Here is a 144,179-nt window from a genome sequence, read left to right as displayed (position 1 = left end):
TATTTTAGCGCAAAACTACAAAATGCATGATCTGTACTCTGTCTACTATTGTTAACCGAACATTTGATTCTAGTGGTGTAAATCAGGGAACTTAGCGATATCTCCCTGGGAGATAAAATCTTATTGTTTATTGATTGTTTTTGAATTTCGCACAAAGCTACTCGAGAGCTATCTGCGCTAGCCGTCCCTAATTTAGCAGTGTAAGACTAGAGGGAAGGCAGCTAGTCATCATCACCCATCGAAGCCTTAACCCACCTAGCCATGCCGGGCCTGTATTGTTTATTGAAAGACGCTATATTTACTGCCTATTACAAATAATGGTGATGTCATTATAAAAGTTAATGTTCCAGTTCTTCGACAAATCCTTGTCACTTTTTGCATGTCTTTTTTATTATCTATAAAGTGTAAAAAAGAATTATGTTAGATAACATTAATAACTTGGAACTGATGGAGCATAATATAGAATGGTATGAACACTAATAAGAAAATTTAAATTTTAAATCCAAAGAAAGTATTTAATGTTGTTGTTGTTTCAAAACGGTGTCTCAGATTGTTTGGAAATATTCAAACTTAAAAATAATAGAAATACATAATACGTTTTTAAAGACAAAATTAAACACTATTTAGTAAGTTTGTTTGCGATTTGTTTTAGTATCTTTATTACAAGAAAGAAAGGGCCCGGCATGGCCAAGTAGTTAAGTGGTTAATCAAACAACTATGTTATAGCAGAACATTTTATTACAAATTAAACTGTGTTAAATTTCTTCACAGTTAAACTGTTGTAATGCCACACTGATACGTATTCTATAAGTGAGAAGGCTCGGAATGGCAAGTTGGTTAAGGCACTCGGCTCGTAATCTGAGGTTCGCGGGTTCGAATCTCCGTCATACCAAATATGCTCGCCCTCTCAGCTGTGGGGGCGTTATAATGTGATGTCAATCGCGCTATTCGTTGATAAAAAAGTAGCCCAAGAATTGGCGGTAAGTGGTGATGACTAGCTGCCCTCCCTCTAAAACGGCTAGTGCAGATAGTCTCGAGTATCTTTACGAGAAATTCAAACCAGACCAAACGAGCAAGAAAAAGTCAGAATAAGTGACACCACTCAGCGCGGATATAGTTAGTGAAATGTTTTTTTCGCAAGACAAGGAAAGAATAGATTGCAGTTGTAATACTTGTCGAGGACTACCTCAATAAACAAGAGTTCACAATTAGAGTGGGCGCATCACTGAGAAGGATGAGGCATGTCAAGCACCTAGATGGAGTGAAAATAGTGTTAAAATTACGAATTTGTTCTTCAGCATCATCCAGAATTGTAGCATGAAAGTGTAGATGGATCCTTTTCACAGATGTTGAGTGTTTGTCCATTCATAGAATGTTTTAATCTAGAACATAATACTGAGTTGACGGATACTATTGCTATAGTGGCAATTAATTTTTCTGGATGTAAAGAATTTACAGATATATGAATATCAAACAAACAAATGAAATGATCTGAAGGAGCAACTAAAGATACAAATTCAACTTGAGTGTCCAAGGAGTGAGTGAAGTATAGATGCCTGTAACCTCTGACATTTTTATGAACATTTTGTAGTACGTGAAGAAAAATGTAGCACAGTTATCACCTACGAAAGTTCAGCATCCATACTGTGGGTGTGGTTAGAGGGCGCTAAAATAGGGATTTTTTTAAACATTACGTAATACAAGATCCAGAGGAAATCAGGATGTATTACCCACTACAGTCAGCCTACAGAGATTGATATACTTGTATTCCAATCTCTTAACGGTATAGGAATATGGTGTATGCACTGTACTGGATGTACTGTTTAATAAAAGTCATTTGGACAGTGAAAGACTTACCTAATCCCTCGACCATTGTATAATGCGCAGATGGCCAGATGCTTACGTAGAAAAGGTTACGAAAGCTATTACTGAAGCAACATAAAAGAAAACACCCACAGCACAAAGAGGGAACAAGCTGGAACACTGGAAACTTACATAACCTAATTATTGAAATAAGACGCGTAGGAGAAAGCTTCATGGCATCACGAGACCGCTAAAACCACATGTAAACAGAACACACGTCCGGGTAAAATATAATATTCATAAGAAACATAAATTGGTGAAAATTTTGTAATACGCTAGAAAATAACAACAATCAATGAAAATATATGTTTTTTAGTTTAACTATTTAACATTTAAGTAAAACAGCAACAAATTATTTCGTCACGTTAAATATAACATCGCAGACAAAACAGACATTCATAAGGCCTACTTACCAGCCGACTACTATAAAAATTCGTTTTCAAGTATCGATTCTCCACATTTCAACCAATAACTCCAATAAAAAGTAAACAGTCTCATAACATTTCAAACCGCACTATTTACCCAAATACTTCCTACGTCCATTGAAATCACCAGACATTCTCGACTTATTCAACAGATGAACTCAAAACAAATATTAGATCATTATAAAATTCAGGTCCGGGCCATGACGACATTCGTAACGTAGTAATAGAAATCGTAACTACTACCTGAAATCATGGAAAACGCCATACTAACAGTTGTTCCTAAATCTACTTCAAATAATTCTAATCCGACCAACTTCAGACCAATCACTGTATTAAGCAGCCTAAGTAGATTACTCGAGCGCTTAATATCAAACAGGCTAGTCCTCTATTGTCAGAATAACAATCAATTATCAGACATACTGTGAGAATAACAATCTGATATAAAACGTCCAAAAGTCGTCCCGTAAAGATAGATAAACTGTAAATCATCTAACCAGAGTAACAGAATCTATTCACAAATTATTTAACAATAATCAAGCTGTTCTAGCCATTGTCTTAGATGCAAAGAAACCCTTAGACTTTGTAGGGTACAATGTTATTAAGTATAGGCCTGGCCTATAAGAGTAGCCCAAGAGTTGGCGGTGGGTGGTGATGACTAGCTGCCTTCCCTCTAGTCTTACACTGCTAAATTAGGGACGGCTAGCACAGATAGCCCTCGAGTAGCTTTGTGCAAAATTCCAAAAAAACAAACAAAATATTAAGTATAGCTTTCACTATATGAAAGTAAATAACTCAATTCTTAGAAAGATATCAAATTTCCTTAGTGATCGCATAGTCACAGTTAAAGTTAACAACATTATCTTTTAATCGTTTAACATTACTTCTGAAGTCCTCGAGGTACAGTCCTATCACCACTTCTTTGCTTACTTTTTGTTAACTTGTATATGCTGACGAATTTGCTGTTTGTAATAATAATATCGTGAAACCCTCTAATAGCAGCAAGTAGAGTACAAACGTCTTTTAACACTACAGTTAACTGGTTTAAAAATCGCAGAGTAATACTTGATTCAATTAAAACAATAGGAATTATATTTCGACACAGCCTTAATAAACGCTTCAAAAAACGTAAAGTTAAACTATAGTAAAATTATGTCCCTCAGTCAAGTTTCTAGGTATAGCCTTCAACAGTTACCTTATATGAGCTGAACATTTCAGAAACATTCACATATCCATCCATAAAAGTATTGCACATCTAAAGATAATTGCAAGCAAGAACAAAAGTTCAAAATCTATACTCAGCTCACATATTCCTCCCAACTGAATACAGGTGCTAAGTACCTTCAGTATGTCTAGTAGAATTAAAAACAAGTTATAAATCAGCAAACAAGGTCATTAAACTTGCCGTAAGACTTTCAACATTTACTCATACAAGTTGTTTAAACAAAATATGCAATATACAAACGATTATTGAAAGATTCAACTACTATAGTAAAACAGAGAAAATAAACCCTTAACTCTCATCATCCACACGAAGACAAACGCCTTATGCAAAACATTGTCCCCGTACAAGGAATAATTAACCGTGAAATAAACTTAAATACATTTTACAGTTATTTTTAACCTATTCATATTATTCTATTTTCAGCTTCGAGTACAGGACAAGTACACTATTCGGCACCCATCCTGTGAAAGTGGGTTTACTCATGGATCTCCTTTTTCCTCCAACATCGAATTCGTCAGCACCTCTTGATTATTCTTATCTTAGCCATAGCACTGTATTTATAGATCCCAGCTACTAGGTGGCATTGTTTATAAGGTGTTTATTGAAATATGCTTTGACAAGTGTTGTCACCTTATTTCTTCTCTTCAACGTGGTCATCAACCTTGAGCTTCTCTTTGCCTCCTGAACTTCCGGAAATCTGTCAAACTTTCGTAATGCCCAAATTACCAGACACTACTTAACTTTGAAAGTTGGTTTAAATCTATAAGCTTACTAAAATTTACTGCGAACGGGGCGAAGCTGGATATCAGTATCCCTGAATACCCCAGTTCAAAAACCAAATGATTACCACAGTTTTTGTTGTCTTTCTTAACTCTGAAAGCAAATTTTTCACTGTATTATCTTGCACAGGAGGAAAAGGTATTCTATATCTGATGCTTGTAATTGATAATAGTTTCTGAAAGTTCATCAGAAATAATCCTATTACTGATATTTTAGTTAAACAATAAATTTATATTCGAGGAGATAAAGGGTGGATCTTCAACAGTTTGCTGTTTGAAAAATATTGTTAAGTACTCTTTGAGAGGAAGTTATACACTTCATCATGTCATCTATAGCCTAAAGGCTTGTTTGAATAGTCTTTTCAAGCTATAAAGTATATACATGTACAATATATGAGTTTATATCAGATTGACTACTATTATTATATACTCCATTATTATGACATACAGAGCAACAGGTCAGAAATCTACAGGCTATTCTTTACTGTTAACGTTCAGAAGAAAAATCATATGCTCTGTTGATAAGACATGATCTATAATGCACATTTTTATAGTGGCTGCAATAATTCCATAAGTAATTGATAAGAACATTAGTTGGATTTTAGGATTGCATGAAACAGAAACTGAGAATGTGTTATAAAACAAAGTATGAATATGGTCTCTAGTGGCGAAGCATCATTCTTATTTTTGGATGGTCTGACAGCTCAGTCCATATAACTCTAACTATCGGCAGTTGTAGAGACCAGTATTTTAATAGCTATGTTCCAAACTCCTGCTGCCCTCTAACCTATTCCCTCTCTATTTAATTGTGCTCAATATATTGTTCTTGTTTGTCATTGAACACCACGGGCATCAAAACACGGTTTCTAGAGGTATAAGTTCATGGACATGTCGCTGTGCTACTGCTGGGCGTGTTTAGTCTAATGTTGTGAGTTTGCACTGTTGCCAAAGGTCAGAATTTTTACTGTAACCAACCCAGGAGCTTTTCACTGTGAACTAAGCTGAATAATTTTAGACGAAAAATCCTGTTACTTTAATAATATCTACCATAATTCAATTCAACTAAATATTAACACTTTAAATTGAATGTATTATTTGTTGTACACAATAAATAAATACGCATAATCTGCTGAGACGCTTTCATTTGGTGAAATAAATGATAAACATGTAATGAATGTTGTATATGTACTGTATTAACTAATATATACACAAAACAGTGTTTTCATCAAAATGAAGAATTTATATAGAGATTTAAATTTTGTGACATATTCACCGTTAATGTAAGCTACTCATCTTTTTATCATACTATGTACTGTGTGTGGAGTTTGGCTTCCAAAACTACGTATTAGTAGGTCAAAGGCTCTAGAAGTTACATCATGGACTTGACAGGTATGTAATCAATTTGGGATGCCTGTGATTCCAAGTTTTGGCGATATTTTTCATTAAAGCTACTATTAATTTTGAAGTGCAGCTAGAACCTTTGTTACTTTGGCTTTTGCCACTTTTTGAACTTCAAACTTTTGATTTATTAATTTGTTCATTATAGTATGATATACACTCTCATCTTCATTCCATTAAATTCAAAGATTGGAGAGTTCTTTTTACAAGAGCAATGCTCCAGACTAATGTTTGGATATGGTTTTGGAGCTATTCTAAGTGGATTTCTGGATCTATCAAGATAACTGAGTAGTTCGTTCTTCAATATGTTCTATAGTTTTGACTTACGTTGTTTAACATCATATTAAATGAATATCTATTGTCGGAAATGGGTGTGATATACCTCTTTCTAGCCATGCTAAATAGATGGAAATTTGTCATGAACTAAATCTATAGGTGCTAAGCATGTCACCTATGGCAATTCAACATTTCTTTTTATTGCTAATCAGAAAAAAGATGGTCATTTTTGTAAGTAAAATGGTACATAAGCCAGTATTTGGATCAGGAAGCAATTGGAACGACGCTAATATTGTGTGAGTTATCAATATTGGCGTTGCAGCAAAACAGTTCTTATCAGAACCAGTTTATTTAAAAAATAATTATATAAAATATTATTCAAAACAGAAATAAAACTAGTTATTGTTTTCTACACCAGGATTTTATTTACATACAGTAATCCAATTAATATTCTTACGATCGCCAGCAACTTCACTTAAATGTATACTTTTTGAATACTAAACATTTTCATTATCGTTTTGAGTAGCAGACCGTTACTAGTTGAAGGTGCGCTTTATAACTTTTTTTTTTTTTTCTACGTACACTAAACTAAGTAAAATAATTGCCTGGTTCCATTTGCCTATTCATTAATACTGACAAGTGTATTGTCTCTATGAATTCACCTCTGCATCTCCAAAACCGGCGTATCCTCTCGTTTGTAGCCAGCGAATAAACCTACTGATCTGTAGTTTGTATCTTTACTGGATTGCCCAAAACAAATGAGGTCGTAAATAATAAAAGATGTAGTGCCTGTTTATCCATGCAGGTGATTTCATAGGTTATTCGAACAACTTTAATTAAATTTATTAAAGTAGATTCAACTTCAAGAATTTTTGGTAAGCAAAAGAATAAAATTGAATCATAATTTTTTCATGCAAATTAATATTGCAATAACTTTACAATATTAACAGATATTTCCTCAAAATCGTGCAACTACCCTGAATATTTTTTGTGAATGTTATGCTTTTTTTTATATGAAGCTTAACTGCAGGTTGAAAACCTTGCACCTTCGTGATTTGTACAGAAACGAGGGCATACACGAAGAGCTAAAATTACTCAGTGAACACATATCTAAATTTATTTTAAAAGTTACGTCCGCAACTTAACACTGCAAAGCGAAAGTCTGTGCGCACTTCAAAGTTTATTTATTTTCTGACTACCACGATTATTTCTTTTAGGCTTTATTATATTTCGCCTTATATCTATTTTTCAACTTCATTCCAAACTAAGTTTTCTTATTGTGTCAGGATATAGACATACTCTTGAAACTCTCTTTCCTTGATTTTTAGAAAAGTAACCTAATTTTTACCATTTTTTAATCTTTATAATCAACAAGCTATAACAAATTATTTCTTATTTACCACTTAAATTTTTTATCAGTTTGTGAAAGCAATGCGATCAGAAACATTTTAACTCATTCTTTGAATGACTTCAAAAAAATAGAAGTTAAACACCTTAGTTGTGAAATCTTGTAAGTCTAAATATAATGGTTATGCTTTTATAGCTTTGGTACCTTCTTTCTCAAAGATATTAACTTTTAAACATAACATTTCTCATGAATGAAAATGAAAAAAAACACACAACAAACCGCCAAACAAAAAGCAACGGTCAAACCAAATTTAGTTTTGTAACTTAAGACTAGCACACATTAACCTTATTCTGAATTAGTTATTTAGTTGGTTGAAATGCTAAACTTTTGTTTTTGCTTGGACAGTTGAATCATGTTTAAATCTTCGTGTCAAAATTTATCTGATTATTTGGTACATGGTTGCCCAAGAATTAGTTAACTCTGAACTTAAGGATTTTATACTGAACAGACAAACTATAAATAAACTTTTTGTCTCAGAAATTATAAGTTGTCGAGAGCTTAGAAATAACTTTAACCTTCTTTATAAGTAAATGTAAAACCGAAACAAAATGATAAACACTACTACCGCTTCAGACTTAATATATATAGGATATTATTTAGGCGAGAATTTTCGACATACTAGGGCTGGTTCTAACAATAACTGAGGAAAAGAACCTCCCTTATACTTAATGAGTCCTGCGTTCTTTCAAGGATCACATAAGCTCACTGGCATGCTGGCTTTACTACAGATCAAATATATTATCGAAGTTTTAACATCACTGCTGTGACGCTACATTCTTTGAATAACTGGTCCCAAGACAAAGGGAACCCCAGGGAAAAACTCTTGGAACATTGTGACTCTTTGGCACGCACGTTGCTATAGACGAAGCAATAACGTCACTCGCGTTAGTTGAATCAAAATGAAAGATAGAGCAATCCAGATGGTAGCATAAGGAATTTTTCTGTTCGTGCCTGTCTTTTTTTTTTTTTTTTTTATACCAGACATATAAGTTTGTGAGATCTATAACGATAGAACTTAATGTTCTGCGCGCCAATGTGCGTCACACGAGTTTCCCACTCATTCTTTTATAGGAGTTAACGACTGAAAAGAAAAAAAATAATAGTCTTTTGTTTTTAAATTCCTGCCCCTTTTGTGGGCATCGGTTGCATAGTTTCATCATTACACAGGATGAAGTATATTATGCTTAGCTTGTCTAAAAATCGGTAATTGCACTGTAGTTAATAACCCGTGATAGTTAAAAAAATAGCTGCTGACTTTGTTTTATTGTTGTTATTAAAAGAAACGTTCTACTTCGGTAATTACTCATTGTTAAAAATGGTTTAGCAGTCGGTTGCTATTTTCATCTAAAAGTGTGAGTGCCATGTAAGCGCATTCATACAGTGGTGTTTGAAACAATCAGGACGTAATTAAAGCTGAGTCAGAAACAAAGATAAACAATTGGAACATGCCGTTGATACATACATATCTGAATAGCTTACACCTTGTGAATAATACGTTAAATAAATAGACTGTTTAAGAGGCTTTAGTAACACAACTCGATGTAAAGTATGTAATGCAATAAAGTATGTGATGTTTCAATACACAAAGTTTTATAAAAGTCATTATTTTTACTTACGGATTTTCGTTACTCATACATTATATCAATTTAATTATTTTTGTTAATTGTAATTAGTATGGCACTGGTCAAACCTCATTCTTATTAACTGCAACTTCTCAGGTGTAATATATTGAGTTTTTTGTCAAGATGTATGAGGTGAAAAATAGAAATAAAGATTGTGTTTACTTCTCATAATGGCCAAGCGTGTTAAGGCGTGCGACTCGAAATCTGAGGGTTCGCATCCCCGTCGCGCCAAACATGCTCGCCATTTCAGCCGTGGGGGCATTATAATGTGACGGTCAATCCCACTATTCGTTGGTAAAAGAGTAGCCCAAGAGTTGGCGGTAGGTGGTGATGACTAGTTGCCTTCTCTTTAGTCTTACACTGCTAAATTAGGGACGGCTAGCACAGATAGCGCTCGAGTAGCTTTGTGCGAAATTCAAAAACAAACAAACAAACAATACTTCTCATATATGTATTTCTGAATTTTAGTTAGAATCAGTTGAGTGCACTGTCTGTAAAATTGAATTTTATAGACGTCAGTTTCATATCTTAAAAAGAAAAGTCTTGTTCAAATAAATCACTTTCTATGGAAACATGCGTGCATGTGTGTCAGTGCAAATAAATCCGGATTTTTTGGAGCACATTGCTACAAATATGTATAAATATTTTATACGAATATTAACACCAAACTAGTTATTTATTTTTTTCGTATTGTCTCAAATTTTATAATAATAAAATTTTAATTTTATGATTTAACTCAAAATTATGAAAATATTCATAGTTAAAAACGTTTCCCTCTTAGTTTGATAGAAATCTTAAACTAGCTCATTGTTTCGACCAACATGTTAAAAAACAACTCGAATTTAGATTTTCGTATTTTTACCAATATATAGGAAAAGTCATAAACACAATTATTTAAAAAATTTTCATTGAAAACATTTGGTAGTTGTATTACACACAAACAAATGTTATAGAATAGAAGACTATGACGCAGGGCATGTATTTTTCGAAAATATGCGCCCACAACTTGTATAGTTTGGATATTATTTTATAGATTTCGCTATTCTAAATATCGGATTAAACGTGTCTCCAACACACTTAAAATGTGTAATTGATAGTTATCTTTCACCAGTAATTTAATAATTGGTTGCAATGTGTTTTCACTGTCAGTTTACTCTTACTAACGCATACTTTACTTTTACTATAATTCTTAATTATAATTATAATTCTATAATATTACTAAATAAATTATTTTGTTTCAGTTCAATTCATACAGATTGAAAACTTTGATATCATTATTTTTCCCCATCAACCCACTTTGTATGGTTGTGAATTATACATTGAAGTTAATAAATCGAACTCATTTTGTATTATTAAGTCTGCTTTATCAACATATCTGTGTAACATTTTGGTCACTACACCTGAATAATTTTACGTGAATACGTCTTCTCAACTTAGATAGTTTGGAATTAAAATATTCCCATTAACATTTTTAAGTACACTTGTAGAATCTCATCTCTTCAACTGATGTATGAAGTGGAACATATCAGATAACGAGACTGAACAGCTTTGCGTCATCACATTTGTTGAATAAATGCCTCAGAATAGTTTGGTAGTGGTACATAATGGTACAAATAATTTTGAAGTTAAGTAACATTAAGTATTTTTAGGAAATGCAAATAAAAGAATAAATGCAATGTCATTTCTTAATTTACCTTGTAAAATCTCTTAATCAACAAACCTGTTTCTTATTAACTGTATTTATTAGTAAAATTAAATAGTTTGTTAGCACTTCATTATCTAAGCATAAATAGTACAATATCCTTAGCACCTTATTGTTACATAAATGTATTAAACTCGGTTGTGTTTCATTCACCATTTACCAAAAATGTTTGCCATTTTAGCAGTTGGCCTTATTAGGTCGTGTTCACTCACTTCTTCCCTCTAGCTTATCACTCCATAATTAGGGACAGTTAGTCGTGACAGCCATTGAGTATAGTTGAACGAAATTCAACAAACAAATAAAACGTATTTTACTTGAGGAAAATTAGAAAGGTTATATTACAATGTTCGTACATTAGGAGGGTATGTAAATCAAACTTTAGTGTAACAGTTTTATTTGACATAAAAGTGATATATTATTCCACGAAAATGAGAGCTACTCTGTTTGCGCGTCTGTGACTAATTATCTGTACTATTATACCCTTGTGTTCGAGGAGTATAACTGTTTACTTGCACAGATCTAGATAAAGACTGAGTGAAAATCAACTACAATAGTCTATCAATTATACATAATGCGTAGCGCCTCCGAATACATATGTTTTTCAAAAGAATTGTTTTGTTTGATTTAATTTAAACAGTAATAAACAATTATTATAAAATACTCACTCATTGGATTTTCAAACATTCTGATTGCATTTAGATTTGTTTGTTTGGAATTAAGCACAAAGCTACACAATAGGTTATCTGCGCTCTGCCCACCACTGGGGTTGTATTTAGATAGAAACATGTATTACATCTATGTGTTGTCAAATCAAATCAAACGGTTAAGCAGTTGTTATGTAAATGGAAACTGAGTTGAATTGGATAAAACCAGTATGATGATGCTCCTACATTAAAAAATGGTAATGTGGTTATTTGAAGTACACAAAATCAACAGGTATGATGAATCGGAAACTGCTTATAGAAGACAGGGAGGTGAAGAGATCAGAATATTTTTATATTTACATAAATTTCTTTTCTCTGCCTTTAACACAACTTCTTCATTAGTTTCATCTATACAATATTTTACCGAAAAAAATGTTAAATGTTATATTTTGCTTGCCTGTTTCCTTAAGACTATTCCATACATATGTTTTTATAAAGTTTTGTTTAGTAAGAGCTTGCTTATGTTAATTTTATATAAGATTTCAGTGGCACATACACCGGAAAGGGGGAATTCGTAATGTTTTTAGAATATGTCATTCATGTATTGAGATATTTCAATGAAACGGACAATCTGGCAGAAAGAAACGACAACTAAACTTTTAGTGCACATATTTTTGAAGTTGGGTAATAGATAAATGAGGAAATTTCTATTTAAGCTGAAAATTATTTTTGGATGAAACTGTAAAGTACAAGGCCAAAGTTAGAGTCTCAGGGGCCCTGGCACAATTTATTGGAGGCATTTATTTTCAGATCATTTTGAACGTTCAGAAAGTAATGTTAAGGTACTAATTTTGTTCAGATATACTCCCTTTAAGCATTTAGCCCAAAACATTGATTGGCTTTACGAATTTTGCATTTAATTGATACCGGAAAACTAAAAAGTGTAAAAAAAATGCACTTATTTCATAAAAAGGAATGTGCAAAAAGTTCAACGAACATCATATATCATATCTCAACGGAAGGTCTAATAAAAAAGGAAAATTAGTTTAAAAGGAAATGAGTTCCAATCGAAGGGTTCGATATAAGATATACTAGTCATTACAGGTCTTGCTGCTTGATATACGTTTATTTATTTGTGTTAGAGCAAAGGCATATTGAGCTACCCATTTTTTTCATTAAGGGAAATCGACCTTCGGATTTTAATGTGAGAAGTTTATAAACTTACCGCTGTCCCGCAAGTGGACCCCACTGCTTGGGCCGTGAAACATTAACTTAATACTTTTACAGTGTCTTCCTCCGCACCTCTACAACCGCAAAGACTGAATTATGTCATTAAAATGGATGCATTATCGAAACGTGGTCATTTCTATCACCATCACGAGGAGTGCGTTGAGAAGAATCAAAAGCCGGTCTTCCGCCTGACAGGTAGATATACTTTCCACTACAGTACCGAGGATATTTCGCCAAGTATACCAAATAAAAAGAAATTTGATTCGTTAGATTTTGCAACAAATTCGTCAAATAACATATATATATATATATATATAGCTAACATTCCCAGCATTGTTTTCGTTAAATGACATAATTATTAGGATAGCTAATAATTGTGTTACAAGTTAAGTATTCTAACTAAAACATTTACTGTGTTCCAAAAAAATCTCAAATTTGGGCGAAAGAGGAGAAATTGCTGTTCCCATTGTAAAGATATATAAAAATTATATTTTCAATGTTAAAAAAATCATACACAGGCAGCGTAATGGCGTTTTGAAAGGCAAAGATTTAGCTGAAATGTTACTGTTATTATTTGTAGTTAAGCAAAAAGCTACACAATGGGCCATCTTTGCTCTGCTCACCAAGGGTATCGAAACCCAGTTTCTAGCGTTGTAACACGTGAGTACAATAACACTTGTACTCATTTTATCTCCCTGTTCCAAATATTGCTAAAGTTGGATTTTAGTTTGCTTTTAATATGTTTTGGGTGTAAAACTATTATTAAATATTAATTATGATGTAGTTAGTGAACTAATGAATGAGTTGATTAATTTAACAGAATATTTATTTATCTATGTAACAGTACATGTACAGGAGCTTCTTTCTTTTATTATGTCTGTCACGTTCCTCTTGGTATTTATTAAATTTTCAAGCCGACATAAAACGTCAAGGTTTGTTTGTTTTGAATTTCGCGCAAAATTACACGAGGGCTACCTGCGCTAGCCGTCCCTAATTTAGCAGTGTAAGTCTACAAGGAAGACAACTAGTTATCACCATCTACCGCCAAGTCTGAGGCTATTCTTTTACCAAAGAATAATGGGATTGACCGTCACATTATGACGCCTCCACTGCTAAAAGGGCAAGCATGTTTGGTGTGACGACGTCACAAATAATCTTCTAGTTACTGTTAATAAATGCTGAGAATACATCACTGAATATTAAATTTAAAACTATGCATTGCTGTAAAGATAATATTTTTTAACAGATCGTTTTAAGTAGACATCAGAATAACATTAAATGTTGGAAATACGGGTACATATCCCATCCAAGCCCAGTTTCAAACACTATAGCATCAAATCTTGTATCCATAAGTATACGGTATATTCACTCCAGATTAATTGCATATCACAAACTTAACAGTTTTGTTTCTAGATTATTCTAGAAGTGCAATACAGAATATTGAATCTAAAGTTACATATTACATCAATCTCAAATATGGTTCTGTAAGCTCTTTTGACATAAAATCAAATGGACAACGGAAAAATAAGTCATATATGTTTTTAAGTTCACATGTATAACGTTTTAGCATTATAGAATGTAATGCTGAACTAATTATTATTTATAACTCTCCTTTTGAGCCATATTTATTAGCTCCAACAACAGTTATTATCCGTTCTCTGTTTCGTTAAAGGAACGGACGTAAAGCTGTAGAAAGTATTATTCGTTACATAGTATTTAAAGACGCTGCCTTGTCGTTTAACATTTTCTTATGACACCTCTCACCAGTATAGACGTAAATTGCATGGACTGGAGGATAGGGATTGTTAAAAAAGTACAGTTGTGCATTTCTTTATTAGACTTACGTCGCTTATACTTTTTTTAGTCGATTGACTTTAAAACCCATAATATCTAATCATGAAACTAGAATTATATATTAAATATTTTCTAGTATTTTGGTTAGTAAGTTTTAGAAGTACAACATAGAATAATAAATCAATAAATACATAATGAATATATTAAATCATTTGTTACATTTCTTCAAGTTAGTTAGAGAGATTCAACATTGAATCTTGAATTAGAATTGTATTTCTTTCAGGTTATGTTTAGTATAATTTACAGCATCGAATATTATTTGTAAATTATTATAAAAACTCCTTCAAATTTAAGTATAATGTATTTTAGAATAAAAAAACACATCGAGGTGTATTTAGCTACTTGCAAGTTACATTCTTTCTAACTACTGATGATCTTCGAATTGATACCAAAGATTTTAGGATCAGTTTTGCAGCGTAAGCGAACGTAATGCAAAATGCATTATTATATAAAACTCAACAGACATGTTTGAAATATTCTTTCCAACTGAAATTTACTTTTAGGAAGTAACCTGTGAATACCCATTGTAGTTAGCATATTTTCACAGAGCCGTTAACTTGTTAGTATCTTATGTCGCATATATCTAAAGAGTAGAAAACTCATCAGTGACAGCAACATAACATTGTTAGCTCTTACAGTGTCATGACTATTTTAACACGTTTTACAAGAATGTTAACAGCAGAACAGATAAAAGAAAAAGCGTATATACAATAGTCTTTCATTGAGATTCATTTCACATACACGTGTTGTTCCACATTTGAAACGGACATTTTCAGCCTGAATGGCACCACGAACTAGGTTAGAGATCCCGATGCTCAACGAATAATCAGAGAATACTTCTATCCAACAGCATCCGTTCACACAAAGATTTTTAGAGGGTTCTTTGAACCTATTAACAGCTGAACCTACAGAGCATAACATTTCTAACTTCATCTAAAACCTAATTACCATCTTACTTTGAAAAGTTTAAGCTCAAACAGAAATGTGTATTTTTAATATCTTGGATCCCATTAGTTTATATCCTATATTTATTAAGTTGAATTTGATATGAATGTTTGGCTAACCAATACTTTTTTTTCAGAAATAAACACAAGTCCCTATGTAACTTACGCAAATAACAGTTGTCCAACTCTTGCGTTGTACCTTTGAAAGATAACAATCGAAGCAATACATTATATTGGGCTGTACTATGTGTTAAAGTTTATTTTATCGTAACAATAAACGTTTTATGAATAGAATTCATAAATATTACCTCAAATTTATTTTCGTCAGTTTACCACAGCCACAAAAGCTGTTCAAACTCTCTTTAGACGGAACCATGAACCAGACCAGGAAAATAATATAGTTTTGTATCATGTTATTGTTTCTGCTAAGTTGCTAAAATTTCTTGAAGTATTACACACATATGCATCCACATTACGTTGATACATAATACACATCGAGAAGTAATTGCTCGCAATCAATGAGTGCTGAAATTAAGACTGATATTAGGTATAATCTACACTTGTAAATTATGATATAAAATGTTGTCAAATTATTGTAAGTAGCTAAACTAATCTATACGAAAATCATTAAAACATAATTCATTTTTCCCAATCTTTAAAACTAATTAAGTATTCTGCCACATTTATTCCAAGATACACTTAACCACAACACAGTAGTGAAGTGAAGAAATTATCACTAGGAATGTAAACATGTTGAAATACAACGTAGTTCCTAGATCTTGTTAATGGTTCAGAGAAAGTAAAGTGTACATTTCTCACGTACTAAGAAAACTGACTTCATTTTACAGTATAATGCCGACAACAGGTAAGGCATAACTTAAAAACTTCTGTATCTTTCAAACTAGAATCCACTATGGCACCGCCCTACTGATTAATACCTAAAACTGGTTGTTGCTATTGGCCATTAAACATATAGTTTATAAATACCTTCTGAAATGATTATCATCAAAATTACGCGGTAAATGTTGTAAGGTTACTGAAAAATGTAAATTAAGGAAAAGCAGCAAGAATTGTCTGTAAAACAGACACTAAATAATTTAAGTTATTGAATAAAAGTGGTTTCTGTGTTTGAAATATTTTGACAGGTGGTAGAACAGGAGAGTTAAAGTTTAGTCATTTAACAAATGATAAACATAAAATAATTTCATTTAATTATATGCAAACTGTACATATCACCAAGTGGTAGTTGGCATAATGATTCATCAAAGCTGACGATAAGAATTTCTGTGAGGATTTTCTTGGAAAACCAGCCTTATTTTTTTCATTAGAGTTTAGACATATCTTGCCAGAAGTTTCACTTCAAACTATTCCGGGAAAAGCAAGAACAAACGTGTGGTCGTGTGCGTGTTTGTTTTAAATATATGTATTTATAGAATAATCTGAGAATATTTTTAAACGTGCATATCTGTAAAATTGAAAATAAAAAGTGTTAGTGGCAAATATTTTGTGATCTATACTTATTCATTACACATCAAATCTATGACTCGGATATCGGTGTGTGATGTGAAACTTGTAGTGGAATTTTCCAAGAACGTTAATGTTCTAATGAGTACAGGGATTTGCCGTGCTTAAGTGGCTTCCAGATGTAGGAAACACTTCTGAATGATCTACTTCTGTAACTATTTTCGTTGCTCATGTAAAGTTTCTTAGATTATTCTGGTGTACAGTTTAGTCATTTGAATCTGTATTTGATTTTGAACTTTTGTGTCAAAATAACTCTTAGGGCTATGAAGGTTTTCCTTTTGATTCTGCATATCGAGTTAAAGGGTCTTTATCTGTTATGTATATTATGTCAATTTTTGTAAACAAAATTAACAAATACACAAATTAATCATATTGAAATTAACATGTAGAAAACGGGTTGAAATAATGGTCACTTAAATGTCGCTAACTTAAAAAGATATTATTACATCTTTATGTCCTTATTGTATGAACATTTTGCTTCAGAAAGGGCGTTTCCATGTTCTTCCCAAATACGACAAAATTCATGTGTTATCATTATCTTCAAAACGCCAAATATATAGTTCTGACAGATGTCATCCATGAAAACTTTATATCAGCTGTAGGTTTTGCGTAAGTTGCTGGTTTACATTTTCAAAATTATTTTAATATATCCCACTTGACCCTCCGTATCCATTGACTCTACGAACAGTAGTACAGATCTAGTAGTGATGAATTAAACAATACAGACTGTTTCGATTGTTCTTACTGCCGTAAAATTTAAATTTGTATAGCTAAACAAGTAAAAGCACCAGTCAAACGATATTTCTTCAAGATTAGTCTTATACATTATATCAGCGTAAGTATATATCTCTGACATTAAATGGAACAGCTTTTTTTATTTACAAGGTATCTACAGTTTGTAAACAAAGCAAACATGGTGACGTGAAACTATTAGTTTTTGTATATCATATTTTGATTTGCATTAAGTTCTGTAAGCAATGCAAGCCTAATGACGTGGATTTATTAATACTTAAATAATACATTTTTCATTATCTTTAAACATAACAAGCCTATTTTTAATTCCAAAGCTCAAGAAAGATCTGGCCAGCTTGGTATTTTTAATAAACTACAATTTTTAATTGTATTATTATTTTTTTTACTGTGGTATATGTAGTAAAAAGAACATTCTAAGAGATTGGGATATTCTATTAGTCTAGACTCTAGGACTAAAGATTTTTTAATGCTATTACTTAGTAAAACTTTCGTACTGTTTAAAGTAAAAAACATGAAAGCTATAATTCTCACTCTAGCATATTTTAATGAAATATGTGATTAAATGTACTGAATGCAATAGTCTCATAAACATAAAAAATTCTAATTAAAAATGTAAACTTTTGATGTTACGACTGATTTATCAGTATGTGAACACATAGTTTATTCATGAAGAATAAAGCTAGTTTTCCTGTTCTAAACTAGAATATCAGAAACTCTTTAAAACTGAAAGATGAATTACTGATAAAAACAACATAGGTTATATTTACGAGATAACGATAAAGAGATCAAATACAGTTAATGAACTCTTCTGATACGCACCTAGCTTTTTCTGTCAGTTATAGCAGTTCAGATTATTTACAATTTTTATCAATATCTAAACGAGTCACGTAAACAGGTTTCATGAAAACTTTGACTAGTGGTCTATAATAATACCATATAATAATACCCAAGATAATGTTGTACACATAATAAAAAAGACGAAAAAACTGTGGACAAAATTCAACACAACATGATATATAAATAAATTATTAAAAAACAAATCAACGAACAATATCCAATACACACGAAAGGTACAACCAAAATAACATTACTTTCAAAATCAAAAAGGTTAAAATTATACGTACGATTCAATGAAATTACACAATATAAAGTGATAAAATTCAAGCAGAATCACGTTTGGTTGAGCTAAAGGTACGTTACTGACAAGATAGCGTTACCTACAGAATTCAGAACAAAATCCTATAGCGAAGGTGACACACTATGTTTGTAACGAGACTAACACTGTTAATGATAAAATACTGGCAGCTCACTTGTTAATAATACGGTAGATATTTTAACATTTTATATAATATCAAAAATTTACAAATCTTCGTCTTAAGCATCATATTTTTACAGCATGTTTTATCAGTTTTCTGTGGAATTTATAAACTACAAGCTGTTAATTGCATAGTAAACAGTGTATCTTTTGTGGCACGGCTTATCATCATTTAAAGTTGAGTTACCATTAACAGTGCAGAGTCCGCTACAAACAGAAAAAAAAAATCTGTTTGTAACGGATTCTGCACTGTTAATGCTAACTCAGCTTTAAATGATGATAAGCCGTACCACAAAAGATACACTGTTTACTAAACACAGCATAGTCTCATTTTCTAAGCATTTGACACCTTCAGGTGTTTAATATTTCTCTTTTCGATAATTACTTTGCAATTCCACAAATTTCTGGACCGAGTCATCATATCTTTTGAAGAAGAAAAAGGAAGTTATTAAGTTTGATCTTTGTATTGTGTTCATATTTTCATCTTATTGTAAGTAATAATACTTACTAACACTTAGAAATATACCTGTATAATAAACTGAATTATAGCAGTGTTAATCTGGTGTCGCAAGTTACTGTGAGGACCTGATGATGTTTGCCATAAGGATCCAAGTGGATCAAAGACCGGGGTTTAATGAATAAACGATAAGACGAAGTGTTCTTTTTTAGCAGTTAATTCTACCTCCTTAGTACTCCGAATAATAGCTAAACTGAGAGAAGATGTCTGAAGCAAAATACAGAAAGCAGATGCTGACTGAAATTGAGGTCAATTCACATGAAGCACGGTGCCTTTGCAATGAACAACCAGTTCAGGTCCTAAGGCTCGAACTGGCTGAAAGAGGCAGCCCGATCCTTCTTTCACATCACTACTTTTTAAGTCATTTGCTGATACAAAGCACGCCTAAAGAAAATATGTCAACAAGCACCATGTATTTTTCAGTTTGTCAATTCAATGATCGTGAAGTCGAAGTATATGATGTAAAACTTAGAATATATTTAAGTTTCAACTCAAAATCTCGAAACTACCATTAAAAAGAATGCGTATCTTTTACTTAAAATCTTGATATTTTACGATAACATCAGTGAACGTGCAATATGCAAATTAGAAAATATATTTTTTTAACTAACAAAATCCAGATATTTGTAATTTCTCAACCTCTTTGCTTTTTGTGATATAAAATGTTTTTTTTTTTAATTCACAGTTATCTCTAGGCTGAAGGATCACTTTGTTACGAGTGATCACTTAATTTTAATTTCTAAACAAACATTTTAAAATTTTAGATCTTATTTTATCCTAAAGTTTACTTTTGACATATTACAACTTTTCTTGCCATTCGAAAAAAAAATTATATACATGACTGCGAAACCTATTATTCTATTAAAGTGTAAAATAATTCTCAAATGCATCATACATTTCTCATTATACAGAAAGAAGATTCATAAAAGAGATAAACACGTCATATAAGATAAGATAACAGAACATCTGCAAGTATTATTTTATTTTAACTAGGTGCTTCTGAAACATTTAGCGGATAGAAATAATGATTTTTTTTTTAATTTTCGCGCAAAGCTACACAAGGGCTATCTGCGTTAGCCGTCCCTAATTTAGAAGTGTAAGACTGGAGGGAAGGCAGCTAGTCATCACTACCTACCGTCAACTCTTGGGCTACTCTTTTACCAACAAATTGTGGGATTGACAATTAAATTATAACGCCCCCACGGCTGAAAGAGTGAACACGTTGGGTGTGATGGGGATTCAAACCCGCGACCCTCAGATTACGAGTCGAGTGCATTAACCACCTGGTTATGCCGGGCCAGAAATAATGAAACACCTTACTCGTAAATATTTGAATATCTAAAAACAAAATAACCAATTTAAACAAATGAAGTGTTTCTGTTCAAATATCTTATGAAACAGAAAAGTAAAGTAAGCACAATCATAAATATTTCAACCATCCATATTCTTGCCGTGTAGATAGGTTTGTTATAATACGATATATTTATGACATTTCGTACAACTATTGAACAATTAATCTATTTTGTTGCACTAATTAGTATTCTATGTTGTCAATTTTACTTCATATAATTCTTTAAACATATCTTAAATTTTACACCTCACAACTCCAGTCATGCTTGCAGTATTATTTAAAATAATAATGTTATCAATAATTGTTTTATAATATTTCAAAGTTTTGCAACCTATATACCATAAATAATGCTAACAAAAATGCAGCTACTAAAGTCAGAATGTTACTTTATGACTCGTGTAAATTCATTTGTATTTTCTGCTCTTGTTGATTTTTCTTTCAACTTGTCTTTAGAAAAGTTCAGCTAGAACTAATAACTTTGATTAAGAAAAGAGAATTGCCTTGTGAGTCCTTATAGTTTTCAACTTATGATCCATTATTTGGACTTATTGAAGAAATTGAAACACTTTAGACAATATAACTACTTTGCTGAAATAGCAAATGACTAATCACAACATTCAAATTTTAAGATGCTTACTTATCTAGTTTGAATTAATAATTTTCCTCGTTAATATGTACATCCGGGTTACTTCTCATATCTACACTATGCTAATACTCTTTTAATGCTTTTAAACCCTCACGGCTTCACACCATAATTACCTGGTTTTAATGCGTAATATGCGGTAATGTAAACATAAAGGTATAAAACTGTTGTAAATTTGTAATAAGACAAAAATATAATTATATTTAATTGTACAAAATAAAGCAGTAATTCGAATCGTAAAAAAGAGTGTAAGATATTTCTGTATAATAGATTAAGGAAGATTATGTTTGATATCAAAATCATGCATACAATCTTATAGATGAGTGTGTATGTATTTTCTTATAGCGCCACATTGGGCTATCTGCTGAGTCCACCGAGGAGAATCGAACCGCTGATTTTGGCGTTGTAAATTCTTCGAGTTACCGCTGTAGTAGCGGCTGACCTTATACATGAAATCCAAAATAACGATTAATAAAATCTAATCAGAGCAAGCTATCTACTTAGAAAGAAACTAAAAAATCAACCTCGTAATCGGTGTATCTTACGTTTATACCCATAAAGATGAGAATGTATTGCTTAATCATTTGGGTACCCACGCAGTTTAATGATATTATTGGTTGTAACTTAAATAATTACTCACTAGGCTCAACTAACTCCGGAAATTAAGGTTATTTTGAAATGCATATATTAAGCTAGCAATGTGAAAAAAATAATAACAGTATATTATATCAATAAAAATATATTCAAAAGTAATTACATTAACGTACTAAAAGCTAAATTCAAGGTACACTAAGAGACAATGTTTCAGATGATACCCTCATAGAAATAAATGGAATGGCACAGTTGATACTACCGAAGAAATCACTGAAATGATGCTGTTGATACCCTTAAATAAGTAACTGGAGTACTGCTGTTGCTACCCTGAAGGAAATGATTGGAATATATATTAGACATTGTAAACGTGGCAAGAAATGTGCTAAAGTGAAGTTCTACAAATGTGCGTGAAATAAAAAAAAATTACAAAGTCAAAAAATGCTTTTGGTAGTTATAGTTTTTCAAATTTTAATTAAAATGAACTTCAAAAAGAAATGTTCATTGCTTGGTTTAAATAAGATCAATAGGTTCAATAACATCTCTGTGGTTGAAATTCCATTAAAATTAATGAACAATTCAACGTGTTTAAAGTAAATGTTAATACAGAAAATGACAAAACCTCATAAGAATTGAAAGAAGTTATGTCACTGACCTTATACCTATTTAACCGTGTTTAAGAACTGGAACAGGTAATTCCACTTACACTTTATTTTCACGTTAAGTGATACTAAAACCGGATGTTTACAATTAACTTAAATCTCTGTTTCTCACGTATTTTGAAAGTAGAGGAAATTACATCATCGCATGTAGTACAGAAATAGGTCTTGAGTCAGTGTTGTTCCTGGAAAACTGCTGCAAGCCGATTTATGTCGTTAGTTTTTTGTTATTTTTTTGTACTGATTATGGATGAAAGAAATAATGACTCTGAAGTGACACTGATAGGTCAATTATTTACTTACTCTTTCATTAATTATTAAACTCTTCAATTTGTGTATTTATATTTGATTAATTAAAAAATTTACTACCTAAAATCTAGTAAGTCGTAACTGAAGAGTTTTTAATATACCAATAACGATCGGTGTATTTACCGCTACTATCTCAAAAAGACGTGTGTTTGTATTTAGTTGTACATAGAACATCAGGCTGATATTTAATTATATAATTATAATTATATAAGAACAATGTTTTAGGCAAATTGCTGCTCTTGAAACTACTTTCTCTATCGTTAATTATTTTCATTATAATGGTCATATATATACACATATATCCACTTTTGTCGTGCACCACCATTTTCATTGTAACAAATTTCTGCAAGAAACGGCGAGATCATTCTTAGAACACACATTTTGACATACTTTTCATAGATTATTCACTATATGTAAATGTTGTTTACCAAGATCACATTTAAGCAAACCAAAGGCGCTAAATTCCATGAAAATGTGATTCTGAAGTTTTTCTTTCAAAATAGTCGTTTATCTAAAGTTATTAATATAAGATTTTTTTTCAACTTTTATTGTTTAAGTCTTCTTCAATGGAACACTTTTGTTTGCTACCATCCTAACATTAGTTGGTTATTGTTAATCACAAAGCTACACAATGGGCTATCTTTTCTGCGCCTTCCACGGATGCCGAAACTTCATGTTTAGCATCGTGAACCTGCAGACTTAACGTTATCGTTACGGAGAGATATGCAAGTTTCATCTCAATGGTTTATGTGTCTGGGATTGTCTTTTGTAACCATAGCTTCCACTTTGCAAGTGAAAAGGTTGTGCAAGGGCGGAGCTGAGCGTGCTTTTTGAGACTGTTGCTCTGCTCTCTGACTATTACCCGTTTTCACAAAGAAAATGAGAGAATCGCCTCTTCAACATGTCCTTTGGTTCTTGACAAACGGATATAATATCTTTAAGATCTGAGATAAAATTCTTCAGGCGTGAGCTCATCCATGGAAACACCACTTTTCCATGGTCACGAATTTACCGTTGACGAAATATATAGACGTCTGTGACACTAAGACTCGCACGTGCATCGAGTCAGTACTGCATTAACATATACAAGAGGTTCAAATAAAGGGTAGTTAACTTTCTGTATGCCTATTAGTCTTATCATCGAAAAAATAATTAATTTTTTAAATCGACAAAGCTCCTATATTCTTGTTATGGAAACATTAAGAATATATCAAAATGGCTGCATAATATATATTAAGCTATTACATATGATAGATACCAATCAAATATTATTTCCAGTGTCGTTATTAGATTTTACTTCAGAATAATAACGTAAGAGTGGTGACAGTTGTAATCGTTTAGCTACATTTTTTTTTCCCCACCGTGATGAACAAGACAGTCCAAACACAGAATTGCAGAACGTTATTCATGTGAAATGTTTACAATCTATATATTTGATTTAACATATTTGCCATCTATATGTTTTCCACGAAGAGTTTCTGGCCTTTCAACAATGTAATATCGCTGTGACTAAACTTATGACCGAGTTCAACGTCATATCCATTTTTACGAAAGGCTATTCGTACAACAAGTTTATTAAACGATGTAGGGCCAACGGGCGCAACATTCCAAAGAGGAAGCCATCATTGTCATCCGTGGAGATGGAAAAACACGCATAGCAGAATATTTTGGAGAATAACAACATCTGAATCCATACTTTAACCTGATTCGGTTCAAAGATACCACTTATAAGATGAGGACCATGATTATAGAAGAGAAACTCTGATTCTAAAACAGTAGTAATTCCAGTGAACCAGAGTGTATATTCCAATACCATTAAGAGATCAATAAACAAGTATATGAAGTCTTACGAGGCACAATTTCCCATCTTCACAGCCTCACCACAAAATCAGTTACTATTTACGCGAGAAAGATGACCAAAAAAAAGTGGAATTGTTTTTTTGAATTTTGCGCAAAGCTACACGAGGGCTATCTGCGCTATCCGTCCCTAATCTAGCAGCGTAAGGCTAGAGGGAAGGCAGAAAGTCATCACTACCCACCGACAACTCTTGGACTACTCTTTATCAAGGAATAGTGGGATTGACCGTAACATTATAACGCCGATACGGCTGAAAGGACAAGCATGTTTGCTGTGACGGAAATTCAAACCCGGGACCCTCGGACTACGAGTCGAGTGCCTTAACCACCTAGTCATGTCTGGCCTTTTAATATGGTGTAGTGCTTATACTATCAAATATATACATGTTTGTCAAACACAATAAAATTTTCTTTTAAACTGTAACCAAAATTCTTTTTTAACAATCTACATTATGATATTTATGCACACACATATATGTACATATTAAACAAAATTAGAATTCTATTTTTTAAAAATAATAATTACTATTAATATGTACTAAATTATTAAAATTGAAACTGACAAAGGTAAAGGTATTTCATCCATATCTGGAAATTTTTAATGTTCTGTAGGTATGATTTAACAAAACTATTTTCAGAATCTAATGAAACAACACAGAAGGCCGACGATATTTTAGACTCTCAGTCAGCATTTTAACATTATTTAGTCTAACTTTAGCCACTGCCAACAAGACATTTCGCTAACAGCAAAATCTTCTGAAGTCATCAAGGCCAAGACAGCATCGGTGAGATCAAAGAACCAATAAATGACGGTTTACGATTTAAATCTGACCATATATAGTTATGCGTGTTTAATCATATGCTAAACTCTCTGCACTATATCAGTATAATTCCACTTTTTAATCTAAATCTTGTTTTTTTATTCAGGTGTTATTAAAAACCTGAATACGTAATACTTTTGTTTATTCAAGTGCAATAAAAGCTTGTTCAGATTTTACTTAACTATTAAATTACCTTTCGATGCACAATGGCATAAATTTATTACAAGCTTTTTCTCAAATTCAGTAAAAAATATTTAAAATATTCTTATCAAAAATATATAATTACAGTTGAATCTTTCATAAATTGCTTATTTGAGTGTTGTGATTGGTTTAAGAGAGGAAATGTACAGTTTTGTCTTATTGTTTATCACATTGTATTTATCTCAATAAAAATGGTTTGAAATAATTTAAGTGCAAAATAACAGACACAGTTCACTTTCTTTCAATCATTTAATGCGTCTTCTAAATAACCATGGCCAAATTGTAAGCATGTACAATCTTTAACATTATTAACGCAAGGTTTTTATTTCTGTTTTCATTATTCATACAAGGAGTCAATCTAAACCATCAGTCTGGTAATACTGAACTCAATAAGTACCTTTTTTCTAGTATTACGAGTATAAAAACACAAACATGGGCTACTTCAGTGTTTTAAATTTATTTGATACAAAAAGTTTTAATATAATTAATAAAAACCAAAATAAATTTTTATTTTATTTGTAATTTAAAATATTGCTTATGCATTGAATTTGTTTTCTCTCACATCAAATTAAAATTATTATTTGCAAAAAAACAAAAAAAAACAACGAAATTCTTACAAGACGTTTGATCGATGATTAAAACATTCTCTTGTCAAGTCGTCCTTCCGAAACCATTCGAACTATTGGAGATCCTATTTTATGCTTTATTTAACGTTTTTCATACCCAAACTTTTAGTATAAGATGGTCTGATGTTATTTATAGTTTCAAAGGCTTTCGTATTCCTATTAATATTACGACGAAAGTTTCGTTATATATTGTTTATTCTGTCTAAAGTGAGATTCAGATTAACAGTAGTATATTGTAAATGAAAATGAAGCTAACAAAATCTAGACTTTTAAAAATACAGAAAGAGAGAATAATGTTGGTCAATATAATGTGAAATTTCCCTTTTTTAATGAACGAAACAAAAGATGGAGCCGTCAGTGGTTCAGTGGAAAGTTTGTAGGCTTCTACTACTAAAACTCTGTTTTAGATATATGTGGTGGGTTGAGCACAGATACCCTGTTATGTTGCATGTGCTTAATAACAACAAAATCATTTTTTCCGTTTGCTTTAAGAACTTGAATTTGTTATCATATACAATTACAATAAGCATAAGCAAATTCCGTTAATTTCAGGTCCAAATCCTTTATTAAATATAACTAAAACTTTACATTAAAGACAAAACAAATTATGAACAAAGGATATATATATATTTAATGTAAACACCAGAAAACAGAAGGTAAGCTACCATAAACAAAACAGAAGGTAAGCTACCATAAACAAATTTTAAGCTCAACAAAAATGCTGAAATCAAAGTCTAATCCATAATTATGATATGTGAAAATCTAGTCAATTTTACAAAACTAATCAAAAGTACTTAGTTAAAGGCGTCTATAAGATAAATATCAACTTTCCATATATAAAATAACCGATAAACTTCTTTTCGGAAACATTTCTTCCTTCTCACAGTTTTTGTTCTATTAAGAAGCTGTTTCAACACGAAAGCACGTGCCACATATTAGTCCAGATATCCTGTGGTGCTAAACATAGAATTAGTTATTAGGTATTATATACTTATCCATACCTTTTACTTAAATGTATTTAAATAGTTTAGTATTTAGTATGTGACTTATTTTATATCCTAAGTACCAACCACACTGGATTTAATTTTAGTTTAACTTTAGTTACCGTTCAGTCACACTGAATTACAGAGAATATATAAGAAAAAAAAAACGCTAATAATACAAAAATTAAAATAACTGAAGAAACTTGGTGGACAATTGGATTTGCCAATAACGATAAAATTATAATGCCACCCATTTCTTCAGGTTACATGCATTGACGCTACTCATTTCCAAGTCTCTGATTTCATATTACGTATTCACATGTGTGCTATGTGGAGAAACACTCAGTTTTTAATGAAGATAGGTTTCATCATTTCTTTTTGGATTATGTGGAAGACTGAACTCACTCGTTTTAAAACATAAATCTCTCTCGAGGCGGTCTTGCGTAAGGCGTAAAACCTGCTATGTTTTAAACTATAACATAGTCGGAGTGACATTTCATAATAAATGATTTAAACTTTACACATTGATTGTAATTATTACTAAATCGGATAAATAATCTACAATGTTCTCATCACTACTGACAGATTTACAGGTGTTTCAGATTAATGTGGATTACACTAGACTGTTTCATTTGTTTGAAAAGTGGAATTTTTATTGTTACACTTAGAGCAAACCCCCGTTAAAAATAAGTTGGGTGCCTTTTTACGGTAATGTTCCGCAAACCATGAACCTTCCGTTTCATTTTACGGATGTACTAACCACACTACGGGCCACAACCAGCTTAAAATCAAATTAAAATGTTTATACTCAACTAACAGATAATTAAAAACTTAAATACATCATCACGGAAGTTCAAACCAGATATGAAAACTAAAAACAAAATTAATTCTACCTAAAATAACAAAATTATGAAAAGAACCCCAACTTCTACTACATACAAATCAAGAAAATGTACAAGTTCTAGATATGTTTGATTCTTACAAGGTTTTGATCACTGAGCCATGTGTGAGGTATAATACCAGAGTTAATATTGATAATGATTTTAATCTAAAAAAACTGGCATGTTAAAGGTACACACATAAATATTTTCTGTCATGATTAACCTTAAGAACGTTATGAACAGTTACTATAGAAACATGTTCATTAAAAAACTGTTTTAGCGTTATAAGTTAAGCTGCTGGTGGGCAGAGTTCATAATATAATTTCTTTAAATTGTGAAGTTAAAGTCGGGATACAAATCTTTATAAAAATAATATAATACAGTAAATATTAATTACTAACTGAAAAAGCAACAAAAATAACGATTTAAGATTCTTACAATCATAGTGTTTGCTACCGTGTTTCTCCGATAATAAGACCTACCCATAAAATAAGACCTAGTGTGATTTTGGGGATAGTTTTAATACAAGCCCTACCCTTAAAATAAGCCCTAGTTAAGAGTGGCAGGAAGAGGAAAGAAATAAAAAAAATAATTTATTAATTTAATAGTTAGTTAATTAGTTTGTTTAAGTATTAATCAGTTAGTTTAATAGTTTAATAATAGTTTATTTTAAATGGTTAGTTTAATAGTTTTACTTTGTAACTTCATTTTTTTAATATATCAAAATAAGTTATCCCCCGAAAATAAGCCCTAGTGTCATATTTTGGAGTGAAAATTAATATAAGCCCTGTCTTATTTTCGGAGAAACACGGTATTTGTCATATTAATTTGACAAATAAATTTCCGTTTACTGTTCGTTTTACAATTGCCTTCCTAAAAAGTATTTGCTTTCTTAATTCTAATTCTATGACTCTTCATTAACCGTTTTCACTTTCTTTGATTAAGCTTTTTTATTAAAGTTTATAACTTTTACAATGAATTATTTAAAAAAAAATCATTATGTGTTCATACATTTTCGACTATATGTTTCATCATCATTGATTGTGCGGCAATTGTTTGATTGTTGTTAAGCACAAAGCTACAAAATAGACTATCAGTTTTGTGCCCACAAGAAGTACCGAAACCCGATTTTTAGCGTTAAAGTTGTTAGATAATTAATACTCTTTCGCTGATTCGTTATCTTTTGTATGATTATCACTATGGTAATTGTTTGTTTGTTTGTGTAAAGTGCTTGTCATCAAATGGGAAATTAAGAGAATTTAAATTTTTCTTTCAATAGAGACCTTAAAATGTTTTAATTTTTCTCCAAATGCAATATTGTATTTTTCAGTTTATAAATGGCGTGCCTGTTGTGACACTTCATGGTTCAGCTTTAATATATGATAGTTTATCTTCTAAGAAGTCACAGGACGTGAAAAACTGTCTGTAACTCGTAAGACCAGTTTTTTTTTTCTTCTCCAGTGCTGATGCAATTACTTATTGTTTATACTTCACTAAACAAGTCAACGTCCAAAACATAAGTTGAACTTCGAAACAGAAAAAATAGAATTATTAAATTTGCTGAAAAATGGAAAGAAGAATCGTTTCATTAATGATGTTTACTTCAAAATAAGTTTATTTCTTAAATTAACAACTTTATTCTCGCAACTTTCATATGCAACTAGGCTTATGATTCCTGTAAATAGCAGACTTGTTCAAGACATTCCCTTTTTGAAAAAAAAGATTTGGAGCGCAATATTGATTGTCATAGACATTATTTATCATGATTAAAACAAAAAGATAATAAAAATAGATAGGTTGTAAACAAAACCATAAAATGCACTGCGTTGTTTTGCTTGGTTTGCTAACTTTAAAAACTAAAAAAAAAATATTTCAGTTTCCTCAAAATAATTTTTTCACCTAGTTGCACCTAGTTAAGCCTTAACCCGTGTAAGCAGACTTGAGTAGCGGAACCTTAACGGTAAGCAGACTTTACGGAACCCTCGCCTCTACTTTTTAATCACAATGTGCATCTTAATTTTGTTAATACATACAAGTGCAACAAATTAATTAATTCAAAGCCATTTTAATTTACAAGGTATCAACAAATTAAGGTTTTGAAAATGCAAAAGTTTCCAGCTAAGCAAGTTTAACTCTTGTAATGATAGGACAATTTGTGTGTCGATAAATTTTGTTTTGAGTGTTTTGCAGGTGGCAGCAGAAGTTCGAAGAAGATGAAAACAACATGATCAGACTATCAAAAAAAAAACAACTTCACAAAACTGCTGAGGTTGGCCTCTTCTGGTTTTGCAGTTTGTTTGTTTAAGGATATTTACATTAACGTGAACTTTTAAAATGTGCTTGCATCAAAGACTATTTTGAATAATCTATGTTATATAATTAAAGTTCCTGAAAGTAAAACTATATAGCTATCAACTCTCCAACATTAAATTTTACCTTTTAGTTTTTATTATCATTCTTAAGACAACTAAAATAAATTATGCTGGAAATACAAAATCATGATATCATTATATGTACAATGGATCTTTGTGGACTCCTCGAAATCATGTTGAATATTCAAAATTATATTACAGTGTGCAATGAAATGTACGTAGAGATTCTACTAAATTTTCATGGCAGGTGAAATTATGTTATAACTGAATAATCATGATATTACAACATACAATATATCTGATAATCTTGAAAAGTTGTAGTCAGAAAGTGTGGTATGTTTAAAAAGTTTTACACTACATTACCAGCAGTTAAATCAGAAAAGTTTGGAAAACCTTGCCAAGAAACAAGGAAATTAGAATATTACTAGACAACGTTTAACCCTCATTTCAATAGTACAATTTCATAGAAATCCATAGACGTTATGTCAGGTGACTTGATCGTTATGTCTTTGTATAGAATACCACATACTTTTGTTTTCCAGCTGCTTACTACTGTTGAATAAGAGATATGACTGGAAGCTTCATCTTGATAAATTCTTCCATTGTTGGCTTCGGTTTCAGATAAAGATCCTTTATGGTAACGTTGCCGTACTGTTGCTTAAAGCACGTGAATGACTTTTGTCATTGATCTTTCTGTTAATTGATTCTCAGCTTTTATAAAAAAGGCCACACTTTGTTTGATTAACTGGGGTACGACTTATTGCAGCTCTCCTTCTGTATGACCATGTTATCCATAATTGATCCATATTTCCTAACTATCCAATGACGTTAAGCACAAGATAGTCAACTAAGTTGGAAATTCTAAATCCCGATTTCATCACACTTTATGATCAGAATATATAAATATTTTGCTTTGGGAAAACCTATTTGATACCCCTCTGAAGTATTGTTCAACGTGACTTTAGGCCAACTGTTGTTTTCATGTAACTTATTGATATACATTATCAAAATTGTTTTAATTAATATAATGTATTCTATCTTTCATATTCTTGTCGAGAGAGTTAGACAAGTATAAATACTAATACTGAGAATAATAACAGTAAAAAGAAAAAAAATTAATAATTGAAGAAACTATTGAGTATAACCGAAACGCTGTAGGTACAGTAGCGATACGCTTAATCAGTCTTAAATAGCACTTGTTTTGAGAATTATTCGTCTAGGCGTAAGTCTGACCAAAGTATATCAAAGCAGATCTATGGTGATAACTATGACATTCTTTAGAAGTAGTGAACAGAATAAAATAGTAGTAGTTTCTGATAACGTAGTTGTGTCCGCATGTGATCAAATAAAAAAAAGCAAATATTTCATGGTTAATACAATTGTTTATAGTGAAGCAAAATATGAAAACATTTACTTCCCATCGAGTGCAGAACGTTACAAAATGTTATATTATAAATATAAAACAATCTCAACCTTTTTTTTTTAGAAGCTGTTTTTTTTTGTATTTCTTCAATGTATTACGTTTGAAGAAATACAAAAAACAGCTTCCAAAAAAGATTGAGATTGTTGTGGTGAAGATAATTGCTCTCAGTTATCCTGATATTTCTTTCCGCTTGTGACTGCAGTTTATTTGAACATCTACTCTACTTTTGTGAACTCACAAATACGTAGAGTTCACGCTGGAGCTTCATTAACCTTCGTCTTTCTAGAGAGAAAGAAGATAAGTCGAGATATAGTGAAATGACTGGTCAGTGATCTGGCAAAGTTACCAGAGAGCCTGAAAATGTTCCACCAGTGAGTAATTTATTGTTGTAATTTGCAACTAAGCATTAAAAACAGATATCTCATGTGGTCTGAAAAAAAAAATATAAGACGCACGTTGGCTCTGTGACAGAGATCTGTATTTAGAAGGTGACGAGCCGGATCAGAAATCGTGCGTTATCACAAAACATTTTTCGCTCTTGAAGCTATGTGTCCGTTACAAGAGTAACAGTCCTTTCGTTAGCATGGATGACCAGAAATAGAATGATGCTACCTGGCTGCCTTCCCTCTGGTCAGTAGCGTAAACTTAGGAACGGGCACAGCTAATATTAGTGTCTTTACTATCATACAAAATAAAAGTTGAGAAACTACTTCGGGATGATGGCTGTGAATACTAAAAAAATTATAAAAGAAATAGCAACAAAATTACAGTAGCCTTGCAGAGACAAATTATAAATACCAGCTGACAATGAAAATAAATTATAAAGTGAATGTTATATATATTAACGACGCTAATGAAGAACGGTGATAAGAAAATTAAGTATACAACAAAAGTAGTAGGGTAAAGATACAGGCTCCATTAGTGAGGCATAAAGAGAAACATGTAGTACACAACATAAGTAGTAGGGTAAAGATACAGGCGCCATTAGTGAGGCATAAAGAGAAACATGTAGTACACAACATAAGTAGTAGGGTAAAGATACAGGCTCCATTAGTGAGGCATAAAGAGAAACATGTAGTACACAACATAAGTAGTAGGGTAAAGATACAGGCTCCATTAGTGAGGCATAAAGAGAAACATGTAGTACACAACATAAGTAGTAGGGTAAAGATACAGGCGCCATTAGTGAGGCATAAAGAGAAACATGTAGTACACAACATAAGTAGTAGGGTAAAGATACAGGCTCCATTAGTGAGGCATAAAGAGAAACTTGTGGTACACAACATAAGTAGTAGGGTAAAGATACAGGCTCCATTAGTGAGGCATAAAGAGAAACACGTAGTACAAAAATAAGCAGTAGGATAAAAAAAAAAAAAGGTTTCTTTCCTTATCACTTGGAGCGGTATATGTGCCGGACATATACAAATAAAAATTAGGTTTCGATAGTCGTAGTGGACAAAGCACAGATAGCTCTTTGTGTAACTTTGTTCTGAATAACGGGCCCAGCATGGCCAGGTGGTTAAATCACTCGCCTTGTTATTTAAGTGTCGCGAGTTCGAATCCCAGTCACACCAAAGATGCTCGCCCTTTCAACCGTGGGGGCGTTATAATGTTACAGTTCGTTGGTAAAAGAGTAGCCCAAGAGCTGGCGATGACTAGCTCTCGTCTTACACTGTTAAAGTAGAGACGGCTAGCGCAGATAGTACTCGAGTAGCTTTGCGCGAAATTCAAACCAAACCAAATATTAATAACAAATTACGTTCCCCTCCCCCAGTGGTGCAACAATAGAGCAGTAAGTTTGTTTGTTTGTTTTTGAATTTTGCGAAAAATCATACGAGGGCTATCTGCGTTAGACGACCCTAATTTAGCAGTGTAAGACTAGAGGGAATGCAGCTAGTCATTACCATCCACCACCAACTCTTGGGCTGCTCTTTTACTAAGGAATAATGGGATTGACCGTAATATTATAACGCTCCCATGGCTGAAAGGTCGAACATGTTTGGTGTAGCAGGGATTGAAACCCGCGACCCTTAGACTACGAGTCGAGCGCCTTAACCACATGAGCACGTCGGGACAGATAGGTAAGAAAAATTGAAAATGGAAAGAAAGAATGTAGTGTTATTGCAGCTGGAAAGTAATAATGAAAAAAATGTATGCTTCTCATAAAATAGACGATATGTAATAACTTTCTATCAGTGGTCTTCCAGGTTATTAGAGAAATGCATAACACAACGTATTAATAAGAATAAATTATTTATGGATCTGTTAATCTTACCGAAATTTGTCAGCAGGAAAGAAAAAAAAACACAGGTGGAATAGAGAAAAATGACAATGCTTCATACAAGCAAAACTCTTGAAATGCTGAAACAAAGTAAATAATAAACTAAACACAACGCGACATAAATTCAGCCTTGGCCACTTAAATCGTTTCACACAATTCACGTTCACTCTGTAGCCTGCTAATCGTTGAATTCTTAGAAATCAGTTATGTTTTCTCATTAAGTAATGTCAATAAACTCAAGATGACGTTCTCCATACAACCGCTTCATGGGATAGCAACTACCGTTCCTGATAGACACTGCTATAAAAGCTAAATCTATGCGACTCATATCTTGGCTCAGGAATATAACTTTAAAAATTACTTGAATTAAAAAAATAATACTTAAATAGTAAATGAGGTATATGTTTATTACTGTTATCTAAATAAATAGACGTGTAACTTTGTAAAGACGTCACTAAATGACGTTCAAACTTTACAGTTCGGTCACTTAAGAGTAGCCCGAGAATTGCCAGTAAGTGCTGTTGACTAGTTACATTCCCTCTAGGCCTTCAGCTCAAAATTAGGGACGGCTATCTACAGTCCTTGCGTAGCTTTGCGCAAGGAAACATTTTTGACGAAAAACATAATAGAAAATATTTTTAAGCCATGTTAGTGATACCAACGTATGAAGTCGAAGCACAATGTAACAAAAATTTATCGTTTGGTGCAGTTACTGTAGAGAAAGTCAATACTTATTGAGATGTGCTTAGAAACTTGCTAGTAACTATAAAAAAATATTTAAAAACATACTCTTCAAATCAGTTTTATTTTACGAGCACGACTTTTCAAAATTAGAAAATGGAATGGAACGACTTGTACAAACTAGAAGCTATTTAAAATCTGACAGCTTAACTCTATCAGATCGCCTACAAAGCACAACAAAGCCGATTCTCAGAGAGTGTAATAATACAATACTTAAATGATATATTTTAACGGATACTTTATAAATTTATGAGACAATATGACAAAATAACGAAATAGTATTCTTTAAACTAAGCACAGGATGTAATAAATATCAGATATTGATCTATAACCAATAAACAAGAGGAACTTTTAACTTATGAAGCACGAAAACAGAAGATAAGTATATGAAGTGCGTAAGTCCATAAACGTACAACCTGTTCTGCTGATAACAATGTAGAAGATGATGAACCCAAACAACTTATCATCACGCAAGTGCTTTGACTCTTTTTCATTGGACTGAAAGCTGTTGTCAAGGGATTTACGTTTAGTCTTACTAAAGAAGAAATCAGCATGGATCTTAAGGTTACTTCCACACAAGTTTAGTCAAGAGCACATTTTTCGAGATCTTATCAGTCTTACTTCTGTCGCTAATTCGTACTTTTTTAAAACACTTATCTTACAAGTCTAGAATATTCACTTAAATGTGAAATTTAAACTGTTGAGTGTAATTTGAAGCTTGTGGTTATATATATGGACAATTATGCAGATATATTATTGCGGTTACTTCTTATAATACAGAATAGTTATGGTTATAAAGCAAAAATAAAAATGGAATAAATTTCAATAGGTAAAAATTGTGCACATAAATGGAACACTACAGCAGTGTGGAGTAAATAATTATATGTAGACTTTCAGTAGCAGGGATTTTGTTCCTTGGCCTTACTGGAGTGGCTGGACGCAGTGAGAGTCAGTACCAAGGGTAATAATTACGTGGCTGTAAGGTTCGTGAAAAAGTGAAAATGACTAAAGCAATATTAAAGTTGTTAATCAGAAGTCGATAAACAGGAAAATGTTTGTTACGGACAGACACAAACCGCTTCACAACGAAGACGAAGCACTAAAACAGTACAGACAAAATATATTTATGCAAGTGAAGAGTTAGGAGGAAATGCAATAAACATTTGTATATAAGTAAAGAATCTCAAAACACATGGTTACACTGGTTACAAACTGTTGGAGGGTTGCGAAAAGTGTTGATTATAACATTGGTGTTATATTGTACAATGAACATCAAACTGATTTTTCAACAGTAGTTGAAGCTAACAAGTGTTCTGTGTTTAGAAAGTAAGGTATTCCTTATTATTTCTTTAATATTACTTTAATTACTAGTATTGATTGGAATTTTTAGTATATTATCATTATTTATTATTATATTCTTGAAATTGTTCTTTTTTTCTTATTTTCACACTAGTATATATAGTTGAAACTAGCCTAAATATTTTAAGCTGGCTGAACTTCGTGAGATACTAGGTTTAAGGCCAAAAATATCTTTAATAGTGTGAACGCTCAAGTGATGAAAAAATATATTCTAACCTTCAGAAATAAGAAGGTACGAAAGTAATACATTCAATTAGCCATGCTGATTGTTGGTTTGATTTTTAAATTTGGCCTAAATATGTAGCTTATTCTGATCGACAAGTAATAATAAATACTTTATTTAAATATATCTTCAGGCTACAGAAGATAAGTTTAACAACTTCATTAAAGAAGATTATTGATACTGAAAATTTTCCTGTCAGTGTTAGGAATATTACTCTTAAATATTTAAGACGCCATATTTTCTACCATCTGATTATCTGAATAAAATGAAAAAATGTTATCCTAACCATTTTCAAACTGTATCGTCCAATAGGTGCCCACTGAAAAGGCTTCCTGTTTTATTTAATATGTTTCATTGATTATACTTTCCTAAAGAAAAGGGAAAACAACACACTACTCACCATAAATATTTCAGAGGAGAGATTTAACACACACACAGATCAATCATAACCGTTAAGGTTTATAGATGGTTGTTAATCTTGAAACTTCTGGGTATTTAACCGACATACACACATATATATTTGTAGACTTTTAAAAAATAATATTCAGCAATAAAAATTAACATAATTTTAACTGTTTTTTTTCATATTACAGGTAGACGTACCTGGACTTAATGTTATAAATAAAATACAAAACTATAAAAATGACACAAAATATTCTACACTGTCTTTTTCTTATACCAGATGCTTAGATTATGACAACTTCAAAAGTTTGTTCTCTGTAACCTTTATCCAGGTAGTACATTCATTTTAATTAGCCATAACTTAAAGAATACACATGAATTATGCAATCTTAATCATGACAGCCAACTAAAAAGATGAAATTCCTCAAGTATATTTAAATCACTTTGTAGCATGGAAATGTAATACTTCAATCCATATGAGATTTAACACAACAACCAAAAAAAAAAAAATCCTCTACACGTAGCATCAACTCATTCTAGTCTTTTATCTTGCTACAGAAAAACATAATTATCCTAAAATATTTTTAGAACAAAGAAATGACTTGATTCTGCATCTTGTGTGTTCCCAGCTTCCTATGCAAAAAGAAAAAAAAAGATAAACAGATAACGAACCAGGCGTATCAAAAACACACACTATAAGGTTACCAGAATATCCCTATTCAAATTAAGAAGCTTTTATAATGATACAGAATGTACAATTTACTTCCCCATTGAACTGTCAGGACACCGACCTGGTCATACAGCACGTTGACATTTTCGTTACATTAGGCAACACAAAACGTGGAGCAGTTATTTTACTAATAACAAACATACCCTCGAAACTTCATCAGTGTGAGGCATTTACTAGCATTAACTGCTATATACAACAGAGAACGACTAGAAAGACACTGTGACTCAACGGCAAGTCTGAAGGTTTATAACACTGTAAATCTGGTGTCCACACCTGATGTGGGCAGAACACAGATAACTCATTATACACAACGACCAACTAGAAAAACGATAGATTTACAAACATAGAACCCTTTATGGTTTCAGAAAAACGAACATTTGACATTGTTGTAATCACACTTTAACTCCCCACCCTTTACATTAATTAATCTATGCTTTATATTTCTGACATATATAGCGCGTGCCTATGTAACCAACCTGGCTTATTTTGGTTCCTTTGTGACAATGAAGGGTGGTTGCTAGAAAAACTTCACATTTTGCTTAGCGATTTACTACCATGAACTTCCAATGATATATCTTTTTGGGTGGACAGTAAGGCTTTTGTATGTACTTGTTTCAGTTGCATTTAGCGTTATCTATGATTTAAATGGTTTTCTATGATATAAATATTTAATTCACCCTTCTCGCACAGTATATTCATTACACTATCTATTATTATACAGGTATGTAATTAATTGACTACAAAAGTTTTCACGCGCATGTGTTTGCCTAGCATCAGAAAATGCGTGTACTCATAATGCACGGATTTATATCTAACCAGTTATTTATTTCTTATCAAATAGATAAAATCCGTTGATTAAGGTTTCTGTAATTAGTCAGGAACAATATGTAATAGCGATAACTATTTCACAGAACATATATTTTTATATTAATTTTTATTAAAATATGAGTTCCTAAATGCAATTACATAATTCTATTTTTACACTGAACTTCATTTCTGTGCATATGATTCAGATAGCAAGGGTTGCTTTTGGTTTGTTTGTTTGTTTGTTTCCGACTTTCGCGTAAAGCTACACGAGGACTATCTGCACTAGCCTTTTGTAATTTGGCAGTGAAAGACTAGAGGAAAGGCAGCTAATCATCACTACCTACCGCCAACTGTTGGATTACTCTTTTACCAATAAATAGTGGAATTCATTGTCGCATTACAACGCCCCCACGGCTGAAAGAGCGAACATATTTGGTGTGACTGGGATTCGAGCCCGCGATCTTCAGATAACGAGTCGAACGCCTTAACCACCAGGCCATGCCGGGGCTGAAAAGGTTGCGAGTTGCTTAGTTGCACAACTAGAAAACCTGGAGAAAGTGGGTGACCCTTACATTAATATAGCAAACCTGATAAAGGTTATAGAGAACAAACTTTTGAAGTTGTCCAAATCTAAGCACCAGGCATAAGAAGACAGTGTAGGATATTTTGTGTCATTTTTATAGTTTTATATTTTATTATGATATTAGGCTTAGGTCCGTCTACCTCTACCATGAAAAACAACAGTTAAAATTATGTTAATTTTTATTGCTGAATATTATTTTTAAAAGTCTACAAATATATGTGTGTATGTCGGTTAAATACTCTTATTTATCCAACCAAAAGTTTCAGGATTAACAATTATCTACAAACATGTTTGGTGCCCGATACTTGTCTCCATGTTGGGAAATGTTATATATTGACAACCATGCATCTTGAAAGTAGTTCTTCAGCGTAGTTTTCATTGCAAAAGGCCCTGTCTTTAGGATATCATGTACAAATTACACCTTTCTGCTGACGACCTTTTACGAAATGCCACCTTTTGCTTACTACTGCTGGGTACAGTTTTATTGCAAGTCTTTTCTGGATGATATAGGAACCCTAAATTGATCTATATTTATTATTTTCCAATGACATACAGTTGCAAGGGTAGCGGGTTCGAATTCTCGTCACACCAAATATGTTGCCCTTTCAGCCGTGGGAGCGTTATAATGCGACGGTCAATCCCACTATTCGTTGGTAAAAGAGTAGCCCAAGAGTTGACGGTGGGTCGTGATGACTAGCTGCCTTCCCTCTAGTCTTACGCTTCTAAATTAGGGACGGCTAGTGCAGATAGTCCTCGTTTAGTTTTCAGCGAAATTCAAAAACAAACAAACAAAACACAAACATATTCAAAATCATTTAGCGTACTTAACCTTATGTGCACGTTGTCATGAACGATTTGTTGTCAGTTATAGAATTGATACATAAGAACAAGTTGCTCAAAATCAATAACTTGTTAAAGGTTATAAGGAACGTAAGCAGACATGTAAAATTGATTACCATCACGAAGATTATACTTGGAATTTCGAAATTGCTAGGAATGATAAGTAATGTAGTGTACAAGGAGAAATAAATGTTCATCACATTTAGACGTATTACTTTGAAAGGCATAATGTATTTTAAGTTGTGTCTCAGCTTAGGCTTAGCGGGAAGCATTCATAGACTGTAAATACGAGATTCATTGTGCCAAAAACACGTTTCACACTTTAGGGCCAAAGGTTTACTTTGAAAGTGAAGATAAAATCTAACTCTTCTATTAAACAAGGATAACCTAAGGGTTTGCAGTATTCCTATTTATTCATTACACCTCTCATCTAACCTATCACTACGAAATTAAGGCCAGCTATCAGTGATGACAAGAAAACCCACTTGTAGAGAAATATATATGTAAAAACGGCTGGTTTAGGTTGAGAACTTATGTATGTGGAGGAACTATGACCGAAGAAGGTCGAAACGTTGTTCGCTTCTCCACATAAAAAAATTCTCAACCCAAACCAGCCGTTTTTACATAAATAAGGCCAGCTATCGTAAATGCAAAGGTAGAATACATTACATTAAAAAGAATTTGGGGCCTTACCAGTTGGCGTCACCATTTTTGGTCATGAACGTTCTGACGACTATGCTTTTTAAACACGACTTGCAGTGTATTTCTCATTAAAAAGGCTCTAGCGCAAGGTTGTATACAAATCATACCTCTTCTTCCTGTTACTTTCCAAAAGCCATCTAGTGTACAAGATCGACAGTTTACCGATATTTGTTTAAATAATATAATTGCTTAAAATTCTATAATCTATGCACCTGGCGAGTTGGCTGGTATATCTTAGCATACTGTAGAGAGCAGCATAAATACTAGTTTCTCCAACCACTTGAGGCATGTAATAACTGGACAAATACACTTTGGAAGTAACTTCTTTCTATATACGTGTTTGTGCACTTTTCCAAACTGAGATAGATTTGTTGATTATAGAACATAATCTCTAATTAAAGAGTATTTAAATGATACTTAAAACCTTTGAGTTCACTGATCCAGATAAAAGTTAGTATGCTAAAATAGTAGTTCAAAAGTAAACCAAATCCATATTAAACTTTTCCATGTATTAAAATATATATATTTTATAGAATAACCCGTATATCGTTGCTACAGTAACAACTATCAATTGTTGTATTGAGCAAAACTTGCAATATAGCAAAATTTCACAAGTCAAAGATTATAAGTAAAATTTTCAGTATTTTGGGTTGGTTTCCATAATAACCAAAATATACAGTAATAAAAATCCAGCTACAATGCATAGAATTAAGATATTGCTGCTGTTTAAGTTTCCCGCTTTTTTTTATTCACACAACATAAATTCCGGGTTATACTACGATTAGAATAAAGTGCTTAAGTCTGAAATAACGAGGTATTTCATAATCAAAATATTTCTTAGGGTATTTCTTACTTCTTGATGTATGATATAGCTTTCCGTAGAAGCAAAATTCAAGATTATTGTTAAATTTAATGTACTATATGTACCAAGTTCAGACAGTAGAAATCTTAACCACATCTCTAGTGTGAAATGAGCTGCTATGAACATAAAGTGATGCAACTTTTTTAACATTTATGCCAAGTTTCTGGACTGGACTTTTAAACTTCACTTTCAACCAACTTCTTCCGTCTTACAACAGACTTCTTGAAGAATGAACCCTATTAAAAGTCCTCGCAGAGATCTTTTTCACTTTTGGCTAAACTGTACATATTTTACACCTTTTCAACGGAGATAATACAGAGGAGTGAAGTCTCATTAAAATAACGTGAAAAAATTTTGAGATATTTGAAGTGCGTTGCAAGAGTCCATTTTACTTGAAGACTTTCACCAAAAAATTAATCAAATTGAGTATTATTTTATACAAGTTGAGCAATTTTTTCAATTATTAATACATCAAACTAATTGGTCTAAATATGGTAACTTTTTAGTAATAATAGGAAACAGATAGTGGTATAGCCCTGACTGCTTTTAACAATTATAAGTGTAAATATAACAATTTTTTTAGGTCCTCAAGAATTTATAGCTATAAGGAATTTAAGTCAAACATATCGTTTTCAAACCTGACAAAGGAAACCGAATGGTAAAATCAACTTAAGATGAATGTTTAAATAAAGATGAAAACATTTTAAGTGATTCTAACAGCTTTGTGAAGTTGTATCATGATTTTACTGATAAAAGAAAATAAACTGTAACGATACCTAATGAAATTTAAGAAAGAATATTATTAATGAAAAACAGTTTTGAACATTAGACCATCAGCTAATCATCCAGAATTTTATTTTCTAGCTAAAATTGGTAAAAAAAGATGTCCGTTGTAAAATATAGTTTCTAAGTAACACTGGAACCAATAACCATACTTCAGATCTTTTTCTGTTTGTTTGTTTTTTGAGTTTTAAAAAGGTTTGCCACCAATGCTGAATATATTTTACAATACATCTTTGAATTATCTCACCAAATATAACAGTTTAAGTTTGACAGTAATGTGCACTGTGCTAGTTTTGAGGTAAGCTATTATCCATGAATATAGCATTAATAAAGACCACACAGCTGAGCATTAACCTGATTTACACGATAGTTCTAACAAGATGACTAAATAAGTTTTTCTGAAATGAATAAACTTTGCCACTAAAGAACTTTACTTTCTTATGAGTTGATAATTAGATCGACGGTGTCATTCTAAGTTCTAGTTTGACGCCATCTTCGGCCAATCAGTGTTTGTGTTTTCATTTAAAGCATCAGTTAGAAAATGTCTCGCAACAGGATAAAGCATTCTACTATAGAAGGTATGTTGATGATACATTTACCATCTTTATCATTTAACAGTAATCACAACAATATAAAGAATATTAAGGGACACAAGAAGCCATGAACTTCTATTGTTTAATTACTCTAATCAGTAATAATAATAACAGTAACTTCTAGTCTGAAGTATTGTACAAAAATCTCTTACATATCTGAACTGGGGCCTGGCATGGCCTAGCGCGTTAAGGCGTGCGCTTCGTAATCTGAGGATCGCGGGTTCGCGCCCGAGTCGCGCCAAAACATGCTCGCCCTCCCAGCCGTGGGGGCGTTTTAATGTGACGGTCAATCCCACTATTCGTTGGTAAAAGAGTAGCCCAAGAGTTGGCGGTGGGTGGTGATGACTAGCTGCCTTCCCTCTAGCCTTACACTACTAAATTAGGGACGGCTAGCACAGATAGCCCTCGAGTTGCTTTGTGCGAAATTCCAAAACAAACAAACAAAACAAATATCTGAACTGTAATGTTGGCAAGTTTTTGTACTCATATTTTTAAGAAACATTTAGTCAAAATATCGTTTCGTCATAAAATATCTAGCACTAATGAGGTTTTGCTTGAAGAATGTAATAATATCACAATTTTAATGTAAAAATAATTTCGATTTTTATAATTGATAGAATACTTAGTAATAATTTAACTAATCGTAGTGTCAGCACATCGTGTATGTTTAAATATTCTAAGTATATTATTGTTCTCAATCTATCATAAAGAAATAAATGTTCTTTAATTATTTAAAAAAATTAATATTAAAAACGTCATTAGAAGCTTGCACAGCAAAGTTTCTGTTGAAACCTAGTTGTTACTTGTTTATTCTAGATCTAAGAACCTAATTCCTGTTTTACAGTAAACAGTCGATGAATATACTTGTGTTCTCTGTGAACAAGACAATTCGGTTCTAATAAAAGAAAACCGTCAACACGAGTGAAATAAATACTAACCTAAAAATATTAGTCAAGTGTGTACCTGAACTCGCCCTAGGAGAAAGTGACGTTGTTTTATATTCTATTTTGTATTTCTATTTTTTCATGGACCCATATTTTTCGTTGGCGTTAGTCACTGTTCCTAATAAATAATGTGTGTATCACTTATACCAACCGTTAAGAATACTCGATGTTACAAACACATCGTTATAGACAGTGGCAAAAAGGATTAACATTAAACAGGGAAAGGTTCATGTTTCTAACCAGAGGAGTGCAGTAAAACACGGCTTGTTCAACAAACATCATCAGGATGATGAGAGATAGTCTATAGTTATGTTCCTCCATTGTAAAGTATGAGATATGCTAATATAATAGGTTGCCAACAATTTCAAACATCTTGTTACAAGGACTTAAATAAAAAAATAAAACAGCTTTACAAACATAAATGATTTATTGGATTGAATATACATTGTTAGGAGTAATGCGAAGTAACTATACAAAATGTCCAACTAGTTTCGACACGCCAAGTAACATTACACCCATCTTTTTAACTTTCGACACATATTACTCTTGAAATGTCATAATAGGGAAGCTGTTATTCGAGACCTGTCCTCTTGTAGAAAGACAGTTTGTATAAGAAATAACCACTCAATGATTTAAAAAAAAAAGAAATAAATTTTAAGTATTTTAAATAATCAATCCTAAATAGTTGCACTCGAAGAGAAAAAAAATGAGTGGTTGAAATATGATTCTAACAAACACACCTCTTGTTATTGACACGTTGAGAATCCTCACCCATCAAAATGTAAGTTTAGTATACATACAAAATCATACTTCTACCACATATATCACTATGTAAATTTATAAAGGATGCGGTCATGTAAGTAGTAAGTGAAAAAATAACAATAAAATTACTTACAAGATGAAAGAAGTATAGCTTATTAATATATTACCATTTAATATTTTACATACAATTAGGAGTGTGAAACCACTTTTTCTAAGGAAGGGTATGAATTAATTACCATATTTTTAGTGTAGCTCCATAAAGAGGAACATTATAGGTTTCTTAGTGTTATATCAATAAGAAACCAAAATGTAAGCATCCCCAGGATCCGGCACTAGTTAACTAGTTACAGATATTAAGATGTATCTAATAAACTGAAACTAATTAATATCCTTGACGAATACTAAATATAGGAGAGTAACTGTCAGCCTTGACAGTTGGAAATTAGTTATCAGTATTTTGGAGTATTCAAAATTAGGAAAGTAATTATCAGTGTTAGATAATATTATTTACTAGGAACGTAGATTCGTTATTGTCTTTATTACTTAGAACTTCTTTTACTTTCGGACTTAGCACAAAATAGTGAAAACATTGTATTTTGAATTTGTACATAAAACTTATCATAAGTTTGAGTTCTAAAGACATAAAAACTTGAATGTTCGATTCAAATGACACATTTGTGATGACTGATAATGTTTTCATGAAAAAGTAGAAGAAATCATTTTATGGTGGCATGGCATGACCAGATGATTAGAGCGCTCAACTCGTAAATCTGGGGTCATTGGTTCGAATCCCTGTCACATCAAACATGCTCGCCCTTACATTCGTGGGGGCGTTATTAAGTACGGGCAATCCCACAATTCTTTGGCACAAGAGTAGCCCGAGAGTTGGCGGTGGGTAGCGATGACTAGCTGCCTTCTCTCCAGTTACACTGCCAAATTAGAGATGGCTATCATAGGTAGCCCTCGTGTGGCTTTGCGCGAAATTCAAAACAAGCCAAACAAACCTCTTTATGGTTATTTGACTGAATTAGAGAAAACTTTAGACCGCCGTAACAGCAGAGACTTCAGGTTAAAGTTTTCTCGTGGCTAATTTTTTTTAATCATACTGTGCTTTTTCCAGTCCGAGAGAAAGCTCTAAATATTTTGTTTAGTCTTGTTACTGTAGAGACAATTACAGAGGATATATTCACTTTGATGTGTTTAAAAAGTTTGATAAATTATGGTAACTTACAATATTTCTAGAAATATTCCATACAATATGGGGGGAGTCAGATTTCTTAGTAAGATATTATAAAAACTTTATATAGTAATAGATTAGAAAAAAAAATGCTTCATTACATTTACACGTCACATATTCTATAAACGTAGAGGGACAGGCTGGTGTAACAGTAAGCGTGGCGCAAAGTGCGAGTCCTAGCATTTACGGCTCGTGACCTGTTGCCGCAAAAGCGCACTCCACGCTTGTCTGTGTGCGCTATAATAAAGATGGCTAAATCTGACTATTCGATCAAACAAACCTAGCCAAAGAGTTGGTGGAGGGCGTTATTGGCTAGCTTCATTCCTTCTTGAATATTAGTTGTGTATTACTGGGCAAACTTCCAAGACAAACGTAAATGAGAAGATCCATTCCAAGGTATCGAACATTTATTCTTTTGTCAACTACTTGGTAGATTATTCCCCATTTTACTAGTTGTTTTGTCCCCTAGTGGCTCAGACTTAACTACGGAGACTTATAACGCTAAACATCGAGTTTCGATACCCGTGGTAAACATTGAACAGAGTCCATTGTGTAGTTCTGTGTTTAATAACAAACAAACAAAATTTGTTACACCCTCCCTGTAGCTCAGTGATAAGTCTGACTTATAACGCAAAAAATTGTGTTTTGATACCCGTAGTATTCACAACAGAGAGAGTAAATTGTGTAGCTTTGTGCTAAACTACAAAACTAACAAACTGCCTGTTACTATACGTTTTAAACAATGCTTGTTTTATATAAATACGTTACTTAGGAGACTACTTATATACATTTATAGATTTTAATAGAAAATTTATAGATATTCATTTCGAATTATTAAATGAAAAAAAAAGTAGTAATACGAGCCTATATATATAACCGTTAATAAAGAACATTTTGTTATTAAGGTTTAACTGACTACATTGATTAAAACACCCACACTTCCTTCAGTTAAAGATCAACATACACCATCTCGAAAGTCAATGTATTTTATTTTTACTTTTTGTGTTGCATAAACGCCAGCCAGTTTAGTGGTCACATGGGTCCGGAAAAGTGTCCAGGTTGATAAATTCAATATGTCAGACTTCTCAAGAAAAATGACACTGGTGACTGGAGATTTATTTTACTGTAAATTTGAACGCAGACACTGTAATTTAACGTAAAATTGACGTACATAATAATGTAACTTGTTCTAGAAAAATTAAGAACGACCAGAGGAAAATTATTTAGTTTCCTTTTTATGGCAGTGCCTTGGTATTAATACATTGAAATAGTAAAACACAGAAAATTAACTAATTATTCAATTTTCTTAATAACCTCCCACAAATCCCCCGCTAGTACAGCGGTAAATTTACGGATTTACTCCGCTAAAATCAGGGGTGCGATTCACTTCGGGCAGATAGCCCATCGTGTCTTTGCTATAAAAAAATACACACACGTCTTCCAAAAATTATACTGGCAGCTTTAACCAATTTTAATTTTCTCTAATTGATGAGGGTCCGGCATGGCGTGGTGGTTAACACTCCTACGAAAAGACGTTTCTAGTCCTGATTTCTCCAAGCCCGTTCTCCTGGCTGTGGTTTCGCTAGATAGTAGATAGGGACAGTGGGAATCTCGTTAATCCATTCATTAATGGATTTAAATGGCAATTTCATTTAAATACAAAATTATTAGCCTAATATTAATAACCTTTCAAGTTGCTCTGGGGCCTATTAGGCCCCACTTTTCGTAGGAGTGTTAAGGCACTTGACTTGTAACCTGAGGGTCGCGGGATCGAATCCCTGTAACATCAAACATGCTCGCCCTTTCATTGCTGGTGCGTTAAAAAGTGACGGTTAATCCCACTATTCGTTAGTAAAAGAGTTGTCCAAGAGTTGGTGGTGGGTAGTGATGACTAACTACCTTCCCTGCTAGTCTTACCCTGCAAAATTAGGGACGGCTAACGCAGATAGCCCTCGAGTACATTTGCGCGAAATTCAAAAAAGAAACAAAACAAAAGCAAGATGGGTAAAACCAGCAACACTAACAAAACAAATGAACAAGCAATCAAAAATACAAAAAACAAAGTACAGGGAAACGATGGAATAGAAGCAATATTTCTCAAAACGGCACTCCACAATTATTTGACCACCTATTAGCAATATTTCGTCTATCTCTATATTCTGGATACATCCCAGTTTCTTGGAAGCAAGCAAATATCTTAATGTTCCACAAAGAAGGAAAACCAGCCAATAAACCAAACAGTTATCGACCGATCAGCCTGTCCAGTTGTGTAGGCAAAATTCTCGAAAGAATAATAAGCAATAGACTCTCCACATTTTTGGAGAATAATGCAAAATTACCAGATGAACAAAACGGATTTAGAAAATATAGACAAACAACAGATCATTTAATTAGATTAACTGAAACAATAATAAACAGTTTTAATGAAAAAGAATGTACTGTCGCCTGCTTCCTTGATATCGATATTGTATGGCACAATGGTCTTCGGTTCCGTATGAATGAAATGGAACTACCGCATGGAATTTTTCGCTGGTTATCTAACTTTTTGGAAAATAGAAAATGTAGAGTAAACGTAGAGGGAGCTTTCTCGGAGTTCTTCACTCCAGAAGCTGGAGTCCCTCAAGGAGGGGTGGTTAGCCCTATTCTCTTCATTATGTATGTAAGTAATATGCCACTAAAAAACCCAAATCATGGATACGCGTCTCAGTTCGCTCATGATGTAGCAATTTGGAAAAGTGCCCCTACACCAGAAATAGCAGCCGCTAACTTACAACCACAACTAAATAGATTATATGAATATTGTGAAAAATATAGAATCAAAATAAATACAGCAAAGACACAATTAGTAATATTTTCAAAATCTACGAAACATCAAAAAGTTCAACCCCAAATCTACATGAATGGGGAACTCCTCCAGACTGGTACATCTGCAAAATTTTTTAGGATTAACATATGATTCGAAGTTTACATGGATAAAACATGTAAATAACATAAAAACTAATATTTGGCGAAGAATAAACTATGCTAGGAGTCTAACTGGTAAAAACTACGGAACAACACCAGAAAACATCATTAAAATATACAAGACATACATTAGATCTGTAATAGACTATGCAGCTCCTGCATGGATCAATGTAAGTGTAAATCAAATTCAAACCAAACTCCAAACATAACAGAATACACTAATTACATCAGCATACAGAGTACCTAAAACCACTTCATCAAAGTTCATGCATAATTACTCAAATACACAAACAATAACAGATAGAATTCTACATAGTACAATAAAACATTTTGATAAAAATTGGCGAAAAAATGAGTTGTTATGCAAACTAGCCAGATATTGCATATATGATGAAGAGAGACCTAAACACCTCTCCCCGTTAAATTTGTACATCAGATCATTAAGACAAAATCATTTAAAATAATAATAAAAGTAGTAGTATCAGAATAGAGATAAAATAAAACAGGCCACCTACGTTCTAAACTTATTAACTAATAATAATAGTAATAATAATAATAAAATCAAGAACAATACAAACGGACATTGCCCTGAAAAACACCAGACTAAATTTATGATATCACTCCAGCCATTCTTTATTTAAATCGAAATATATATTAATCTGGCCACTCCAACAAAGTCATGGAAGGAGGAAGAGGTCGAGTGTACCTGGGTATACACATAAATATACCCAAATACTAGAGAGACTAGACTAAGATAGGTAATTTGATAACAGTCGCAAATATGACAGAAATTTCCGTAGAATAGGTATAAGAAATATAAAAATATTATTTAATATAAAAAGTTATATTTCTTATAACATAATTATATTATATTAGTGACAATTATATTTTTTTTCACTTTAGCAGTTTAAATAAGAAATTCGCTTCTCAGATTATGCGAGTTGCACTTTTAGGCTGCAGTTTACTATAATGATCTTTGTGTGTTTCACATTTTTCAATAATGTAGTACTTAAAAGATAATTCACATGTTCGACTTTTGCAATATTAGATGAAATGTTCGTCTTTCTGAACATAGTCGTTTCATCAATCCAAGTTCAGTCTGACGTTTGTGCGTAATGAATTTAGTTACTTCGGAACTGTGCAGTGTGAAAGAAGTGTGTTAGTTTCATTTCATAATTCTAAGCAATCAGCTTTAGTGCATAATCTCATGAAGATTTGTTTAAATATGAATAAACTGAAATGAAGTGGTAATGAGATTAAAAATAATTTTTATATATCAAATGCACAGACTGAAGAATCCAGAGATATTTGTTTTATTATAAAAAATAGTGAAATGGACAAGTAATCAAACAACAGTTGACACCAAATAATCAAACAGTTATTGATATTAGATAAATATTAATTGTAGGAATTTGTTTGTTTGTTTTTTCATTTCGAGCAAAGCTACACGAGGCCAATCTGCGCTAGCAGTCCCTAATTTATCATTGTGAGAGTAAAGAGAAGGAAGCTAGTCATCACCACCCACCGCCAACTCTTGGGCTACTCTTTTACCAACGAATAGTGAGATTGATCGTACCATTATAACGCCTCCACGGCTGAAAGGGCGAACATGTTTGGTGTGACGGGGATTCGAACCCGCGATACTCGGATTAACGCCTTAACGCACCTGATAATTGTAGGAAATCGGATTTCGATAGAGGATTCCATGAGAGGGTTTAAGAGTGTGTGTGTATATATATATATATGTCTTATATTAAGACTGTTCCATGCAATTAGCAATAAGTTGCTTAATAATTATTATTTTTCACAGAGCTTACTATCTTATTTTTTGTGCTATTGATTTCCTTCTGCCCATTAATTTTGTAAATAATGTACTAGATAATTAATCGTCATTTTATATTTAATATCCTACGTTCAAGGAGGTCATTAGTAAAATAATTATAGCGATTAAATACAGATTTTCGCCACTTGCTCGCCTTTATGTTTTCAGGATACAGCTTTGTTTGTTGAATTTCATACAAAGTTGCTCGAGAGCGTTCTGTGGTAGCTGCCCCTAATTTAGAAGTGATAGTATATTTTGTTTTTGAAATTCGCGCAAAGCTACAGCAGGGTTATCTGCGCTAGCCGTCTCTAATTTAACAGTGTAACACTAGAGGGAAGGCAGGTAGTCATCACCACCCACCGCCATCTCTTGGGTTACTCTTTTACCCACGAGTAGTGGGATTGACAGTTACAGTATAACGCCCCAACCGCTGAAAGGGCAAACATGTTTGCGGTGACGAGGATTCAAACTCGCGAATCTCAGATTACGAGTCGAGCGCCTTAACCACCTGGCCATTCTGAGCCAGAAGTGATAAACTAGAGGGAACAACACTCACTCCTATGTTTTGGACAAAGAACAGTGGGATTGATTGTAATATTATAACACTCCCCATCGCTAAAAGGGCGAGCTTGCGTGGTATTGGGATACAAACTCGTGACCTGCAGGTGGCGATGCGAGCGCCGTAACTTCCAGAACCTGCACCAACAAAACAACAATAAAGACACTATTTATCGTATGTTTGGCTCGGCATGGCCAGGTGGGTTAAGGCGTACGACTCGTAATCTGAGGGTCGCCGGTTCGAATCTCCGTCGCATCAAACATGCTCGCCCTTTCAGCGATGGGGGCGTTATTATATAACTCTTAATTCCACTATTCATTAATAAAAGAGTAGCCCAAGAGTTGGCGGTGGGTGGTGATGACTAGCTGCCTTACCTCTAGTCTTACACTGCTAAATTATGGACGGCTGGCGCAGAGAGCCCTCGAGTAGCTTTGCGCGAATTTCAAAACAAACAAACAAACAAACAAATTATCGGGAGTTGAGAAAATTAGTGACAAACAATGATTATAAAGTATGTATATTGTTTGTCTGGTTTTACTAGTTTTATTCTGGTTCATCTAATTTCCAAGATATTTCTTATTGATCTTATCACGTATATCTTTATCAGATTTATTTGATAATAAAATTTTGGAAACAGCAGCAGCTTGAGAACTACTTTTATTGCCAAAGAACAAAACTGGAAAGTGGCTGAACGGAAAAACTATGAGCGACAAGATAATTAAATAAAATAATTTAGATTTTATGTCACTAAAATATTTAAAACATTGAAAGTACGTTAAACCCACCATAGTAAGCAGTTTTTTGTTTTAAATAGCAAAGCCACATCGGGCTATCTGCTAAGACCACCAGGAGAATCGAACAGCTGTTTTCAGGATTGTAAATCTGTAGACATACCGCTTTACCAGCAGGAAGCGTAATTTAAATAAATGAATATTACGATACCTTTTCTTTTCTTTTTATTAGTTATATTTTTATCCGCTAGAGGGATAAAATTCGATTTTATTACTCACATGGGCTTTTAAATAGACCCAGTAAAACGGAAGAATTAATTTAATCATTTGGGAAATAAAAGAAGAAAGGTTAAAAATGACTCAGAACTTTCATTGAACTTTGTAAGAGAAAAATGTTACTACAGAGAGGATTCGTAAAATTCGAAAAAGAAAAAGAAAGGACTGTTTAAGGATAAAATAAAACGATTAAAATATTAGAAACGTGGAAAAAAGAGATAATGAATATTTTTGTTACGAAATAAGACAGAAGAAAGAGGTTTGCAAACAGAAAATAAAAAATAAATCTGACTTTTCTGGGCTATAATTAACCTAACTGTGATGGATATGAGTGAAAATAGTCATCACGAAAAACTGTTTGTTTTGTTTTTGAATTTCGCACAAAGCTACTCGAGGGCTATCTGCGCCAGCCGTCCCTAATTTAGCAGTGTAAGACTAGAGGGAAGGCAGCTAATCATCACCACCCACCGCCAACTCTTGGGCTACTCCTTTACCAACGAATAGTGGGATTGACCGTAACATTATAACGCCCCCAATGCTGAAAGGACGAACGTGTTTGGTGCGACCGTGATTGGAACCCGCGACCCTCGAATTATGAGTCTAACGCCTTAACACGCTTAGTCATGCCGAGCCCGGTATGATGGGACATTGCCTGTCTTCCAGAGCCTTTTGTGGTATCATAACATTCATTAAATATTAAAATAACAAAATAATTGAGCTGGTTGGAAAGCACAATATAATGAAATCAATTATATGCAGAAACCAAAAATAATTATTATTGCAAATACTTAACACATTAGTAGCAAAGTTATGCATCATGATAATAACGTATCAAGAAATTCATTTGGTATTGAAATGCAATGATTGAGCTCGTTGTAAACCATAATTCAATTCAATTAATGAAACGTAGAAATAAAAGATTTATTGCAAATATTTAACATATTATTATCAAAGTTATGCACCACGTACCATTGTACCAATGTTTATTCATTTTTATTTATTTGTTTTAGCGAAAAGCTATACAATAGGTTTTGAAACCCTTTGTGTGTGGCGTTGTCTTGCATTGAATCTACAAACCCCTGTAAGAATATTTCATTATGCTTTTTAAGCCTTACATAGAAACAAGGTAAAGTACCTTACGGAATTTTTCACTAAAGTAAAACTATGTTTGTATAAGAAAATAATATAATGCTACAACATAAAATTGTGTTGTGGAGTATATTTAAAAAATGTGACACAATAAGATATGATTATCGTGGAGAATCAAGAATAAACCAGTCATCAGTTCTTTCTTCCTCGTAGCTTACATAAATTATGAATTTAGATATAGAAACTCATTAAACAAAATCATTGTATTTTTCTTTTCTTATGTCTATGACTAAAATATTTAGCACAGCATAAATAGAGCTGTACAGCATGTTAAATACACTTGAAATTATCGTTTGTTCGTTGTTGTTTGTTATTAAGCATAAACCTACACAAAAAACTATTTGTGGTTTGCCCACCACGGATATCAAAACCCGGTTTTTAGCGATTAAGTCCACAGACATTTCTTTATACCACCTGGGAAGGGGCAAGTACACTTGAACTGTCTTCTAATAAAGTATTATTATATGATAAGTAACTGTTACTAAACCTTGCTATTAAAACAAAAGTATAAAAACTTCTTGCATAAATGTAAATTGCTTGCAGGTTAATTTAGTCATCATTAGTTTAAAGGGTATGAAAAAAGATCCTACGTGTTTCGAAAGTTTGCGATTGTTGTTTTAGTGATCTTTAGTGCGTAATCTTTTCTCGTTGTTTCGTCTTTCAGTTGGTAAATAGTTATCAAGGTAATTTCATTCTGTCTGAAAATCTTCATTCTTGTTGTGTAAAGTTTATTGAAAACGAGATTAGAATTGATTTCTCAAAATATGTTATTAGCTCATTGAAACCTATTTCTGAACAATGTTTGATTTATGTTGCGAATGCCTCTTCTAAGCTGGCAAATATGAATTATATTTGTTATAACACATCCCTATTCTTGAAACCTTCAAAAACTGAATACTCTTAATACTGATGCTTATCATGAGTATAATTAATGCTTAGTTTAGTTATTGGAACAAAATTAACACATTGAATTGATTGGATGGTAAAGATTTTCTTGAAACACTGGCAAGGTTTTACTGCTGGTTCAATCTCTGCATATATTTACCAATAAACTATCAAATCAACACTATTTGGTTATCTGCAATTTTTCCTAAACATCTACTATTACATAGGTTGATCAGTAGTTATAACGCAATAACACTGACATAAAACATTGAAAAACGTTTTAAATAGTTATTTATTACCTGTCCTTCAAATGATAATAAATACTATTGTTTTTTAACTGCATATTACAGTATTTATAATCAAGAATTAAGTAAAAGTTTAAGATTTAAAACACTAGATAGAAGCACAATCGTTTAATAAGTATCTCTGTATGGGTATTTAGGTATTGATGTTTATCTACCCAAAAGGGTTAGGTTTCGTTAACCACTTCCTTCAAATTTTGGTTTTACAACTGTCAAGTGTATTTATATATGGTACACAAGGGCCAGAGTAACCCTACTTACTCAGGCCCCTTTCAGGGCAATGTCCATGCACAATCTACACATACACTTGGTGCAAATAAAAGATTTCTCTTACAGTTCCATAGATTATTTGAATTTTCATCAGTTAGGTATTAACTATAAAACGTTTACATAAAAAACCCTTTAAATGTTTTGTAATTAATCCCTAATCTAATGTGAAGTCTAGTTTATAGGTGGCCTTTTATTTATTTATTTTTCTTATTTAGAAAATATATATTCACTGGGGAAAGATGCTTAGGTCTATCTTTATCATGTAAACAATACCTGTCAAGTTCTTTTCCTAGTTCATTTTTTTCTCCCAATTTTTGTCAAAATAGTTTGTTGTACTATATAAGAGTCTATCTGCTATTGTTTCCATGTGTGCGTATTTATGCATGAATTCAGATGATGTTGTTCTGGGTACTTTATAAGCTGTTGTGAGTAGTGTATTCTGTATTGTTTGTAATTCTGTTTGAAGTAGTTTTTTTGCTTACATTTATCCATGCAAGGGCTGCATAGTCAATGACAGGTCTAATATATGTTTTATATATTTTTATGATATTGTCTCCGTAGCTCCACTGTTTTTACCAGTTAAACTCCTAACATAGTTTATTCTTCGCCAAATTTTTGTTCTAATATTATTTATGTGGTTTACCCACGTAAGTTTTGAGTCAAACGTAAATCCTAAAAATTTTGCTGATGTAGCAGTCTAGAGTAGTTCTCCATTCATATATATCTATGTTTGTGATTTTTTATGTTTAGTTAACTTAGTGAATACTACTTGTTGTGTTTATTTTGATTTTATATTTTTGGCAATATTTACTTATTCTATTTAGTTGTGGTAGTATGTTTGTGGCTGCTATTGCTGGTGTTGGTGCACTTTTCCAGATTGCTACATCGTCTGCGAACTGTGATGAGTATCCATAACTTGAATCTTTTAGAAGCATATTATTCACGTACACGATGAATAGAATAGGGCTAACTACCCCTCCTTAAGGGACACCAACTTCTAGGGTGAAACTCTCAGAGAAGGTCCCTTCAACATTTATTCTACATGATATGTTTTTCGGTTTGACAGCCAGCGAATAGTTCCCCGCTGTAGACCTATTTCTTGCATTCGGAACCGGAGATCGTTGTTCCATACAGTGTCGAATGCCTTTTCAATATCGAGAAAGCAAACGACAGTGCATTCTCGTTTATTAAAACTATCTATAATTGTTTCTGTTAACCTGACTAAGTGGTCTGTTGTTTGTCTGAATTTTCTGAAACCATTTTGTTCTTCTGGTAATTTTGATGTTGTCTCTAGGAATGTGGAGAGTCTGTTACTAATTATTCTTTCTAGAATTTTGCCTACACAGCTGGTCAGGCTGATTGGTCTGTAGCTATTTGGGTTATTGGCTGGCTTTCCTTCTTTATGGAATATTAATACATTTGCATGCTTCCAAGAAACCGGGATATAACCAAAATATAATGATAGGTTAAAAATTGCTGTGAGATGTTTAAATAATTTCGGAGTGCCTTTTTTAAAAAGAATGGATTGTATACCATCTTATCCTGGCGATTTGTTTTTGGTGTTTGTTGTTGCTTCTATGAGTTCTTCTGCTGAAATTGTGTTTGTGTAGTCGTTTGTGTTGTTGATTTGCTAGTTAAAGTCTACTTGGAAGAGTTACTTGAACAGTTCACTGTTATTCATTATAAAATTATTTGCTTTATTATAGAAGTATGTGTTCATGTCTGGGTCGTTGTGTGTTTTAAACGTGTTTTCAAGTTGTTGTTGGAATATTTCGGCTTTTTCTTTATTTGTATATGCTGTGAAGGGTATTATTTGTTGTTGTCTCCATTGTTAAGGTATTTTCTTGTTGTTGTTTGCTCTTGGAAGAGTTACATGTTATTCATGTTAGTATGTGTTCATTTTTTGTGTGTTTTTTAAGGTGTGTCCATTTGTATATTGTGATTCGGGGTATTTTCTGTTTTTTCCATTTGTTAGTCATTAAGTTTCGGATCCGTTTTTTTCATTAAGTTTTGTGCAGAAATTGTCCCATTTTTCTTGTTTTAATAATTTAACTTCTGCTCTGATTTGGTTTATTATTCTATTTATTTGTGTTTTTAATCGTTCACTGTCTCTTGTCTCCATGTATTGTCTTAATTGTCGTCTGTGCTTGATTAGTGTTAACAGTTGTTTATGTGGTTTCCATATATTATTTATAATTTTATGTTGTTTTGGTATTGTCTGATTTGCTGCGGTTTGTAGGCATTCCGTAATTATTTGACAGTAGGTATCAATATCTATTTTATGTTTAGCTGTTGTTATAATTTTTTTGGCAGTCGATGGTCTAATTACTTTTGGTATTTTTTCCAATTTGCTTTTTTTGTAATCAAATTTTTCTTTTCTATGTATAGTATTTTTATTGGGGGTGAGATCGAAGATACATCATATAGGTAAATGGTCGCTGTCTACATCTTTTCCCACTTGAAAATTTATTAGCTTTTGGCTCATGTTATACGAGCTTAGGCATACGTCTCGTATGTCATTAGTATTAGTGATATACGTAGGAAGGCTATGTTATATTCATCTATAAATTGGGCGAGCATGTTTGGCGCGACGAGGATGCGAACCCACTACTCTCAGATTACGAGTGGCACGCCTAAACACGCTTGGCCATTCCGGGCCTCTGATGAAAAAGAAATATATTAATTTGTAAAAGTTAAAGGTTTTTCTATGAAATACCAAATTTAAAGATATGTTTTCCTTATAATATGACGAACGACAAACGGTGTTTTCATTAAATATCTAAGCTAAATGTGTTTTTTCGTAAATGCTTTATTATGTACATGCTAACTTGGGTACGTTTAATGATTTTAATCATTTCTCAAGATCAATATGATATTTAGTTAGCTTATAATTTGCAAAATTTAGAGATCGTATCTACTTATTACATGACCTGTAAACGTGTAAATCAAGTGTTGTGTGTGATTTTATCTCTGAAAGTGAAAGAGTATATTTCGTTCAATGCATGATTTTCAAATGTAAAAAAATATATACATTTTTAGACGAGGGATCCAATGCTTTGAATGTTTGTCCATAGTGCACTGCAATACAACTTCGTTCACTAACATCATTCTAACCTATGAACCATGTGCGACATATTAAGACTGGTTGTAGTTACTTGTCTGTAAGCTATCAATCTATAATATGTCTTTTTTTAAACTAAAATCTCAAAACTTTTGTGCTGTATTAAATAGAACAGTTACATATAATTCAGAACTGGGTATATTGTTTAATCAGTATATGTATATTAGTTTGTTATACCTAAAAACAAGCCGAAACAAACAAAACACACTACATTAATTAAAAAGATCCCGATATACGAGCAATGATGTGGGATATGAAATGTACCTTAGGCTTTGGAGATGAATGACCAAGTAGGACCTACATTGCAGTGGGAATACACTGTTTATGAGTCTTAGCATCCATTCGCCAGTCTCACATAAAGAAATAAAATAAAGGAGTAGCAGCAGATATAGAAATTAGGAGAGCGAGATGTGGGTGCTCAATCCACAACGTCCCGTATCTATATCACCCTTCATTGCTTGTAGACAGTTGTGGGAAGGTGACTGCTCTCCGAAGTAAAAAAGAAAAAATATTAATTGAAAAATAAGGTACTACTATTTGGTGGTAAGTAAGTTAAAACTTATCTCTTGAAGTTAGCGTTCCAGCCCCCATTATGGTAGAAAGACACTATTACTAAATAAATTACTTAATATTTTACTCAATAAAATTAAAAATGTAAATGTTAATAATAAAAAACATTCTTTTGGATAATAAAAATAATCAACCAGTTTTAACATATCTAAAAAAATTGACAAATAAATATATACAAACATTTGATTTCACCACATTGTACACTACAATTCTATTAAAAAGATTTAATCTTTTTTTAAATTCCTTAATACAATTCGGTTATCCTATTATATAACTAAATCCAAAAACATAAAGATATATTAAATTTCTTTATTTACAATAACTATATATTTTTCAATAAGCAGGTTTTTAAACAAGTAATAGGAGTTCCAATGGGAGTTAACTAACCTACTTGTATAGCAAATTTATATCTTTACTATTATGAAAATAGATTTATTGAAAACTACATAAATCCAGATATTTTTACCTTAACTTACAGATATATAGATGATTTAATTAATATTAATAATCCTGAAATAAATAATGTTATCGACACTATTTATCCAGCAGAATTAGAATTGAAAATATTTCAATAACTAATACAAAAGCACATTATTTAGATTTAGAAATTAAACTAATTGATAAAAATATCAATGTAAATTTTTTGATAAAAGAAAATATTTTTCCTTTTCAATTCATGGTTTACCCTCTTTTTATAGTAATTACGATATCCTTCTGTTATAAGCACTGTCACTTTGTAATTATTTAAATATTGCAAAATTTGTAATAAATTGCAATGTTTTATCACTAATGTTGAAATACTAATACAAAAATTAATAGTTAATGAATTTAATTAAGAAAATTTAAATACAATTATAAGACTATTCTGTAACAAATATAAACATGTATTAAATAAATATAAAAAAATAAATATTAGAAAAATTTTACTAAAATTTTCTAATAACTACTTTTAGTTATAAGTAAGGTCAGTTAACAACTTGGCATTACTTTATGCGGATGTACACCTTGCCGCATATAAAGGCTTGTTTAGAGCATGATAGTCACAATAGTTTTAAAAAATGGGTGGTGGTCGGGAGCGATACTAATTTATTTAGATAACTGGATGGACCCTTCATACTACTATAATTCGTTTACTGGGCTAGAAAATTACTGCTTTCTACCATAATGAGGGCTGTAATGTTAATTTCAAGAGGTAAGTTTTTAACTTACTTATCTCCAAGTGGTAGTACTTTATTTTTCTTATTCTTATTTTTCAATTAATATTTTTTCTTTTTTATTTCGGAGAGCAGTCACCTTCCCACAACTGTCTACAAACAGTGAAGGATGATATAGATACGGGACGTTGTGTATTGAGCACCCACATCTCGCTCTCCTGATTTCTATATCTACTGCTACTCCTTTATTTTATTTCTTTATGTGAGACTGGCGAATGGATACTAGGACTCAAAGACAGCGTATTCCCACCGCTTAGCAAATCTCCAAAGCTGCAAACACTGTTTGTCAACTTGAAAATGACCCAAGAAGGTCGAAACGTTGTTTTGTACTTTATTCTAATTAAAGTTTCAATACCCTTACCAGTTGTCTTAACAATACATTTTTCCTTCAAACGGGTTTCTCGTCATCACGAAATCTCCAAAGTACTTACCATCCATACAAGCTCTTTGTTCTAGTAGCGTGCTATCAAAAATGTTAAACTATGATAAGTTGTTGAAAGACTCCCCTTTGCATTCCAAAGCCTACCTGGCTTATTTTTTCTGATGTACACGTAATGGAAGAGAATTTTCTATTCATAGTTCTTCTTTATCAATATTTTTAATTTTTTTTCAAGTAACAAAAGTTTAGTAATTATTCACAGTTTATATTCACGTTGATGTTTTCCTCCTTTCGTTTGGAGAAATCTTAGAAGCTATCATTACAGAACCAAATGTTTTCAGCTTAATTTTGGACCTAGGTTGCAAGTTCTCTTATTGCATGTATTGAGCCTAATCTATTCTCGACATTCTCCTTAAATGATTCCTTTTCAAGTGTTTGTGCAAATAACAACTTTAAACAACTTCAACTGAGGTCATATAGCTTATTTGTAAAATTCTGAAGCCCTAAGACCTATGGAGCACACGTTGTCTTTGTTCAGGTTGTAATGGCAATCTGATCATGGGCTATAATTGCCAACCATTTAGTGCAACCATATTCTAATTCATTTCTACAATATCTACTTTGAATTTACTGTCACTTTTCTGACAGTTTTCTGTACATACCTGATTAAATGTGGTGTTCGTTAAATGGTCAAGCGAAAAGTAGTTATCAACATATTCTCGATGTATTTCTGAACTATATGAGAAAGCAGTCGCATATATAATAGATAATATTGCATAATGCAGCTGGTCATATATACAAAACTGGAATAATTTTAACAACAGTGCAATAAAATAAAGTTCTCAGTTCCCTTCATTTCCAACTTGAATGAAGTGTAGTAGAATTTTTACCACAGAAAGATGTTATTCCTAAATCCTAAATATGGGTGTATTTTGGTATTTTTGTTCACAAAATCCTCCAAATTGTTGTATTCAAGGAAGTTATAGGAGATTTTGTTTTGTATTGCATTGTTTAATTATTGAACCGCACAACACATTTGTTGCTTTCCTCAGATATATTCTCAGTGTACTGGACATAAACCTGCCATGTAAGACTCATCAAATTTCCCATCAACCATTTATGGGCATAGTTGTCACGGTTATACAGAGGTATGAGCACATTACATTAAAATTAGTTTGGCTATATAACTTAGCACGTTACAGTTGATATAAAACCACAGTGGTATGCCACTTATTAAAATTATATTTTGACTTTGTTTGGCCGTCGTGAAGTATACGTGTAAATGATCACTTTTGGAAAAGGTATGTAACAATTCTTTCCAACACAAAATGTTCATTCACTCAGACCAGAAAGGTGTGTTCAGATCGAGAATTTAAAATCTATAAGATAAAAGTATCTCTTTTGCTTAATGGAAATGGATAATAAAAGAATATAGAAAAAGTTAAGTTAATACGACAGTAAAGAAAGAGACCTGTAACAAGTCATACTTTAGCTATGGTAAACGAAGTGTGACATTTTGTCATAGGTAAGAATCCATGAACATAAAGGTTGATAACTTTTGGAGTTATATACAATTTCTTCATTCAAAGCTATGAATCTGTGTTTTCGGTGAAGACTTTTCATCATTTCTGCGAAGTTTGCAGAATGTAAACTGTAGTGTATTATGTTTTTTTTTTTTCCAGGATCATTGTAAAGTATCCAATAGCTGATAAAAATCCTTCGATTTTAGGGCTGGTCGATGAGAGCTATAGCTTACAAAATAATTTATTTTGAATTAAACCCTGTAACGGAAAATCTGAACGCCGTTCACATATGACATTCAAATATGATGCAAATTGCATTTTGTTGAGCCAAAGATTTATAGAGTGTGTATGGTTTATTTGTTATGTAACTCTCATATTTATTTGCCTTTCTCAACCGAATTTCAATATCGTCAAAACTGTTTAGCGCTTTAATATTGTATCAACCTAGTTTGATTCAGTAATATTATGGCGTGCAGATATTCGTGGTCCCATATGTTTTCTTTTTGTCTTATAAATATCCATGAACTACGTCCTATGCAACAGCTTGTATATTTTTACTTATGACAAGATCTTCAATGTTGATTCTTTTTATAGAGCGATTGGTTGAGTTCCACCTTTCCTTAGAAAACCCAGTATAAAAAACATACAAGTTGCTTATGAAAATTTCTGAAGCCTTCTGTAAAAAAATACTTGTGTGTGATGAAATACTATCAATGCCACTTTTTTTTTTTTTAATTTTGTGTCATCTTCGTTAGAGAAATTGACTGCAATGAACTGCCAACACTATCGGTCTTAAGCCTTTCTTATTTAATCTGAGATTTTAATTTTTAATGCTTGATACTATATTCCTACCTTGTTCTCTCTCTTTATAATTTTTTCTTCTAGGATACATTTCTGTGTTGTTGTGCCTTTTTATGCTCAAATGCTATCAACACCATTATTAATAATCAATTCTGATGTTGTTATCTATGAAATACTGTATATATTGTATTCCCTATCAGTAAGTTATCACGTTCTTATTTGCATTGGTTTTCAGTGTCCTTATTAAGAACGTTAGCTTGTGTTACTGTATTTAACTGATCACCTGCTACTAAAAATAAGCTTAAACTATTTCGTAATATTTTGAGCTTGAAGTAAAACTCTGTTATTTAAATGAGTTTGAATTCTGTGCTTCAGTTTTTCACTCGAGTAACTTGCTATATACGAGACGGTTTTTTTGTTGTTGCTTGTAATTAAGCACAAAACTACACAATGGGTTATGCGCTCTACTCACCACGGATATCGAAACCCTCTTTCTAGTATTGTGAGTCTGCAGACAAACCCATGTTCTACTGGGGGGCGATCAGTAAAGTAGTGCTCAAACATAGTCCAGGATTAAAGATGTAAAGTTTGAGAATAAAAACTGTTTCGCCGTCTTATTTGATGACCTAAAATAATTCCTATGACACTGAATGATCAGTGACCTCTCACAGTGACCTCTGGCGTAATAGGTATTACTCTCGCTCTTCGGGATAATTCCACTTTTAAAGAAATACATCCACAACAATTAGATTCATTTTGGTATTTTATTGAAAACTAAAGTATAACAATCTCTTGTTTTTCACATTGCGCATTTCATAAACAATATTTTTCCCGTCACATACTTTAGAAATCAGTCCTTTCATTTCAGTGATGCAATATGACACAAATACTAAATCTCAAACAAGGAAACTGAAATCTTCTCAAAATTCAAATTCCTTACAAACAGTAATTCTTCTGAAACAAATCATTTTTAATTTAAAGCATGATGTAACAGTTCAATGTACAGGTTATTACAGGTGGTTCTAATTGCAGTTTATGTTTAGCTTAATACTTGAACATTTACAACACCAATGGCTCTTCTAATTTGATTACGACAAAACAAGTTTTGGGAAAATAATTACTGTTCTAATTAAATGTATCAGATACAAAAATATTCATAACAAACATGTTTTTTTATAAAAACAATTACTTTAAATTAGTGATGTCGAGAAAACCCACTCAACCCAAACGAGCCGTTTTTACATACATAATTAATTTAAATTATAATATCGAAATTATTTTAAAAAGTTTAAATAAATTTATAAGCTGCCACAAGGTTGTGGAAATTTTGACACAATCTACTCGTCTCCCCGTCACATGAAACACGCTCACGAAAGTGTAAGTTTGAAGATTTAACTTAGGAGTGAACACAACCAATACAACGTCATTGCTCGTTCAATTTTGTCTGGAATGGCATACAACATTTGGCATTCAAACTTTTCATATATATTATGGCTTTGTAGGATGTAATCATTAGAATGTAGTCCACAAACGAATCAATATAAAATCAGTTTACATTAATTTGTCAAAGAGTAAAATGGTTTTTAATATACATACATCAGCTGTTCTATTATCTTATATTCCTCATACAGTTAGTAGAAAATGTTAATGGGCTCCTATTGTAGACACAAGCAATATAATTATTTCACATTAAAATAAAAAAAATGTGTACAAAGTTAATGTTTTGTTTTCTACCCCAACCCTTGGGGAAGTTGGGAATTTTCCAAAAACCCCTTCTCCTAAACTGCTGGATTCGTCAACTTCTAAATGGAGCCAGACATAATGTCTCTATCTCAAGATTTGCACACAAATAAAGTTTTTCATCCAAACCTTCAGGGAACCAAAACATTTCACGAAAACATTCTCATGGAGATTCCCCACATCTTCATTCTGTGTAATTCTAGTATAATTAACGCATGCACACACACATAAAAATCCTGATTTAGTTTGTTACACTTGGGAGAAAAACATATATTTAAACTTGGAAAAACTACATGGGTCAAACCCAGAGTGAAACATTTCTGTTAGAGAAAATCATTCAAAACACTATAAAAATCACTAGAAAAACATAAATTCTCACAGTCTTTGACTGTAAAGCACCTTTTCATTAAAACATTACATTTAACATTATAACAATAGTATAATAACTCTTTCTTAACAGGTAAATTAATATTTTGCTATATTAATACAACAACATATATCTAAAAATAACTGTTATAGGAACTAAAACCCAAACCAAAAAATATCTAAGTTGTAAGTAAATATCAATCCTCACCATTTTGCATGATTGCAGTGTTCTTTAACAATACTGATTTTTCCCTGTCTTTATACAATACGGAGATAAAAATATTACACCATCTTTATCTCTTCCTCTATTTAAAAAAAAAATGATGGCAAAACTCTTGAGCCCTTTCTCACTGCTTATTTATGCAGTAGAAAAACCTTCAACATGGAATAAGTAAAGCAGTGTATAGGAGTGTGAATGATCCACTCATACTTATGGAATTTTTACAATGTATATTAAAACAAAATAATTATTTTTATATCTTGGGTTTTATATTTATTGAGCAAACTCTCAACTCTTCTCTTACAGTCATCTTTAGATTGTCATATGCTATTTGTATTTAAGCACTTACCACCACAGGTATCAAAACCTGATTTCTAACATTATAAATCTGTAGACATACTACTATACCACTGGCAGGATTTTTGTTATATAGTACAACAACAAAAAATTTAAATACTGTAGTACACATACATGAATAATTGTTTGTTGAAATAAAAATACATCCTCTGTTAGTACAACGACTGAGATATATTTACAGTAAATTTTCAACAATATTGGTGCAGATAGCCCTCGAGTAGCTTTGTGCAAAATTAAAAAACAAATCAATAATACTGTACATTTAGAGAGAATTCAATTCTGAAGAGTTATTAAATGTGGAAATGAGGCAGTTATTTCTTAAGTTTCCTTAATTATGAATTTAAAATAGAAGTTTTGGCAACATTGCTTTAATTAGAAATGATATAATAAACTATAAAAAAAATAACTATCCCCAATCAATCAAACCTCACAGCTGGTTGCTTTTGTATATGTTTCTTTGTATTTGAATTTCATGCAAAGCAACACAAAAGCTATCTGCACACTTTTGTGCCAGAACCCAGAAAGCAAGCATCAAAACCTATTAGAACTAGTTTTATTACACAGTAAAGTTAGATAATTTTATGTAATATTCTTCATTAGTATTATTTTCTTGATACACATTAAAGATGTAATTTATCCCTACTAAATATATTTCAATATTGTAAGCCTTAAAATTTGTGTTTGGGATGTATATGAACGTATTTTCTCTTACTGTTTTCATTTTTCTAATCAATTAAGATGATATCAAAAATATGAAGGAAGCAGATAAGAAATTTAAAAGAGTAAAGACTGGAGGCCATAGGTTATAAAATTATCATAACTAAATGACTATAAGGAAACTCAGTGGGTAAGTGAAAAGGCTCATAAGAAAACTTTGACCTGATTATCTTCATACCATTGTTTTACCATTGGCAAGATACCTCAATCTAATTAAGTCGTTTAACTTGAAGAAAAACGGAAAAAAATTGTACTCTTTATATATCTATATGAACATAGGGTGATACAGAATATGATCTTAGACAATTACATTTCATGTATACTTTCCTATATGTAACAGAACTGTAAAATACATGTATGCTTCTATACAGTAGAATAACTTTTTGACACTTTTACAATGTTGTACAATGATAATATACCTACCAAAATAAAAGGCTAACACATTTCATTTAGCACAGACAAATTTTATAATTTTGGAACAGTGAAATTGCATACGTTTTTAGATAACAGGATCATATTACACTTCCATGATTGTAATAAGTAGAATAATGATTTAACATTTTCTATTACCTAAAAATATAGTAAAAATAATGTATTCATAAGACAGCTAATGCAAGTTTAGTTCTTATGAGCAATGAATAACAAAGAGTTAAAATACAATCAAATAAAAAATAATTAACTAAAGGCATTCAAATAAACATCTTTTTAAATATACAGTACAAACTAAATTATAAATTTTAATGTTAATATTCAACTGAAGTAGTCAAAATTTATTTTGTGTTGCAATTGTTAGAATCTGCTATAATTACTATTTTTCTCCTTCATTTCAGGCCTAATTCTCGGGAAACCTGAAAATACACAAAATACATACAACCTATTTTATTAACATAAGCATATGTTTTTAATATTAACTATAAATTAGGTATTTATTCTTTTCAGAAAGAAATATAAATGTTTACACTCCTTAACAAATTTTTAAATCATACATTATTACTTTTGAATCTGAATTAGACACAGTATCCAACAGCACTGAAGCATTGACATATATATTTCATGGATATCTGAAAACTTTTGTAAAAAAGTGCAAGTAAGGAAAAAAGGAAAAATATGCAATAATTTCAATTAATTCTAATCCTTAAATTTTCATCTTTTAAAAAACCAAATGCTACTTATTTCAACAAAGAGACAAAAATTTGAATAAAAACTAAAAGAAAAGAAAATTAGTTTTTAATATCACAACATGCATTTTGTAAGTTATAACTTATTTTGAAAATAAATTTAGTAACGTTAATTAAAAACAATTTGGAAATAACTAACTATACAGCTGATGCTGCTAACCCTGCTATAAACATTTTAGTCTACATAATTTAAGCTTGAATAAGAGATTAAGAAAAGAAATATTTGATTTTTCAATTTGTAAAGATACAAGTGTATTTGATTGATACTTGCCATTAAGAACATCCAACATGTATAAACGATGTTAAGTACTATGTTTTAAATTAATATTTTTATTCTAAAGTAAAATATCAAATGTTGCATCATTTGTCCTTGAATTTGAAACTAGGTGTTATTATACAAGACAATACTTCTACTTTTTACACTTTTTGCAGAGTTAATTATACATGTTAATGTGGTAGCATTATGTCATAGGTGTGAACCATAGTGCCAAAGATAACATGTTTAGTACCTACATAATTTGTTCACATTGAATTAACTCAACAACTTTACATTGAAATGCCACCACAAACAGACTTACAGTTAGAAAGATATCAAGTAAAACTTTTCCACAAAAATATTCATACAGCAAAGTTGTTAAACAATGCCCAGCCAAAAAGACAATAGTGTGAATGAAAAATTTAAAAGATCTCCATGAAAGCAGATAAACTAAAACAAGAATGTATTTAGGACAGCAACCTAATCCAAAACTGTGGTCTCATCTATAAAATGAAGGTTACGCTTAGGAAAGAATTATTTGATCCTGTAATTGAAAAAACCATTTTTATGAAATTGATTATGTGGGAACTGTTATCAATGTACCATAATAGGAAATTACCAAAGTTGACTGTCTCACAAGCCAAAATTTCAAATGCTTCCAACCACATTTCAATATTAATGGCTAATTACATGAAACAGATAGCTGAAGAAACTGGAGTCACAGCATTCCATTTTGACTGCACACATCTGTAAAATTTCTAGTGTAACTTTAAACTGAATCGTGTCTTTGGTCTTCTTGTATACATGGCCTTGGAAGATGATGTCATTGTACTAGAGAAGAGACTGTAGAAAATTTACTGAGGTGCATGATCTAAGAATGATCCTCTTAAAAGCTTATTATAATAGAAACTGTGGAGTTGGATAATAATAATCATGGCATCATTACACTAAATATGATTTATGAAAAAACAGTTCCAAAGGCATCACTCTGATTCTAGAATACTCTTCTTATTAAATGCAATTAACAGCATCATACAATATAAGATTGGCCTTTTCTGAGAAAAAAAAATTGGAAAGATTTTGACAAAACTTTTGTTCCATGCTTACGATAAGAATTAGAAGGATTGTTGCAGTGGCATGCAGGTAGATCACTGTTAGAGCTGGTCACATCAAAGATAACAAGATTTACTTTTTAAATATCTTTGAGTTGTCCTCCATTGTGATTCCCACTGAAATGAACATGTTTTTGGACAAGTGGAGGAGCCAATTGCCTGAGACCTAATAGGTGAGTTTAATGATCTGAAGCACAATCATACCACTTAACCCACCCCTTCTGCCTCTCTTCCAAGTCACTTTCTACTTACCATTATATGTTCCATCACTGTCTGTAAAAACATTAATATGTCCAGCAATATGATGAATCTGTTACAAAATGTTTTTCCAAGGGCTCTCCAGATCCTGTAAATTGAACTTTGAAACTTTCAAGCATTTCAAAATCCATATAAACACTAAGAAGCATCCAGTACAAACAGAATAAAAATACGTAGAAAAAAAATTCATTACCTAATGTACATATTTAAAGCAAAAAAACCATACCTGTTCATACACAGTCCAAGCCAAAGCAGTCATGAGTGTCCTTCTAAGAACCCTTGGAGCAAGACCCCTAAAGAAACCTATTATACCATCTTCCTGTAAACACAAAAAACATGTAAAGCATCACAGACAATACTGTAAACTTAAAAGTTCAGAAGTTTAAACTGAACTTGCATTTTCATGAAAATATTTCTGCACATTTGTATGTTTACAACACTCATTTATATGTTTTGCAAAAAAACTGAATTATATTATGTCATAGGGATAATTGATAATATACATTAAAAGATTAAATAATTTTATCTTGTGTCATATATGAACACAAAGCCATAAACAGTAAAATATGTAAAATCAAATACACACACAAAAAAAAAAACAACAACAAAAATATAATGACTGTTAAGCAATGGCATTTGAATCATGATTATTGGGATGATTTTACTAATTATACTGTAAACAAAGCTCAGTCAAAGCTTTACATCTCAATAATTAAAGCTAATTAGTAATTTAGACATAAACAATCAAGTTTAATTTTCCTATAATTTATTATTCTGTGCCAGTTCTTTAGTTCAAAGAAAATAAGTTTTAAGAATAAGATATTTTAAAAAAGCCATCATTTTTAAGTTATGATTCTATAAAGTTTCCAAAATCAGTTTCAGTGTAAAATCCCCCACAAAACAGGTGGCATAATTAAAAAGTACGGCTATCAGTAGAGTGACTGATCTACTAGTTCTGATTGTTATAACTGAAGTATATTATGATGATTTTTTTTCCTTTTGCACAGAAATCAAATTATTTTTTTAATTGGAAACTATTACCTTTAATCATTTGAACCTAAAATCAGTAGCATTTTCTCTCAGGAGCAGTAGCCTATGATGTTCAGAACTCTAGTTAGTATTCAAAAAGATGTAAACAGACAATTTCATCACTACATCCTTCCAAATTTCTTTGGTTGGAGGGATAAAATATTAAAACAGAACAAAAACTTGGCTATCATAATTGTTTTATTTTTGTTTTGTTCAAATTTTGTGTCAAACATTGCAAATCTCATGCCTTGTGAGATTTGAGACTATCTGATGAATGGAAATGCAAGTTTAATTTTTAAGGCAGGAAGTCCCAGAATTTTTTTTTGTAAAGCCAGTAGATACCCCTTCTAGAAAAAATCATATAAGAGATTATGTAGAGACTACAGGTTTATTTATTGTGTAACTAAAGGCTAATTAACAAACAACTAAACTTGGTAAAACAAAGAAAAATTTTCCTTTTCAAAATATTGCAAATTAGTAAGACATAAGTAAAAAAAATCTAGAGAAAAAAATATTTCCTAGATTGAATAAAACAACTAAGAAAGAGTTAGAACAACTGAAGCTGCTTAATTTTGATCACAGAAAAACAGCAAGTTAACTAGAAATATAACACTGCAACTTCAAATGAATAAAAATCAACAATACATGTTCCTATAACTTGTTATTTCATGTCCTCTATTTTTAAAAACAAAATTACATTATAGGATTTATAGGAGTTATATCTCTTCTACAATTTTGAAATCTTGTTTAAATAATGCACTGTTTAAACTCCTCAATTATACACCATATAAGCACATTTTGCACCTAGATTAGAAAGAATCAGTTAATTAATTAGAGACCAGCATTTGCAGGTAAATGCAAAATGTCTTCACCACACAATCCTAACATGGCCAATTTTGATACCAGAAAAATAGAAAACTGTCTATATCACTTTTTGTAGAAAAGTATCTTTGTACAAAATTTCTTGTAAATGCTAAAAAGAAGGATAAGTAACTGACCAAAACTCCTAAAATTATGGATTTATTTAACTTTTTGTCCCAACCCTAAAATGATCAAAAATGAGAATATCTCATATTTGTGTCAGGAAGACAAACCTTAAAGTAACAATAAAAGGTCTAAACCCACAGTGAATAACACAGTCAGCAGCACAAGGAATAGAAGAATAATTTCTGTAAGCTTGCTAAGAATTATAATAAATATGCTGTTGATAAACTTGAAAAATATGTTTGTGTTGCTAACAAGAGTAAACAAGGTTAATATTTACAGAAATTTAGACAGTTTTAAAAATATGTAGAAACTAACATTATCAAAATCAAACACTGGCCGGTCAAAAAGGGGAAATACATGAATCAGATCTGGGTGAGTAACAATGTATAACTGAATTTGATGAATTTAAGCAAGAACTAGTAAAGAGCAACAAGACTTAAAGTGATACTCATAAGGGTTTATAATTGAAAATAAAATGAATAAATATTGTAGATAATTCAGATGCATCTTTCAGTATTACAAAACAGAAATGTTCTACAGAACAATTTACTTTTTCAATTAGAAAATAATTATCAAAAAACTAGTTATGAACCATGTTGATATGGGAAAAAAGTTTATAATAAGTTAGTTATTCTTTATTTTAAACTTTAAATATTAAGTAATAAACCTAAAATGCTGCCTGTTTTTTCTGAAAAAGTGTTGTAGATTATTTTAATTTCTAATTTTGGAATTTAATCAACTTTGATTTCTTACTTAGATGTCTTATTAGGTAAGACATGCAGAAATGAACTATGCTGCTAGTAAAGGATAAGAACACAGTATTTTTACCTTGTAAACATAGCAGACTGCTACCAAAACCCCCTTGAATTTCTTAGGGTGCAACTGCATGTGAGTTTTTATAACATCTGATGGTTGAGTAAAGGTAGAAGCCATTATTCCTGAAAAAGTTCCACAGAGAAATAGTGTTGGAATTTGAAGAATTCCGCTTCTCCATGCTTTGAAAAACAAAACAAAAAAAACTACAATAAAACCAAGTTACCATGATATGAACAAATTACTAATCTAAACACCACAGTGTTGAATATGCACCAAAAGTTTGTTTTTATCATCAATTAAGTAAACATTAACAGTTTAATTTTTTCTTACTTGGCAAAACAAATTCTATACTATAGAATATCATATCAGTTATTCCAATATGACAATAAACCTGAAGAAAATTATGGAAGCCTTTGCATTTCAAATCATTTGTTTAGATGATTCAGACAAGTATTGTTAATAAAGTTTTCAATGTCCAATATGGTTAAATTATTTTCTGAAAATACAGCTTAAAATAAAAACTTATACTTAATTTAATAGTATCACAGAACAAACTGTTTGATGTAGTGAAGTAAGTACCCACTAAAGATAAACTAGTTGAATTTGGCAAGTAACCAAACTGATATATTTAGAGGAAAAAGCTTCCTTAAGGGTTACCAAAGAACATTTTACAGTTAATAAATGTGAATGTACAGGTTATGTACATTTATTTTTTGGATAGATTAATTTCATGGGAAAATTACAAGTACAATACAAACTCTTGTTAATTTAACATCTTTCTGTACAAAGAAGCTTAAAAGAAGAAATTATTTCTTGAGAATTAATTAAACTTTATTAAGGAATCCTCAAATTAATATTTGTTTATGAGCTAACCAGAAGGGAAGACAATGCTTATTTTCAGTCATTTAAGATTATCAATTTAATTATATAACCTATTCAAGATTGAAAAATCATGATGATTTTTAACTTCGTTGAAAAAGCAAACACTTATTATCTTTATTTCAATCACATAATAGTCTGTAATCCCAAAGATTATCAAAATATTTCCTAGAAGATCTGAAATAAACCACATTTCTCTCAAATTTAGGCATGTTGATTTTTAAAGAGTATAACTGTGATAAAAATTCTTGTTCTTTATTCCTTATGTTCAATATAAATATTATAATATTACTCTTCTGCTTTTATTGTTTCATTTTAAAATATTTATATTCATGTATGTTACATGTAACTATAGAATACTAATCTATTTTTCACTTTAAAAAATATATATTCTGTCAAACAGAAGAAAAAAGTATTACATAATGAAAGATATAATTACTCACATTCTGGTATATGCTTCTTAGTTTGAGTGTAGAACATCAAATAAATACCAGAATATGGTGCATCTCGTAATAGTGTGGGAACCAGTCCACTAAATAAACCTACATTAAAATATTTTAGATGTTTAACACTAGCTAATGATCAACAAATTAGAACAATAATGACTTTTATAAACTAGGAATAGTTATTATTTTAAAGTTAAACCAAAAGTGTATTTTACACTTATCAATTGCACAATTGTCATAATGTCAGAATAGGGTATACTGCATTTCAGCAAAGGCTTAAATAAGCTAGCTACTGTTAACAATATTATTAACAACAAGTTAATTACAATGTGATTTGGGTTACTGATTCTGAAAACGTACTCCTAGACCTCATCATTTCTAGGTGACTTTCCAGATATGTTTTTATGTCCCTTGGTGGAGAAGTATTGTCAAATAGATAAGAACAACAGTAGCCATCCTGAGTCAGTGACACACTTCTTGTACAATAGACATTTTGTGATGAGTGGTCTGACAAAAAATTTCAAATCAATTAAATCATTCTGTAAGAGACACCAGATCTATTGATACTGTCAAAACTCTATGATATTGCTCCTAGATTCTTACTAGCCACATTTTTCTGTTCAACTGTGGTCATGATGGTGGGTAATATAACATAGTCTAGCTAATTGATGAATGAATACCTGCTGTAAAATCACTATCAATGCTATAAATATAGTTAACAATTTGATTGCCAATTTTGATTTCATTTTTTTAAGTCACATTTGAATCCTTTTTGGTTGCACATGTTTTTATGCCTAAGTTGTTTTAACCAGATATAACTTTTTGCCAATACACTCCAATAAACTACAACAAATAAAGAGATATTTGATGGTAAACAACATTAGCCACAGAAACATAATCCTATTATTCAGGATAGATCTATACTTAACAGAGCCAACCAGATACTTCAAAATATACGGTAGTAGTTTTTCTTATATAAAACAGTGTTAGTAGCTTCCTTTATATTGCCTCCAAGGAATTTGGTTAACAGTTTAATTGACCTCACCCCCTTGCAATCAGTACAGCTGTACCAAGCATCATTATTTGTGCTAACTGCTTAAGCTAATATCTCTCGATACTGAACACTATTAGATTAGGATAATTTCACAAAATTTAGTAAATCTGTGCTAAACATTTGACAATGAATAATACATGTGCTGTTGCTAATGGTAGGACAAATAGGATTTTAGGTTGTATCTACAGAAATATTGAATACAAGTCTAAATACCTTATAATTTCATTGTATATGCTGCTGGTTAGATAACATTTCAAAGATTGTGTTCAGTCTTGGGCTCTTTACCTTAGGAAAGACATTGAATTGTTGGAATTAGTTTAGAGATGGGTTACTAGAATGGTGACTGAGATGGAGGGGTTGTTATGCAAAAAGAGGCCAAATTTTGTCAAGTTATTTTCTCTTGAGAAAAGAAGAGTTAGAGGGGATAGGATAGAAATGTTTAAGATTATAAAAGGAATAAATGATGTTGATGCATCATTTTTTTCATATTTAAAAGTAAGAATAAACAGTTTGTCTAACAGACTTGAATATAATTTTGGCAGGGCAAATCATCTTAAGCTAAGATAATTTTGCTTTATAACAGGGTATTTGGCCTTTGAAATGGGTTGCCTTCAGACGTTATATAAGCATTAAATTTAAGTGAGTTTAAGAAAAACTTGGTAACTATATGAATGGTAAGAGCTGACTTTAAGAACTTTTTTAAATTTAGTTTAGAGGATGAAACAGCTGAAATGGTTCAATAGATCCCATATTGTTTCAAAACATTAATAATAACCATCCATCTATATGATTCTTTCGAAAATTTGAACTAGAAACTGCTAATCTAGTTTGCTTGGCCTAACAAATACTTGTGTATCTGCAAATCTTTTCACTTTTTGCTGCTCTAAATCTGCAATCTTTAATCCACTTAACAAAAAACAAAGAAGTAAAGCTGTAGAGGTAATGTTAGATGGATAAATTATGTGACTTTTTGCACAGGTATGCACAAAATCTTTTGTTAAATCTGAGCAGTTTTTGTCAATTAAGTTTGCATTTGTGGATCGTATTTACATCATACAATGCTTTTAACTGTAGCTTGTAAATATCTATCAGTGTAGAAAAGTTGAAAAATATCCATAAAAGTTTAGTATGTTGTTCTATCAAATAAAGTTTCCATACTTTTGATACAAAGAAAAAATGGAAGAAACTTAATCAAAACTGGAGATGTTATATCTCAAGTATTTCTTAATGAATTGCCTTGAAACTTGGTATGTGAAGTAGGAGTCCATTAGAGCACATCTACTAAAAATGTGTTAGTTAGAATTAGCTACAGCCCAAGCTACAGAAGGTGGAAAATCAACAAACTATCAATCCTGTTACTAGCACACAGTGTGCCCTGGAGGTTGCATTTTGGGCTACAAGACAAACTACCATGTGTCTTGATACACAGTATCATGCCCAGTTAGGTAACACATTTTCTGATCTGAACTTGACAACAGTTAAAACTTCATGTTTCTTAATCTTCATACAATATACTTAAAATAATGTTTACGACACTATGTGAAAGGTCTAGTTCCAGCTTTACATGATTTGAGTCATCTATGTTGCAACAGTTCATTAGCACACCCATAGATGATGGTATGTGCTTCCAAAGAAAAACATGATCATAGACATATTTTTATGTTAAACCTTGTAATTACTTGTGATATAAAGTTTTACTCTTTTACAGGAGTTCAAACTTTACTTGCAGTAGGAACTGGGAGAGTGAAGATGTGTAATATTTTCCCAAGATGTTAGATGTATGAAAGCAGTCAATAATTGAGATAGAAAATTAAGTTTATTTAGATTATACCAAAATAACTCTTTTCCTATAAACGTTTTTATAAATACTAGTTCTACTGCATCCATAAAGCATGTATATACATCATTAAATGCACCCTTTTTGCATTGCAATTTAACTACAAATAAAAGCAAAGTTATTAAGAATATTTTATAATATAACCCCACACATACAAAGTGATAGCAGATTACTGTACATACTCTTAAAATGTCCATTGCTTTGCTTCTCTTGATAGGAATTTAAGTTTAATGGAATTTCAAGTTTTAATGAATTAAAACCTGAAAGATACCCTGGGGTATTCAGAAACTAGTGTTTCTCTTGCAAACCAAAGCAATTCTAAAATAACCATTATTACAATAGAATTTATTCTCTCATGAGTCTTCCTACAATAGCCTTGTGACCAATTTTTTTGGTTGAGATCCCCTCACCTTGCAACAAAATGATGAATTAATATTTGCTTTAAAAAATTTGACATTTGCTATATTATTGTACCACAAAGTTTTGTGGTTTTTCATAATTATTTTTTTAACTGTGATATAATTATAATTATTCAATTGTGCAAATATTTTTATTTAGTTTCAATACATTTTTATAAAAACTCATATTAATTAAGTATTACATATTATCATGTAGCAATATCATTTTTAATATAATAAATAGATTTTTCAATGTTCACCAATTTCCTGGGGTTCTAGTTTACATCAACATTCTCTGCAACACCAAACTCATGAAAGTACCCCAAAACAATGAAAACCTCAATTAGCTATCTATGAAGTGAGTTACATCTGAATATACCAGAGCATTCACCTTTTCACTTGCAAAAACTGTTGTATTTGAATCAAAAACAGTACAGGTTTCTTTTACATGAGATAAAAGTCTGTGTATTCATTTTTCTTTACACCCATAAAATACTGGATATACATAAAAAATCTATTGGTACATCTTACTATTCAAAGTCTTCATTTTTCATCTGGGAAGGAACACTGTACAAGTTAAAACAAGTTTATATATTTATTTCAATAAGAAACTAAGATATTATATCATATAGAAAAATGTGTGATTGAATGCCCTTGCATACCTGATGTTATTAGTCATTTAATAACATTTACAAAGAATACATCTGAAACAAACACTTTGTGGGACATTTTAGACATACATATGAAAATCATCTTAAGACTCTATACCTCTATGGTATTCAAAATAAGATAAAATCTAATTATTTTTTAATCTCTGTTTAGTTTAACAACTAATATAGGGCTTGTTAGTAAAATCTAATTGTTTTTTAATCCCTATTTAATTCAGCATAAAAAAGTAACTTAGTAGTTGAGTTCTGTTTGCCACAGATACATTTATATATTGTTGTTATTCAATACTTTAAAAAGTTACAAGTCATTGTTTACACACCCTAAACAGCTGAACAAAATATCAATATTAATCTAATAATGAATGAGTGTACAGATATTTTGTTATTTTCTTTGTGAGGTTGAAACTATTATGCTGATAGGATACTTTTCTAGTTGAAACATCTCAGCACGACAGCATCAGTATAAAAAAAAGTTATATTATATTACATACTATACACTTATTCACATAAATGTTTTAGTTCTTTAAACTGTTAGCATATTATTTTTCCAACATACTAGACAATTACAGATCACATAATTTAGTAAGCTAATTTGTTCTTTTTTTTAAATAAAAAATGTAATATTTTGCTAATTTGAACCATAACAATAAAAAATAACAAATAATACTGAACATTATCTTCTATATGGATGTTTAGGTGGCAAGGTATGATTAATGAAGACTAAGCATTAACATCCATGGTAAGAAGAAATGACCAAAAACTAAAAATCATGATCTAGGTGGACTTGTTACAGAATCAGAAACTACAATCAAACATTTACTGTTATACATACAAGGCAAGGTATAATCAGTGTAGACTAAGAATTATCTTCCATACATACACATTTAGGAGTAATCAGCTGAAATGTACATCTACATAAGTTAACCTTAAGCAGTGATTAACTTTAATGATTTACACTATCATCTATATTTACATGGTAAGGAATAAGTATATATGACCAAACCTCAACTTCTAAGTGTATGTGAGATAAAGTGATGAACTATGATGACACATACATATATGTATGTGTTATCATATGTATGGTGTATGTTAAGAAGTAAGTAATTATAATCAGATATTACATTCTATCTGGCACAAGTGAAGGATTAACAAACTACATCTGAATGATTTACTGTATGTGGAAATGTAAAGAATAATAAAAAAAAGTTTAAACATTAAGTCCTAAGAGTTAAGTATTGCGGAGGAATAAACTATATCTAAACTATAACTTCTACATGTTAACAAGTCAGGCAGGGGGAAAATAGATGGCATAAAATACTGGGAGGGAACTTAAGCCTAAAGGAAATGTTAGGTGCAGAACAAACTGTTTGGAGAGAATAACAGAAACAAGAGGGAGAAGGTACATGTAAGGCAGGTGGGAAAAGTTGAAAGATATTCATTACGTAGAGAAATATTGTATTTACATTACACATAACTGTCTGTTCAAAATTCTGTGAAGGGAACTGTGTAGCAGGGACAAATCTAGAGGGCCAAGTTGGCAAACAAACACAACTAAACCCTGAGAAATAGCTGTCATGGTTTCAACAGGCAAAAAAATAAATATTTCTAAATTGTTGGTATTTGTGACTGAAACCAGTAAATACTTCAACAGAAAAAGAAGTCACATTCATTGTTAATTCATACTGAAAGGTTGAAAATACATAGCAGTTAAAGTAAAATACTGCCAAGGAAAAGAATAGAGATTTTCATGCATGAAAATGTATTATACAAGGAGGTGTGTCACACTCCTATTGGTGGAGGGTTTCACTGCACGGTACATGATCACTCACTAGTTTAATTAACATGTGTTTTTATGTGAATTTTAATTAGGAGTTTCACAAGACATAAAAGTACAACTTCAAGAGGGAAAATAACTAATTTATGTACAATAGCAAATGATTGTATCAGAAATAAAAAATATTCTTGTGATGTAAATGACAGTACAGTTTAAAGTTTTGTGAGCATTAGCTATGGCTATTTTTGAATGGATTAAGCTTTGTTAGTTATGGTTATACATATTCTGACATTACTTACTTATTTGTTAAAATAAACTTTGCTTAAAGCTGTACGAGAACATGTTTGAGGGGATACGTACAGTACAATGAAACCTCACATGTAATAGTCATTGCAGATGATGGACTGGTGCAAAAATTATGGGCTCAGTTACTCTGCTAGTTCTAGACTAGCATCTATAACTAAGGAAAAAAACAAGAAAAATAAAAATACTTATTTTAGAAGTCTGTAATAAATAATGCAGTGCAGAAGAAATCATAACAATAGTTCTTATATATCCTACAGAAACTAGCTGGAGTCTTCACAGTTAATGGAAGCTGACAAATTAACTGTACAGTTTAGAAGAAGTCATGCATAACAATGATGATCATTATTTGACTGTAATCAAGAACAGTGACTCATATGTTCATACATAAATGAAAAGTTACCTTATGAATTTAAAATACAAACACTGTGTGGTGTGTGTTAATCATATTTTACAGTATTGTACAGATAAAAACACAAGAAGGAATCCTCAATAACCACAGTAGGCAACATTTTTTAGGCAGAATTGGAGTAAATTAATGAAAACTTTGTTTCTCTTTTTAATAACTATATTTTTGTGCACCAGCAATACCAAATGTTGGGCACATGTATACCCAATTTGATTTGATTTATTATCAGGATCTTCACCAGCCTACTCTAAAGTTGCAAGTATTTTAGGTAGGATTAGAATAAATTAATCTATGAGACATTGGACATGGCTAAATACATTAATGGCAAGGATTTAATCTTCTGAGACTAAAACTGTAATTAGATCTGAAATTGGTCAAGATATCATGTAGATATGAGCTAAAGGTTTGTACTTAAAACACAAACAAAATCTCAGAACCATCTATGATCCACTCAGCAATAATATATACTTTCTGCCAACCAAATTAACCAATTTAAAATATGTAAAAAGTTCTACAAAATGGGCTCTATCATATATTACAACTGCACAGATGCTATCAGGAAAGTATCTTCATCTCTCAAAGTAATTAACATTCCACACAATTTGATGGTAAAAGTATCATCATGTAGAGATTATTTGGTACAAAAGCTCTGCATTTAATACAAAATATTACCATTAATGCAGCAGAATGTTAAACAAATATCATCAGAAATACTTTGGTGCAAAGATAATTAGTAGGTCTTAAGGAAATAGATTGCAAAAAAAAAGGTGCCATTCTGCAGGATTTAACATATCCAAAGACGTCCAAATTCACAAAACCTTCCAATGTGATGAAGAAATACATATTTTGAATAACAAAGTTGAAAGTTGTGTTATTCAAGACTTTTATACCAACAAATAATTAAAAAATTCAACTGGCAAAAATAGATGTTCAGAATACAAAATTTATGATTCATCCAGATATGCTAAAAGGGGTAACTTTTTTCATTCCAACTACATATTCATGGGTATCTGTAGAAATTTTCCAGCATTGAGGTTATCCAGAAGAAAGGTGATATGGTATAAATTTGTGAAGTGAATAAAAAATTCTTACACATACACTGAATAAATACAGAAAGAATTATGATTCTCATTTGTAGTTATATACACTATTATTATAAACTCATGCACTATCTTATACAATTGAGAATTGTACACACACAAAGTTACAATTAAAACTAAATTTGTCAAATATCATGAAGAAAAAAAAAGTCCAAAATATTTCATTTAACTAATAAACAAGTAGAATAAAAATGTATTTAATCAGGAAACATACTAAAACAGAATGAAAGTAACAAAACCAGAAGCAGTGATGCATGACCTCATTTGATTAGCTCTTCCAGATAGTAGTGGTCATTTTGTTGGTTCTGTTACATTTCAATATCCTTTATGTACTCCAACAGGATCAAGTCCATTTGACATGACTGATAATTTGAATTAAAGGAATATGCTAAATTCCATGTATTATTTTAATGCTACATTATAGGTGAATAATGTTCTAGGTACAACATTTGTTTATAAAAATGTAGATAATTTCCTATGGTAGTTAAAAGAAAAAGTTTGAAAATTATGGTATACAAACTAATGGAAATAAATTAAAACTAATTTTTTCTTCAACGAAACTTCTACACTATTGATAAAAATTTTGATTTGTGTAGAACTTCAATTATTTTAGATTTTCAGTTCTCTAAATTGTAGATTATTATGTATCTCTTTCAGTCAAGTTGATTAAATTTCAACTTATTAGATAAAATTAACAATTGTGATGGTCTGTAGTTAATACAACTGTCTTTTTGCTCATGCTGTCAACACAGCTCTATTTTTTTTTATTAAAGTACATGTAACCATCTGTTTATACATCAGCAGTTAATCAAAATAATTTTTATCAATATAAATGTTATCAAAACAGACTTAAGAAAGTTTTTTTAAAGAATTAACTCAAAACAGTTCTATGTTATCTAATATTATAGAACTGCTCTTTATGCACTGTACCTGTAGCTGCCTTACTTGCTCATTTCAATAAGAAAAAAATGCTTATCAGCATTACAGTATATTTCGTTTTGCAAAAAAAGAACTAAAATTAAAAAATATATCTACACTTGCATATTATCAAATCGATATTGGTTTTTGTTCAGTTATGGTGTGTGTAAAAAAATATTATTTTACTTTTAACTTTTTAAAGTATCAAATGGCAATGTGTATGTCTATGCTCCCTGGCAAATAGGAAATTTCAGCTAGTAAGTTGCTATTCGTCCAAAGTTTTTACATAAACTCTTTTGAATTTAATTTAACATTAAGTATGTAATACAACTTCTCACTTTTTGACAGTCAAGTTTTTTAAAATACTGAATAAAAATTATTAAGGTTTATCTTGTTTACAGCTAGAAAGCTACAGGATATTTTGTTTTGTTTATAACAATACACCTTAATCCATAATATTTTTAGTGCTTTAGGATTTTGGAAACAGTAACAAAAAACACAAGATCTTTATGTAAATAACATGATTATTTAATGCACCATCCATAAATGTACTATTTCACCAAGATTTGTTTGTCTTTCCTGTTCTCACATGCAGACTAATTCATATATTGTTAATTACAGTTTGACTTATTCTGACTAGCTTTGGGTCCTGACCCACAAACAAATTATTTCTATCCTATTGGTTTAAGCTCTTGTTTTTTCCTTTATTTTACATTATCAATTTTTTTTTTTTTTTACTATTTACTGCAAATGAAAATAAAATGAATAAAGCTTAGTAGAACATTTTGATAGCTACATAGCTGTCAATGCTTGAAAAACATTCAAAAGACTGAAGTTGTTTGTTGAAATTTGTGCAAAGCTACTCAAGGTTGTCTGTACAAGCTATTCCTGCTACTCTTCACCAAAGATTGACTGTTATATTATAATGACCCCATGGCTAAAAGGACAAGTATTGTCAGTCGAATGCCTTATCCATTAGACAAAGCACTGAATTAATACAATAACTGATTGAAATTTTACATCAAGTAACTTAATAATGGCCTACTAATAACCCCCTCCCACTACAGAGTATATTCAAGTTCAGATGTTATAAAGCTACAAAGCACATACAAATGAAATTTTTAAAAATTAAATGGTAGTGACATGGTTGTAATGCACATTAATTTCAAAAGAAAAAATATCTGTTTTTCTGTAAGGTTTTCACACTTTGTGCAAACTCAAGGCAATGTATGTCTTGTTATATACTCTTGAATTCAACAAATATGAGAAAATATAGCCTGTGGTTCCAAAATTACTGATAACAAAAACTATAAAACCATCATACACATACAAAGCTTTAAAAATTTTAGAAAAACAGTTTCAAGACATAATACTGTATTATTCTGTTCATTGTTTTATAAACAATCAAATTAATTAATTATATTTTTAATGAAGACAATAAGTTGCACTTTGATAAGAAAAAATAAAAATTAACAGACGAAAGAGCAGCAGGATATTGCATGGTCTGAGCAAAGAGAAAAACAAAGCTGAATAAATTTTATACAATAAAAACATCCACTTGTATTTATTAGCCACCTCCTTGACCACTTTATTTTGGGGCTTCATCATATCAATAGACAATAAGAAGAGAATACAATTTTAATAAGGATACCATAGTTCAATTTACAATAAATTAGTAAATTGTATAAAATATAAAAAAACAATTTTCCAAACTCAGCTATTATGTTCATAAAAATATATTATTGAATAAATAAATTTATTATTAATGTTTATTGACTAAGTTTCAAAAATGCTTTCATGCAATATCAGAGATATTTTATGACAATTTCTTGACACTATTAACTACCTGAATATTTGAAAGTTTTATCTGAACAGTAATAAAAAAATCCTCAGTTATATATATTTATATATATGTATATACCATTTACATAAACTTGCCTTTAAATCCTTCTGTTGCATGAATAATTCTTAAGGCTTGAAATACACTGTGATATTTATACACACCACTCTAAAAACAAAAAAATTAAAATCAGTTTTACATTCACAGTAGGAATACAGGAAACATAAAGACCTGTACAGGTAAATATTAATTCTTCCACTTATCAGTATAAGTAATGGAAATAAAGAGTTAGGAACAACATAATGGCATTTTATAAAAATACTCCAAAACAACAGATACCATGGCATTAAGGGTATACCTTTTCAGTCATTTTCTTTTTCTAACTATATGTAACCAAAATAAATCTTTCAGTAATGAGTACCTCAATATTTTGGATTAAGGGATGTGTCTTTGGTCTTGTTCTCAATGTAGGCACTTGATAAAATGGGCTGTTATCTTTGTATGCCTGTATGGTATACCAATAAATTTGAAATATCCCATAAGATTGAATAATGTTCAAATACTTGCAATGTTCAATGGATCAGTTCCAAACCACATACTGTAATAAACATTTTCACGGATTCATAGTGCAATCTTATTCATCTGGAGAAGTCTCATTGTAAATATCACAGAAGTGTTACAAAAGCTGATAAATTTAACATCTCAGAGGTCGGGTCAAGTCATTTGATTTCCATTCATATGCTTTGCTGCTCTCTAAATTATCATATTATGGTGTCATGTAAACATTCTAATAACACAAGTGTTGATTTGTTGCTTTATTTTTAGCAGATTTCTACTTCATTATTGACAGTAAGATAAACACAAAAAATATGTGTTAAATGTTTAGCAGTTCAAACTCTGAAGAGAAATAGATTGAAACTTTGTCACCTATAATAAAGAGAAAAGGGCACAGCTAATCTACCCCTGAAATCTCCTGTTAATAACACTCCATGTCATGGCAATGACAAATATAAAATTTAGCTTTGCATGGCTCATTTTTGATATTAGAGGCACCTTCCTTTGGATGCAATCAGAAACGTGCCCATAATGTCAAGGTTCTACTGTAATTGATAACAGCTTATTTATCTCTAAATGTGCAAATGTACACTGTTTTTGTGGAATTTTTGTAGTTCCTCTAAAATATCTACACTGAGCATAACATAGAAACAAGTAATATATAAAATATTCATGCTTAATGGTTTAAGAAATACAAAACTCTGCAAATATATTGAAACTAAACAGACTGAAAAAAATGGTCAGATCTGTAGATCAGATATCTTCATACATGTAAACAAATTATCAAATTTTCTCATTCAAGGTTTATTAATTCAACCATTATGTCTTTCAGCTTCAAGCTGTTTTTTTTCTTGTTTTTTTTTGTTACACATAGTATTCCTAACATGTTTAACCCTAGGAACTAAAACCTACTCTTCAAATATTGACACACATGTCTTTTTACTGTGATGGATGTAGTGAATATTTCAATATCTATGTTTGTAACCAAAACTCCTATGCCATCTATTGAATGGCACCATAACAAAATTTCACACAAAATTTCACATTTTGAGTATTCAAGGCTCAAACAGTTAGAAAAATAACTGTGGTATGTGCAAGAACCATTTCTTTATAATAGAACATAAAAATATTATCCTCACAACAAGAACATGACTTTTACTGGGACTGTATGTGAGGGTTTGATTATGTCTTAATTGATGTAATTTTTAAAAGTAGTACTGAGAAAGTAGAGTTCTTAAAGAATTATTATCTTTTCAATGAACAGTACCATTTTAATTATATTTTTATGTATTACTTTTTTTCTACATTACATTTTACATAAGTAAAATTCATGAGTTTATATGAGTTTGGGCTCTGTATATTGAACCATTTTGATGCAATGAGCTACGTGTGACTAAAGAGCACAACCTGAACACTTACAATACTTCTCTTTGTCAGAAAATGTTCACTTTTTTGCTAAACTGTTTTCAATTACTATTTACTAACACAAATTACCACTCATACGGCAATATTTCTGCCATAATTTACAAAGACAAAGAGGAAGAAAATCTGATATGTTCAAATAAATTGTAAAATGAAATAACATAGAAACAACATAAAGTTTAGGTTTGGCAGTAATTGCTAAGAATATCCACCATAAAATATTGCATTAGCATAAAAAAAGCCATAATCTTAGTCAGTAACTCCCTAGTTTTTTTATGTTGTGTGTTATCATTACGACTAATGAGCTAGAAACATTGACCTGATGCAAGTATTTGTTACGAGCAACTCAAAGAGTGGTTTATATTAACAAAAAGGTAAATAAAAAGAAATGATTTACAGGTGAATCAAAATATGCAAATTCTAGGTGTTGGTTACTGGAATATTTTGTTCTGAAAGTTTGAGGTGTGGAGATTATTCTTTTTTTTCAAAGATTCTCATATAACCCCTAAACCTCTCCATACACCTTCAGGCATAGATGTTCCAGTGGTGGGGAACCATTGATTTAAGTTAAATGATAGCTATAATGATTACCCACTAAAAAATAGTGTGCTAGCAACACATATAAGAAAATCCTAACATAGAGTTTATATTTAACAGTGTCTTACAGGTAATCATAGTAAATTCAAATACAAGTTACCCACTATAAAGATTATTACACCACAAATAGATTTTAGTAAGGTGGAAACTCTCTGTGACATGATTTATCATTTTTAATCCATCAGCAGTTCTCTCAATTGAAAATATAAAATTATACATTAACAATAAATGCTAGTTGTGCTATAATTGCTCTTATGTCTAAAGATGTTTAGAAACTATTTACAAGGAAGGATAAGGGAAATGTAATAATTTTAGTTATACACAATGTGGGTTGAACAACATGTGGTCTGGACTGAATAAAGTTTTATAATACATGTACTTTTTTTTTTCCTTACAATTTACACATACACACACACACACGTATTTATGTAGAAGTAAATAAATCACTGGTGTGACTGCATTTAAACTTTAATTCTAGAGAAAAGAACTTGTGTAAAGAAACTAATCATCAAAAACTTAAACTTATGAAAATCATTAGTTGGATGTAAACAGATGCTATGCACTGTTTGTAAAGTCATTTCACATTCCTACCTAGTATCTGATTCCAGTCTTACCATCTATTAAAACTGCATCCATGAGTTAAACGTCTGATTATAACATTTAGCATAAACATAATGTAATACATAATTAATGCATTACATTAATATGTAACAACCCTGTTACATATCAGATCAGAATCACAGTGAACAAGATATAAATGAAATTTCACCCCTTATCAAACTATTGATTGTGGTTGCTCTAACTGTTCATAGAATTTTTGCAAGCTGTACACCATATATGGCATACTTGCATTCAACTGCCAGGGGTGAACGATACCCTATGCAGTGAATCAGAATCAATGGATTAGTTTCTGTTCCTTTTTTTCAAAGAGAAGAAAAAATGATTTGATAAAGTACCAGAAATGAGAGGTAGATCTCAAATGAAAAGTAATGTTACAATATGTTTAACTATCATTTCAAAGTTGTAACAGTAGTTTTAAACCTCATAAATACAAGCAATTATATTTTTGTTAATTGTGTTAGAATTCTTAATACTAAATGCATGTATAAAACCTAAAGTAAATATCTTATGAAATGCACAAAAACATACGCTCAAGCAATTTTGAATATACCAAATAATGTATTTTATATCTCACCTCATATCTAGTCTTGATAAGTGTGAAAGGCAAAAGAATTGTACCAGCCAATGATCTTGCTACAATACCCATACAAACTGCCTCCAAGGCAGAAGGGCTACCCTTCCTGTACAGAGAGAAATCAAATTATTACAAATTATATGAACCCTATTCATGTGCATAAAGTTATTAAACTAGCATACAATAGTTTAAAAACAAAACATGTAGAAATAATCCTAGCTGGTTCAGCATTTTAATGTTAATAACATATACATTAGAAAAATATGCATTTTACTCTAAGAATAACTTACAGGTATCTTATGTTTGTATTTATTTCTCATTTTCACACAGTTCTTAGTGTTATGTTAGTGTTCCATGCATGATACTTCATAATTACAGAGTGTGGCAAACTGATCTACCAGCACTTTAATGCATCAAAGAATTGAAAGAATCAAATTAAAAAAAAAACTGTCATGCACTGAATATGAGTGATTTACCATAAATGTTTGAATGTGAATCCTGGTCCATTATTCAGCAGAAATCACAATAAACCTAACACAAAGTTTGTACAAGTAACTTCGTTATTACTTGAAGGTTACTTCAAAGTTAACACTTTTTAACCATCATTTTACATCATGTTCTTTCACATACAATAAAAACATAAATATATAATGTTTATTCATTATTTACACCTAACTTTATACTTAAAACAAACTAGCAATTCTGTATGTATATCTACCAGCTCTTCAAGATTTCAAAATATATCACATCTATATACTAAAATCAACATAAAATTGCATAACATAAATTTTAAAAAATAAATGTCCTTTCATATTTACCTCTGCTACTGAAGTTGATGAAGGTTATGTTTTCATCAGTGTATGTGTGTGCGTGTGTCAGCAAGATGTCTTGAAAATGGCTAAATGTATTTGGATGAAATTTGGTATACATTTGAACTAAGACCTATCTTAAAAGTGTTTAGTTTTTGGAGGGTCAAGGTTACAGAGAGGTCATGAAATCCAAGAAATTTCTATCTGCTAACATGGGGGCTGACATTCAAACCATTTTTTCTCTAAAACTACATCAAAAATGTTTGGATTTTGATAATACTTGGTGAATGTATATATACTATTATTCTTCATTGTCCTGATTGACTGTGTCTGTTGACAATGAAAAACATGTGGCCACATTTTTCTATTTTTGTAAGGGTCAGACATACTCAGCATTGCACGGTGAATGTATGAGATCTACTGAATACCCCTTTAGGTTTCTTTAATTCTAGATGTGTAAAACATTACATTTATCCTTATATCACTGACTTTAGAACTTTATCAACTCGTGTAGATACCTTTCAGCATTACTAACTAGAGAACTTACAATTATTAAAAATGGAAAAAAATGTGTGTGCTCTCTCTAGTTTAAATAATGTACTGTTCATAAGTGTTAAGATAAAGTCACAACTTAGATTTCATGCTACTTTCAAAGAACAATGGAAAGCAAATCACAGGTGCAACATCAAAATTTTACTAATCTTCATATTTAGTACAACAGTAACTCAGTGGAAGTGCTTGAGTTCAGCAAACAGTTAATATTTTGTTTGTCCTCCTTTTGCTTTGATAACTGCAGACAGTCTTTTAAGAATTGTTTCAACTCAGTTAATCAAAATATCCTTTGGGATTTTACTCAAAATATATTTAATACACTCCCATAAAGTTTCTTGAGCAGTAACTTTTAATTTTCAAGTTTTCAATGTACCAAATCCAAGATCCATTCAACTGGGTTGAGATCAGAACTCTGTGGAGGCTACTGCATCATTTGAATGACTCCAGCAGCTTCTTTCTCAGCCAAGTAATTTCCGTATAGATTGGACAAGTGTTTGGAGTCATTATCTTTTTGTTAGTAGAATCTTTTACCAATAATATGCAAACCACTGGATATACCATGATAGATCAGTATCTTGATACTTGAGCTGGCACATTACCCCATCTATTTTTCACATATCTCCTGTCACTTCAGGAGAAAAGCAATCATAGTGCCTAACCCATGCTTCATTGTAAGTGCTATAGATTAAGGTAAGTGTCTTTCGCCTTTCTTCTGCCAAATATACAATCTACACTTTGAACCAAACATTTCAAACTTGGACTCATCTGTCCAAAATACCCATTTTTAATCATCTACAGTCCATTTTTATACTTTTCAGTAAATCTAAATCTCTTGACAATATTTGGAGAATGAAGTAAAGATTTTTTTAACTGCTACATAACCAAATATTTTACTCTCATTGAGTCTTCTTGTTACTGTATATCTGGACACTTTTCTGTCATTCGATACACAGTTATTAATCTCATGCAAGACATCAATGGCAGTCTTCCTTCTGCTTCAAAGGCTGCTTAACTGACAATACTTAATATCAATATTATAGAGTCAAGTGTTCTACCTCTTCCTCTCCTACTTTCAAATTTACCTGTCTCAGTCTTAAGATTTAGGGTCCACCTGACAGTGTTTGGAGAGCATTTCAAGGCTGCAGAAATTTGTCAGAGTCCAACCAGCATCATGTATGGCTTTTATGCAAACTCTCTGCTCTACTGATAATTTTTCATGGTTTTTGGGCCATGGCGTGATAATAAAACTTAATATAGTGTTAAACATTGTTTTTATCAGGGTTTATTTGTGGAGTGCTATTAAATTAATTTCTTCCAACAATTACTAGAACCATATTCTAGCTCTTTGTAAGTTTCTTTCTAAAAAATAAGACACTGCAAAAGGTTCCACGACAGCTGTTTTAGATCCTAAGTTCAAGCAGTATGTCATTCAAGCAGAACCCTTATAACATGCCAGTGATACAAGTATACAGAAATTCCAAAAAAAAAGGATAAGTATTCTCACCCTGGGTCTTTCAGTTATCACCAGGAATCAGTGAAGCATTACCACAGTGCTGAAATTTACATACTGTACTGGCATGGAAGAATCAGCCCCACAAAATGAAAAAAAAATTGACAAAATATTCTCTTGCATAGTGCTCTATTTCTTTGAAAATTTGCACAAATTGATAGATATATTAACGTTGCAATTATAAGGCAAAGTTAGATATAATCAATACCATATAACACTTTCTACAAGACAGAAATGGCTCAGAAACTTACAAGAATTTCCCTTGCAACCAGTTCAGAGAACAAAAGTACAATCCTACACCAGGAACACAGCGAGTCATAGACTGAAATAAACAAATTACTTATAAAGCTCAAACAATAAAATTATATGAAAATGTTTTAGATCATAAGTCTAGTACACATAGTTTCAATTAATTTGATACGTCTTTTCATGCACCATAATAATAATAACAGCATTAGAAATCATGATTTAATAGAAGAGAAGACTTATAAAACAAAGATACTTTATAAGATTTGATGGTAAAACCTTAGAATAAGGTGATAATAATTCTTTTCAAATTATTATTAGTTCATTATTACAGTTGTTGTTTGTTGTTTTGAATTAAGCGCAAAGCTACTCAATGGTCTATCTGTGCTTTGCCCACCACGAATATCGAAACACAGTTTTTATCATTGTAAGTCTGTAGACATACTGCTGAGCCACTGGGGGGCTATTATTACAGCACTACTGTAACAGAGTGCCTGGCATGTTTTGGTGATTAAGAAGCTTAACTCATAATCTGCTAGTAGCGAGTTTGAATCTCATCATCAAATAAGCTTGCCTTTCAGCAGCAAGAGCATTATAATATGGCAGTCAATCCCACTTTTTAGTTGGTAATAAAGTGTCAAAAGGTAGTGGTAAGTGATGTTGGCTAGTTGCTTTCTCTCTATTTTGCCACTTCTAAGTTAGGGACAACTAGTGCAGATAGCCCTCATGTAGCTTTGCACAAAATTTCAAGAACAAACAATATTATAACAGTGAGGATATTTGCAAAGAATGTTAGGTTAATAAATCCACCTACATGTCTTTGATGATCAGCTGTACTGTATATATTTTGTGTAGAAAAAAAGGTGCCTCATTCAGATATTCTTAAGCTGCACAAAACAGAATTTTGCTAAAATGGACTTACAGGCATTAAAATTAGCAAGTTAAATCTCATGATGTATAACATAATATCTATCAACTATGAGAAACAAACCCATCATAGAATAATATTAACACAAAAAATGTTTATATTTGTGTAGTACAAATTCAAACAAAACACAAATCCTCGATACCATGTGCTACATGTCTTTGAAAACTTAGTATTTTCATGTTATGAATAAGTTTTTTTTCTTACATTAACTTTATTTATGTACAATACAACAATATATTGTTAAAAGTTAGCTTGACCAATCTTTTTTTTGTATAAACAATGAGTCACTTTCTTTAAAAAAAATGTGTACTTGCATTTTTAAGCTCTTGACAATTATGGTTAAAATGAAAAACTAAAATGTACTGATTATAAAGCTTGATATTTAGAAACATTGAATAGAGTCTTACTGGAATAGTTCCTTTCCACAGACTAAACACTTTTTCATTTTTAACCACCTGGAAAAATAGGGATACCATACCATGTTCTTTAGTGCTACAACAAAAGTAAAGAATTAATCAGATTGGACATATTGAATCTAAAATACAGTTATCAAACTAAGATAATCTACAAACAAAATGTATTGTAATCATAGCTGATTAACATAACATACACATCCAGTAGAATAGCACAACCACAGGTTACCAACTTACTATATGACTAGTCCTGTTGAGATCATTTACTCTTATCTAATAATATATAACATACATACCGAAACTATTATCAATACCAAACTATTATTTGTAATTTCTGACAACTCTGTCATGAAATAATAATTTTCAAAATATACATTGTGTTCAAAAAATTTTAATAATATGTACTTTAATGTTGTTTGATACAACTGTACACACCTTGCCTTCACTGGACTTTGCAACCTTGTCTTCAACAGGTCAAGAGGCTGAAACAAGAGAGTTGAGCAGGTTCCACTGATTGAGCCTGCTAAAAATGACTTCAGAACAGGATACTGGGGAAAAGTAAAAAGAAATATCTCAGATCATCTAAAACTGCCACAGATCAGTACAACATACAATATTACAATGGATACTGGCTGGCCTGTCTGTTGGATCTACAAATTAAGTGATCAGACTAAATGATACACTCTATATATAGAAATCTGTATGATACATGTAGCATACTAAATATTACACTCCCTATCCTGAATACACTTTACCATGTAGAAATTCATATTATATTAAAAATGCAAATTATATACACAGAAATACAAATGCACAAGCAAAATATATCATATATCAGGCTGTGTACGTAAATACATGCAATACACACAGCTCTCCAGTTAGTTAATAAAGATTCTAGAGATAACAATCCATACTATATACATGCACACACATGGTACTTCATATAACGCTATTAATGAAAGTGCTACTGTATATACAACAGGCAAAAACACAAAAAATAAAGTTTTATGAAAATATGACCAGCCTTCACACCTTAAAATAAAATTACTAAAAATTCAAGTCTAAGCATTTTCTGCTTATATCAAAATATTGATATGCAAGAACAATATTTAATGACAGGAAAAAATTCTGAATTAATAATTATTATTGTAAATGTTCAAGTCAAGAGTTTTCATTACACAAATAAATACAGTACACTTCTACCACTGTTGGTGTAATTTATAGACTCATTACTTTACACTTTTTCATATCCTAGACATAAACATTTACTACTTGGAACATGTCCAAACCCACATAAACTTTGTTGTATTTGTATAAAATGGAATTGTTTATTAATGTATGTTTAATCTTGAGTCATTTGATAAAGCTTATTCTTGACATAGAGATTTATTTACAAATGGCCCCTCGCTAGAACAGCAGTAGGTCTACAGATTTATAACACTAAAATCAGGAATTCGATTCCCCTCAGTGGGCTCAGCAGATAGCCTGATGTGGCTTTGCTATAAAAAAACACACACACACATTTAGAAATGAGTTAATGTTTTGTAATACTCTTTATTACAGCATATAAGCTAGATAAAGTAAGTGAAAATTTCAATGTTTAAAACAAATCAGTTGAAGTTCTTTAAAACAATTTTGATTTTCTCAATTTTGGTTCAAAGACTCTCTGCACTGAAAACATAAGTATTTTATTTAAACTGAAAAGTAGGCATTTTACTTCAACCTATGAAATTTAATATATGCAACTTTAAAAACATCAACAACACAAATAAAATACCTTGAAAGTAAATGTCTCAGTATTGTAAACTAGTATCAATACAGCCTGCTAGATTATTTTAGGTTTTAAAAAAAGGTTCCCTAACTGGCAGTTTTATTATACATTTGGTAAAGGGAAGTGAATGACTTGATACTGAAGAAAACAACAATATGAATATGGAAATGTTTGAAGGTACAATATTTAATTTGTGACACACACCATACATCAAATCTGAAAAATTAATATGTATTCTGATGACTAAGAAAAAATGTTTTCCCTCATAATTAAACACAATTTGAATCTCAAACGAAATAAAGATGCAAGTTAACTTACACATTTATATGCACATGTTAATTAGAACATATTTCAAATAAGAAATCATAAATCTTATCACAATGAGAAAATTTATAATGAATAAACACGTGTATATAGCATTTGTACATTGTTTTTTATTAGTAATTAATATTCAACATGCAATTCTGTTAACTGCTGATTTTAAATATGTTAAATTTACAAAATGTACAAATTCTTCTATCTAAAAACTTATATGCATGCTTGTTATTTGAGTGGTAGAGATGTAATTCTTTATCCTGGATTGCTGCATTGTTTATCAATAATAAAAAAAACAAAAGAACATTGTAAAATATTTTAACTAAAAATGTATACAAAACAAGTGTTCATTATCAGATAGGTAGTATTTTAAATGTCTCCTCAACAGATCTTCAAAACTTTACAATCTATACAGTTTCCTTTTATAATGATATCTGTATAATGACTGAGTCACAAGTTCAGTGAATGTCTGCAAGTATCATAGCGACAAGTTTGAATTTCCTGTCCTTCTTTCTTCTGTTTCTTTTTTTATTACATGATAACTCAAAATCAGAACAATGGTATCAATCTCCTTTTCTGTGATGACAGTTTTAAACAGAGTATCAGCTTTTATAAGTAGTATAAATAACTAGTATTAATTAAAAACTATCATAATTCTAGTTTAAGCAATGATAATTTCTTATATATATTTGGTGCTCATTTAAATAGCTTAAGTACAGGTGAAACAGAAGTTACCAGTTGATAATAGATATACAATAAATATTACAGTTGAAACTTCATTCAATTTATAACCAGACTTCTTACATCTACTGAAACAATGCATTAAAAAAAGAAATAACTTGTCAAAAAGAAAATAATTTTTTCTTTACTTGTTTAATATTTTATTAAATAATTCTTGCTGTGTTTAAATAACTGGATTAATCAGCTTTACTAAAAATACACATTAAAAAATCAACAATGTCTAGATAAATATCCCTAAGAAAATAAGATTGAATACTGTAACCATCATTGTAAGAGATAATAGTTGGGTAATCATATATTTCTTTAAAATATAACAAGTAATAGAAATTCAACATTTACCTACATGGGCAAACTTAATAGTGAGAAATATTATATAACATATTCACCTAGAATGATGACTTATCTCTAACAAAAATAGTCAAAACACTACTTATGCTGTAAACCCTAACTACCCTGACATACACATATAACACATAATTTACACATGTAACACAAATGTTACAGAAGTGTCTTTTCAAAGTTCCCTCCATCAATACATGAGTGGGACCAATATAATAGACACAAGTGAAACAAAGATGCCACACAGCTTATGCCACTTTACTATGTTTCCTAGAACAAATAAATACTTGTATGGATATCAATAATATAATACACATAGTTGCAGGTATTATATAATATATCTTTCATTGTTACATACATGTATGGTAATATAGCTATCAATAATATTTGTGACTAAAATTTTAATCTAATTGTTATTTGACTCAATTGTACCCATTGGTAACAAATGACAAATGATAATTTACTTACATTTCTTAGGTCAGCCATTGCCAAAATATCTTTGTTTAGGTATATTATAGTAGAAAATGGCATCAGCCAACAGAATAGCTTAGAGAAGTGTCCAACAATTATTTCAGTAGTAACACCTACAGTTTGATAATTCAGTTCAGTTCTGGAAAAGTTGTGTTGTAGTGCTTTTAATTTCAACACTATATATATGTGTCTCATGTCACTCCATCACGAAATCCTTCTGAAATCGTTAGTTGAAAAAAAAAAAGGTTATTTTACCTAATTAAACTCCTAAACTAGTAAAAATATGTTATTGTAAACTGGTCATGTTTTGTTTTACTCCTCAACTGAAAATTATTATGAACTCATCCAACACGTGGATTCCTAAAATGAATGCAAGTTATAGCGTTACGTTGCATATAAATTATACTCTACAAAGATAACTATTCAGCCTCATCACATATATTGCTTTTGACAACATACTTCATAACATGGTTCTGGGAATATCTTAATTTTCATTATTTAAAATGTGTAATTACAAAAACTAGCCCTAGGTTACATTACTTGTTACTATAAGACTTGATTGTTCATTTAAAATATATCTAAAACTGTATTCCCCTAAGATAAAGCCTTGTGATAAAGCTTTGCAACAATTGTTTATATATATATATATGTATACACTATCCAACAAAATCTAAAATAATGAAATACTAGTGCTTACCTTTCTTTTTATTATTATTTATTTATTATGGTTATTACAGTACTTACACGAGGCCTCAGATCAAAATTTATGTATATTTAAGGGAATAAATATAACTATTCTGGAGATATTAGAATTTATGATGAAAACTTAATTTTTGATTTTGGCATCTTTAACGCACTTTTGAACACATGCCAGATATATAGTTTTACTTAATATTACTTTGTGACTGAAAAATTGATTTACCTTCATTTTAATTAACTTAATAATGAACATCAAATGATCCACTTATGTTTTACAGTGTGCTCACGTTATGGTAAATTTTCCTTCAAATAATAAAAAGTAATAAAAATTAAAGTAATTGCTTTCTCATTGCTGTATTTCCTGCAATATGAAGTTTATAAAACTATAGTTTGTTTGTTTTTCAAATTACACAATTATATCATGTACAAAAACAAATTATAAATGGTGCACATAGAAAGTGCAACGAACACAAGTTAGCGAGTTAAATTTACGGGTTATTCTCACAATGTTTATACTAAGAAAACAGAAAAGTGTTTGCAGTGAAATATTTATCAAAATTACTACTGCTAGATGCTTACACAAAGATAAGGCGTCAGAGTCAAGTTCAACACCAGGAGACCGCTTTACCCAACTCAAAGGTACAATTTTGATGTTTATAAGATACTAGTTTTATTTATGCTTAAGGGCGACCATCTGACGATACTCAGTTCTCATTCATATAGTTTGTTTGTTTTTTTAATTTCGCGCAAAGCTACACAAGAGCTATCTGCGCTAGCCGTCCCTAATTTGGCAGTGTAAAACTAGAGGGAAGGCAGTTATCACCACCCACCACCAACTCTTGGACTACTCTTTTACTAACGAATAGTGGGATTGACTGTTACATTATAACGCCCCCATGGCTGAAAGAGCGAGTATGTTTTATGCGACGGGGATTCTAACCCGCGACCCTCAGAGTACGAATCGAACGCCTTAACCCACCTGGCCATGCCGGGCCCCCATTCTTATAGGCTCACAAGTACGATACAGATAATTTAATTTCGTTACCCAGGGACCTTTCCGATACACAATTGCACAATCGCTCATTGCAACTTCAAGTCAACACCTTGAGGTTCATAATGATCAACCCACCCACACAATTTAATAAAATATAATTTATCAATGCTCTTTAATTATATAACAATTTCAGTCATTTATTATTCAAACAGACGTAATCATTGATACCGCCAAATATGCAGAAAACAAACGCACTTCGGTAAACAATATATTCTTATCTTATTTTAACTACAGCCCGATATTCTGAAGGGTTATTGTTCTAAAGGAACAATTTTTCGAAAATTGAATATAAAAGTAATTACATATATAGGCTTAATGTTCATTCAGGTTGCTATATTTAACACATAAACAGTATTATGTGTATATTATATTATCTAGTACAGTGGTTCTTAATCTTGTTGGAGGTACTGAACCCTGGAAGTTTCGTACTTGCATTCACTGAACCCTTCGTAATTGAAAATATAAAATATGATTTTTTCAAATTCAAAACATAAGGTAGATATTTTATTCGTGCACAAAATGAACCATGCATCAGTTGCACACAATATCACTGTGTTCAAAGAACAAAACCAACAAAACATGAATTTCACACAAAAACAAAACTCAATGAATATTTACTGCAAATCAATGTGACTTTTGCTGTTGCCTTTCAGAGACAAGTTCAGAAATGCGTGGCTTCACCTTGGCAAGTGCCACTCTCATATCATTTTCGCAACAAAGTCTGTCCCTTTTCTTCGTTTTTATATCTACCATCCTCGAAAAGGATTGCTCGCAAAGATACGTTGTAACAAACAGCATGAATATCTCAAGGGCTTTCTTAGCAACAAGAGGGTACGCTACGATTTGGTGACACCAAAACGTTGAGAGCGTTGTTGTTCTGAAAAGTTGCTGTTGAACCTGGCTTTGCTGAAGTTCAATAATTTCGTCGAGATATTCATCATTGACATCTGCTGTTGCAACACTAAACGTGAACGGCTGTCTCACCCATGCTGGATATGACTCTCTGGTGGGGAAGTATCCGTCAAGAGACTTTGCGAGCTTATCTAAGTGCATGGCAATTGCTTGCTTCAGTTTCCCAGGTACAAAAATGTCTCCGATTTCAGACACATCTTCGATCTTACTTACACAGTCGTCCAGCAGGGAAAAGTTTGTGAAGTTATCATTCTCAGTTCGTCGTTTCCATAACGGCAGCTTTTCTTGAAAAGCCTTCAGGTTTTCTTCCGCTTCGATGATGTTGACTCCACCGCCCTGCATCTGTTGATTGAGATGATTGAGAGCATTGAAGATATCGGCCATGTACGCCAAAATGAGAATGAACTCAGATTTTTCAAAGCAATCTACATGACAATGTTGGTGTTCTCGCAAAAACAGGGCTAATTCCACACGCATGGGAAAAACACGATTCAGCACATTTCCCCGGGATAACCACCGAACGTTAGAATGGTACAGAAGTACCTCGAATTCAGAGCCCATTTCATTGCACAGCTCTTTGAAGATGAGGTGCTTCAGGACATCATTTCGCACGAAGTTCACACATTCCACTACAATTTTTAATATTTCTGCCAGCTTTGAAGGCAAGGGTTTTGTTGCCAACGCACGCCTGTGCAGAACACAGTGCATTACAATGATGTGTGGTGCATCGGTTTTCACCAGCGCACCAAAACAAGAGTTTCGTCCCAGCATGACTGGAGGTCCGTCCAAACAAACTGCAGAAACCATATCCCACAAAAGATTGTTGTCTCTGAAGAAGTCATCCACAAATTTCTTCACGTCGGCTGCTTTAGTTGTTGTTGTAAGAGGCTTACAAAATAAAAAATCTTTTATCTCGTCGTTCTTCACATGGCGCACGAATACAACAAGCTGGCTTAGATTGGAAACGTCGGTGATCTCGTCGAGTTGAAGGCTGAATTTTGCTTGGCTTGCAACTACTTGAGCCAAGATGTCATTGCTCATGTCATCTATTCTGCTGCTGATGGTGTCATTTGAAAGAGGAATTTGGGATAACGTATTTTCAGCAGCTTTTCCCAGCATGATATTCGCCATATTCAACGCAGCTAGTTTTACGCTTGCTTCACCAATGGTGTGTGGTTTGCCCTGCTTTGCGATCAAATACGCAACTTCGTACGATGCTGTGAGAATCGGTTTGTCGATGGGTGCAAAGCCGAGAACAGGCAAAGTTGCCTTTTCATCGAACCTGGATCTCTTTATCTTGAATTCAGCAAGCGTTGTGTTCTTGTATTTCCCATCTCCATGCAGCTTTATAGAGTGTTCTCTTAGTTTTGCCGGTGCTAGACTAGAATTGCTCAACTTGGCATTGCAAATTATGCATTGAGAACGCTGACTCCCATCATGTTCCATTTTACACGTTAATCCATATTGTATGCATCTGCAGCACGAGTGACGTGACGTGATCAGCCGCAGCCAATGATGGCCAAGTGGAGTATGACGTCACCAATCACACGAATGGGGTGAACAGAACGGACACACACACAATGTGTGTGTTTTGAACTCCGCCGAACCCCTGAGACTGACTCACAGAACCCCTGGAGTTCGACTGAAACCAGGTTAAGAACCATTGATCTTGTATGTGTATATAATATAAGTTATTATTAGAGAGTCCTCCGCTGATAAAGAGGTAAGTTTACAGATTTACAACGCTAAAATCAGGGGTTCCATTCCCCACGGTGGTCTCACCAGATAGCCTGCTGTGGCTTTAGTGTATGAAAACACACACACTTTATTATCAGAGACATATACTAATAATATTTTGATGTATAATTATAATCTTTCCACAGACCTAATTTTCATTACATGTAATGACTTTGAAAGCTTTCTAATCTTTTGAAAAATTATGTCAGTGTTCCATAAACATTGTTATTATATAAACAGGATGAAAAAGTTGAATAACAATGCGAACAATATATTATAAAGCAAACTCCAGTACTAGTGGCGGAAAGGTTTTGGAATATTTGGTCCTTCAGAATAGTCTATCCCATTTATGTTTTAACGTACAAACGTATATCATTATCTTCATTATCTACTGTACTTCTCGTATTTCTGAATGTTCTGGCCCGGCATGGCCAGATGGATAGGGACGTTCAACTCGCACTCTGAAGGTCGCGGATTCGAATCCTCATCACATTAAACATGTTTGCCCATTCATCCGTGGTAGTGTTATAATGTAACCATCAATTCCACTATTCATTGGCAAAAGAGTTGCCCAAAAGTTGGCGGTGGGTGGTGACGACTTGTTGCCTTCCCTCTAGTTCTTACAATATTAAAGTAGGGACGGCTAGCGCAGACAGTCGTCGTGTAGCTTTGTGCGAAATTAAAAACAAACAAACAAAAAACAAAGAATTTGAATGTTCTTGAGATTAGGTCGTAATCTGAGGGTCGCGGGTTTGCATCCGCGTCGCGCCAAACATGCTCGCCCTCCCAGCCATGGGGGCGTTATAATGTGACGGTCAATCCCACTATTCGTTGGTAAAAGAGTAGCTCAAGAGTTGGCGGTGGGTGGTGATGACTAGTTGCCTTCCCTCTAGTCTTACACTGCTAAATTAGAACGGCTAGCACAGATAGCCCTCGAGTAGCTTTGTGCGAAATTCAAAAACAAAACTTGAGATTAGGTACTTCTTAACAAAATCCGATACCAAATTTCATTTAGTTCACTTCTAATTTATATTATTTTAATGTTTGTGTCTTTAGAATTAAACACAAAGCTACATCATGGGTTATCTGTGCTCTGCTTACCATGGGTATCGGAACCCGGTTTCTAGCGGTGTGAGTCCGCAACATGCCTCTGTGTCACTAGCGAGCATAATGTTTTAGCGTTCCATGTACCGGAGTTTTATTTTGAAAATAGGAAGTTTAATTACATTAAATTACAAAATATAAATATTATATTAAAACACTCTTGGTGTTTAAACCCATAAATTATACACACCATATGATTTTGGAAGTGAAATTCAAAAATACTTGTAAATAACCATTTTTAATGTATTAAACGGATGGTATTGGTAACATCAAATCAATAATATATATAGACGACCATCACTAGTGGCTATACATCTAATTAACACATATATTTAAAACATACAAAGGTAATATTTTCTTACCCATTTTTATTCTAACTTAAATACCAGTAAATCATACAAGTTTGAGAAAGTGGTTGCTATTAGTTCACTGCATGAAGTCAGGAGTGCAAATGAGACCGAAACACTGTATAAGTGTACCCATCACGCCACCACTATCAAGCTAATAAGCACGTGACAAGTGTCGAAATTCAAGGTTAAAGAAACTATCATGTTGACCCTCAATTCACATTTTGATAAGAACGAGCGTCAGTAAATACTAGTGCAAACTGAATCATGGAGTAGTGTAATGTTTCTACTTAATACTTAAATTAAAATTTCAAGATACTGTTAGATACAATATTTTTATTTTATTCTATAGATAGTAATGATTGAAACGTATAGACCAGGAGAACGCATAAAACACGCATGTGTTAGAGAAATGGGCTACAACGTTTTAGTTGTCCGTTTATTGCGACGCAACTTTTAACCGTAGAAAACGTATTAGCGTAAATCGAGTATCATGTGAAGAGAAACAAATGAATGACTTGTTTGGCTAAATATCGTATTTACTAAGATATGTGTTGGTAGTTTTGAGGATTTATTTTATTCCTCTTAACTGCGTTATAAATCATCTTTTCAAAATGTATTTCTCTTTTAAATTGTAAGTACTGGACTCGCCAATATGAATAACCCACAGTTGTAAGAGTTCATGGCGGTAAAAATATTCAGTATGACTATGCATGCTATTGAAACTTATCTGCTATAGAAGACAGTAAAAATAATTCACATTTGTATAGTATTTTGCATCAAAAATGTATATTCATAATGTACTCTGCTTAAAATTAAACAAGTAGATATTTTTAAACTCCTTTAAGAATAAGGCCTGAAAGATTTAGATATATTTACATATAACGTTATTATTGTCTTGACAGCCAATCCCACTCTTAGGTCAGAACTAGTTGTGTAGGTGGCGGATGTTCGTTAACTGATTAGCAGCTTCAAATTTTAGATAGCTATATCTAAGCATCTATCGCTAAGTTTATAAAAGTTTACAGTCCGGAACCATTGTTCCGAAGGATCATAAGTCCGAAGAGTTATTGTTTCGAAGGGCCAATGTTTTAGGGATTTGAGCTTTTTAACATGTTGAGGTATATTTGTAATCATTCCAAAGTCTTATATTATTATTATTACCTGTAATTTAAGTTCCCTAATATTTTGAAAAATGACATCAAACTTTTCATAATGATAATATCTGGCAGTAATTTGTCATAATATCGGTTTGTACCTGCATAAAATGACTTACGGCTTAAGCACACAGTGTTAAACATTAACTACTTTGTCAAATTACGGTTTTCGATAAAATATGCGCAGTATTTGTTGTTTTTGTTGAAGCTTCTCACGCACGAACGAATGGAAGGTTTTGAGGGGTTTTGCCTGAATCCACTATATTTTTCTTTTTGTTGTTGTGTCCCCAATAGAACAATGCTGTAAAGAACTGTTTTCACTGAAGCTGAACTTAGATGATTATCCACATCATATCTTCAAGTACATCAGTAGTATTATCGAACCGGTAAACGACAAACCTGACGTGAAAATGCAGTATATAACTCCCTGGAGAATTACTTTTAAAAAGACAGTACTCGTTTCTTTTCTTGACCACATTATAAGTAATCATTCCTCTATATTTGACGCACGTAGAGGAAGGAGCATCAATATAGAAACTAATGTTATCAAAATTCACACAAGAGTTTTCTGTCTCTTATATCAAAGAAGTTATAGATTTTCACAGAGAAGATTTGCCAGATCTTGTAACTTTTATGAAGAAATTCATCGATAGAAGACACTATAGCTTTCTATACCTTCCTAGGCCAGCCCACAGATAATGGTTGGCTGCTTGAAAGCGTGTTTCAGTTCACCAGATATCTTGATGTTATTGAAACTGCCATACGGCCACTAAGTGCACGTTTACGTGAACTTTTAGAATCTGCTCTCTGATGGTTGAATAATTACCTGAGTTGTACAAACCGAAGAATGACTGAGTGTTCTACTTTTAATACATAATAATTATATCAGTGCTATCAACATTAAAACAAAATGTAAGTTATTTATGGTAAATTACGTGGAAGAATGGAGCATATTAACATGTTATTTTAGTAATACATACACATACGTATATGATAGCCAGTGAATGAAATATCAAACATGCTACTGTTGTACAGAGTTATTTTAGTTACTAATATAATTAAACAACTGCCCTGCATGTAGACAGTACAGTCCTTCAATATAATAAAACATACGTATTTATGTTAATTTAGCAGTGTAGCTTCACCACCCAAGAATAGTGGGATTGACCGTCAGTTTAGCGCGATGTCGGATTACGAGTCGCACGCCTTACGCGCTAGGCCATGCCGGGCCGCGCCTTCAATATAATAATAAAACATACGTATTTATGTTAATTTAAGCAGTGTTGCAACAGAATGATGATTTGTTGATTTCTGATTGATGTTTGTGGATTCTATATGAACAGCCATGCAACTGTGTAAGAAATACTCTATGCAAAATTGCTCCCGGATTTAAGTAATGGCATTTTTTTTTAAACAGAATTTCTGGGTGGGTGGTGGGAGAATGCCTCGAACCTCTGTAACACCAGCACATTGCATGCTGATCGTGCTTTTGATCTCACAAATTATAATTCTCTCCTTCAAACATTCTTCGTATGGGCCTGCTTCTGTCACGCATCACTTTTCTTTCTTTGCATAAATCGCAGTTTATAGAGCACGTCAATAATATGAATGAATTTTAAAATATTAAATGGTTTTGAAGAACGTATAGAGAATGCCTAAAGTAATAACTAGTAGTTCGTAGCCCTTATCCATTACAAACAAAACGAACAAAAACTTTCACACTCACATAACAAAGAACATAGTTTTAGAGTGTTTTAGTACGCACGTAATAATGAGATAAGCATACTAGATGAGCTATACAGTGTAGCGTTCTTATGTAGAAGTGAGGCAGAATAACAACCATGCACGAAATACTGAATACATTGGTCACACTACTGCATTAATAATAAACTTTATTGATACAAAAACGGATCAAAGAAAATGTTTCGCACATTCTAGGTTTGGGAGTGATAGATGGTTGAGTACTTAGAATGTAAATCCAAGAATTTATTTTTGCCAACAAATTTGGGGCCACAATGCATTTCAACAGTAATGGTCGTATTCCATTATTCAGCCAGATAAGAGTAGCCTCAGAGTTAACGGTGTATACTGTTGTCTATCTGCCTCTTCTAGACAAAAAGTTCAAAATTAGGCATAGGTGTGAGAAGATAGTCTCTTATGTAGCTTTGCGCGAAAAATGTTAAACAACATTTAAGTACTCGTTACAAATATCAAGCAACTCACTAGAAGTGTAAGGTGAGTCAAGTGTAATGAACTGTTGTGAAACTAAAACAAACAAGATGACACAAAGTCCGCAGAACAAAACAGAAACGGAGGTTGGACACTTTTAATTCACTCTTAAAACAAATAATACATTTTCTTAACAAAATGTCAGTATTGGGCAACGTTTCAAATATCTGTTGCATTTGTAACTTTTCCATTTTACTAGAACTAGGAAAGAATTAGCTTTATTTAAATCTACATTCAAATTCAAACTTTGCTAGTGCTCTGGTTAATGAGTGTGAATCCTCGTCACCCTTTCAGCAGTGGAGGTGTGATAATGCAATGGTTAATCCTACAATTAGTTAGTAAAAGAGTAGCCCAAAAGTTGACCAGTGGTGTTGACCAGCTTTCTTACCTCTAGCCTATCACTATTAAATTAGGGACGGCTAGAGCATATAGCCATCGAGTAGATTTGTGTGAAATTCACAACAAAACAATCATACTTTCCTGTTGGCCCATTTCTGAATGTGCCTATCACGCCAGATGTCGTGCTAAAGTAAGTAACGATTTAATAAAGGAAAGATATACACACAGAAGAAGATACAGCTTAGTGCATTAGCTTTGTTTATGTGTGATTGCCCAAGCGTAGAGTTACATCAGGATGAAGGTCTCCAGTGAGTGTCGCTGTTTTGGATGAACAACTTGTTGGTTGAAACATGCTCAGATATGTTGGTCCTAACCTGTGATAGTGGTAGTCATATTAGATATTCTTATTTATAACTATTTCTTAATAAAAAATAAATAACCATTTAAAAATTAATAACACTAAATGTATTTTTTCAGTTAAATTGATTAAAATATTGTAATTTACTGCTTCACTATGGTGCTAGAGCAAATCTTGACATGAACCACCACTAATAGTAAAGGCCAAAATCACATTAGTGGCAAAATGATGTTTTAAAATGATTTTACACAGATATGCATATAATAATCTCACAATGTAACAAGTCTTTACCTGCTTCATAATTATTAATAAGCATCATGAGTAAAGTGACTGCCAGCTGGTCAGAGGTAAATTCAAGATGTAAAGCGCTACATAATCATGCTCGATTACCCGTGGTGGACAGAGTCCACATAATCCATTGTATAGCTTTGCACTAAAACAACAAACATCGAAAATTTCCAAACGGGTGAATTACTTACCTTACATAATTTATAGTTGAAAGAAATGTCCAACCTGAATTACTGAATTTGTGTATATGACTCAAGAAAGATGCATCCATGATTGTCAGACGATTTTAGTTTAAACGTTAAGACATCTTCCTTTGGTATAATTATCCAACTTTTGTTTAGCATCACTTCAAAAGTAGTAGTTATTGACGGGCTTTCATCGACTATTATTTTATTCATATAATTGTTTACCTAAGAGCAATCTATAAGTAGTGTGAGGTATATTTACCACTACTAAAAACGTAGATATGAGATTCACTCTACAAGTATTACTAAATAATTTAACTGAGGTTAGAAGTTATATTGGTTTCTTACTAATTTTAAATATATAGGTGTTACATTGTGATTAATGAATAGGCAATAAGGCTCTTAACTCTTGATTTCCTATTCACTAACATAATTAAGTAACATGGCTGTCCACTTATATTTAATATAAAATATCAGGTGTCACTTCGTTGAAGTCAAAAGTTGAAACAGTTATTACGTTGGATGATAACAAGCTGTTCGAGACCCTAGCCGGTAAATAATACTGAAATAAAATAATTGATAAAGCTGACGTGAAACTTAATCACAATCGATATTGTCTATTAGAATAACGTTTGAACTAATATCAACCAATTGGCAAATTATACCGAGTCACTAAACGTTGATGATGCGACGAGCCTAAATGCTGCAAACCTGTCATTTAGTGACAGACTGAGGCGAGAGTATAGCATCGTAATCTTTTCAGGATTGAAACTTTCTGTCTTTGACTACAATATAACAGTGAAACAACGCTTATAAATAAACATACACTTTCCTGGTATCATTTTCAAGTCTATCTTCTTCATCCACAGAAATACCACTTCAGATTCTTAACAGCTGCCAAACATCAAAATGTCATTTGTAGATTTCATCAGTCTCTTAACAATAGCGGGTATAATGATAACTATATTAAGTCTTGCGCTATTTTTACTGGTCAATAGACGAATGCAAAAACAGTACACAGCATGTTATAAAACATTTCAAATGGCTTCCATAATCGCCACCGAATTATGCACCAGAAGCAAGTAAGGGATCAGGAGAATGGATACAAAAGTCGAGGTGAACTCTGCTCCTATTAAACCAATTTTCTAGACCTTTAGTACCGCAAAGAATTACCAGATTTGAAGGAAAACGAGGCCAACAGGGTATAGGTTCACCATGATAAGGTTCCCACTTATACCTCTTATTCAACTTTTGCATACCTCAAATGGCTGAGAAATAAAATGCATATTCGTGCTATTCCATATGAACACATACCAATCAAGTCATCGGTTACAGTACATATGGATTGCTCTTGAAGCAGACTGTTGAAATATGTCCTGGAACACCATATATGAGTTATTAATAGCTTGTAAGGAGAATGGTATGCTTCAAACATAGTGGTCTTTCAATGATGAAACCAAAAAATTACACTGTATAGCTATTTTCAATATGCATTGCCGTCAGATATGTTATGATTAACACAGACCGTAATGACGTGATGAGATTTTAAAATCTTTTAACATAATGTTCAACCTCTGTGGATTTGGAAATAATTATGTCTGAACGGATAATTGATTAGAATGACAAAAACAACAACAAATAAACAAACAAGAAACAACACAGAAAAGTAGTTTTATATTTAATAATAGTTGGTTGTTCAAATAAATTCTATGATATCCTTTGATGCGAGCTGACTTTCTTTTTACCAGGATTATTCCATGTTAATGTTACGTGCAATATACCATGTAGAAGTGGACAATACAATTTTTACAAATAGCAAAAAAAGGTGATATCTAGAAGGATTTATTTGTATAATCTCTCTTAGTTATTTGATAATGGAATAGTCAATAGTGATATAAATTTCACATACTCTCGGGATGAATATGTTGTTCTCCCATTCTTATCAGTTTTAGGGTTAATGAGTATTATTTAATTTCGAGCAACAGTATTGACTATTATATTTATTATAAGTAATTTTAATTGTTATTCTTATAAAGACTATTTCGAAAACGTTGTTAGCTTTGCATATGGATTTAGGAATAACGTAAATATACTAAAGTGGCCCTTTCAAGTATGGCGTTTACTATATTGTGGATATATACTGTCGGTTAGAATTGTCAGTATATATATTTTATTATTTAATAGTTCTAACTTAATTTTATGTTTATTATTTTCCTATAGTGATTCTTATGCATAGTTAATTTAATATATGCATTTAGAATAACCAAAATCAATACTTCTCATAAAACGATGTATGCACAGGATAATAGTCTCATTAAAGAAAGGAAAGCTGAATTTTCTTCAAGAATCATTTTATATGCACCACATGTCAAATGTCGTAGAAAAGTAAACTTATCTAGCGTAATGGCCACATACACAAACATTTAAAGTTTTTGCCATTCACGACTGGAAGAAAATCTCGAAAATTGCCCCGATAATGATATTACTTTTTTCTTTAATGAAAGGTATTAAAATAAAGCATGTTTATACAGAAGCAAACAAAATGTAAATGATAGAAATTTTAATAACACATATGGAATCTATTGAACAGGTGAATGAGGTTAACAATTATTTTTGAAACATTATTTTAAAATTAAAAACTTACATTCTGATTGTAATTATCCTAGAGTTGTCAAACTAATTTCAATTCTTAATTTTTCTCAGTATATTAATATTATTCATTAAATATTTAATTCCGATTTTGTGTATAAATATATTTTCTAGAGTTAATGCCATTTCAATGTTTTGGTTTTGTATTCTAATGTTTTATTACACTTATAATTGACTCCACATTTCTTCATTTTTTTTCTGAACTGACTAAAACACAGTTTTGAATATTTTATTTATTTTAAAATATATCTATACTTCTTCTTTGAAAATCTTGTTGATGAGGTTATAGATGTATTTCAAAAGTCAAAAAACAAAGAGAAATGCATGTTTTTCGTTCCAAATACTGTTCTTTCATTAACAAATAACAAAGAGAAATGGGTAAGTTTTATATTTAAAACCTTGAAGAATGAAGTATTATTGCATTTTTTTATTGATTTTCCACACTTTTAAATCGATAATACCATCTTAAAATATACAGGATACACCAGAAGTTTGTACCCATTAGAATAATACACATTTTATTCATTATTCAAACTGCATGCCAATAACAGTAATACATATATCGATTCTTCGTATACTTTGCCATCAGGGTATGATATGCCCTGAAATACGTACAATTGACATTAGAAACGTGTTTGTTTAACTTTAAGAATACAATGTCTATCTCCTCTATGTCAGTTAATTTGTTGATTTAAAAACTGTTCACGACATGGCATTGACGGAATATGGTTAGTCCAAAGTTACGTATATAGTACAATTAATTAAGTGGAAATTTACATATTCACTACTTAATACTTGTGATGCATTTTGTAATTCAAATAGCGGCTGGATATTTGTTACAACGCCATTGTGATTGTGTTATGAAATTTAGACTAACCCAACAGTAAAATAACCTTTAACCTTAAAGTCGTAGTTACTTATTACTTACATAAAATACAGCTATGTTACTATATAGTTATATCCTCATATACAGAGTGTTCGGAAAGTCACTGTGCACTTATATATTTATTAACAGACATGTTTCAATATAGAATACAGGAGGTAAATATGAATGACAATTATAAACAATGTTGAAAGTGACCTCCGTTGGCATCAATACAGGCCTGGATCCTTCTTATTTTGTTTCTAAACACCGCTATCAGTTGCTGGCTTGAAATAGACATGAATAAAATATGATTACAAAACTGCACAGTGACTTTCCGAACACCCTGTATAATATAAGTCAGTGTATGTTCATGTATTTTCTTTTTTCATAAGGCCCGACTCTCTGTTGGTAACATTGAGATCGGTTCAGTGGTGTGTCTCAAGCAAAAGTCTTGAGTTCAAATTTAAGTCAATATTTTTTTCTATAATTTTTTAAATTATTAACTCATTATGCTCAGAGGAAAATATTTCAATACTTGGAAAAACGTGAATAACCTGATAGCTTACATTAGGAATTTCAAATACTGGTTAGCGTTCGATTAAAAGACTGGGTGTCACAGTGTTATAGTATTTGACTATCATCTGGAAATCTTGAGTAAAATTTGATTTTACGTTAGTTTTCATCATGTTTATTTTTTATATATTGTTACCGTATTTACAAGACGATCTTTCAATATTCGTGGGAAAATAGGAAAGAAATTATAGATTAAATCAGGGATAATGTCATATTACATGATAAATACTGGTGAGTGTACGTGTAAAAAGTAATTTAAATACGTCTTCAGCCCGATAGATGGCAATATACTACATTATTATTGTTTGTTTGTTTTGAATTTCGACCAAATCTTCTTGAGGGGTATCTGCGCTAGCCGTCCCTATATTAGCTGTGTAAGACCAGAGGGAAGACAACTAGTCACCACTACCCACCGCCAACTCTTGGATTAGTCTTTTACCAACGAATAGTGGAATTGACCATAATTTAACGCCCCACGACTGAAAGGATGAGCATGTTTGTTGCGCCGGGGAATCAACCCCGCGATCCTCGGATTACAAGTCGAGCGCCTTAACCACCTGGCCATGCCGGGCCCATTGTTATTGAAAAATTGAGTCAAAATTTTCTAAGCATTTTTTTTAAATTTAAATTTTAGTGCAGTTTCCCTTATCATCGCAACTAATAATGTGCAGGTTCAGATATTAGGTTAAGTAGAGTAGTTCTTCGAGAATCAATTTTTTTTCAATGGTTCAATTTTTAAAGATTTTTTTAAAGATCTGAACATAAAGTACACAAAAGATAAAAACTTAATCAAGGACCACCATCTACAGGATATGACGAAATATACACAAAAATGTTTTGGCGAAATACGAGTATCCCGCTAGTACAGCGGTAAGACTACAGATGTATAACGCTAAAATCAGCGGTAAGACTACAGATTTACAACTCAACACATAACCCGATGGGACTTTGCTATAAGGAAAGACTCACACAGTGAAACATTAGAAAAAGTATAAATATTGTATATACATATATTATTATTATAATACAATTGCACTGTACCGCCCAATTATTTTCGTACTTTTATGGTTCTTTTAATTTTATTTTAGAAGATTGTGAACTGTGAAAATGTTTAAACTAGTTAAAAGCCATGGACATTGTGTGCTGATTCATCCTCAATCGTTTAAACACATATATACGATTTTTATTAACAAACCAACTATGACAAAACTATTACAGCAGACGACCAACGAATGCTTGGTAAATACGAAAATGATTTCCAAATGATTGATCATTTGGAATTAAGCACAAAGCTACGCAAAGGGCTATCTGTGCTCTGCCCATCACTTGTATGGAAACCCAGTGTTTAGTGGTGTGAGTTCGCAAACACGCGGTTGTGCCACTGTAAAGGGTCTCCGAATGAGAAAATTTAATTGATAAAATGTAATCACAGAGTCTGTTTCTTATTTTAACATTTAACTGCTCCCTCTCTGACAGAAGTCACAAAAGACTGAATGTAGACAAGGATGAGTTATTAAATTCCCACTGATGATAGAGAGCCAAGACAGACTTACATTTAAAAACTCAGTAGATAAGTAATGTATTTTGGGTGAACACACTACCAGGTTATTTGATGATTACGCAATACTTTATATGGACTTCCAAGTATCTGACATTACGAAAATATGTGGAAGTAGATCAAAATTTCGTTTAATCACTAATTTACTAGGCAGATTATTGGTAACGTTGCACTTAATGCTGCCTTCTAATGATATCTTTTTAATAAAAATAGATTCCTTTTGGGAAGAAGGATAAGGATATTCGTTGTACTAGTGAAAAAAGAATAAAAATAATTTCTAAAATAATACATCCTATAAAAACATATTTGTTTTATTGCAAATGTAAACAATTTGCTAGATGCACTCTGTCCACGGCGGGGATTTGAATGTCGGTTTTTTTTGTAAGTCTTCAAACGTACCGCTGACATACCGGAGGATAAAAAATATCTAGTTGTTCCAATTGAAGTTTTGTTAGTAAGCGGTTTAAAACTTTCAATTCTGACGAGCAAAATAATATTACATTCATCAAATATAATTTATGATCACTGGATGTCGCCACAAGAGATGAAATTATTAATACTTTCACATTTTGTTTTGTAAGGAGTCTAGTTTACGGGCTACATAAAGCAATAAAAATTGTATTCAAATATTTCTTTACTTTAATTAGTATATTTTAAAACATTCGGGTTCCGAAATAAAAATTATTATTTTCAGATTGAAAATATTGTAATTCTTTTTCTAATATGATAAAATTAAGAAGTTACACAAGATACTTAACTCACACGAATGGCTCGGCATGGCCAGGTGGGTCGCGGGTTCGAATCCCCCTCACATCAAACATGCTCACCCTTTCAGCCGTGGGGACGTTATGGACGTTATAAGGTGACGGTCAATCTCACTATTCGTTGGTAAAATAGTAGCTCAAGAGTTGGCGGTGGGTGGTGATAACTTGCTGCCTTCCCTCTAGTCTTACACTGCTAAATTAGGGACGGCTAGTGTAGATAGCCCTCGTGTAGCTTTGCGCAGAATTCAAAATAAACCAGACAAACCTAGCTTAATGAATAATACGAGGGATATTAAACTGAAAGTAACCGAGATTCCATTCCTACATTTCTTAAGTGTGCTGCTATTTGTATATTGTTCCTTTGAAAACAAATTGCTAAAGCAATTAATGTCTTCTATTAAAAGTAATTAAACGCATTCAACGACGCCACATTTCCCTTTCACGTCATTAAGCACTTCTTGTCTTGAATAATAAATAAGTAGATAATTTTATTACAATAAATATTTTATCATATATTGCCATATTGTTAATGTTTCACATAATTATAATAAAAATAAGCAGTTCTTTTATTTTTTTACTTGTTTTCTAATATCAGAAACTTAATCCTTCACAAAGAAGGCAAAGATGTGTTTTGGTTAATGTAAGATCATGCAAAACAAATTGCAAATTCTTTACTGATTTATCATCAAAATAGATATAATTATAATTAAAAAAACTGGAAACGTAACTCGTAAAACCTAAGTCACAAATAGCGTAAGAATTCCGTCGCCAAAACTAACGCATTCTCTTCAGAAACTAGTTTTCATTCGTTATAGGTGCGACTTGGTCTTTTGGTTAGGGCACTTTACTCACAATGTGAATGATTGAAACCCTACGTCGGACATGCTTATGTTTTTTATATTGGAGACACTGTTATGTGGCAATCAATCCCATCTTTCTTTGATAAAGAGTAGCCCAAGGACTAGCAAGGGGTGCTGCCTGCTGGTTGACTTCCGTTTGATCTTTTGTTCAAAATTGAGGACTGGTATATACATCTTTAGTAGCTTTGTCACAAATAAGCAAGCGTTAACTAGCTATTTGTTGTACGCTATCTAACATTAACCAAATTTGACTACGATTCATAAAACATTTTAACGACAAGCCTTCAATATATTATTCAATCTTTTACTTGCTTTGACTAATAAGTCTTAATAACTAAGCCTATTAAAAACAAAATTAGGTAAAGACAGAAGATAACTTGAAGTTAACATGTCTGATATAAATTATATTGTTTGCGCGGCATTTACCAGTTTATCCTATGAACCCATTACAATGACAAAGATATCAAAGATCACATTATGATTAGACATGTTTTAGAAACTCAATTTTCACTGTTCCACTAAAAATAATATAAATGAACATTACATGTTCATGCTTAGCTTCTTTCTAGAAGTAAGTAAAAACTATAATTTGTATGATATAGGGGAGGCCGTCAGTCTGGACAAGGCCCTAGACCTAATGTTAAACTATATTGTTGCTAAATATTACTTTATCATATTATTATTGTTAGTTAGAAATGGCAATTTTTTTAATACAAAGCCACAGGTGACCGAACTTATTAGTTTTAAGGTAAGGAAATTTGGTAGAAGCATATAAATACCTTTTAGTTAAAGCATGGGCTGTTCCTGTGGAACTTCGGATTTTGGAGCTGATAAGGTGCATTCAAATCCGTGCGATTCTAAAAAAAAATCCCCACAATATAAGCTGTGAAAACTTTATAGCAGTGTTAGCCAGTCTTTTAATCTAAATTGTGAGTAATGAGGTACTGCTGAGTGTTTACCTTCTCCCCTCTCAGAAGTTAAAAAATAAAACAGCAGCAGATACCCTTAGTAGTTTTGCCGTATATGTAAAATACAAATACCTTTTTTTAGCTCTCATATTCTCTGTCGTTAAGAGCTGGGCTTGTGTATTGGATAATAGCATTTGAAACTAATCTATCTTGCGAACTATGTTTTCTTTGCTACTACACGATTTTCGTGGCTCATCCACACACAAGACTTCTTGTTTAGCGTTCTCGTAAAGTTGATTTCGGCCCGGCATGGCCAGGTGGGTTAAGGCGTTCGACTCGTAATCTGAGGGTCGCGAGTTCGAATCCCCGCCCCACCAAACGTGCTCGCCCTTTCAGCCGTGGGGGCGTTATAACATGATGGTAAATCCCACTATTTGTTGGTAAAAGAGTAGCCCAAGAGTTGGAGGTGGGTGGTGATGACTAGCTGCCTTCCCTCTAAATTAGGGATGGCTAGTGCAGATAGCTCTTGTGTAGCTTTGCGCGAAATTAAAAAACAACAACCCAACAAATTGATTTCTGAATTATTCAATGGTAAAGCCATACACAGTCTTAGATGATGTTAAGTAAAACGAAATGTGATATATTTACTTCTACCTAAATTTGGCGTCATCTTTCCTAAGCAATAGGCTTAGCCTGTTATTTTAACGGATGGCTGAAGTCTCAACAAGAGACAAAGGTAAACAAAACATAATGATATTTCAACACATTTGTTATTTTAATTTCAAATCGTGAACTTTCAGTGTCTTCATCACCAATATTATCATGCCAATAATGATTCAGTCAATTTAAAAAATATTTCTTCAACTTATCGAACAAGAATATCATTTCAAAGTTTCGTTACTTCGGCAAATACGTCAGGAGGCTTTATATAGAACTACATGTATAGATAAATACAAGTGACTGGGATACATACTGAGGTTACACTCCCGTCACACAGTGGTTGAGAAAAAAAGACAAATAGTTATAGTGTTTCGTATTTTCCAGCTGAGCTGAACGTTAGCGATAAGTATATGGATTATGTTGTTGTTTTTTTTACTTTTCTTAGCGCAAAGCCATAACATTGGCTATCTGTGCTCTGTCCACTTTGAAGACTCGAACACCAAATTTTAGCGTTGTAAGTCTTACCGCTGACCCAGATTACAGATACCGAAGGTATAGGCACTGCTATCCTTAGATCTGCTGAGCATGAAGAGGGAAAACAGGCATTTGGTAGCATCCGCCTCCTGTACTTCTAACCGAATCGTGAGGTTAATTATCTCAGTGATAATGCTCAACAGTTGAAAATGCAGAGTGTGTGCAGCAGCATATTACTTCTCGAATCCCGGATCTATGAAGCCGCAGTACGGCTTTCTAGTCATGTCTGAACCGCTTTTTATTTTCCCTTTTTCCATCTGAAAACTAGCTAAGGCAACCAAGATGAAAAACAAGAAATCTGCAGTTTGTTCATTATATCTTGAGCTAATTTAGTGATATACTTGTGATTTTTAACTATATGGTGGTGAAATGTATGTTATCAATTGTCACTAAAGCTATACCGTGCAGCGTTATTAAAATTCAACATAAAATTCCTGAATTGTGCACTCAGGAATTTTATTTAATTGTGTATTAAAGAAATGTTTACGTGATTAGTTGTGTGTTAGCATGACAAGCAGTGAGTGACATACACGGTCTTTATAACTTGTAGGTTTAGAACGTTTATCAATCATTCTTTTCATACATGCAAACTTTATTACTATTCTATAAACGGCAATAGTACTCTTGATTCATATTTTAAGAAATATTTTTCGCAACAAAGTAAAACGTTGCACGCAAATTAAACATTGTAAAAAATAAGAGAGTGCCCTTCCGTTTATACAAGTGATAGACTATTCTTTGTAAAATGGAAAATTATCATACGAAGAGGAAAATTACATAGACATCTGTTACACTGCTTTGTTATACTTGTACTTAGCGGTTAATAGATAGTTGAGTCTGTTATCATAAAAAAAAAATAGATTATTAGAACTATTCAGTCGACTAAGTTTTACAAATAAGGATTAAAATCCATCTTATCCAGCTTAGTTTGGTTCAAGTAATATTTCTAAAAGTTATGTTATTATTGGCAGAGCTGATCTTAATACTTATAAGTTATAATCCACGAAACAAAAGCAAAATATTTCATTACGAAATTTCTTTCCAACAAATGTACCAGTATTTGTTAAAGTTGTTAATATGCCTGCCAGAAACACAGACGAATGAGATTATACTGTCAAATGTATCTTTGTCAAGACCTATGTACTTCTAGTTAATCTCCACTGACTGGAGAAACACAAAGAAGCTCCACACGACGTAATAACAAACGTTATTATAAATAAGTTCATTTATCACATTTTTTTTCCTCACAGAGCACTGATGTAATGGAAAGCACGTTTGAGGCTTAAATAATTAATCTTGTAAAACATTTCAACACGAAAACACAAATAAATCAGTTTAATAAATTATAGATAACTGCGTCTTAAATCTTGAAACATTGTTAAGTGTTATTTTGCAAGCATGATTAGAAACTATATTATCCTTTCTCAAGAGAGGAATGACGTCACAGTGTACTGTTAATATGGGGGTTTAGTTTTAAATATTAAGCATAAGAAGTTTACTTGAGGTTTCAAGTTGAATAAACAAAACCATATCCGCAGACAGACGAAGAACGTTGTTTTCATGTTCTAAATATGAAACGAATTATCGTCATGTTTTATACTTTTTGTACTATAATATTTGAAACCAGCGTAGCCTAATGTTTAGCAGCTGATCGAATAGTGTGATATCGTTGAACACACTAGAAGCTCTCATCTGAGGTCGCATTTATATGACAGCAAATCCCATTATTCGGTCCCAGGAGTCGATCAAAGCCTTGTGAATAGTAAATACAACTAGGAACAGGTTTGTTTTTTTCTGAACCATAAATAAAGTGGTTTTCTGAGATTTTGTAAAAATTATTAACATTTCTGAAATTACTAAACATTGTTAAGATTTCTAAAATTACTTCCTACTGAGATTCTTTCTTCAAATTTTCCTTAAAACACTCCTCATGGGCGCCACTCTCAGGGGAGTTTATTGTATTTGATTACGTTATTCCTAAGTGTAGGAATGAAATCAATGATTAGATTTAAACCTGAAGACTTAATCTCTATAAATATATCTCACAATGAACAATTAGCTTCAAATAGTCTGTAACAAAGAGACGACATTGTTATAAAACCAGCACACAATGGTGGAGCTATAGTAGTTGTGCAAGGACTTATATATAACTGAAGTTTTGAGATAACGTAACAACAATATCTTTTTCATCCTTCTTCAAGACAACCTAGTTTTTTACTTTAACAACCTAGTAACATCTACGACTGAAGATTTGATCAATGTTGACGAATTACCCATTACAGCCAAGAATTTCATTGCAAGTGAACAAAGATCTTTCACTTTCTGTCTTGTTCCAAAAATCCAAAAAAGATGGACATCAGGCCCAACCCATTGTATCTGCACGCAGTTACCCTACAGAGCAAATGTCTAGTTATCTTGTCGAAATTTTATCACTATTTGTTATGAATTTTCAGACACACATAAAGGGCACTGGTTGTGCACTTACTTTAACCAAGAACACATATTTAACTGGTAAGGAAAACTACATCTTTACCATGGATATAAAATCATTGCGCACATCTATCCCACACAATGAGTGTCTAATTGCACTAAAACATTTATTAGACCAAAGATCCACCCTGGGTCCTCTAACACACACTTCTGCGTTTGGCTGAACTTATACTGACACTTAGCACCTTTATATTTAATGGTAATTACAACAAACAGATGCGGGGAGTCGCTATAGGGACTAGATTGGGTCCCACCTTTCCCAACCTCTTTGTTCCATACACTAAAGATCTTATATTTGATCAATACAAAGGATCAGTTCCAGTAATGCCTCGTTGCTACATTGACGATATACTAGCAGAGATGCCAACAATTACTATTTGAGCGTAATCATTACAATTTTGGTGTATAAATTACGACTATACGCTCATACAGACAAATATTACAACTTGTTGCAACACCCAAATTATTATATAATATATAGGCTTATACAATAGAGTTATAAATTGTTTCCCCAGGGCTTGATAGGGGTAAAAAGAAAATTTCTAGTGAGATATAAATAAATTTTGATAATAAATAAAAGACATAGTCCAAATGGCTACTTGCGATAATCATGTTTGTGCTTGAAATAATTAAAAAATATTTGTATCTCCGACGTCTATCAATAGTTTGAGTGCGGTGCTTCTCCATACTGGGTACGTGGGAGGAATCCATAGTTACGTCATCAGCGCTTGCGTAGATGGGTATTTCTCGTTTTATAAGCGGCATAGAAACACCAATGCGATCGTTCACAAGTGGAAAAAAGATACCTCGTTCACCAGATTGTCTTGTTTCTGGCAAACCTAAAACGACTAAAACTGTGAATCAAAAATTTAGGAAAGAGTATAGTGCAAAATATCCGGTCATTGCATCAAAAGTCAGTGACAGTCATGCGTTTTGTATAGTTTGTCACATCGATTTTTCTGTGGCGCATGGCAAGATAAATGATTGTTCCAGACATACAAAATTGGCATCTCACTAACAAAAAGTTGAGGTGAAGACAAAAACGATGCAGATAACGTGCACAAAAGTGCTAGCAGAAAACAACATTTCAAAGAGTTTCAAGGATTGTATGACAAAGAAACAAGAAAAATTCTACAACTTGTTAGCACAAAATGGCTATCATTTCGGGTGTGCCTCAACAGAATATTGGACATGTGGAAGCCATTGAAGAAGTATTTTTACTGTGAAAAGGAGAAAAAGAGATTCAAAAGGATCTAAATGTGCAGCTCAGTCAGGCAGCAAGACTTTAATAGTCAGGATATCCTTTCAGCCACACAGGGACACAGTCAAGACACCCTCCCAGCCACATAGGGACACACTCAAGATATCTTCTCAGCCACACAGGGACACAGTCCAGACACCATCCCAGCCACACAGGGACACAGTCAAGACATCCTCTCAGCCACACAGGGACACAGTCATGACATCCTCTCAGCCACACAGGGACACAAGACAACAGTCTTTAAAAGCAGACAAAGAAACATTTGATATAACTCAATATATGTTTAGGCAGTCTAACCTTGAACTAAAGAAGAGACAATCAATGAAAAAAGAGAAGAAAACGAACGCTAGCAATGAAGTAGCCAAGAAAAGTTATGCGCAGAGCAAGTTAGATAAGTTAACAGTTTTCTTGGACAACAAAATGAACTTTTTATTTTGTCTTTTTCTTCAGTCTGGAATTCCTCTATTTGAGCAAGCCAATTTGATATTGCAAAGAGAAGAACCTTGCATACACATTATGCATAGAACTCTGATTACACAAGTTAAAAATATACTTGTCAGATACATCAAGCTAGAATATCTTGAAGGCAACATCACTGAACTTGACTACAACAATGAATCCTTACACAAATCTGATGAGGCAGTTTCTATTGGAAATACTGCCAAGAAATACATTGTTAAATATGAAAAGGACCTGGACCTGATCAGCTTCTACACCAGTGTCAAGAAATACTATATTGCAGCTACAAATTACATGGTGAAACATTTCCCTCTAAATGATGAACTTCTGATTCATGCAGAGGTTGCTGATCCAAAACTGAAAGTCAGCAAAGATTTCTCTTCTCAACAACTCTTCACAAACAGGTATCCTGTCCTTGTCAATACACATGAGCACGACACTATTGACAAGTTGGAAGGGCAATATTTGAACTATCAAATTGATACTTTCTCAGAAACTGTCCTTCAGTTGAATGTTGACAAGTTTTGGGTTCAGCTGTCTACAGTTAAGGATGGAAATGGCAACCAGAAGTATGACATTCTGTGTAGGGTTATGCTTGGAATTCTTACAATCTTCTATTCTAATGCTGACAGTGAAAGGATATTTAGTTTAGTGACTAAAAAACAAAAGCAAGCTCAGACCAAACTTGAGCACCTCAGTTTTGAGCAGTATTATAACATACAAGATGTGTATGTAGTCAAATGGACAATGTTGTTATAACTCCCAACCATCCAGAGACATTCTCATGAAAGCAAAGGCTGCAACAGCTGCAAAACAATTACAATAAGTGTCATAAACATGATATAAACTAGTCCTTACACAAAGGCTTTTTCTGCTTACTGTTTGTTCATGTTCATTGTTGTTTTACCAGTATGTTTGTTACTCTGAACAAAATAAAAGACATGATTTCAAGCCTCGGTAGCATAGTAGTAAGTATCCCGGACTGTTACGTGGTAGACCGGGGTTCGATTCCCCGTCGCAGAGAGAGAAAGAGTGTAACTTTTGCCCGCCATAGCTAAGCGTGTTAAGGCGTGCGATCGTAATCTAAGGGTCGCGGGTTCGCATCCCCGTCGCGCCAAACATGTTCGCCCTTTCAGCCGTAGGGGCGTTATAATTTGACGGTCAATCCCACTATTCGTTGGTAAAAGAGTAGACCAAGAGTTGGAGGTGGGTGGTGATGACTAGCTGCCTTCCCTCTAGTCTTACACTGCTAAATTAGGGACGGCTAGCACAGATAGCCCTTGAGTAACTTTGTGCGAAATTCAAAAAACAAACAAAGAGACATAATTTCAAAAGAATTTATTTTTTAATTTATTTATTAAATACACAAAACACAGTCATAAATGAGCAATCTATAGCAGTAATAAATAATAATAGTTATAGTATTAATATAATAATAAACAGCTTAGAGACATTGGTCAGGTCAAGTTGCCGCAAATGATAAAGGGCTCTGTCTACAATCATTACGCTCAGTCATTTGAAATAGTTGGCATCTCTGTACTAGGAATTCCATTCATGCCTAAATCAGATTTAGAAACTTTTCTACACTTTGTTTCCTCTTTCTTCCCTTTCGGTAGTAACCGACACAAGACTCCCTTTTCTGAATATTAACATATACATACAAGACGACCATCTGATCGATAGTATACTTTACAAGGACACACATTCACACACGTACCAATATTTCGAATCTTCTCACCAGTACAGTAACAAAAAGTCAGTACCTTACAATTTCTACTACTACGCAAACGACATAGTGATGATAACGATTATAAATTCAAACCCAAAGATATAAATACTATTTTTTTCTAAAAGACACTACCCTGCTTCTTTCATCCACGATGCAGCCACCAAACACTAGCTCATATACACAGGAGCAAACACTCAACCCAAATAAGAAAGAATACACCGATCGTGCTACACTTATCTTAACATACCACCAGACCAATAAGAATATAAAATATATTATACCAAACAATTACTCAATACTTAGTGACGGCCCTAGCACTAAATCTCTGTTCAAGCACAAACCTATTATTTCTTAGAGACATGACAAAAGCCTAAAAGAAATTCTGGTTTATAGTGAGTACCTTAAACAAAAACATGTACTCACACGTGTAAACGAAACAGTTGTGTCACCTACTTACATATACGGTAAGTCTTCGGATTTATAACGCTAAAATCAGGGGTTCGATTCCCCTCGGTGAACTCAACAGATAACCCAATGTGGCTTTGCTATAAGAAAGTAAACACAAACAAAATAAACACAATACCCACATATAAATAGCACTACATACATAAGAGGAAGAAAAACAACTTTCAACTTAAGACAGTTCTTTACATATATTATTTAATGTATCATTTATATAACTTGCAAAACATGCAATAATTTATATATTGGACAAACAGGCCGCTGTCTCCGTGATTGAGCACAAGAACATATAAACCATATCGAACTGCAGAACAAAGATACACCTATACGTAGACACTTCACCATCAAAAACCATACAGTTGAGGACTTTCCAATTCTTGGACTTATTAATGGTTTAACAGGCATTCACAAAAGAGAACGACTGGAAAGGATATTAATCTAAAATCTAAGGACCCGACAATTATCATATTTAAATGAACGTTTTTTTTCCTAAAGATTTCTATTTTTCCATTTTTTTTGTTTAAATTTTAATTACTATCTGTTTTATTTTTATGATTTGTAATTTTCATGCAACAGATGTAATTTTTTTTGGGTTCGCTTCTTCTTTATGGGTATTTGGGAATGTTGAATTTTAGATACCCAGGAGGGTCAAGTGCACAAAACCTCTTCCTCCAAATTTTGTTTGGAATTTTTTTACGCTTCATATTCAAAATACTACGCACGCAAGAGCTATGAATTCTGCGCATGGACTTTTATTGTAAAGTGTACAATCTAATGAAGAGCGCCACCTCGAAAAATCATTCTTCTTTCACTAAAAATGTTTTAAAAAATCTTGGCGATTGCTCAATCCATTATTTAATTTCGCAACAAAAGTTCGGGTGTGATTTCAGCAATGTTCATCATAAGGTGTAATTGGTGAATGAAACAATAATACACAGGGAATTCATATTTATGAAGTGAATGTCAATCTATTTTTAAAACCAAAAATCTGAACTTCACATTATGAAAACAGTCATTATTCTCAAACCACTTTTAATAATTTTCAAGTGTTGCTGGTGGTAAACAGTTTCAGACATCTAAAGAATATATAGCTCAAGTTGTTGTACGATTTATTGATAGATTAATCTACATTTTGAGTTAAAATAATAAAAAGTGGATTATCTCAAAATTAAGAGCTCATATTTTATTGCAAAGTTTTTCGTTAACTTTAGAAGTTTCGCACAAAGCGTTTTGTCCTATGTTTGTTATTACGCACAAAACTACACACTGGAAAATCTGCGCTCTGTTCATTGTAAGTATCGAAAGCCGCTTTTTTTTTTAGCGTTAGAAGCCCTCGGATCCCTGGTTGAGATATAGAGTAGGGGTCTCGCATAAAGACTGACAGATTAGAAGTAACGCAGCTAGTCAGTCGTTAACACCCGTTTAAAATCTTGGGATACTATTTTGTAACATTTTTGTTATGCATAACGACTAAACTATACGTAGCGCATTTGTTTGTACCAACAGGATTCACAATAATTATTGTACTGCACCCAACCCTATTTATAGAATAAAGATGTAATGTGGATCTAAATCACACAGTCATCAACCGTATGGTCACCAGTTTAAAACTAGTGTTACTGAATGACATTTAAGAAAATACAACATTTAATGGTAAATCTGTATTTTTTTGCGAGTTCTATAAAAATGTTTGGCAAAATACTCATTTGAACTTCAGACTCATTTTTTATAGGTAGATGCTTAGTGCACTCAAAATAAATTGCAGGGCTACAATTTATTTTTCCCTTTAAGTAGTTTGCTGTTGAGGAAACTACCACGTCCAAAGCTGTAATATCCATCACATTTATTGAAGAAAACATTAAAGATAAAATCCCCAGCTTTTGGATGGACTTATTTCTGCTATACGACAGGGAAGGAAATCATATATGTACATTCTTATAATATGGAATGGAAGAAAAATTGTATTTGATTTATTATAATGCAAGAAAGAATGAAGGAGGTAATTACTAATTTTCCGGTAGTTATAATGAAAGCACAACTACGCCCTCTAAGTTGTTGTTCTGAGAATAAATTATTTCGTGTTTGCGGTGAAACAATGGCTACCAAGCATTATCAGTCTCAATGATGCAAATTGAATATTGTAAGCTATCAGTTATGTTCGTGAGACAATGGCGCCATGCATATTTTACAGACTCGAGTACGTCTGATCTCACCTACAAAAATGCTACTTATAGGTTTGTAGCTTGATTAAAATAAAGTGTGAGAAAAATTTTGTTATTTAAACCATTATAGCAGAAGGGAAGAACTGAATTAATCCATTTCTCATTTTCGAAATATGGTGTTTATTCGCTTCTTATTTGAGAAATATATAAAATTTACTCGCTCCTACGGTACTGTGATAAGCTGATTATTGTTATATTAAGTGTTTAAATCAAGGCGTATTCTATATACAAGAAAGTTCACGTGTTTCTACTTACGTAATGAAAGTATATAACATTTGTTTTCGGTTCGAAACCTTAACATTCATTTTCACGGCGAGTTTCAAGTAATCGTAATGATGTTTCTAGATTTATCTATATAGTCTAACAGTTTTTTCTTTTGAATATCAGTTCTGCTATTTCGTAAGTAGAAAGATTATTTTTAATTACCCTTGGCGCCAGTGCATTAGATCCACGTGTGACGTATTCATGACGTCATATCTGCACGCTGAGAATGGAAAAAAATAAAGTTATCCGTGACTGGAAACGGAGGCGAAACGGGAAAATCATGACCCATATTGCAAATCTAAATGCAGAGAGGATAAAAAAATTTCGCGAAGTTCGGAGTTGCGCATCGCGTAATAAAAAGGTTTTTCCAGTATCTTATAACTAAGAGTTGCATTATGATATGATATAGTGAAATTCAATGTCTGGCCTCACCGTATTCTAAATGGTTAAAAACGAATTGTCTTGGTTCCGAGATTTGCAAAAAATGAAAAGTTCACTACACTCTTCGGAAGAACTCGGGAATTTCCGAAAACTATTCTCCTAAATTGCTAAGTGGGACCAAATGAATTGTCTCGGCTCCTAGGTTTACACAAACGTAAAGCCTTTCACTTAAACCTTTACGGAACATAAATATTTTCAAAAAAACTTTTATGGATATTCCCCAAAACTGAGCCCCAAATGTAGCAGTGATTTACATTAGCGCACATAAATAAGTAGGACTACTAAGCAAAATTCGTAACTTGGTTAAAGGAATGAAATTTGTGTTATAGTGCCAATGGCAATTAAACTGAGAAGTGCAAAATAGTATGTAAACATTAGATTTGTATTATAGTGGCTTAAACTTACGGGCTCTCTGGTTTCAGTTTATTACATAGAGCGACTTAACGTGCACTTAACGAAAAATAGAATCAATCTTGTTTGATTATGGTTTCACCACTTCACTAAATAATTATATTATAGTACTGCACCCCAGTGGCTCAGCGGTATGTCTGCGGACTTACAACGCTAAAAACCGGGTTTCGATACCCGTGGTGGGCAAAGCAGAGATAGCCCATTGTGTAGCTTTGTTCTTAATTCAACACAACAACAACATTATAGTACTGTTGTACTTTAATTATAAATCTTAATATTACGAGTACATTTGTAACTTGCCCTGCTGGAACAGCGGTAAGTCTTTTGAGCTACAACGCTAAAATCAGGGGTTCAATTCCCCTTGTTGAGCACAGCAGATAGCTCGATGGGGCTTTGCTATAAGAAAAGTAAACGCACTCGTAACGCATTAATTCCCCTATCCCAATGACACAGCGATATGGCTGTGGATTCACACGACTAGAAATCGGGTTTAGATATCGTTGTGGGTAAAGCACAGATAACTCATTGTGTAGCTTTGTGCTTAATTCCAAACAAAGAAACAAAAAATCGTAACACATTGTTACAACTATGCAGAATGTGTTTTGAAGTATCTGCAGCTCTTTAAAAGTGTTAATCATGGACTTTGTTACAAAAGTTATGAAATAATTCTACAAAAGGCGATTACTATGTCTCTGAATTTGAGTTTGGAAAAATAAAATGATGTCCATCAAAGTTCACTAGTTAAGCTTGAAAGGTTATTTTTAATGCTAGAATTTGTGGTTAGGTTCCTGCGGTGGCCACAGCAGAGATTAGCCATTTTGAGGTTTACCTCAAGAAACGAATAATACTGTAGTGTTAAATGCAGAAGGCAATATAATATTTTAATCTTATTGGAAAAAAAGAGAAATACCATTGTATATGCTTATTTTCGCTAATTAATTATTTATGACTTTGGATGAATGTCACATAGAACGAGCTTGTAAATTATTGCCAGATAAATCGATCCTATCTGTTCAGTTATTTTACTGCTGGAAAAGTTTCTTAAACAGCTGTTAAACTCGTTTAAGACCGTAAATTCTAGTCCTTACTACAGCGCTACTCTAGCATTAGAGTACTAATCTCATACTGCTCTTCCCTATTAGCTAACTTTCAATTTAATATCCCTCGTATTATTCGTTAAGCTAGGTTTGTTTGGTTTGTTTTGGATTTCGCGCAAACCTATCTGCGGTAGTCGTCCCTAATTTAGCAGTGTAAGATTAGAGGAAAGGCAACTAGTCATCACCACCCACTGCCAATTCTTGGGCTGCTCTTTTACGAACGAATAGTGGGATTGACCGTAACATTATAATGCCCCCACGGCTGAAAGGGTGCGCGAACTCGCGACCCTCAGATTACGAATCGAGTGCCTTAACCACCTGGCCATGCCGGGCTATTGAGCTAGGTAACTGCTGTTCGTATCCTGCTTTCTACTATGTTGAAACCGGTAAAGATTCAAAATCCGATATTTTAAATTGAAAACAGTCTATGACTATTATCTTTAACTAACAAACGAAGTATTCTGACACTTAGCTAATAAAACAGGTTGTTATAAGTACGGTAGTACTTATAGTAAGAATGGGGTGGATATGCAATACATGAAAGCAAACTATTTACTCATATGCATTTTTAACAACCAAATAGCATATCTCCAAGAGTATATGTGAGATGAGATTCCCGGTGATTAACAAACCACGTACAACAATTTCCTCTGTCTTATTGACCGGCTGATATTGTTGAACGGGTCTAGCTATGTAACAAACAGACTTACCATAGTTATAAGTGCACTAAATAAGGGACTATGTGCTAGTGTGAAGTAATACTGTGTGTGTGTTTTGTTATAGGAAAGCCACTTCGGGCTATTTGCTGTGTTCATCAAGGGAAATCGAACCCCTGATTTTAGCGTTGTAACTCCGTAGGCTTACCGCTGTCTCAGTGGCGAACGAAGTATTTAATTAAATCAATTAACTAATCTATTAACCCAAATAATACTACATTGTAGAGTGTCTGTCTTCATATGTAGAACACACATACACACTCACAATGTATACATACACCATAAGTGAAGAGAATACACACAACACACACAATTATTTGAATATACCATGATATTATGGTGAATACTTACACTGGTGATATGAATACAGTATATCAACACAAATGAATGAATAATTTATTAGATCATACTACTTTGAATGAGAAAAGTGCGTGAACAAGTTCAAAACAATGTTAAGAAATGAAAGTGTAGAAATGAGATCACCAATAACTTAGGAAGCAAGGTAGGAATGGGCGTGTCCACTATTCATTCAATGCCTATTTCGTTTCTCTGCGTTTATAGTATTGTGGAAGTTATGGGTAAATACAAAAGTATGTTTATTATTCTTCGAATTTTGTACAGAGACTAACCAATCAATACAATCCATACACAGAAACCTGTTAGGTTTTTTTATCTTTGTATTTTAATCAATCTAAATAATATTACTTTCTCATGCAATCGAAAAAGAAGGAACAAGTTGTAAAGAAAAATAAACATACCTGTTATAGGTTTACACAAATATCTGATTCTTCTGGTGTCATATAAACAGACTTTAAAGTACATGTATTGTTACCAATAACAATTCACAGAAGCCCTCTAGTTACTGAATGAAAAGTATAAATAAGCTTCATAAGTTTAGAACACCTGACTCATTGTATACAGGATAGAAGAAAAGGAATGCTAGACACGCTCCCTTATGAGGTTGTAAAGAAGAAATTTTAATACACCGTAAAATCTAAGGTAACTCTCTGTAAATAGTCTGAAATACTTACTCTGAACTTTCTAATATTCCTGAGTAACTCGATCTAAATAAATTCTAAAATACCTAAAGGTAATTATTTTAAACTATTTATCAGACAGAAGTAACTAGATAGAAACAAGTTTTAAAACATCTATAATTAATTACTTTTGAACTGTATTAAAGTCAGGAGTTATTCTCTAGAAATACGCTGTAGAATACCTATAGTTAATTAATTTGAGCTGTATTAGAGTTAGTGTAAACGTTCCATAAACATATTCTAGAATACCTATGGTTATTTAATTCGAACTTTTTAACAATTAGTGCAACTTACTAAAAATACATTCACATTCTAGAATATCTATAGTTCATTAATTAAAAATATAAGAGTCATCGGTAAGTCGAAAGAAATAAGTTTTAGAATTCCTATAAGTAATTACTCTCTAATTATTTAACAGCCAGAAGTAATTTGCTGTAAATAAATTATAAAATGTCTATATATTACTTTTGAACTATTTAAAACTCAGGAGTAACTCACCAGAAATAACTTGTGTGCTTGTAGAAATGAATGAACTGAACTGTTCTTGTTAACAATACCTTAGTTTCTTCAATATATTTCTCATTATTTTTTCTTAACTTTAATGTACTACTGCAAAAGTTAATTATTTTCAATTGGATTTAAGAACTCACGAACTGCTATATTTTCTTAGCACAATCACGCTGGTTGTCTCTATACAGAAAGAGATCTAATTTATGTACAAATATTGATCTCCTTTACAATAATCGTGGTGAGATTTAAAGTCTGATAGAATTGTCACTTGGCGTAATCCTCAGTTTTTACCAGAAAAACATTGAAAAGAAAATTAGTTTTAGATGTACAGAACAAACTTGTAATGGCAAAGTAACTGTCAAAGATTTTCCTAATGGTAGAAAATCATAAGCGTTTGCTTTATTTTAATATCTATAGAGAATAATGATGAGTAAAAAAAAAGTGATACATCTTTCCATAAAGACAGTAAAGAAAGAAATATAATAATGATATGTTTGAATAGGAAACAACAATAACATCTGATACACTTTCGAAAAGACACTTTTATATTTCAATAAAAAATATTCAAAAGTGATTCAAATGCTATCTCTATGGAATTTTGCAGTTTTCATTGTGTAGTACTGTTTAATCTACACGTAATATTTTCTTAACACTCGGAAGGGTGAGATACTTGTCTAGATAATACTTTAACTAACGTGCTATCAATGCTATTTTATTCGGCAACTCATTAAAAATTTATTTTTGATTGCTATTTGATATACCAGAAGTGTTGCATTCAATGGGATAATAGATGATAAATGACAGCTCTTCTATTCGTGTTTATTAGTTCTTTATCCCCCCCAAAAACTTCCTATTCTACATTTACATTATTCTGTACCATGAGTCGTCATTTAACCTGTGCTTCTCTTTCGTTTATTTTTTTAAATTTCGCTCAAAGCTACTTGGGAGCTACCTGTTCATAATTTCGAAGTGATAGCCTAAAACAAAGACAGCCAGTCAACATCTCAACTACTAACCTTTGTCCTACTCTAATAGCAAAATTTACTTCCAAATTATAGCGTCTCCATGTTCAGCGATGGGATTGGAACCCTCCACCTTCAGATTGATAAATAGCTTTGTAATTTAGTTCGAATTTTATGAAACAATAATATTTTTACAGTTGCAGTTATATAGTGTTACTGATATAATCATATATTTTCAATATAACTGAAATGTTATATCATTATAGATATAAGAGATGATACTTGTATGTTTGTTTTGAAACACAGCTTTAATAGAGATTCTAAATAGAACAGATTGTTGGTTTCACAAAATATTTCGATTATAAATACGTGAGCTGATTCCTCACGCTCTAAAATTCATTTACGATTATATTTAATATATTTTGATGTTTTTCATGTTATTGCTAATATTTCTAACCAGACAATGAGATAAAACTGAGAAGTATTAACAATTCTATTTTTTTATTATATATATTTTTTGTTTTGTGTTTAGCGCAAAAAATCAACAAATCTCTTTACACAACAGAGATTAAGCCATGAATGATAGCGTAACGAGACGTAGGAGAGTTTTTATTTACGGATGAACAAATAAATACCTTTAAAAAAACTGCTTAAAAACTCTACGTCCAATTAGGCATGCCTAGCACAGTGAAATGGTCAACTTTGAATCTAATCGTACAAAAGCTTTAAAATAGCACGTGTTACATGGTCTGTAAAACAACAACATGAAAGTAGTAAACAGGAGTTAAGTAAGTGAGAAACTAGAATAAACGTAATTGCACATATGCGTATTGATACTAAGTCTACGCTTTTAACATCTGAAAGATCAAAAGAGTGATTACTTTTAACAGTGTGTTTAAATACATTATAAGGAGTTGTTAAATATTCTTTCAACCTTCATTTCAACATGAACTTCACAGTCGAAAACGCTGTTGAACATAAGTTGTCACTTGAAACATTTTTGTTTAAAAGAAATTTCACGTATAAATTTTTTGTAAATACATTCAACAGATTGTATTTACTGAAACTTATTCCTTGATGAGAGAAGGAATCATTAAAATGTTTCATACGTGTAAGAATGTATGTTCTTTTCGCAACGTTGAGAAAAAAGAAGTAAGAATCCCGTTTAATATTGTAAATTAACGATTCTTATAAATTACAAACTAAGATACTACCATCCATAAAAATATGAATCAGAAGTCGAAGTGACAATCTTGGGAGATTAGGTGCCTTTCCAGTTAGAAAACTGCGTTGTCCCCTTGCTTTAAGCGTTCACATACTATATTTGCTTCATAATAAACTAAAATCTGTTGAATAGCGTGGTATTAGTTTTATTGTTGACTTTGTTGCTTTTTATGGTAAAAGCTGTCAAGAACATCACGACTGGTGTGTTAACGTAAAGTCTGTGGAGGTTCTCTCACGAGAACAACTAATCGACAACTTTCAACAAGATTGAAAAAAGATGTGAAAGATTTCTTCTTTAATGTATTCAAACACGTGATTAAATGTAATTATTACTTTGATATTTCACTAAGGTACTGAGATAATTTTCAAAGAAAACAATATAAATTGTAGTTTTTATCAAAAACAAACCGTAATGTTTACAAATATTCAAGTGTATGATGACATGATAATAGCAAAATTTCAAATCTGTCTATCATTCAGTTTCTTAACCGTTGATTATAGTACCTAAGCCTTTGTATTGTATTGACATTTGTTTGGTTTGAATTTTGGGCAAAGCTGCATGAGAGCTATCTGCGCTAGCCATCCCTAATTTAGCAGTGTAAGACTAGAGGGAAGGCAGCTAGTCATCACCACCCACTGCCAACTCTTGAGCTACTCTTTTACCAACGAATAATGGAATTGACCGTCACATTATAATGACGGGTGAAATGGCGAGCATGTTTGGTGTGACAGAGATTCGAAACCTGCGACCCTCAGATTACGAGTCAAGTGCCTTAACGATCTGGCCATGTATCTCGACAGCAGCATAGTTTTCCATGTAAAGGGTTCAGTCGTAAGATGACATGTTAAAAGCACACTGTTATCTCCGTGGGCTTTATATAAGATGTATAAGGTACGAGGACAATGAATTCCAGCATTTGTTTCAATAGTCCCAATGTATAGAAATCCATAGCCTATTTTAACAGCATGTTCTCGTATGGAATAGCAAGAATACACATCTATTTTTTCCAGCTGTTAGAGAAATGCGATAGAAGAAAACATCTTTCGTAGAAACAACTTGTTTACCTGCAGTTTGTGTCGAATTTTCCAAACTGATGTTCTATTTCATTACGTAGTTTTTGCTACTGACCTTAGTGTTTGTGGAACCTTACCTGTTACAAAACTTTTCTTAGCATGACTTGAGTACGACTTGTTATCAGTTCCTTTTTGCATGGTTCTGGTTTTACAAGTTGATCCATATAACTTTGTTTTTCAGTGTCATGTGATATTCCTGTCTTGGAAATTCCAAATCCCTGATATTAACATGTATTCGTGATTATAAAGTATGACAGTCTTAGGAAAATGATTGTTACACATTATTTACAAAAACAATAAGTTTTTCAAAGGTTTTATATTGTCTACAAAATGCAAAACAACAAACAAATATAGATAGCTCTGACACATAACTTGTTGAAATACACATTAAAAATTAATTTTAACATGACGTACTCAACCTTCTGCATATATTTTATGTATATGTATATAATACGTTTCTATAATATTTCACATGACCATTGTAGAACGTATGGCCATTCATTACATTTATATTACTACGATTGATGTTACAGTGTATTTCTTTCCATCGGTTCAGTTAGTCCCTGTATTAGATTTTCTTCAAGAAGCCAGTGGAGGATTAAACTAGCGATAATACTTGAAACCTGATCTTGCAACATTCGGGAATCCGCTTACAGAAAATACTCTTGAAAACTTTTAGAAAGTGAAAAGCTGCTCCGAAAATCCGCATTCTTTAGGAAGTTCACGAGTAAGTTAAAACCTGGAGGTCAATGAGCTATAATAACTGTCTTTTATATCAACTTTTACCCTTATTTCGTAGCTCTAAATTTTTTGGTCGTTAGCTAAGACTACTGAGGAAAAATTATAAAAGATTTTGGTTTAAAACAATTTGAGCTTATACGTACAGAGTAATCACTTTTATTACAAAGCAGGATAACATACAGCACGAAATACACAAACATTTTAAATTGTTGTTGTTTTTTTTCAAGGCCAAATGCGGCTCAGTAGTTAGTCCAGTTGGTACGAAGTTCTGTGTTTCGAGTTTTGTTACTTTAAAAAAAAAAAAACAGAACTTAGATGGGGAGGGCGTGTTATAATTATTGTGATCGAATTCAACAGTTTGGTTGGACGAAAGTAACCAGAGAGTTGACGGTCACTGGTGTTGACTAATTGCCTTCTTTTCAGTCTATAACTAGAAAATTATTGGTCCTTGAGTAGTTTTCTTTTTCCCATTAGTTTCAGATTACGATATTCTCTAAGATAAATCGTAATGTGTACACGAAATATAGAAAAGTAAGAATAGAAATTGAACTATAAGAAACTCTGACCGAAGTTTTCACGAGTTGTTTATTTTATGATTTCCACCTTTTGAAGTGTGAAAACTGGAGGCCAATGACTGTAAACATATAGAAATATAGTTTAGATTTGATTTCCTTAGGTTTTACTACTTTATACATTCTGTCTAACATACACGTGAGACGTTTTTATCATTATTTTACATAATATTGTTCAAAACTTATTACGCAAAAAATGATGTAGTTTCAAATGAAATTTGAGACAACTTTCCTGGTTAAGAAAAGTCAGGAAACTATAGTAGAGAAACAAAATATCAGAGAATAAAAAACAAACCTTAAGCTACGTATAACCAACACGTTTGAAAGCGACTTTTTGATGAGAGGATCAAAATAGGCTTAAAGAATAGTAGTCAGTATCTGAGCGGTAAGTCTACGGATTCACACGGCAAAACCGGTTTTATACTCGAAAAAAGCACAGCAGATATAGCTCATTTTATTGATTTATGCTTAGCAATAAACATGAAAAGTATGGACTACATAATTAAATTGCGTCAGACTTTTTAGACCACTCAGATACTCTTCCACATGTTTACCATTAATTAATATTAACCAAAAAATTACAATTATCTAGATTCTCGTAAATTTTCTCTTTTTACCGCAAACATATACGTCATTTGAACTATAACTTCGTACCACACTTCAGGTTTGCTTGTAATCTATTTTACCAGAATCAGCCTCCCCAGTGGCTCAGCGGTATATCTGCGGACTTACAACGCTAAAATCGGCTTTCGATAGCCCATTGTGCAGTTTTGTGCTTAATTAAAAAACAAGAAAACAACAACAGCATCACCAACATCATGTTTGTATAGCACGTACAATATATTTTTGTAGAAAATGACTAGAAAACTGCGTGTTTTCTATAGTTCTTTAGAAAAAATTACCATTTAGTTATATCTGTACACAAACAATTGAAATAACTTTTTTAATTATCGTGTTTTGAAAAAAAGTTTCGGTAAGTACCGTTTCGATAAGTTGCTGAATTACCGTATCTTATATCGTGCTAAAGATAAGTTGCTGAACTGAAAAGAGATCAGACAGACTATTGTATAACTTTGCGTTAAAATAGTTTGTTTGTAAGGTACAAATTTTGCAAGATTAAACCTTCATAGAGTACACACATTACTACTTCTGTTGGATAATACAAAATATATCATTTGTTCTTGAAAAAATAAAGATATTCCTCGTCTCTCACCGTGACATGCCTATCGAGAAATCCAAAATCGTCTACATCTCAGCACAGCATAAACGCTTTGAGGGTTTTAAGCTAGAAATCACTAGTAGTGAGCATTCATCCATACTTTAATGTTAAAAAAATAAAGGAAGAAGTAGATGTGTTAAACGTGTATAGAGTTAAAAGCGTAGTGGAACATATTCATCTATTTTGTTCAACGTTTGCAGTACAGATGTACCGATGCATGGGATTCTTTAAACAAGACGGAGCTAAAACATGAAACTCATCTATACTCGAAACGTAATAAGTAGATGAAATATGTGTTGTATAAAAAAACAAAACAATGTACATAGAGAGTTAGAAGAAGACGTTGACAACTTTCAGACGTTGATCAGGTAGAACCAACCATGGAACCTAAAACATGAGATTTAGCAGGGTACGTTTAGTTTTATAGATATTATTTAGAATTGGTTTAGTTTTGTAAAGTCTTAAAGAGGACTAAATATTCATGTTAGTCACACAGCTTTTGTATTCTCAAGACGGCTGGTATGGGTATTAAAATTTTAATTAAAATAAAGTACAGAACAACATTTTGACTTTCTTAGGTCATTTTTCTTAACCTGAATATGACCTAAGAAGATCGAAACGTTGTTCTATACTTTATTTTAATTAAAGTTTTAATACCCATACCAGCTGTCTTGAGAATACATTTTACTTCAAGTGGGTTTCTCGTCATCATGAATTACTACACAGCTTTTTATTTAACCAAACACAATTAATCGTATGTAGGAGAATGAAAATTAATACAAGTAATAAATGACGATAAGCTGACAGTTAGCGTTGCTGTAAAATCACCATCTGCACTTTGGAGCTACTCTTGCGTTATAATAATGAGATTCAGTTTCCCAGATTGGATAATGGATGCTGCTGACTCACTGTATTTCCTCTAGTATATCCTTTCAAAATCAGTTTGCTGTAATATTCATGCGAAATTACTGTTTCTTTCTGCCATGCTTTTGTTTGTTGGTTTTTCTAGATATTTTCTAAAGGTATAAGTACTTGATGGTTTATGTTTTTCGCACCGAAGCATACGTGTTAATGACCATATTCAAATATGAGGTAGAAAATTATTGCATTGTAATTCTGTATGTGTGAGTTGGAAGTTAAATATAGGCTATTTATGAATTAACTTGTATCAGGTGAAAATCCAACAGTATTAAGACCAATGACGAAAGATGTTCACGTGTCCAAGGCAATAGTAGAATATAAACAAGAAGGTTCTTTACCTAGATCAACGACACGAGTCACATGTGCACAAGTTGCCTTCATGTCATATCCATTTAACCATCGCATATCTCAAACAGCTGGAGAAGGAAACGGTAATTTCTGCTATTCCATTGAATTTCTGGATGCAGCGGCTTTGGATTTCTGAGGAAATATAAATTGTTGAAATAAGACCTGATAAATCGTCGTATTTGTACACAAGATGTGAATATCTGCAAGGAACAGAAATGTGCTATGTACATGCGAATCTTATGAGGAGCTTTTGCAGTCGTCAGTTCGAGCATAATCAGACGTGGCGACATGTATTGTAACGACGTGGTGAGTCTCCAAAATTATTTTAAGATAACAATATCAACCTCTATAATAGTTATACTTTATTACAAACTGAAGGGTTAAAGTTTTCTGGTAAACCTGGAGCTCTGATAATAAACCTGAAAGGAGTTTTTATATTCGTACCTTGGGTATTCTGAAAAGATGAGGTAATCTATTGTTGTTAGATATGATATTGCTAGCTTTCTCAAGCTTAAATTTCTAGTCCAATTTGCTGTTGGCAAAATACAGTTTGTGAGTTGGGACGAAAGTTTTGGATGGTGGTTTGTAGCTTTCGAGCGTAGTGATAGTTGTTTATTTTAACAGTATTTTTGTCAGTATGAAGGTTTAAGATAAAAGTGTTCTGTTTCTGGTTTGTTATGTTCTGTAAAGTTTTCTGATGGTGTAGATTAATTGAATTTGTGAGTTTCTGGAGGCGTTTTAATAATTGCGATGATGCCAAATTTAAGATGTTATTTACAAACATAATATCAATAAAACATTAAGAATGCAATTTTTAACAGAAAAATTAAAATAATCATGAATCTATAAAGATATTTTTTTCTTATCATTTAAATAAATGATCTAAAACTTACCGATCTAATATCTGTAAGTGAGCTATGACCTAATAATTAAATAGCATGTTCATTGTTACGCATACTGTGTGATGTCAAATGATATATTCAGAATTTATTAATTGGCCCAGCATGGCCAAGTGGTTAAGGCACTCGACTTTTAACCTGAGGGTCGCGGGTTCGTATCCCCGTCTCTCCAAACATGCTCGCCCTCTCAGCCGTGGGGACGTTATAATGTTATGGCCAATCTCACTATTCGTTGGTAAAAGAGTAGCCCAAGAGTTGGCGGTGGGTGGTGATGACTAGCTGCCTTCCCTCTAGTCTTACAATACTAAACTAGGGACGGCTAGCGCAGATAGCCCTCGTGTAGCTTTGCGCTAAATTCAAAACAAACCAAACCAAAACTTATTAACTATGAGGATCAGTGATAATTTTACAGACTTACAACTCTAAAATGCGGATTTGATTCCCCGTTTGTCAGAGCACAGATAGTCCGTTGTGTAATTTTGTTCTGAAAGTAACAGCAAAGATAACAGCTAACCCAGATACCGTTGTGCAGTTCTGAGAGAGAAACTCTCAACAATCAAATGTCTTTCCCTTTACTTAGAAGTTTACAACTGACAACAAAAAAGCATTTGCTATTGTACGTTGTAGTACAAGATACATTCTTCAAGTGTGACTCGAAAGATACTCAATAATATATAGTTTTATCGTGTCATTGTTTAATCATTTTTCATGTGGGCTCCACTCGAAAAAAATAATTATATATAATTAAGTCAAATAGTATCAACATCCATATTATTACACTTTGGTTCGATACGTGCGAACCTTGCACGGCCAAGCGTGTTAAGATGTTTGACGCGTAATCCGAAGGTCGCAGGTTCGAATCCCGTTCGCACCAAACATACTCGCCCTTTCAGCCGTGGAGGTGTTATAATGTGACCGTCAATCCCACTATTCGTTGGTAAAGGAGTAGCCCAAGAGTTGGCGGTGGGTGGTGATGACCAACTGCTTTCCCTCTAGTCTTACACTGCTAAATTAGAGATGGCTAGTGCAGATAGCCCTCATGTAGCTTTGCGCGAAATTCAAAAACAAACAAACAAGCACAACAATTTTTAATGAACTGGCAAATTAAAGGAAGGTATTTTCATCTATAGTAACCAGCCACTAGCTTCTGGGCTATTACTGTTTGACTGAATAGTTGGATTTGACAGTCACTCTTAAAGCTCATCCACGGCCTCAAATGACTGAATGAGTTTTTTGCGCAACCGAGTTGGAAACCATGCATCCTTGAATTCACAGCCTGAGCACAAAAGTCATTCATACTGCTTGGCCTCTCTGTATTCTAGTCCACATAAAATAAAATAGTTCGTAATATTATTATTAAAAATATGGTATAGTAATTCCTTTTATTACTGCAGAACACCATTGTTTTCTTTCATTTAACGAAAGCACAATAATAGTATAGAGTTCGAACACACCTTGCTCTTTTTTAGAAGTGTTTTGAAACCAAACACTGAGCATGTTCGTCCTCTTATCCGTAGGGGCGTTATAATGTTACAGTTTGTTTATTTTTTAATTTCGCGTAGCGCTACTCAGGGCTATCTGCGCTAGCCATTCCTATTTTTGCAGTGTAAGACTAGAGGGAAGGCAGCTAGTCATCACCACCCACCGTCAACTCTTGGGTTACTCTTTTACCAACGAATAGTGGGAATGACCATCACATTGTAACGCTCCTACAGCTGAAAATGCGAGCATGTTTGGTGTAACGGGAATGCAAACCCGCGACCCTCAGATTATGAGTCGCACGCCTTAACCCACCTGGCCATATCGGGCCTATAATGTTGCTGTCAATCTGACATCTCGTTGGGAAGTTGTGAGCCATCAGTTAGCGGAGGGTGGTGTTGACTAGCCGTCTCATCATTAGTTTATCACTCTAAATTTAGGAAACCAAACACAGATAGAGCCCTTGAGTAACTTTGCGAAACATTTAACCAAGAAGATGTTCAAAGTGTGTGATTGAATAGTGTGATTTTAAACTTACATATGAAACTATATCTTTATAACATTTACATGTATAGTTTGTCGTTAAAGCACAAATTTTACTGTTTTTTGTTTTTAAAAAGTAAGTAACTTTGTGCAAGGTTGCACCAGGTGCAATGGTTTGCTACATCTGGCTAGAATTGCAACTCCAGTTATTCAGTTTGTTTTTGTGTTTGAAATTTCGTGCAAAGTTACACGAGAGCTATCTGCGCTCGTTATCCCTAATGTAACAGTGTAAGACTAGAGGGAAGGCAGCTAGTCATCACCACCCATCATCAATTCTTGGGCTACTTTTTACCAACAAACAGTGGGATTGATCGTCACATGATAAGACCCCGTAGCTGAGAGGGCGAGCATGTTTAGTGTGACGGGGATTCGAAACCGCGACCTTGAAATTAAGAGTCGAACGCCTTAACCACCTGGCCATGCCAGGCCGTCTAATCGTGTAGAAACTCAGTAAACCATCAGTTTTGTTTGACTTCATTAGGGATGTCTGAGGAAATAATGATCCGAAACATATAGTGTCATACCTGGGTGATTGTTGGTTCTGAAGTTGTTTGATTTTATTAATAAGCCTTTATATTGATTAAAATTAAGATATGTAGATGACGTTTCACTACAGTTTTAGTTGTCAAGATGAATAAACAAATTTATTTTAAGAAAAAATACAATTGATAATGAAAATAGTTACACAATAAATGGTCTAATTGTTAGTATCACACGAATTACTATAAATCTTCATCGTTAAAATTCACAGAAAAAATACTTCAAAAATCATGTAAAATAATATTCTAGACATGCAATACAGCAGAAAATATGTGTTCCAAAAAGTCTCCAAATTTAACAAACGACATATGCACAACAAAAAACGCCGATGAAGAAGTTTCACACATCATCCAATTCTTCATTAACAGTACAACACAGAAACACATACGAGGGCTGTTCAAAAAATACGCGGACTGTTTGAATTGCGCGGCTCCAGTTGGTTCCAGGGGAATCCGCTTGGTGTCGCTAGGTTTGCACAGATCAGCTGATTACGACGCCATTTTCCGATTACAGATATCTTCATTTGTGTATTAGCCACGCGGTTTTAAGTGAAGTGCGATTTTTCGTTTGGCGGATTTCAGAATGAATGACCTGAAGGAGCAACGACTTACTGTGAAATTTTGTGTTAAACTTGGAAAATCTGCGACTGAAACTTTTGCTATGCTTAAAACGGCTTACGGTGATGTTGCTATGAAGCGTACGGCATGTTTCAAGTGGCATAAACGTTTTAAGGATGGTCGACAGTCCATTGAAGATGATGAGCGTCCTGGACGTCCTTCCACGTCAACTGACGACCCACATGTCGACAAAATCAACACTCTGGTGCGAGCAAATTGACGTCTGACTGTCAGGGAGCTTGCTGAAGAGTGTGGGATATCAGTTGGATCTTGTTACGAGATTTTGACCGAAAAATTGAAGATGTACCGCGTTGCTGCGAAATTCGGCCCTCAGAACTTGTGAGTTTTTGGCCAAACACTCGATCACTGTTCTTCCCCACCCCCCCTACTCACCTGACCTTGCTCCTTGCGATCTTTTCTTGTTCTCTAAACTCAAAAGACCCTTGAAAGGAAGAAGATTTGAGACGATTCCCGAGATTAAGGCAAATGCGACGAAGGAGCTGGAGGACATTACAAAAGAAGCGTACCAGGACTGTTTCAACAAGTGGAAACACCGTTGGAATACGTGTGTGCGTTGGGGAGGAGAGTACTTTGAAGAACGTACAATAGCAAATGCTTTTTTGTTGTCAGTTGTAAACTTCTAAATAAAGTACATTTTGTGTTATGACGTCAGTCCGCGTATTTTTTGAACAGACCTCGTACTAGGTATTTTAAACAAGGAATGAAACCGAAAATAAACTTTACAAAATTAAGAAAACATAATCATTGGAATTTTAAAAGTTTAGCATCTAAATATCACCTTAACATTAAAACTAGATTCATTTTCACCCTGGAATGAAAAGTGAAAACATGTTAAGGAAATTATATAACGACCCAACCCATCCAGGAAACACAAAATATTATGTTAGCAATTGCCCAAGTTAGATTCCACCCCTTCCAGTGGCACAACAGGATGTGTGAGGATTCACACCGCAAGAAACCGGGTTTCGTGGTGGACAGAGCCCATTGTATAGCTTCATGCTCAATTCCAAACAAACAAACTTAGATTAAGAGAACAAAAACAACCACAGTTTATCACAGAATATCATCTCATCAGAAAACAGACCTGAGATTAACAGAATAAAAATAAGAAAATCCATATCAATCTCCAGACATTCTTAATATTACCAAGCATTTTTTCACAACGGTTTCTATGTATTTTAATTGATCTAGTTTTTAGATGTACGTAAATAAACAGTGAGTTCATGTATATTGGTGTGCACATGCATATTAACCACTCTGGATTCTTTAATTAAATTGCATAGTTCACTCATGTGTGATAGATATTATTTTTTACTTTATATTTCTACATGTCACATATTTTATAGTAAGGAAAAAATTATCTATTAAACATGAGTGAACTGTGTAATTTAATTAAAGAATCCAGAGTGGTTAATATGCATGTGCACACCAATATACTATTATACAATACCAGTTAAAATATGTACTTACAGTTGCATTTTGTAGTTGACAGTGAAAAAGAATAATCAGATAAGTAATAACTACAAAAGTATCTTGTATATTGTATTGAATATTTCACATAAAATTCAATATTACATATTAATATCCGGGTATACAAAATGGGTCAGAGCAAACCATCAAATAAAGGAAAATGAATCTTTAGGTAACAAAAACTTTTTTCCCTGGTAAATGCATTTGCGTTATCACGGAGTCACTCTAACAATAAGACCGTTCAAAGTGTCCATCACAGTTGTTAATTAATACCTAGCATAAAAGTCCTTATAAAAAAAAGTTGTACATATAGTTACAACAGGACTAGTTACTCTGGTACTGTGGGGTTTATGATTGCTCATCATATATTTTAAGTATATATTGTGCTTGACCAAACTTTTCAGTGAGCATAAACTTTTAATGTCGGTCTTCTTATGATTTATTATTTAAAATTATTAATATTGTGATTTCTTTAGTGAAAAAACTATATTTTGAAAATTATTTGATTACTTGGTTTTTTTATAAAGCAAATATTCAGAGTATATTCCTGTGATAATTTTGTTTGATATAAATCTCAGAATAAACTTTATGTGATTATTCGATTATCTAAGAATATTCGGGATGTTATTTCTTTGAATAAAACCTCCTGAGAATTATTTTGCCGATTATCTTTTATGAAAACTACCTAAATATAGTCAAAATATTATATTTTAATAAAAGTTACTGAAGACAATCATGCAATTGATTTTTAATGAAACTAACTAACAAATAACAACCAAGTAGCAATATCAATGAATCTTTCGGAAGATAATCATGCTATTACTTCTACCAATTAATATGGCTATCCACATCTTTAAATAATGTACCTCAGAAATAGTTATTGATGCATCCCTGTATCAGAAGTGATATTATAAATCCACGAAGAGGCATCAGAGAGCCGGAAGTTGTTTTGCCGCCATGACATTTGACGACGGAAGAACGATGAATTAATCAATTAGTATTTTACCTTATTTTCATACAATGGTTTCACAAATATATTTTCTGGAAAGGACTGATTTTTGGTGCTAATAGATCTAAATATCATGCAATAATTTAACATACAATATTACTTTTCAATTTATAGACATGTTTCAGTAGTTTATCTTTATGAATTAAATATATTCTTATGCTACTCTTCTACCCATACAACATAATAATTCATATTCATTGTATTGTGTAAAACACTAAATGAGTTCTTTGCAAAATATCTCATTTTAGACATGTTGGTAGTTATTTTATAATTTCATTTACATATCACATGTTTTTCAAAGGATCAGAATACTATCTGAGGGCATTTAGGCAGTCATTGTTTTTTTTTCTAAATGTAACTATTTGAGATGCCCAAGTAATTATATTTTATAAAAAAATATTAGATAAATAAGTAATTAATTATATCAAATATCAAGATATATGTATTCAAACATTTCTCTGAATAGTTTATCAGAAGTTGTATACAATATTACAAAATTGTCTAAAAATAGTTAGACAATTATTTTTCATTCGGTTACCTGAAGAAACTTTATGTTATATCTTTTTAAATAACGTTACCTAAGAATACCCGAATGATTATTTCCTACGAATATACCAAAATCACTGTTTTTAAATAAAGAATTGATGACATGTAGGAAACATTTTTTAAAATAGATTTACTTATATTTGTTAGTAATTAGCATAACGCTACATATTGAAGTACCTACACTTTGGCTATTTCAGGGAATCAGAATACGGGCCTTAGCATTGTAAGTTCGTAAACTTACTGTTAACATATCGGGAGACTTTTTTGAGTTTTAGTTAGAAGTTTATTAAGTTATGCAAATATATACTCAAGTTATAAAACTAGCAGAAGGCATGTAATTAACATTTTTATTAGAGAAATAAAAGTATGTGAGATAAAACAAGCAAATGCTATTCATGATAAAATATTTCTAATAAAAACAAACGAATATTTGCATTTTATATATATATATATATATATACGCTCACAAGGTAATTGAAAACTAACATTATCACAATATTTTATTAATCGCTTTATGCATAATTAATAATAATTATTTTTTACTGTGTAAAAATGAATATATTTATCTATAAAACAATAATTTGTTTTGTAAAATAAGGCCTTCAGTGACAGTAAAGCAAGTATGCAGACTTATAACGCTGTAAATCAAGTTTTGATATCCGGGGCTGGCACAGCACAAATAATCCATTGTGTAACTTTACGTTTACTTACAAGCAAATAACTTTAAAATAAAGTGTGAGTGTATAGAAGGTTTTCTATTTGACGAACTGAGAATGATCATTTTAATTTTTTCTCTTTGTTTGTTTGTAATTAAGCACAAAGCTACATAAAAGCTATGTGTGCTGCATCCACCACACGTATCGAAACCAGATTTTTATCGTTATAAGTTTGCAGACACCCGCTGTGCCACTGGGGAGCTTCTAGTTTCTATACAGTACTATGTAAAAATGTTAGGACAAAGTCAAGAATTATATTTCAGACTATTTTCAAAAACGAAAGATGGAAGGTAAATCACAGATAAAACATCAAAATGTTACTAATCTTCATATTTACTACAACATAAACTCAATGGAAGTCCTTGAATTCAGTAAACAGTTAACATTTTGCTTTAACAACTACAGACAGTCTTCCAGGCATTGTTGCAACATTTTTAACCAAAGCATCTTTTGGAATTTTTCTCCAAATGTCTCTAATGTACTCCTGCACAGTTTTTTAAAGTATATTTTGATTTGTCAAGTTTTTGAGATATTAAATCTCAGATTTGTTCAATTCAGTTGAGATTGTGTCATTGTGGGGGCCATTGCATCAATTAAATTAATCCAGGCGAACGTACAATCTACGCTTTGAACCAAATATTTAAAACGTGGACTCGTCCGTCCATAACAATCCTTTTCAATCGTCAACAGTCCATTTTCGTACTTTTCAGCAAGTCTTAGTCTCTTGACAATACTTGGAGATCGAAGTAAAGGTTATTTAACTGCCACACGATCAAATATTCCGTTCTCGTTGAGTCTTATTGATACTGTAAATCTGAACAATTTCCTGTCACTGGATACATGGTTGTTTATTTCATGTTTGAGATAAGTGCAGTCTTCCTTTGTTTCCAAGGCTGCATAAACAGACACCTAGCATCAGTATTATTGAGTTTAGGTGTTCTGCCTCTTCCTTTATTGTTTTCAAAATTTCCTGTCTCGGTCTCATGATCTAGGATGTACCTGAGGAACATTTCAAGTCTCCAGCAGTTTCTTGAAAAGCCCAGCCATCTGCCCCCCGCTAGTACAGCGGTATGTCTTCGGATTTACAACGCTAAAATCAGGGGTTCGATTCCCCTCGGTGGGCTGAGCAGATAGCCCTTTGTGGCTTTGCTATACGAAAACACACACACACCCAACCATCATCACGTAACGCTTTTATGCGAACTCTCTGTTCTACTGACAATTTTCTATGCATTTTAGGCTATGAAATGACAACAAAGTTTAAT

At 32.3% G+C, this 144,179-nt stretch overlaps 1 protein-coding gene and 1 long non-coding RNA gene across 6 annotated transcripts; both read right to left on the bottom strand.

Moving 5' to 3' along the window:
• Nucleotides 1–36,896: 36,896 nt before the first annotated feature.
• Nucleotides 36,897–41,044, bottom strand: LOC143224196 (uncharacterized). Of its 2 annotated transcripts, XR_013013260.1 has the most exons (3): nt 40,853–40,917; nt 37,963–38,202; nt 36,897–37,828 (listed from the first exon to the last, which is right to left on the bottom strand). It is a non-coding gene; the product is annotated as an uncharacterized LOC143224196 (long non-coding RNA). The 2 variants fall into 2 exon arrangements; XR_013013259.1 differs by lacking the exon at nt 37,963–38,202 and having other exon boundaries at nt 36,897–37,832; nt 40,853–41,044.
• Nucleotides 41,045–64,579: 23,535 nt separating this feature from the next.
• On the bottom strand, nt 64,580–101,107 carry LOC143222787 (mitochondrial glycine transporter A-like). Of its 4 annotated transcripts, none has more exons than XM_076449761.1 (11): nt 101,003–101,107; nt 95,132–95,351; nt 91,933–92,045; nt 91,492–91,576; nt 90,162–90,232; nt 87,040–87,145; nt 83,369–83,438; nt 72,967–73,065; nt 71,657–71,823; nt 69,039–69,131; nt 64,580–66,856 (listed from the first exon to the last, which is right to left on the bottom strand). In XM_076449761.1, the coding sequence occupies exons 2-11, from the start codon at nt 95,327–95,329 to the stop codon at nt 66,830–66,832; spliced, it is 1,029 nt and encodes a 342-aa protein (XP_076305876.1). In that variant the 5' UTR covers nt 95,330–95,351; nt 101,003–101,107; the 3' UTR covers nt 64,580–66,829. The 4 variants fall into 4 exon arrangements, 3 of the variants coding, with proteins under 3 accessions (XP_076305876.1, XP_076305878.1, XP_076305877.1); XM_076449763.1 differs by lacking the exon at nt 101,003–101,107 and adding an exon at nt 95,879–95,996; XM_076449762.1 differs by lacking the exon at nt 101,003–101,107 and adding an exon at nt 95,832–95,851.
• Nucleotides 101,108–144,179: the final 43,072 nt, after the last annotated feature.

The sequence above is a fragment of the Tachypleus tridentatus genome, chromosome 8 (genome assembly GCF_004210375.1).
Source record: "Tachypleus tridentatus isolate NWPU-2018 chromosome 8, ASM421037v1, whole genome shotgun sequence".
Classification (NCBI taxonomy): Eukaryota; Metazoa; Arthropoda; class Merostomata; order Xiphosura; family Limulidae; genus Tachypleus; species Tachypleus tridentatus.
Note: the sequence above shows the minus strand (reverse complement) of the source record. Positions and strands in the feature narration are given on the sequence as shown.

Bases quoted from the DNA above. Each gene is read 5' to 3' on its own strand.
- LOC143222787 (XM_076449761.1), bottom strand. From the start codon at position 95,329: ATGAGACACATATATATAGTGTTGAAATTAAAAGCACTACAACACAAC. The intron at 91,577-91,932 runs GTGTGTACAGTT...CTTTTGTTGTAG, and splicing joins CAAAGTCCAGTGAAGGCAAG to CACTAAAGAACATGGTATGG. The intron at 71,824-72,966 runs GTGAGTAATTAT...TGTTTTTCAAAG, and splicing joins TAAGAAGCATATACCAGAAT to CATGGAGAAGCGGAATTCTT.